The 129,790-nt window shown below is 41.9% G+C and overlaps 1 protein-coding gene across 2 annotated transcripts; it reads right to left on the bottom strand.

Annotated features, from left to right (window-relative positions):
• Window positions 1-22,119: 22,119 nt before the first annotated feature.
• STMN2 (stathmin 2) lies at window positions 22,120-79,210 on the bottom strand. Of its 2 annotated transcripts, XM_061606385.1 has the most exons (5): window positions 79,097-79,210; window positions 46,709-46,804; window positions 32,666-32,838; window positions 23,533-23,724; window positions 22,120-22,263 (listed from the first exon to the last, which is right to left on the bottom strand). In XM_061606385.1, the coding sequence occupies exons 1-5, from the start codon at window positions 79,113-79,115 to the stop codon at window positions 22,204-22,206; spliced, it is 540 nt and encodes a 179-aa protein (XP_061462369.1). In that variant the 5' UTR covers window positions 79,116-79,210; the 3' UTR covers window positions 22,120-22,203. The 2 variants fall into 2 exon arrangements, with proteins under 2 accessions (XP_061462369.1, XP_061462455.1); XM_061606471.1 differs by lacking the exons at window positions 46,709-46,804; window positions 79,097-79,210 and adding an exon at window positions 40,774-40,858.
• Between the last annotated feature and the right edge of the window lie 50,580 nt (window positions 79,211-129,790).

Below are 129,790 nucleotides of genomic sequence, written 5' to 3'. Positions count from 1 at the left end.
ATCTTAATTTGGACTGATATTACTTTTTGGTGATTTAATACAGAAACTTTTCTTACATTTTGGGTCCTTCCTCAACCAACTATGTACCCACTCAACTCTTGCCCACCATGGCTACTTTGAGCTATCTTGGAAAGGAGTGACAAGTGGCTCCAGGGTGTAGTGAATGCATCATTACATGAGGGGACAGTGCCTATAACCGTTAAAGAGATGGTAGTATGATTGCTCCTGGGAAAAAAAAATCTGGATTCTGAGGTATATGACAACTAGTGCCCAATCACATATACCCAATTTTGGGGCAAGGTGCTTGAGAGGGAAGTGGTGGCCTATCTACTGGCATTTCAATTTGGATTCAGACCTGGTTTGGAGACTGAATAGGTCTTGGTCACCATGATGTATGACATTTATCGGGAAAGGAACAGGATGTGGAGGATGCAGTCCTATTGCTTTTACTCAGTCTCTCAGTGGCTTTTGATGCCATCAACCATGGTATCTTACTGGACAAGTTTAGAGAGTAGACAGTGGCAGCCCCTGTGGTTCCATTCCTACCTAGAAGCCAAGTTTCAGAGGGTGGCATTGGATGACTGTACCTTGGCTCCCTGGACGTTATTCTATGGGGTGTGGTAGGGTACTATTTCATCCCCAATGATTTTAAACATCTGTATGAACAGTCATTAAGAAATTTGGGGTCAAGTTTCATCAATATGCTGATGACACCGAACTATATTTCCTTGTTGCATCTGAATTGGGGGTGGCTGTGCAAGTCCTGGATGCAGCGATGGGTTAGATGAGGGCCAATAACTTGAAGCTAAATCCTGACAAAACAATGGTATTGTGGGTGAGTAGTTACTGACTCTGGAAACTGAACAATTTGGCTATTCTATATGGCAGCCTTTCCCAACCAGTGTGCCTCCAGATGTTGTTAGACCACAATCCCCATCTTTCCTGACCATTGGCAATGCTGGCTGAGGCTGATGGGAGTTGTGGTCCAACAACATCTGGAGGCACACTGGTTGGGAAAGGCTGCTATATGGGTTTGCATTTCTCTCAAAAGAATAGATGTGTAGTTTGGAGGTGCTCCTTCATCCATTGGTGACACTAGAGACTTGAAGCACTTTTTATCAGCTTGGGCTGGTGCACACTTATGGACATTCCTGGACAGGGATAGCCTTGTCACAGTGACCCACACATTGGTAACTTCCAGGCTGAACTACTGTAACACACTCTATGTGGGGCTGCCTTTAAGACTGGCCTGGAAGTTACAGCTAGTTCAAATGCAGTGGTTAAGTTGCTGAGCAGGACTTCCTACTACACACATCTAACACCATTAAAAAAATATCTGCCTTGACTACCGATTTTCAACTGGGCTGGGTTTAAGGTTTTACTATAAATTTATAAAACCCTAAACAGCTTGGGACCGAGTTATCTGAAGGAACCTCTTCTTCAGCATAGATCTGCCCAGTCACTAAAATCTGCTTAGAAGGCTCCCCAGTTGTACCACAGCCTGCTTAGGGACATCTTGCAATAATAATGTGGAAGGCCTTTTTGGTTGTGGGGCCCCATCTGTGGAATCACCTCCCCTTTGACCTTTCCATCCAAGGTTGGTTTGTTTCTTTCCTGAATCCTCCAAACTCGTTCCATTGTACTTTCTTTTACTTTTTAAATTTAATTTATTTTTAACTGATTATTCCCCTACCCCCACCCCATGCACCTTCTGTGTAGGCAAGAGCCTGGATCTTGACTACGTACCTCACTCTGCCCCCTCTTATCTATGGCTGTGGACCTTGGCTGTTGCTCAATGTGGACTACATTGCTACTTCTTGTAGGTACGCTGGCCTTTGAGGCAATTACACGGGGACTCCAGGCAAATTTGTACTTGCCCATTATTCAAGCAATGGGGATAAGCATTTTTTGCTATATCAAGAGTCACATACAGTAAGCTGATGTTGGCTGAATCAGATTTTTTGTTTAACTCAGGGGTGGGGAGACTCTGGCCCTCCAGATGTTGCTGGACTCCAGTTCCCATTATCCCTGAACATTGGCTAGACTGGCTGGGAGTTGGAGTCCAACAACATCTGGAGCACTGAAGGTTCCCCATTCCTGGTCTAACTAGTCTATTATTGTTTGCTTTTGACTAGAAACATCTCTTCAAAAGAAAGAAGTATTTCCAGCTTTGTCACCTGAGATAATTTCTACTGGAAATGTCAGGCGTCAGGCATCTGCATCAGGCATGGAGATCCTGTGATGTTGCTGAACTATAATTCCCATCAGTCCCAAACAGCATAGCCAATGTTCAGGGATGGTGGCAGTTGTAGTTCTAGAACATCTGGAGGGCCATAAGTTCTCCATACTTTATCTAGAGGGTCTTAGGTTCCCCATCCATGATGTAGAAGGTTTGGATGCTCTGCATGTATTGCATGTGCTCAACCATTAAGTTGTGCCCCTCCCAGTTCACACAGTTTTGTTTTGCAATGCAGCTCAAGTAATCACTTGGACCTGTTGCTGATGTGCATTCAATGAAAATGGAAGTACAACACTGTCATGTTGTTTGTGATGTGATAAAATACATTGCTTGTCAGTTTTAAAAAACAATAATGCAACCTTGGCAAAGGAATTTCTGTTTCATCAAGGTCTGTGTCATTCAAGTTTTCTTTCGTTTTTCTTTCCAGTAAATCCTTAAATGATTCCACAGCTCTTTTGTTTTATAAAGCAGGATTCCCACTCCCACCCCCAGAAGTGACACAAAACATTTACATTCAATTTCACAAAGATTGGCTTCTGTACAATTTCTTGTGTGTGACTTAAACAGTTTTTTAGCAGTAGTGAATGTGGTGTGATTTTAAGGAGTATCATGTGCTTTAATGATGTCTGAGCAGTTAAAATCATTTGTTACCTTATTATTTATGTTCCCTTGTACTATTTTCAGCGAGCAGCTCTCTTGCTATGCTGAAGTTGGCCAGCCCAACTCTTATATTGCCTGACTTATATTAGGGAAGACAAAATACAAACACGGGGTAGAAGATGCATATTTTGGACACCACCAGCCTTTGCTTTTCTTTCATCTCTCTCTCTCTAGTGGCCATTAGGTTCCTCTTGTCCCAGAAGTGTCTCCATTTAAATAAATAAAGCCCTTTCTGAAAGGCTGACCACTCATTTGAGTGCATATAAACAAATACTGTTTTCCTGCCTCTAAATAAGTCATGGGCAGAGCTTGGAAAAGTTACTTTTTTGAACTACAACTCCCACCAGCCCAATCCAGTGGCCATGTTGGCTGGGGCTGATGGGAGTTGTAGTTCAAAAAAGTAACTTTTCCAAGCTCTGGTCATGGGCCTTGCTTAGTATCACCAACACTAGCTTTGTACAATGGTAATCCTCATTGGTACAATAGTTTCATCGATTAGGACTGAAGTTGTATTCTCAAGGGTGCAGCAACAGCAACAGTGGGAATTCTCAAGTTGTAATTGCATTTTTACACCATACATGGGAAAAGCCACAAGCCTTCTAGGGCCACCACTGGATATTGTTGGAAGTGGGCAAGAGCAACTCCTGTTTTGTTCTTTTGTTTAAGCTCCAGAAGGAAGATAGGGCTAGGGTCCTCCAGATGGATAGGCTTTGTTTACCTTTTACCTGTGATGCTCTGACTGACTTCCTTGTGTCGCTAGACTGTGACGTCTTTAGGGAAGCTTACCTGCCCGTCCTCCTTCTGCCCTTTCCCCTCCTTTGTCCTCTGTCTGTCCGGGAGAGAGGAGACATCCCTTTGTCTCTGCTCTCTCCAAGCATGAGGCTAACCCCACACCTGGGCATTATGCCTCCAACTTAGCTAGTTAGTTAGAACTAGGTATGACTTTTCTATCTACTATGTATTTCTATAAATAAAGTAGCTTTTCTTATTTTACTAAGTCTCCAGTCTCAGTGATGCTGATGCAGGGTAAAAGCCTGCTTTCTTAGGCAAACGCACGCACACGCTGGTACACTCGCATTTCAACATCTGCTGTTACTCTGCTGCTGTGGTGCTGCTTTTAAACAAAATTAAGCAACACAACTACACACAGCGCAACAGATATGACTTTTGTCCCACCATCTTACGTGCTTCTCATGATAGCTAGGACCTAACCCTTTGTCAGCACCTATCCCTTACTGTGAGAGAAGCGTCTGACAGTACTCATCAGTCACTAACTCAAGTGGACCAATGATTATTGTTGATAGCTCCTACAAATCTACTGAAGTGCAAAGTCAGAGGCCTTAGACTCTGGTCTGTCATCAGTGATGATTGGTGGGTACTAGGATAGGGCCTTTTCAGTACTGGCCCCACAGTTGTGGAATTTCCTCCCTGAGAAGCTCCATCAAGCCTCCCCCCCTTTAGATGAGCGCTGAAAACCTTTCTGGTCTGCAAGGACTTTTATTTATAATTATGTACTAGCTTTTACACATTTTATCCTGGGGTGTCTTCAACTGTTTGAAATAATTGTATTTGTTGTAGAGGTTTTTTTATATATATAACTATCCTGCTCTTATACCTTCAAAGCCACCTAGGAAATATTTTTATTTTTTAAAGGCAGGATATCAATAATTTTAAAAGGGTGAGATATGTGGAGGGTAAGCCTGTATATTATTGGAGTCCTAGTTACTGTGCATTTCTGCGCATCTTCTGTCCCAATAACACTGCATCCTTTTGAGGAGTCCCTCTCTGTGGTGGCCAAGCCCTACAATTTCATGGGTGGAAACTGAGTACTTGAAAACTATGTTATAGTCAGGGAAGAACTTGCTTTCCACTCCTGACACTGGAGATCTGACACCCAAAGATTAAGATTTTATGTGTGTGTGCAACATGTCTCTTTGTACAGACCACATCTCCACCTCATCATAATGATGAGCTATTTGCTATGTGTGTGTGTGTTGCAGACAGTCTCATTAATAGCTGCTAGTGGGTGCCACAAATATGCTAGAAGAGGGAGCACTGAAACTGCTCTGCCTGGTTTATCTCTGTCCAGAGTTTCCCCACATGTTGCTGCCTGTTGGGTAGTAGAGGTGGAATGCAGGGGAGCACAGCTCCAGGACTTTTTTTTTTCCACAGAAGAAGCAAAATGGTCTAACAAATGTTGGCAAAGAAAGAGTGCCTGAATGTATTTTTCCACAGCAGAGTTACAAGGCCAAGAAGCACAGAGTCCGTGCAGATCTCAAGGACAAGTATCCAAGGCAACCAGCTGGCCTTATCTATAAGACTTAGCAGATCTGGCCAGTCGGGGTGGGGTCGAGGAGTTTGTACAGAGAGAGCTTGTGATATATTGTCAGTAAAGTGACTCTTAAAACTTATTGCTTGTCCGGCTCATTGCTTCAACTGGCATCTAGCCTGTCACTATACTGTTCTGCATCCTGGGCATCTGCTTGCGCCAGATACAACATCCAACAACAAAGCACTTGGGTAATTGATGGGCTCTGTTTTGGCAAAGTGAATTAGGTGATAATGAGGCTTTCAAACATGCTTGTGAAGGATTAGCATGGAGGAAGTCAGAGAGTAAGGCTGGGTATATTTTTCCTTTTCTTTTATGGCATTCCTATTTCATGTTAGCAGTTAAAATGGTCACATTTCTTTTCAAGGTTCTTTGCATTTCCAGTTTAAAGCTAAAGGTTGAATTTCAGCTGGCTGAGGATCTTCTGTTAAAACAATGTCTGTTACAAGTTGAAGTGAGCTCAATGGAGCTTATTCCCAGGAGCAATGTGCAGGATTGCAGTCATGCTGATCCCAATAAATTGAGTATTATGTTGCTCTTTGGTGTGCATGTAATTAGCTATGGGGGCTGTCATGATGAGCTCCTACACTTCAAGGTTTACCACTGCACCACTAGTTATTGGCTATTATATATCTGCCAATCTGTAGCAGAAACCTTTTCCCACTGATCAGGTTATGAAGATCAGGTTATTATTGAGGACATAACCTATAACTAAGTTGAACTGAGGATCTCTGCAAAGAGTACCTAGACATGGTAATTATGAACACAAAGGCTTAGGTTTAGGAACTTTTTTTAGTGTGGTGCTTGAGAAATTTCTTTTTTCTGTTTTCTTTTAAAAGATCTTTGTTAGATCAAGTGAAAAAGTAAAGTAGCTTATTACAGAAAGTGCTAAAATGGCTGGTTTTTTTCACCCCCCCTTTTTTGCAAAGCCTTTCAAATATGAGAACAGCTGTGATGAAGAGAGAATGAGCAAATAGGCATAAAATAAGGGAGAAAAAGGAGGGATGAAGTGTAATTCTGGCAAAAGAAAAAATGGTGCAGAGGAAGGCTGATATTTCAGAAAGCATGGGCAAGATAATAGCAAGGTGAATTTTATTAAGAATTAGCTAAAGAGAATGGATGAAGAGCTAGAGATAATGGATGTGATGGAAGTAAAACGGGCCAATGTGCTTGTGGGCATTTTTGTATGGGAGGAAATAATGATTTAAAGCTAAAAAAAAGGCATTTCTAATGGGGTGTTCCTTGAAAGAAACACCAAAGTAGTCTGCTCAGCCAAGACAAGACCTTCCATGTTGGGGAGCTAGCATATTATTGGGATGGGTCTGACAACATATGGCAAAATACAGGGGAGGGGAGTATTAAAGCTGAAGCATTGCAGGAGCAGCTGTTCAGAACAGATGCCTTCTCCTTCCAGTGGATGGACCCAGCCCATATATGAGAGCTAACTCAGCTTGACAACAAATCTAAACAGGGAAGCAGCTCTCACAAACAGTCATCTGGTTGACTTTGCTAAAATGTTTCACATCATGCAAGTTGATCTGTGATTCGACTTGTAGTTAACCCCTCCTCTTTCAGCTCTTGGTGCACTTGCTATTGTCTCAAACTGCATGACCTAAAGGAGATGTTTTCCAAAGTGGGGTGCCACAGAATGATGCACAGCCACAGCATGTTGCCACTAGGAAGGTCAGCAAGCATGCGCTGAACACAACCTGGCACACAAAGTTTAAAGAGCTGGAGCGCTGTGTCTTATTGTAGCCCTGGCCTCTATGGATGGCTGTGAATAGCAGGTTTATTTTGTTCTCCTCTGGCTCTTTTATTAAAGGGCTGCTAGAGCTTTATGCCTAACTGAATGAGCCATGCAGTAGTATAATGGCATGCCTGCTTTTGAACATGTTGGTAGGGAGACAGGAGGAGGAGTTTAACCAGTGTGGGTAACATCTAACAGATCAACATTGATCTGTATGTAATTTACTTTTGGATGTATAGCCAGTCCTGTTCTGAAGGTGCAGGCTGGGAAATGCTGCTTTGTTCCACTCCTTTAATCACTAGGTGAGTGAGAGATCATCAGTGCCTGTTTTGCTTTTGATGCATTGGATGTGCACACATGGATGTTAAAAAGAATACAACTTTTATAGATTTATAACCCTCCCCTCCTCCCGGTAGGAGGAATTGTATTGGATTGTATCTGGGATATCAACTGTGTGATCTCTTTCTGTATGTGTTGGTTGTTACATTTTGCATGCAGTTTTGAATGTTACAGCCACTGTAGATGCTTGTTTGGAAGCAGGGCAGATGGAGAGGAAGGAGGTCCTCCTCACTCTGCCCACTCCCCATGCATAGGGGAATGAACCAGCCAGGACTATGATCTGTCACATTGATTTGTCTAAGGCCATTCAGAGAACATGTGGAGGGAGTGTCCCATTTTGGTCTCAAGGGGCAAGGCAGTTGCAGCACCACAGACAGCTCAAGCCTAGAGGTGACCTGAGGCCTTTTGAGCCTCTGTCTCCAGTCCACCACTCCTATACTCCACCCACTTTTTTTGGAGCACTAGAGACTCTTTAAGGGCCTGTAGATGGTCAGTTTTTTCTTGATCCATGGCCTCCTGTCTGGGCCACTCCTGAGCATTGGCATCAGGCTGAGAACCAGGAACCTGATCCAACTCTTCAGCCTGTGGCTAGGTAGCCTCTGATCTAGTATCCTGCTCACTATGGGCTCCAGGGGTTATGACAGGGAGGAATGGAACTGCACATGGTACTTGCCCCCCTCCTGCATCCTTGTCCCAGCTGGTTCCACCCCCAATCTTCATATACTAAGTAGGAAAATCTGAAGGTAGAATATTCATGTGTGTCAGGCAGAGCTTGGAAAAGTTACTTTTTTGAACTACAACTCCCATCAGCCCAATCCAATAGCCATGCTGGCTGGGGCTGATGGGAGTTGTAGTTCAAAAAAGTAACTTTTCCAAGCTCTGGACTGTCAGCTGAACGTGTTTAGAATCCTCCATGTGACCAAGGATTCTGAATGCATTCAGTTGGACACATGAAGATTCTCTTTTCAGACTTTACTACACTTTCCTCCATGCATTCTTGGCAAACATCTGAACAGGGCTATTCTGTACAAAGGTTCTGGTTCTGTGTAGCGTAGTAGACCAATGTTTTAGCAACATGTGCAAATATTATTATACCTTGGTCACTCACAGGTAATAAGACATTGTGACCTTGAGATTATTCACATAGGATATGGCTATGACTTGTGCTTGTAATATATTGGTCAGGGCTGGCACCAGAGGGTGGCCAGGTAGGGCCCTGGCTGAGGGTCCCTGCAGCCCAGAGGGCCCCCTGAAAGGCCCTCCTTAGGGTGGGAAGGTAGCACTCCTATTCCACAATTTGCGGCAGATGCGGCTCCCAACCCTGCCATGGATTGAGGAAAGGGAGCTCCCAGACACCTCCCATACAGATAGTGTGGGCTTCAATAAGCCTGCATGCACGCCTTACCTACCTCTTCCATCACTGTGAATGTCATGTGTGCTGTGTGCGAATGCCTACCGTCAACTAAGATGGCAGCAGGGCTTCCTTAAGGGGCTGATGACCCTGCCGCCATCTTGGTTGATGGTAGGCATGTGTGAGCAGCATGCATGGCATTCACAGTGATGGGAGAGGTAGGTGGGACATGTGAGCTGGTGCTGCAGGCCTGGGGCAGGCTGGTGCCCAAGGGCCCAGTCATGCCTGGCGCTGGTCCTGACATTGGTAGTATTGTTTAGCAAAAAGAGTTTAATGGGAAACTACTGAAGGCTTCCTGAAACTGGTTAAGGGCTGCTTTTAATGTTATTGTTTTGCATTCTTCATTGTTAAGAGTTGTAAAGTTCCAATGCAGCAGTTCAAGGTTTAGTTTCCATTGGGTAAGAGAGCACTGGAGACTAGGAGTGTTTTGAAAATATTTGCATTGCTTACAAATACGCAAGCAGAGCATATTGGATGCAAATACATTCTTATAAGCAGACAGCAGAACTGCTAATCCTACACCACTGCTAAACAAGAACATCACCCCAAGGATGATTCAGCTTCACCCAACTCCAAGCTCCCGCTGCTTCATTTTCTTTACAATCACTTCCCCTATATTTAGTGATCCTATATTGCCCTCTGGTGACGAGCCATGGTTTTACAAGGTCTTCAAAAATCGAATGTGAAATCAGATTAAACACATGAAAAAAGTCCTATCCAGAGTAGACCCACTGAAATTAATTAATCTACGTCATATCTATTAACTTCGATGGGTCTGCTCTCAGTTGGACTAGTACTGAATACTACCCATAGGGTTCTGAATGTGTGCCTGCATGTTTTTTAAAAAAATGTCTATTAATAGATCTAATAATCTGCTAATATAATCATTTTTATTGATGACTTTTGGGTGTTTGAAATGTCTCTTACAGGTTTTTCTGGAAGATACTCAGGCATAAATTGTTGTAGAAGAAAAGAGGTCCACAACTGTGTGTTAACTGCTGAGAATGCTGCATTATATATGTGTCTGATGTAGTAACCTGTAAAAAAAAGGGGTTTCTTGGCCCCACACAGGTATGATGAGACATTGCTAATGAAGAAAGTCCAGGCTACTGCAATTTTTGTAGCTCTCTCTGTTTCTCTCTTAGCCTGAATTGGGAACATTTTTTGCAATGTCTATTCCAGTAGCTCTCCTCCCTCCCTCCCTCCCTTTTTCTATATGAACATGCTAGACGGTACTCTTCACATGGTATATGGTACCCTGCACTGACATTGTTGGCATTTGTAGAGAATATAATATATCTTGCTGTTCTATGCCTTTTTAGGTGCATCTCTGTTGCTGAGTATGCTTTCCTGAAATACATTAGAAAGCAAAGGTTAGTTTTCAAATACACTTTAAAACTGCCTGCTCTCTTTGGACAATAATGCGAAGTTCCGTTTCCGGTTAGCAGCGTTTGGTGAGCTCTTCATCTCTATCTAGGTAGCGGCAGTAAATTTACTCCTTAAATATATTTTTCAACTCTAAAACTTGCACTTTCAAGCTATAATTCTTCGTCTTAGAAGATAAAGACTCTTTATGACCTCTTTTCCTTACTTTACGCCCACGCATAAAAGAAGAATCTTGGCGATTAACTGCCTCACTTTGCTGCCATTTCCTTCATTACCTTCTCTCAGACAACATAGTTGAGATAAGACGTAATGGTATTGACAAGAAATGTGAGGAAAACTCTAATTCCCCCTCCTCCCTTGGAGTGCTTAACTGAAAACGACAAGCCAAAGCCAAAGATGAAAAAGAATAAGACAATACAGATCCCCTCTTCGTCATCCCATCCGAACATAGTTTCCTCCCACAAGATTAAGGGGCAACAAACAATTACCAAATATTTTATACCTCTATCTCAAATGCGAGCTGGACAATTTTGCCAACAAACCACATATCCTCAAATGGACTGGTCTTTACCACTTAAAGGCTTCTCTCATAGCCTGAAAAGTGATTTGCCGATAACGAACTTGGCTGAAGAAATAGCACAGGCAGACAACCAAACATCTACAACCTTAACTCCATCTACAACCCTTAAAGGGGAAACGTTGTGCCCAGCTATTCCTTATCAAAACAACTTTCTGAATGCAATCTCTCAAGTGAAAATGGGAAAGTTATATGAGTGCCATCCAGAGCCAACTGTTTCCCTACCCCCTGCTAAGGAAAATGAAGCTCCACCTAACAAAAATTTGCAACAACAGGATACCCTTGTTTTGGATGATACTACACCCTATCCAATCTTAAAGGAGGATATCAATGGCCTGTCTCTGAGAGGTTGGCTTCTAATGTTGGCAACAGACCTTGAACATATAAAAGTCTATATGAACGAATGCAACTCACTTTTAACAACGGTAGTCGCTTTACAAAAAGCTCTTCAAACAGCCTTGCCTATTACCCAGACGCACATGGATAAATCTTCAGGTCACATAGTTGCCAACCAACAGAAAACTGCCCAGACTAAGAGACGTCGCCCGATTTGCAAAACAAAAAAGACCAAAAACATGAAATCAAAAAAACTGTCACGCAATAATGGGATGAATTTTAAGAGACTCTTTAACTTACTAGACAATCTGGACGAAGAGAAACGAACTAAAACAAAACAGAGTCAAACAAAACGCACTGAAAAGGAGTGCACTAAAACAATTCCAGATGATGACTCACGAGCTGTTACATTACAATTTAAAAAGACGACCCAGGACACTTCCCCTCTCCCTATTCCAACGCCTTACATCCCTTGCCAGGATCCCTGGATGGATGTTTTATATGAGGCACAGTCAAAACAAAATCATTCGTCTTTATAGTTGCAGTCCCAATGGAATCTTATTCTTGTCAGAAATAAATTGGTCCTTGAAAATTATCCTAAGTCTTGGGGCCATATAAAGCCTACTGCTAGAAAGCAACATCTGATTGATACTTTATATTACACGCTACCTCGGCCAATAAATATATATATAAATATACAGGACATTGACCATATCGATTATCTCTATTTTAACAACATTAAGACTCGAGCGGTGGTTACTTTCCACTTTTTAAAAAAACCAACCTGATTTGGTCTAACAAAGAGGCACTAGCAAAATTGGATATTCGTATCCTTCGCTTCTTCGAAAATTTAGCATCACCCATGGCTCTACAGACACATTCCTATTTTACTCAAGGACAATTCCTCCCACATGACCATACGCCATCGGATCCTCTGATAACTTTTTTTTTTTTTTTTCAATAATTTTTATTCAGATTTTCATAAAACATACAAGACAAAATCATAAAACATTCAAAGACAAAAAACAAAATCAAAAATAGTTAAACAAAAAGAAAAAAAAAAAAAAACAAAAATAAAAAATAAAGAGTAAAATATTGACTTCCCATTTGTCAAAGATCAAATCAGTTATAAGTCTATAATATATAACAATCCTGTCTCTTAAGTCATATTATAAAATCACTTTCCTCCAGTAGTTATCTTACTTAATCATCAAATCTCATAAACATTACTTTATTCTTTCCACAAAAAGTCAAAGAGAGGTTTCAATTCTTTAAGAAATATATCTATCAATTTTTTTTTCCAGATAAGCATATCGATTAATCCATCTCATTACTAATTATGATAATCTTATTGTCATAACCATAGTCAAAATAAACATTTCAATTAATCCATCACATCAGAATCTGTTAGGTTCAATAATTTCAGTAGCCATTGTTCTATTATCTCTATTAGTTCCATTTTCCATCTTCCATCTTCAGTAGTCTTGTTAAGTCCAGTAATTTCAATATCCAATCTTCCATTATCAGGATCCTCTGATAACTTTTAATGCTCAACCTAATTCTGAAGAAAGAATAACCCTCCAAAATGATACAGATTTCCAGAGTCTGATTAAAGAAGAGCAGAGCCCTTTTTACGCTCATAAAAGAGTCTCTCTGATACAAAAGAGTCTACAAAATCTGACTCCTAAGTTGGAGGTGATCGAAATAGTTGACTCGCGTGAGAATGGCCCCCCTGGAACTTCTCGGTTAAGTTCCAGACATACTTCTACAATCTCACATAACAGACAGAAGGATGTACCGTTTGACCCTCCGCTGGATGAGGAACAATCCCTAATCCAATCATTCGGCTTTCTCCCAAGTCTAGAAAGGGATAACATTTTAAATAGTTTGGTACAACTTTCTCTTCGCCTATCAGTCATCCACGAGCATTTAGAAGGGTCTCCTCACAACTCCTCAGAGGATATAAAGGAGGAAGCTGAGAAACAGGAAATACAAAAGAGAATGGGCCATCCTCTGTTTCTAACTCATCAACCGGCTTTGGTATCTAACATTCTACCTAACGTGTCTTCACCAGCTCAAACATCGTTTGGACCAAGGAGGGAAAAATGTTTAAACATATCAAATAATTTGATTTTAACATCTAATACAAACTGACAACTTATGCTAGTGTCATGGAATGTTATGGGATGGCTTAACAAAATAAGTGATGATGATTTTATTTCTTTTCTTCAACAATTTAAAATAATATGTTTGCAAGAAACCTGGATAACTAAGGATATACAGATGTCTCTTCCCGGCTTTCGAGCCTTTTCCTTACCGGCAAACAAACCAAATTCCAAAGGTAGAGGAAGTGGTGGCCTCTGTATTTTTATATCTGATGACTTACCTGTGAATATCAATGTCTTAAGTCCTGACTGTGATTATTTAGTTCAGGGACTGAGGATTACTGGTCTGGTGACAGGTGCTCTTATTATTATAAATGTCTATTTACCCCCGCATAAGGCTAGGATTATAAATACGGATAATATATGGAATCAACTATTGGCCTTTCTAGCGACGCTGGAATGTTTATTTCCTACCTATAAAACGATTCTTTGCGGGGATTTTAATGCTAGGACGGGCCCTGGTTGTCTAGATGACTTTTCAACTAATCACGGACCGCCTCCTTCCCCCTCTCCAAATGCTAGATCTTCTTGTGACCAGATTACAAATAAACAAGGCCTGAGGTTAATAGAATTAATATATGAACATCATCTACTGTGCCTACATGGTTCTTATTTAGACCACTCTAATGGTACACTTACCTACCTTAACAGCCGAGGAACCAGCGTGATCGACTATATAATGATCTCGACCACGTTGGCCCCTGTAGTTCATAGGTTCTCGGTTCTTGATAGAACCGAAAGTGACCATTTTCCTTTGCTATTGGTATTACAGCTGGTTCAATCTCTGTCCCTACTGGCTTTGCCATCTTTGAACGGCCTCCAGTTAGCAGAACGTAGAATTCGGTGGTCTCTAAATTTACATACTTTAATGACCCAGTTATTCAGTAATAACTTTCTTGTTGGAATTCGTCCTTGAAGCATACCATCAGATTATAGTATTGTTTAAACCTTTACTAACCAAGGATGCTTCTGTAAATACCACTCACCATAGAAAGGAAAATTGGTTTGATTTTGACTGCAAAATAGCGAAACGCCAGTTATCTAAATACACACGGATTACGATAAGAGATCCTTCTCAATTTAACCATGATCATCTCCGACGCCTTCGAACCTCATATGAGCTAATTAGACAAAAAAAGGAGCTGTTTGCCAGAGCCCAGTGGCTACGGCTCACTCAAGCACAGTTGGAAGGCAATGACCGTTTGTTTTGGGAGCTGGTAGCCAGAGATACTGGTGACTATAAACAATACACCACAAGCCAAATATCTCCTTCAACGTGGAGTGACCATTTCACCAAACTCTATGAAGCACCAATAACTTTTAATGTGCTTCCCCAATTATATAAAGAGGTCGAAAATACTACCTGGCCCCCCGTTACGCCAACCCAGGTTAGTTCACTTATTGCCTCCTTAAAAAGAGGCAAGGCTCCCGGAGAAGATATGATCCCTCCCGAGCTTTTTACCAACTTTCCCGAATGGTGGGTCCCTATCCTGGCTAAATTATTCACAAGAATTAATAACACAGGGGTCATTCCAGTTGGCTGGAAACAGAGCATAGTCATACCTGTCTTTAAGAAAGGAACAAAAAACGATCCAAATAACTACAGACCTATTAGTCTACTTGACATAGGAGCCAAACTATATAGTAAGCTCCTATTAACGAAATTAGAAGACTGGGAAGCAGAAAATTCAATTATAGCCCCGGAACAAGCAGGGTTCCGAAAGGGACAATGTACTTTAGATCACTGTGCTACCCTACTTTTCCTGGCTAGACAGTCAATAATGGGTCCTACTAAACATCTTTACGCCGCTTTTGTCGATCTCGCAGCGGCTTTTGATTCTATTGACAGAAACCGGCTATGGACCAAGTTGGCCTGTTCTAATATAGACAAACGCCTCCTCTATTTATTTAGAGAATTGTACTCCAACAATTCCCTTAGAATCAGGATAGGCAACAATCTAACAGACCCAATAAGGATTAATAAAGGCATTAAACAAGGTTGCCTTCTCGCACCTTTGCTCTTTAACCTGTACTTGAATGACATCGTTACCGAACTTAAGGGCCCAAAATTTTTCCCACCTTCAGCCAGGACCAGGAAGATCTCTATGCTCCTTTATGCCGATGATATGACCCTCCTCTCCCTTACCCCTATAGGCTTGAGAAGGCTTTTGTCGAGTTTAGACATCTATTGTAAAAAGGAAGGCCTCTTCATAAACTATAAGAAAACAAAAATAATGGTATTTGGTAAGAGACACCAAACGCATAAATGGTCTATTGGATCTCATGTAATAGATCAATGCCGCTCTTTCAAATACCTAGGTATACACTTTCAAGATACTCTTGTTTGGACAAGACATCTGATAGCCACCAAATTAACAGCTGCCAGAGAGGTAGGGAAAATCCTCAGATTCTACAGGACTTCGGGGGGGCACCTCGTGGCCCCCGCCTTAAAAATCTTTCAAAGCAAGGTAATCCCTCGGATTACCTATGGAGCAGCAATCTGGGGATGGATAACTCCTTCTCTATCACAGTTAGAAACGATCCAAAATAACTTTTTGAGACGTCTTCTTTGCCTACCCCCTGGCACGCCTGCCGCTTTTTTAAGAACTGAAACTGATTTTCTCCCAGTTCGTGCTCGAATACATAAATCCCTATTGTCATACTGGACAACCTTATCTAACTCAAACTCTAAGATTTTGGCGAAGGCTTGTTTTGAGGTGGCTGTATATGATCATTTCTGGTCCTCTAAATTCCGGGCGATCCTAGCTGAATATCATATTCCAGCAATGTCTATTAAAGCACTATATAAGTATAATATTCATGAGCAGCTAACATGTCACTGCGCTTGGCTGGACGACTTGAAAATTTCTAACTCCAAGTTTTCAAGATGGTATAGCCTTTTTAAACTGGATCACAAACAGGCAAACTATCTAACTTTCCATCTACCTGTCCACTTAAGACAGGCCTTTACAGCCCTGCGATTCCAAACCATGCCCAGCACTATGCTAACTGGGCACTATCATAATATTCCCTATGAACAGCGGCTTTGTATTTGCCAAGGAGGGAAAGTAGAAGACTTGATCCACTACTTATTTGATTGCCCGATCTACGAGCACCCCAGATCTAGATTCATTGACATAATAACTAACCGGATCGGTCCTGGTACGGATAACCAATATATTTATTATCTTTTAGCTGATAAAGACTACTGGACCACTTATCAAGTGGCCCACTATGCCCTCGCAGCCCAAAACCTGAGAGTTAAATATTTAGTTAAACATGGTGCCCAGGTCGGCTAGAGTTCATTATTTTATACAGTTTTATACAGTTTCACATAGTTTTGCTATGTCATTTTAATCAATTTTATTATAAAGTTAATTCTGTAACTGTAAATTTGTTATATTGATGTTGTTTAACTGATTGGTTTATATGTTGATTGCGATGGCCTATGGCCTGCAATAAAACTTTGATTGATTGAATGTGCCTGCTCTCTTTGAGACATAGCTCTGTTTGTTTTTAAAAAAAATTATGTACAGTAATCTGAAGATGTCCCAGGACAATATTCCACTAGTCAAAGTGGAATGACAATGACAGAGATGGAGATCCTTGGGCCTGGTGGTCTCTCTAGCTGGCCCTTGGAAATTTTCTCAGGCCATGCTCCCTCCCCAGCTGCAAGGGATGGAAGGATCTGTCAGTTTTGCTTGCCTCCATTTCTTATTTTTCCAATCTTAAATTCAGTTCTTCACATTTCTGCAGAAATGTGTGATAAAAAAAAAATTCTCATGAAAATTATTCAGCATTTTAGTGTGAATTTTTCCTAATAAATACATTTTTGTATGTAGTTTTGACTAATGTACACATTTTTGCAAGCAATTTCTCCTAATATAATGCATTTTTGTATGTTATTTTCATTGATATATGCGGTTTCAGGCACATTTCTCCCTTATATACATATTTTTGTATACATTTTTTCATTGGAGATCTGCATCTTAAAATTTGGAGAAGTGCTAATTTTGAAGGGAGGCTGTGTTTTGGTTACCCTATTGTTTCGCAAAGTGCGAATTTTGATAGCTTTAGCTTTAAATGCAAACTAAATCGATCGAATTTCTCCCCCATCCCTACCAGCCACACCTTCTTTCCCCTAGCCACACCCCTCACTGGCCTTGCTTCACATTCACCATGAGTGCTTTTTTTCTGGCTAGAACATCTTCTTGAACTCTGATCTTGACTCTTGCTTGTCTGGGTGCAGGATAGAGAAAGGTGTGTGAAGAAACTAGCGTACTGTATAAACATAATATATACATCCATTGTTCCACCTCTTTTTGCCTCTGGCCCTACCTACCATTGGTGTGTGGCCCCTGGAAGGTTGTCCAGAAGGGAATGTACCCTTTGGGCCGAAAATGATATCTCCCCCCCCGCCCTTGGACTATGGCCTAGTTCTCCCAAATAGCAGATGGGGTAGTAAAACTCTGGAGCAGTCCTTTATGGGAATGGGTAGTTTCAGGGAGGGCAAGGGATTCTACCTGTTGTGATGGCTCCTGTTTTTAGAAGGGTGAAGGCATGGGTTTTTTCACCTAGCTACCCTACATGCCGCTGTTAAAGACACAACTCAAACCTGACTTCCACCTGCCTTCACACAACATTTGATGGACATACTGGCCAGAGAATAGAACAGCAATCCAGTGCTCTGCTTTTCTGCAGCCCAAATCCCAAGTTTCAAGTTCTGCAACTGGCATTAGTTAAAATGCAACAAACTAGCCAGGGAGGCTCTGGGAAGAGCAATACAACATGCAAGAGCACAAAGCTGGAATAGTGAGCTGTAAGCATCACCCTTTTTCCTACCATGCGTGCACACAGAGACATACACTTTCTTCTATTGCATCTTGTGATGGATTTTAAAGGTAAGCTTCTTTGGGAGCCAATCTTGGCTGAAAAGCGGAGTATAAATGTAACAAATATATGGCTGAAACTAGGGTCAGGGGACGCCAGAAGATCCAGCTTGTCAGTTTCATTATGGCCTCCTCCGTTTTCCTCACAATTCCAGCTTCCTTGTGGACTGTGTCACTGCTGACTGCAGTGAATGTTCCTCTGCAGCAGTTCTATCAGAGCAGGATTTTGGCACAGCAGCCCAGGACCCTATCTAGCAAAATTAGCAGTATCCCTACTCCCAATGCAGCAGGTCTGGCTTAATGTATTTTGAAGCAAATAACACACATACCCCTGAAGAGCCCTCTCCTCATATGATCATTAAATCCATAATCTAAAACTATCTAACTGTGCTATTGCTACTCTGTCCATGCGAGTGCTTGCACACACACTCCAACAACAGCAACAGCAATAGGATATTAGGACATTTCTAGCCTAGCCTTCTCACTGACATACTAGTTTTAGATGGACATTAAATCATGCAAGGTCCCTATCAACAGTTTTGAAGTGGAAAAATCCAGGCATAGGATTCCTCCTCATCTACTGTTGTGAGAGAACTAGGACTGAACAACCAGATTCTTGAAGTGTGGGGGCAGCACTTGCATTTTGAGGAACAATAGTGAGGGCTCCCATAGAACTTATTTTCTCTCTGCTCACCCCAATTTTCTTTCACATGATAGTACAGGCTATGTAGACTTTAATCACTAGGGGGAAGGGGTATAATCTGTACATAACTTCCATGTGATTAAAAGCTCTGATCCAGCAAGACAGATCCATGCATGTAAGCTAGCTTAAGGAAGGTGTTGCCAGTTCAGACCTATCCTTATCCAAGCTCTGTTGACTCAGGCTGGCATTGTTCATGATTGTCCTCAACATGCTGCCTTCAATCTAGACTGAGTCTACATCCTGCTGTACATCCACAAGGGTAGATGTGGTTACTTGATATGCATTTGCAAACCCTCCCCTTGATTAAGTTATACACACTTTTTCCTCCCAGCACATGCCCGAGGTGAATTAAGAGGAGATTATGATCTTGGTATATGCCACCTACAATGTTATTGGGCTGGTATAGATACACTTCCCATTGCTGGGACCACCTACATGCTTTCAAATGGATACACTGCAGGGTAAGGCAGAATCAATCTTCAAGGAGCGTTTATTTTTGGAATGAAATCAGAAGTGCTTTTCAAAAGCAAAAAAAATATGCAGTGGGTTTAGATTGTGTGTGAGCTACGTAGAAAAAAACAGTCTCCATTGATTGTAGAATAAAATCTTTCAGTGTCAATGGGAATGTCCATCCACTTCACGACCACCAATGGTCGTCTAAGTATTTGCTCCCAACTCTATTGGGGCCAGTGTTTAATACTTGACTTCCCCCTTTTACTCCACCTTCCCATTGCTTTTTTGGCATATGTATGCATGTGCAGCTTAGTTACAATAGCTGTGATCGTAACAAAGGACTGGCTGAAAAGACAGGAACATAGGAAGCTGACATACCAAGTCAGACCATTCGTCCATCTAGCTCAGATTGTGACTGGCAGTTTCTAGATTTTCAGGCAGATGTCTTTTCCAGACCTACCTGGAGATGCTGGAGACTGAACCTATGAATTCAAGGTATGTTCTCTGCCACTGAGTTGTAGCCCTTCTCCAAATATAAACTGGAGCAATAGTCTTGTGGCAACTTAGGAATGAGGTACCTGATCCAACAAGTTCCATTCGTTCTTATTAGGAACCTCTTGGTTTCTACTATGGGTGCGTGTTCCTTTTTTACTAAATAAAAAACAAAATGAATGAGCCTCCATTTCATTCATTCATTTTTACATTAAAAATGAATGAGAATCTGCTGAATGAAAACAAATGAAAATTCATATTCAATATTCATACACACACGTATAAATATGCAGTCTGATGCCTTGGAGCAAGGGTCACCAAACTTTTTGGTCCCTCAGGTACTTCTGCAAGCCAGGAAAACCAATGTGAGCACTACACACACACTGCAACCAACCATACTCCGCAGCCTCTTTACTGTGTACAAAAGAGTGCTTTTTTCAAGCCTAATTTCAGCAGGGAAGAGGGGAGGAGACTCTGCAGGTGCATATATGCCCCCGGGTGCTGCAGTGGTGACCCCACCTTGGAGGGTACCAGAATGCCTGAAAAAAATAATGGCAATAGGATCAATTACACTATATTGTAAGTGGAAGAAATGCAGCTGGGCCTCCCTTTGAGACTAATGAGAGGGCAATACAATTATGTATATGATTTAATTGCTTATAAAATGGGGACTCTGTCTAATCTGTCTGAAATTTGGCAGGTCTGATGCCCAGTGGGCACTGGAGCTAGTAGTATGCCTGCACTTTTAATGTCATTTGGATGAAAATGCCTGTTGGATGCAAAACGTTGAAGTTACAGGCAGTATGAAACTGGTTAGGTGTTCCATTGAAATCCATGAAAAAACAATGAACTGATGAACAAATGCAATTCAAAATGAATGGAAACATTCCATAGCCTCAGCTTATATGGACTTTGACAGTCCTCATGTTGGTAGAAGGGACGGAGTGAGTCAACAGACCAGTCCTTTTTCAGTTCACAGAACCCCAATTCTTTATTAATCACAGCTTACTCACAATGACATACAGGAAGAACAGCACAAATGAAGAGTAGAATATGCAGGCAGCAATTCCCAGGAGGGACAACTTCAAACTGGCAGCTATATGGGGAAAATATGAGAATTCTGTTGGTGACACCGTACGTCGCCCAAGCACCATGGCTAGTCACTCCTACAGCTTCAGCCCTCAACATCCTAGGTACCTTTTAAAAACTAGGCAGGACTAACACTGGAGAACAGAAGTCAGTAGGATAAAAAACCAGCTCATTGAGTCTGGATGAAAAATATCCCACAGAGCATCTTGTACTGTAATGAAACAGAGCAGATTAAGGCTGGAATCCTGCCCACAAAAGTGTACCGGGTTGACCCATTGATTTTAGCAATTGTGGGCAGGACTATGGCCTAAAATTAACAGGACCAGTCACAACATGTATAACTAAAAGATTCTTGATGCCAATACATGAATTTTTTCAAAAGTGAATTTTTAACAAAGGCTAATTTTAATTCATTAAAAAATCCAGCCTCCCCTCTCCACCCCGCAAGCTTTGTTTAGTCAGATACAATTGGTCATTCTTAGTTGCATGTGATGCCTATTTTTAAAAAAGTCAAAAATTGCTTCTGCTTGCCTTCTTGTCAATGACATACGTCTTTAAAAGACAAAATCAATTTTTCTTCTAAAGACCGAAGAAATGGTTGCTGTAAACACCAATTTACAGCACAATGCTATGCATATTTACTCAGAAGTAGGTCCCACTGTATTCAGTAGGGCTTGCTCCTTGTCAGTTTGTTTATGATTGCAGCTGCAATCTTATCCACACTTATCTGGAGGTTAAGGCCCATTGTACTCAGTGGGAGTTGATTTCTGTGTATAAGTGATGTGTGATACACTTTTATTTTTGTATAGTAGAACACTGAGGCTGTAAATAAATTATGATTGCATAATGTTTCAATGATGTGTTTTCAGGACTGCTCTGTCAAGTCACAATGCCTGTAGTTTGTTTATTGTTTTAAGGAAGTGTATTGATTGCAAAGCTTTCCATGTAATTAGGCAATGGCTGGACTCTAGCACCATAGACCTTCTACTGACTTGGTTGTTCACTTGGAATGCTTATAGCTTGGTGTGGATTTTGCTGCAGGGAACTTCGTAGGAACAGTTCTAACAAATTCAACTGAATGGAAATAGACAACATCAAAAGCCTGTTACAGGACATGTAAAGATTATGAAATAACTTGCATAATGCAATACTTGTATTTTTTAACAAAAATGTAAGTATTTACAAAATAAGATCCAAGTTTTATTGTTAAACATCAAGCAAACCATTCTGCAAAAACTGCATTGTTTTATTTTTGTAATTGAGTTCTTTATTCATTTTTTTAACCCATGTCATACATTTCCCATACTAATATCTCATGATCTGTATTAATATAGGCAGGGGAGTTTGGGGAGCGATGGGGAGTTATCCCACCCTCTCCACTGCTGGGCTCAGCCAGACAGTTCCACCTGGAGCTCCTTGTTTCTGCGAACCTCTGCAGCATGCCTCTCCTACAGGGAAAAAAAATCAAGACAGGAAATGTTGAACATCCACCTTCCTATCCTTCTCCAGAGAGAATGTTAAATGACAACCATATTTGGTTTCATGTATTGTAATGTAGGCAAGGATATAAGATGGCATTTTTAACCAAAAAGAACAGGCATGGCCCTCCAGATGTTGTTGGATTCCAGCTTTCATCAGCCTCAGCCAGCATGGGCAATGATCAGGGGTGATGGGAGTTGTAGTCCACCAAGATCTTGAGGCATACTAACAGCAGGACCTGAGTGCAAGAGCACTCTCCCCTCCTGCGGCTTCCAGCAACTGGTTCCCAATTCCTGAGACAGAACATAACCCATGTTCCTTGGCTACAACAACAAACGATCCCTTCTTCTCATCTTTGGATAGGAAGGAAATAGGGATTGATGATTAAAAAGAAGGTAGGAAGTACCTCATTTGGTTACTAGTACATTGTATATCCCCCTGCCATTTTGAAACTATTCTTCCAAGAACAGAAGAAAAGCAAATGTCACTGGGGGAATTTGGACTAGCCTTTAAGTGTGAAAAAACTATGTTTGGTAGGGAGCAAGATCATGTGTGGTGTCTTTCCTTCAGGTTTACTGGACTTCCAAATGTAAAGTGTTCCGAGAATTTATGTAGGTTAATGACAACATAGACAGTGTCCAAACATGATGTCCAATATGTAGACATGGAGTTGGTGCAGAGCGGCCTTCTCCAACCTGATGCCCCCTCCAGATGTTTTTGGACTACAGCTCCCATAATCCCTGACCACTGCTGACTGGAAGTTGGGAGTCCAGCAACATCTGGAGGGCCCCAAGTTGGGGAAAGCTGGAGGCAAGCCAGGCACAACTGAGAGTGTTTGTGTGTGAGACAGCAAACATGATCCATGCTTCCATACCATGTGGAATCTTCACATGCTTGTCATTTCCTCTGAGTCCATCTAAAAGAAGCTTATGACATCTTTGGGCCATCAAAAACTGTCTTTAGATGAGAGTAAGCTATAAGGCTGAAAGCATGTCTGCTGTCTTTGGTCTCTTTTATACAGCTTTTTGGGAAAGCAGAGTAGAGGGCATTTTCCCTATGTGTGCCCAGCTATCTTTGGGTGATTCTCATTTTACCTTTTGCACTTGGACAGCCTTCCCCAACCTGGTGCCCTCCAGATGTTTTGGGCTGCAACACCCTTGAGTCCTAGCATGCATTTGGGCATACACACCAACATACAGATTACACCTTTTCCCCAATAATCTCAGTTTGATGGTTACCTTCTCCTGGAGGCGTTCAATAAGAGCAGCTAGGTTAGCTTCACGGTTTTCTTTGATCTGTTCCATTTTCAGTACCAGTTTTTCCTCTGCCATTTTGCTGAAATTATTGTTTTCCTCCAAAGCCTTCTGAAGGACCTCTCGTTCATGTTCTCTCTTTTCTGCCAGTTGTTTCAGCACCTGGGCCTCCTGGGACTGTGGAAGGGGGAAAACAAAAGAGATCCAACAATTCGTTTCAAAAAGCATTCAGGCATGGTTGGAAGAAGAAGTGAGCTTCAATTTGTCTAAAGCAGGGAGGAGAACCTGTGCCCTCCAGATGTTGTTGGACTCCAACTCCCATCAGGCCCAGCTGGAATGGGTAATGATCAGGGGTGATGGGAGCTGTAGTCCAACAATGACCAGAGGCAAAGGAGTACAGGGATCTTGTACTTTAAATAGTTGTGTGGAAGAAGGAAGAAGGTACAACTGTGTGCGCGAATGTGGTTTAACAAAATGCAAACTGTGACCAAACAACACAAAATACTGTACAAATATCTCCAATATCTTTACAATATGGAAACTTTCCATGTATCTATGCAAAAGCAGAAGCAATTATAACTTGCTAGTTCCGTTGTTTTATCTCTCTGTGCAGAATTCAAAGTTCAATTCACCCAGAGACAGTGAATAGATGTCTATCAGGAAAGTCCTGAAGATAACTTTCTTGAAAAACTTTTAACTTGAGACCCATATCTGTTTTAGTAATTATGAAGGAGCATAACCATGTTCAATATAATGAGACAATAAATAAACTGTAGGATACTGCATCGAATTCGTCCAGAGTTTCCATGCCGTTTAATACCAGCAAGTGATGAATTAATTGTTTGGCTATAGCTGTGGTCCATACATTGTGGTGCCACAAGATAAATCCAGGTCTTCCAGTATCTTCTATTTTTGAACTGTTGCTAAATGAGCTGCCATTATTAAAAAATATTAGCAGTTCTTAAAATCTGATATTTAGATTTTGACCTTCAAAAACAGTTGACATAAGCAACTGAGGGGTGAACTCAATACATTCTTTCAATTTTTTAATATATTTCTTATTAAACGTTTAACCCAAAATTGTGGCATTACCAGGCACTGCCACCAAAGATGGATGTATGCCCCTCTGTGGCTGCAACCCCACCAACAAATTAGGGAGACATTTAATATCATCATATGGGAAGGTTGCATTGGAGTTCTGAACCACTGGTGCTATACTTTAAGACTGTTTTCTCAGATGTATGCTTTTGCCACCACCATGTGACAAGCTTCCACATTCAAATTCTCTTCTGAATACACCTATTAAGACACATGTGCTCATAGTAGTGTGAGCTTTTTGTCCTTGCAAAGCTTGCCTTTTGTTTGGCATAAAACTAAATAAAACTACTGAGATCCAAACTATTTTGGGTTATAACTTAAACATTCATTTTTATGAATCTAGACTGGGGTAGAAAGGATTTATTTATTGGAAATTGGCTGCACTGATTAACTTCTATGTGGTAAAATACCCAGATGGTGTTTAAGCAGGTTTCGTGTTTACTGTACCCAAAATCAGTCGGTTCAAGTAACAGAGATTTTTTTCATGTACTTGCATGTATTGTATGAAATGCCAGTATGAATGCTTGAGAATTTTTTGAGAATACCTTAGAAACATGGATCCCTGAACAACAGTATTCTTACTGGTGGAACCTCCTCCAAATATTCTGCCCTTCTATTTTTCTGTTAAATGGGATTGTATTTTGATGGGAAGTTATGGCTCTGATTCACCAACTCCCCCTTTCCCTTGCATCCCTGCTATCAGCTCCCACACTTTTCTAGTAGGTTCCCCAACACTCCAGATTAGATTTGGGGGGAGGGCATAAAGAACTGTAGGAGGAAGGGGAATTCTATGGAAATTGCTTCCCCGTTTCTCTGGTGCAAGCCACCATTGGATTAGAGCTGAATATTTTATATTTTGCTCAAGCTATTTTTTTTATAGTGCATTTGTTTACATGATTGCAAATAGTTTTGAAAGTTAACATTCCCTTCATGTCCCAAGGAATTCAAAACCTCAGTATGTCTCAGTGTTTTCTTGTTTAATCTGGCTTCAGATCCAATGAGTTACTGAAAGTTATTTTTCTTAACTAAATGGTTGGATTGTGTTTATAAACCTTGGATACTTTAGCTGTAGCATAATGACTTGATTACAACCAACTAAACATGGCAAAAGTAGTGAACTAGCTTTTAAGTTTTATAAAGCTCTTCTTCATTCTGAGTGTTGTTAAGCAAATTGAAAGAGGAGGAGAGAAAAAAGGAAAAGATTCTGCTGGTGAAAAGATGCTGTTCATGGAAGCACCATCTGCAATCTGGGGCAATCTTAAAATAGTGATTCAGGAAGCGTTAGTTTTTGCAGAGGTGATATTAACTGAATGAAATAAATGTACATTTTTAAAAAGTATATTAATAGCAGCTGTGGGAAAGGCTGAGTAGTTTTTGGGACTGTAGGCGGTAGGGAGAGGAGTTTAATACATCCTCTTCTCCAAAGCTGCTATTTGCATTTCCAGGGAAACTACCATTTGCACCAATGGAACTTCTCCTGAAATACAAAGAGCAGTTTCAGAGAGGTAATTTTTGTCAGGATTGTGGCAGGGAGAGATAGAATTAAACTTCAGGTCCCCACAGTGTATGGTCCCAATGCTCCTCAGGTTACCCCACAGCCATTTAAATTCAAAAATGTGCACTAACTGCATGTACACAAATAGGTGCATCCACTGACCACAAGATTCAGTTTGGACCCAAATTCAGCACTTCATTAAGCAGCCTGATTGACCTTTGACCAATTTGGAGGCTGCCTAGTTTAGCTTGAGAGGGCCTGAGTCCACTTTGCTCTCTCCCCACTTCACCATTTGGAAATTTAAAAAAGACAGCTTCCTCCCTTTCGACAGAAGTGGATGAAATTTGCAGGCATACTCCAGAGTCATTAAAGATTGCCAAATTACAGGCAAATAGGCTCAGGAACGTTTGGGCTAGACACCTCTAAAATGTGATTCACCCCCCAAAAGGAATGGTCTCTACCTTCTAAAAATTTGGGCCAGAATAGGGTGAAATTTGCAGGCAGTGTCACCCCTTCTGAAAGCATGAATCCTGCCAAATTTCAGTGGTTTTGAGATGGATGAAAAAGGAATTATTTAATCTTCCCTAGGGTTTTGTGGGCAATTGCAGACAAGAGAAAGGTGACCATGGATAAGAAACCAGCCAAATTGCAGACAAATAGGTCCAGAAACTTTTGTGTGAGACGTCTTTAAAGTTGATTTGGGGCGGGAAGAACTGAAATGAATTTGTTTTCTGGATAAAAAATAATGATTACAAGGTAGACCTTTCAGTCACAACACAGATCTTCTTTGCGATCTTCCCACTGTTTCAGCTCTACTCTCCCCCATCATCCTTCCCTGGTGTTATGATATTCTTACAGACATAGGGCGGTGTCCATTAATTTGTGCCACGAAGATTTCCACTTGCGCAACAGAACTCCTCCCCCTCCCTTAATTTATTCTGGGGTTTACTCCAACCCTCTGGAGCAGATTTGGGGAGGGTGTGGGGAGGGGGAAACCTGAACCTACAGAAAAAGATTAACAGTGAACATTAGAGCAGTCTTCTAAAATTTTAAAGCCAGCAGCAAAAGAAGAGGCAGTTACCCCCCCCCACCTCATTTTAAGATGATGGTTTGTTTAACTTCAGCATTCACAGACTAGAAAAGGAAATCAGGTGATATTACCCATCTGCTGTAACAGAGAAGATTTTGCCAATGAATGAATGGAAGCTTCTTTTGCATATAATCATTGTGGTGAATGATATTAACCAGTAAAAGACACAAGGCTTTCATCGAATAGCTGACAGCATGAATGTTTAAAAATGTGAACATTATCCCCAGTTCTCTGTGATGTTAAAAAGCAGAGACTTGCCCAATTACATTTCACACAAATGCAAATCTATTAATAGGATCACTTATAATTTCTGCACCATAATCTAAAAACTACTAAGAATATGTATCCCTTTGGAAGATAATTTTTATATTAATGTTCTGATTAAGGAAGATCCTACTGTACATTTCAACTATTTGATTTTAAAACCTTGGAAACTAGTGTAGTAGCCCAGTGATTACAGAAGCTTTCCCCAACCTGGTGCCCTCCAGATGTTTTGGACAACAACTCCCATCAGTGACAGCTATAAAAAACATCTGGAGGACACCAGGCTGCAGAAGGCCGGACTATAGACATCATGCCATTAATTCTATTTTTCATTGACATTTAGAGACATTTTTCGGGAACATATATTTTGATGGGTTGTTTTTGCGATTTCTCATACTTGAAAAGAGAGTGGGGGTAGTAAAATAACAATTACAACAGAAAGAAGAATAATATATATCATCCACCCAACTCTACAGCACTACCATAGCCTCACTTCAGGGTTTAGATGACAAACTAAACTGTGGCTAATCATGCCAGAGGAGAAGAGGACAGGGAAAATAAGCCATGGTTATCTTGACATATGAAGCAGCCCAGCATTAATGGTATCCACAAGTTACATTCAATGAGTATACAATCTATGTACTTGTACACACAAATAGTTGAGGTATACACTTGAACAGTTTTTCACATGCAGTGTTCAAATGTATAGTCTGTGCACCTGTGTACACAATAGTTGAGCTGTACAAAACAAGTACACACTCTTTCAAACAACACTTTCACCTGCATAGGGGCAACTTGTACTTGTGCACAGTGTAAATAAATCTATTGTCTTCAGCTTTCAGGTGTAAACTTAGCATCAGTTAGACACACACAAGTGCTGTTGATTTTAATGGGACACACGCATGAGAAACTAGGTATAAAATTGGGATGCATGAAAAAATTAACTGATCTAGCAATTTCTTGAACATGTAGGGATTCTAATGCATATCCTTTCTATTTAAATGAGTGGTGAAGTGTGCACACATAGGACTCTGTACCAGGATGTCTGTCTCTACAAACGAGTTCTCTGTAGTTTTTTTGAGGGATCCACCCATCGATCCTAGCCACAATTCCAGAAGACCATGAGTAATCGCAGAATAGCCCATCCTGTATCTTCTACTGGGCTTGTAGGATGGAAGGAAGATATTCCATCATGAAGAACCAGGGAGTGTTTGGCTATATTCTTTTATGGAGCCATAGATATGAAAACTTTCCAGTTTGTCTTTGCCTTTGAAAGCCCTAGGCCTTGGTGTCATATTTTCAGAGCCCCACAAATTTGGAATAGCCTGCCAAAATTTGTGGTCATGCTTCTGCCCCTGGGTCTTCTTTCTGACATCATACTGAGCTTTACAGGGCTTCTAAAGCACAGTGCAAGATTAAGTATGTTTCCCTGCCCCCTACCCAGCTCAAGGTTCTGGTGGAGGATTGGGGTTGATACTTGTCATGCTGTGCTTCTGAGATATTAAGAGCATCCCCCAAGCCTGTTGTGACTGCAGGGACAAACTCCCTTTCTTTCGGTTCTGGAGATGGGCAGAGGGCTCATCATACTTTCTAGAGCAGAGAAAGAATGCTTGGCCTAATCAGCATGCCAAGCAGGTGTGTGCAATCCTTACACCTGAATCTTCCAGCGCACTGGCAAACAACACTGTGTCTTCAGAGAATCTGGCTAGGGTCAAACTATGAATCCATAATAACCACATGAACCATTTTAAGCGGATTGCAATTAATTTTCAGGACCCTATAATATTTGTTTTCTAAGATTTAACACAGTGAGTGATAAAAAAGTGTTTAGGCAGAAAGAGAGAGGGACTCTTCACTAGCAAACAAAGATGGCTGAAACGGAGCTTTGATCACCTATGATTGTATTTGATTGCCACTGATGAGTATTGATCACCTATGAGGAGGCAGGAGGTACTTGGAAGAAAGTCTTCCCTTGAGTTCACAGCTGAGCTGAGGTTTGAACTGGGTGCCTCCAGGTTCATGCTGGTACTGGTACACTGTATCACAGGGATAGGGAATTTGCAACCTATAGTTTTTTTATTTTTTATTTAACATAATTTATATACTGCTTGATTGTAACCCCCCCCCACTAAAATTACAGTAGAAGTTCATTATAATACTAGGGTCAGGGGACAAAGGATGCATACACATTATAATGAAAGCTGCATTCTGTAGACATTATTTTACTTGGGGGATGTGGTAATCCCTGTGGTATAGCTGAATCTGTGGCATAGCGAACTGAGTTATAATGAGCTTCCAGTGTATCACTAAAACAGTTAAAAACAAGTAATCAAAACATTCAAAAAACAATTAAAACAACAACAGAGTAAAAAGATTGAAACAGATCAACATCCATGTGCCTGGATAGGCTTGCCTAAACCAAAGCAGGCACCAAAAATAATACAGTGAAGGCATCTGCCTGATGTCAGTAGTTGCTGGACTACAAGTCTCCTCAGCCCTCACCATGGCCATGCTGGCTGGGGCTATTAGAGTGACATAACATCTGGACAGTCACAGGTTCTCCATCCCTGCTATATCAGCACTCTATGTTTAACTTTGTTTTGAAGTGTTGTTGCCTATTCCTGCCTTTTGGGGGCAGTGTTAGAACTCAAAATGACTTTTGTGTAACCTTGAACACAAACTGATTTATCATGACCTATGGTTTCTGATATATAGCTGGTATAGCACAGTGGGGAGGAGAGTCTGGATGGGAGTCCAGAGTCTGTGAGTTCAAATCCCCGCTTGTGTCTCCTGGGTGTCAAGGGCCAGCTAAAGATCACCCCCACAGTGAGTGGCTCAGGGGTTATGTGTCCTGCCACCTGTGCAGCCGTGGGCAAGCTGCATAGTCCCAAGGAGCCCAGTTGCCCCCAAGCTGCGGACGAGGAAGGGGTTGGCTTGTGCAGCTGTGGCAAGCTGAGCAGGCCCTAGCCAGCTGGGAGGACTAGCCTCAGAAGGAGGCAATGGTAAAACCTCTCTGAATACTGCTTACCATGAAAACCCTATTCATAGGGTAGCCATAAGTCGGGATCAACTTGAAGGCAGTCCATTATTATTATGGTTTCTGATGGAAGTGGGCTCTACTCCACAGAAAGCTTATGCTGCTATAAATCTGCGAATCTTAAAGTTGCCACAAGATTCTTCCTTTGAAGAGAGTTTGTACCTTTTCAGACTATGATATATCTTAATTTTGTTACTGATATGTTATGGAAATCCAGTGGGGGTTAAGCAGCCTGTGTGAAGAAATGAATGTGCCGTAGAAGGGCTTCTTGTTAGTATCAGCTCAGACACTTTTTGCTACTGCAACGGCTGGAAAAAGGAGCAGTGCAACTGACACATACATTAGTTGTTGTTGTGTGCCTTCAAGTTGATTTTGACTTATGGCGACCTTATGAATCAGTGACCTCCAATAGCATCTGTCATGAACCACCCTGTTCACATCTTGTAAGTTCAGGTCTGTGGCTTCCTTTATGGAATCAATCCATCTCTTGTTTGGTCTTCCTCTTTTTCTACTCCCTTCTGTTTTCCCCAGCATTATTGTTTTTTCTAGTGAATCATGTCTTCTCATTATGTGTCCAAAGTATGATAACCTCAGCTTCATTATTTTAGCTTCTAGTGATAGTTCTGGTTTAATTTGTTCTAACACCCAATTATTTGTCTTTTTTGCAGTCCATGGTATCCACAAAGCTCTCCTCCAACACTACATTTCAAATGAGTTGATTTTTCTCTTACCCTCTTTTTTCACTGTCCAACTTTCACATCCATACATAGAGATAGGGAATACCAAGGTCTGAATGATCCTGACTTTAGTGTAGAGTGATACACCTTTGCATTTGAGAACCTTTTCTAGTTCTCTCATAGCTGCTCTCCCCAGTCCTAGCCTTCTTCTGATTTTGATTAATGACTGTACCAAGTTCAAGTTCAAGATAATCCTTGACAAGTTCAATGTCCTCGTTGTCAACTTTAAAGTTACATAAATCTTCTGTTGTCATTACTTTAGTCTTCTTGACATTCAGCTGTAGTCCTGCTTTTGTGCTTTCCTCTTTAACTGTCATCAGCATTCGTTTCAAATCATTACTGGTTTCTGCTACTAGTATGGTATCGTCTGCACATCTTAAATTATTGATATTTCTCCCTCCAATTTTCATACCGCCTTCATCATACATACACATACTTACACATACAGACACATGCATACACAGCAGAAAACTTCAGAAACCTGTTTAGAACACTGCATGAAGACAACAGAGGGCTAAAGGCCATTCACCCGATGCTGCTTTTCATTTTAACACTGTGCAGTGCTCTCAGCCAACTGAACAAGCTTGCCCAGTTAAAGGCATAGGAAGAGAAGATATTTGCGAACAGCAGCCATACAATGCTTTAACTGTTGAAATGCATGTTGGAAAAACTCCAGAAGTCGATCAGCTGAACAGGAACAAAGAAAGTTGCCTTACACTAAGTCAGACCATAGTCCATCTAGCTTAATATTGTCAACACTGACCACCAGCAGCTCTCTGGGAGCCTCTCTTTAGGCTGGAATCTTTTCCTAGCCCTGCCTGGAAGATGCCAGACCTTCAACTTGGGACGTTTCACATGCAATGCATGTAATCTACCACTGAGCCATGGCCCCTCCGCAGTGAGACAGCCAAGTGTTTGGCTATTCTTGACAAATCCATCTGTTTTCAGACACAGAATATACATACCTGCAAACAAAGCAACCCTTTGATTCAACTTGGAGCATCCACAAAGATAAGCATGAAGAAAAATGATGAAGAATCACATCTTTCTTAACATCCACTGAAGAGAGGGGGGGCTCTAGCTCAGTGGAAGAGCACGCAGAAGGCCCCGGGTTCAATCACCATAATCTCCAGATAGGGCTGGGAGGGACCCCTGCCTGAAACCCATGAGAGCCACTGCCAATCAGTGTAGACAATACTGAGCTGGATGGACCAATGGTCTGACTCAGTATAAGGCAGCTTCCTAGGTACCTCTGTAGAACATGCAATGCATAGCTTGCAAGAAGTGCGTTACCATTTCTGATGCTAATATTATTGATTAGAAGTAGATTAACTGAAACGGATTCCTTCTCCCCCTTCTGCCTACTAGTTTTGCTCCTAAAGTAAGTGGTTAGATACCTTTCTCCTTTCCTCTGCAGCTTCTAGCTTTTTCTGGATCTCCTCAAGGGACAAATCTTTCTTCTTTGGAGAAGCTAAAGTTCGTGGTGCTTCTGAGACTGGAGAAGGTGGCTTCAAGATCAGCTCAAAAGCTTGGCCAGAGGCACGTTTGTTGATCTGTTTAACTTCCATATCTGTGAAGGAAAAGTTATAAATCTTTAAACCAAATATTGCGCCAGTAATCTGTACTGATGAAAGTGGTTTGCTCATAGCCGTGGCAGCTGGTGGACTTGGTAGGTTTGCCTGGGCAGGGCCCAAGCGCTCACATGGGCCCTAATAATCACTCCCTCACTATTTAAGACGCAGGGGAGTGAAACAGTAGGTATATTAATTTGTGTCTGATATGATAGTTTTGTTCCTGGATAAAACATGGGGGAGCTATTTGTGATTACAACATTTTGTTACCGCCCATTACTTCAGAGACGTATCTAGGAACAATTAGGAATTATCTTTATAAATAGCACTGGAAAGAAATCCCAAGTGCCTAAAAATTGAGTGCTTGATACTTTTTCCATCCCTGTAAGATTTTGAGTCTGGAACTGATCTTCAAAGTCTTTAAGGTGGCATCATAGAGCCATTGTTGCCTATGGAACACAGTCTTTCTCCCCTCCCTCTCCTGCTATAGTCTCAGAACAAATGGGTTTTGTAGGTATTTGAAGCACTATGCAGGAGGGTAGTCTTCCAGGTGGGTGTTAGACCCCTTACTTTTTTGGGATCAGGGTCCCTATATTTCCAGCATCTTTTCCTGCTGATTGGGTTCCTGCTGAGAAGACTCTCCTCAGTAGCTAACACACTCCCCTTTCATGCTGATTGGCTCCCAGGGACATCTGTTGTTGTGGGAGAAGGTATGTGCTGGAAGGACTGAGGAGCGTCGAGATGACAACAGAGAGTAAGCAAGCAAGCAAGGGAAAGTGGAAAAGAAGGGAGGAGATAACTTGGGATGAAGGGGGCTTTCTCTGTCTCTGTCTCTGTCTGTTGCACGGCCTCTAGTTTGATTGTTGGTTTGTTAACAAGGATCTTATTCTCAGCCCAGTGGGAAAAAAGGGAGGGAGGAAGGGGGGTAGTTTTGTTCTAGCCCAAAGCCAGTAATAGTGGGGAGGGGGGAGAAGGGAAAGCGAGAAAAAAAATATGTTGGGGGAAGACACACACACACACACACACAATCATATTAATTTGCATTTCACCTTACCATGAACAACAGATATGCATTGTTCATGGTAAGATGAAATGCAAATTAATATGACTTGTGTATGTGTGTGTGTGGTGCTGCCAACACTAGAGGTTAGGACCAGGAATATTCATGCTTAAGCTTCCTCCTAAAACTCATAAGCTCTGCCCAAATGCACTTACTCTGAGTCTCAGTATGACAACCAAGAAAGGAAACTCAGCAGAGGAAGTTCCTTACCTTACAGCATCTTAGTACATTTGCCATGTACATGCACAGAAAATAGATCTAGCTGTTAAGGTAACACATGGAGATCTGCATTGATCATTGCAATGCATCAGTAAGGGAAACTACACCAAAAAAAGTAAGAGACTGAAAGCTCATTTTACTGTATAATCTTAGAAGGTTGTATAATCTTAGAGTGGCTTAGTGTAGGGGGGAGTGGTGTGGTGTGACTATCATGAAGGGACCCCGCACTTCTGAATTTGCCACTACAGTACTGGCACTACATAAACTTGAAAAACTCATTTGGCCAGAAACCATAGCAAGAAGGGGAAAAATACATCAATGTGTGTACCACAGACAATGATGGCTCTTCAAGTCTAAACAGCTAGCATAGTCTCACAATGCAAGAATCAAGAATTAGTAAGGCTATTCAAAAAGTGAAACTGAAGGCTGGGAACAGTCAAGTAAGTTTTCTTGGTAGGATTTGTCTCATACAAATCCACATAAAAGAGAGTTAACTGGATCCCAGTTCCAGACTGGAGGATGGGGTTGGGGAATGAATGAGTCTAGCATTTGGACACACTGTTTTTTGAGAAGGTCCTGATTAGGGTTGCCACGTCACTGGTTTTCACCCAGAGACTCCAGTTTTCAGGGGGGGTCCCCGGGTCTCTGAGTGAGTCACCTGGATCTCCAGACTCTTAGCTTTCATCTAAAAAAAAAAGGTTTCTAGGTGGTCTGGTTCAAAAGATATAAACCAAAATGTCGCCCCCCCTGCAACTTCTAGTAGTACAGACTGCTCTTATCCCTATCCTTTCAGGTTCTTAGCCAGTAAGTAAAGTCAGGGTTGTGACTGACAAGATTTGTTGACCCCCCCAGGCAATACCTAAACCCCATTTCATGTTCGTTTCCTTTTCCTGCTTGTCTCACATCAGGAATTCAGTAAATATATAGCTTTCAGCAGCATAAAGAGTACTTTCTCTGTACAGGATTGGGACTTGCTTCTGAGTAAACATGCATAGGATTGCACTACAGTAGAAGATCACAGCAGGATCTTGGTGGGCATACACAGTAAACAACTTTAGTTATAATTATAATAAAAGTACATGCAGGTTTTTTTAATTACTTGCAAAAATGGCATATTATACATTTTATCTTTCAAATAATTTTTGAACAGAAGTTTTAAAAAGTGTACATGTTGCAGTGTTATCCTTTTCTAATAAAGGAGTCAAACAAGTTTAAATATTACTGGACTGTTAAAGAGGGCAGTTTATTATTCATAACCTGTTTTGAAAACCTTCCTAATATGAAGCTTTTCTGGGAGTAAAGCTGCAATGCTAATTCCACATACCTGGGAGTTAACCCCATTGAATTCAATAGGACTTATTTCTGAGTAGACATGTTTAGGATTGTGCTGAAAATCAGTGGGACTTTTGAGTGAACATAGAAAAGAATTGTGTTGTAAATCTTTCTCTCCCCCTCTGATCCTTTTTTTAGAAAGCAGCTAGGTAAGGCTTATTTAGGTGTCACTGCTTTTATTTGACAGGAAACCAATAGTTCTTTTTAAAAAAATGTTCTGCAGTGATCAACTGGTTTTGACAATAAACTATGAAAATGTAAAACTATGATGTAGTTTTACATGTTCAGTATGTGTGTATATGGAACATTTCCAACAACCCTGTGAGGTAGAGTTGGAAACCAAGGCAGCTCACATCAAGAAATAAAGCCATTTAAAATCCAATAACCATAAAACAAGTACAAAACAATTGCAAAACAGCTTAAAATTGCATGGTTCTGAATTTTGGATTGGGTGAGTGAAGTTCCTTGTCACTGAATTGCAGTCCTGTGCATGCTTCCCTGTCTGAGTAAGCCCCATTGAATACATTGGGACTTCCTTCTGAGTAAACATGAATAGGATTGTACTATAAATATCTTTACAGGTTGTGTAAATAATAAGCATCTTTAACATTAATGCTTATATAATATTTCTTCATACTTTGTCTGGATATGTATCTGATTTCACACTATGGTTGTAAATTATTGACAAATTATTATTTCCTCTACATTTTAAGTGTGCCCTTCTTCCTTGGGGTGGTCATGGCTCCCCTCTGTTGTTTTCACCCTGAGGGGCAGATTATGCTGAGAGATGGTGTGTAGCACATGGTCACCCAGTAAACTTTGTAACTTATTTCCATTTTAAAATGTAATTAAAATGATTTATATTCAGGCAAAGTTTATGTAGTAATGCAGATCCACATAATACAGTTAAAGCACATCCAACTCACATTTAAGTACATGACTTACCCCAAGGAATCCTGGGAAGTGTAGTTTTCCCCTCACAGTTATAGTTCCCACCACCCTTAACAAACTACAGTTCCCATGATTCTGTGGTGGGATTCATGTGCTTCAAATATATGTTGAATGTGCTTTAAATGTATAGTGTGGATCTGCCCTAGTATGCTGTGCATTCATTAGTGAATTGAAAAGAACAATTTTAAAATACACTTTTTAAAATAGGGCTGTAGCTCAGTGGTAGTGCACATGCTTTGCATGCAAAACTCCAAATTCAATCTCTCAAAGAGACGATTGCCTGGAAGACTGGAGAGCCAATGCTAGTCCATGTAATCAGTACTGAGTCAGATGGTATCAAATGGCCTGACTCGGCATAAGGCAGATTCCTTTGGGTCTAAAAATGGAAAGAGACCCAAGGACCACAGTGACTCAGAAATTTATTTACAACATTTGTAAATGCTCCAAGTTTTCCTGGATGAATTGGATTATCTAGACCCTTTTCAATCAGGCTTCAGGCCTGGTCATGGGACAGAGACTGCCTTGATCGCCCTGCTTGATGACCTACGCTGTGCATCCCTGTTGGTGCTGCAGGACCTCTTGGCGGCCTTCGATACGATTGACCATGGTATCCTTCTGGGCCGTCTAGCTGGGATGGGATTGGGAGGCACTGTTTTACGGTGGCTCTGGTCCTACCTGACGGACAGGACCCAGAAAGTGGTGCTGCGAGACTACTGCTCGACCCTCTGGCCGTTGGCCTGTGGGGTACCACAGGTTTCCATTTTGTCTCCCATGCTCTTTAACATTTATATGAAACCACTGGGAGAGGTCATCAGGAGATTTGGAGTACAATGTCATCAATATGCTGATGACACTCAACTCTATCTCTCCCTACCACCTGATTGCAGGGAGGGAGTGCTCATCCTAAAGTGGCGCCTGGAGGCTGTGAAGGGCTGGATGTGGGCTAACAAACTGAAACTTAATCCAGACAAGACAGAAGTACTGCTGGTCAAGGGAAAAACTGCACCAGGGACGGGGCTGCAACCTGTTCTGGATGGGGTTGCACTCCCCTTGAAGGAGCAGGTCCGCAGTTTGGGAGTCCTCCTGGATCCTGCCCTGCTGCTTGAATATTAGGTGGCTGCAGTAGCCAGGAGTGCTTTTGGCCAACTCAAACTGGTCTACCAGCTGCGTCCATTCCTGGAGGCTTGGCCACAGTGACACATGCATTGGTGACATCGAGGCTTGATTACTGTAACACACTCTATGTGCGGCTGCCTTTGAAAACGGTTCGGAAATTACAGTTGGTTCCAAATGCAGCAGCCAGAATGTTAACTGGAGCACAGTGCAGGGAGCATATCACCCCTGTGCTTTATTGACTCCACTGGCTCCCATTTTGCTTCCAGGCCCAATTCAAAGTGCTGGTTCTGATCTTTAAAGCCCTAAATGGCCTTGGACCAATGTACCTGAGAGACTGCTTACGCCCATATGTACCTGTCTGGGATTTAAGATCATCTGCCTGTGGTCTCCTCTACGTGCCTGGAGTGAAAAACGTTAAACTGACAGGCATGTGGGAGAGAGCTTTTTCAGCTGTGGCCCCAAGCTTTGGAACACCCTACCCCAAGAAGTCCGCTCTGCTCCCTCCCTGTTGGTTTTCCGGAGACTTTTGAAAACAATCTTGTTCCAGAGATCCTTTGGGAGGGACTGAAGGTAGAGCCTGACACTGATTTTATGCCTTCTACGTTAAATTTTACCCTTGTAGTCCCCTTTAGTACCACTCCCTATATGTGTGTGTATGTATAGTATTTTATGTATTTTAATTGTATTTTAATTTATTTTAATGTTTTTGTGATTTTATTGTTTACAATTTTATTATGTATGTGTTTGATTTTATTTTTGTAAGCCACCCTGAGTGCCCTATTATAGGGTGGAAGGGCGGGATAGAAATATTTTAAATAAATAAATAAACAAACATTTATATACCACTTTATTGTAAAAAACCTCACAGCAGCTTACAGAAGAAATTAAAACAATAAAATTGGCAAAAATAGTTAAAGACAAGTATTTAAAAACATTCAAAATAATAAAACCAACAATGAGTTAAAAAGATAAAAAACATAATAGCTTCTACATGCCTGGGTAGGCTTGCCTAAACAAAAGTGTTTTTAGCAGGCGCCAAAATGAGTACAATGAAGGTGCCTGCCTAATGTCAATAGGCAGGGAGTTGCAAAGCATAGGTGCTGCCACACTAAAGGATCAATTTCTTACAAGAGCAGAACAAGTACTATGTGGAACCAGTAACATGGAAGGCACACCTTGATCTTGGCCTAGTAGCGAATTGGCAACCAGTGCAGGTTTCAGAGCAGAGTTATTATGTGCTGATAGGGTCTCACTCATGTCAACAACCATGCCACAGCATTCTGCGCTAACTGTAGCCCCGGGTCAGGTTGTGCTGCATAGGGATTTCTGTGAACTTGGTTGACTGGCTGCCAGGATTTTCTTTAGTTTAGGTTAGGAATCCTGACTGGTTGTGGGATACTGAATTTTCTGTCTTACTCATAGGACTCTTGTTGTGATTGGTATGGTATTGCTTTTAAGAAAACATCACTGTCTTTCCTTTTCATTTTTCTATTTGCATTTCATTTACCTCTTACCTTACTCCCTTACACCAATAGAAGCAACAACAGTGGTTCCGTGTGGTCAGTTCAACCACCTTAAACCCATTGATGATGCACCTTGTTATTTGAATGATGGTTTGTTTCTTGCCCAGTAGTGATAAGAGAGAATTCACATACTGGGAAGTGTGGCTTCAACTGCTATTGTTCCCAATCTACTGCCTGTGATGGTAGACCAAACTATATGTGTTTTTTCTTTGTCAATTATTACTCACTGGAATTGGGTTAGCAGCCCACAGAGTAGGCAGGAAAGAGTAGAGAATCTTCTTAACTCTTACCCATTTCTCAAACATCTCTCTACAGTGAAGGGTCAGGTCTGTAAAGAAGTTTGGAGCAGCCAGTTTGAAAGGTAGGCAGGGCATTCCAGGCAGGGAGTTGCTAACCCTGCTTTGATATGGATATCGTTGCAGAGGATCCCTAGTCAAGCCGTACCAACATCACAATCCCAACAATATGTACTCACAAGTAAGTCCTGTTGAATTCTACGGGGCTTAGTCCCTTAGTAAGTGTGTTTAGAATTGCAGCCTTCGGGGACATCCATCTTTACTCCTGAGTGCTCCCATCTAACATCTGCACTAGCTTTTCTTCCTACAATAGCCTTCTGCTGACTGGCCTGGCCTGATGGCACTTAAGCCCTTATTGCCAGAAGCAAGTAGGCTAGATTAAATGTCCCTTACCCAGGCTCTCTAAGCAGGTGAGAAGGAATGGTCCAGTCTCTTCATCTGGACCTGGAAACACCCTCATTTAGCTAAGATTTCTATCTTAATTTCCAATCAGAGATTTTTTTTGTTTGAGCGGTATGCTGTAAGCAACTGTGCTTGATGCTTAATGTATCGAGCTTAATGACATCACTAGGGCCCACCCCTATGACATCACTAGGGCCCGCCCCTGAAATCTCAGGGTTTGGAATGCTTCTGACCTGGCAACCCTAGTCCTGATGGATGCTACACATGAAAGGGCCCTTGCTGAGAAAAGGACCATGGCTCCAGCATCAGTGATCTGTTTACCATGAATTGATTATAAATGAAAAGCAGTCTTGTTCTCTTATCCCTTCCTTCTTATTAAGGCCATGCAATGAAAGTGGGGTTCATCTGTACAATAATGTAGTGCTTAATTACAATTTTAGTAGAACAGAATCTAATTCATTAATTGAGCACTGAATGCCTTTGATTAAAAAAAGGTTGCTTATGCATAAATGAAAACAATGGAAGTTAAAACACGATTCAGAACAATAAAATTCAATAGCAAAAACAGTCAGAAGCCACAAGCAGTGTCTCAAAGTCAGAGTAATTATATTTGGGAAGGAGGAGCTATTTCCAGTTGTCCATATATGGAAGATAAAAGCTAAGAATGCATGACTTGTTTCAATAGAGAAAGAAAAAGAATACTAACTCTTAAGACTGCAGATCTTTGGAATACAATCTACCAAGAATGCACTTAGACCACCAGCACTAAAAACATCCGTATTTTTAACATTATTGATAGGAGCATAGGGTGGAAGACACTAAAGCCCACCAAGTGAATTAGCAGAGGCAAGATTCAAATTTAAAGAGCAACTGGGTGTAGGGGAAAGGCAAGCAAAACAAGCTGGTGCAGCAAAACACACACATAGAGGCAGGCTGACATTTCTTCTCTCAGTTGTCTCCCCAATCCATTCCCCAAAATAAATGCAAATACAAAAAATCCTCATATTTATTATAAAAAACAAGACTGAGACTTACACTGTGTTCAGTGTTTCTCCCTCTCTTTAAATATACTAAGCTGTAAAGCTGCTCCTGAAAGTACCAACCACTCCATTCCACCTGCTGCCTGAGAAGAACATGGTTAAACTGTGAGGAGGCGTGGCCTTCAGGAAACAGCTCTGAGGATGCTTGTGATGTTCCTGCTTGTAGGGTAAATATGGTAAGTGCTGTTTATATAGAAGACATATGGTAAGTGGAGTGAAAGAGGAGGGGGGAGTACATGAGCAGTAGAATGCTGGATGATTGGCTGAGCGTTTGAATGGCTGGGAGTATAAATGGAAGAATGACAGTTGAATCTGGGTGGATGTTGGGAGTGTGGAGAAAGAGGTGTTTGAGGGTGGATGTTGGGAGTGTGGAGAAAGAGGTGTTTGAGGGTGGAGGTCAGGAGTGTGGAGAAAGAGGGAGTTGGAGTTCTGATTAATAATAAGTCAAGTACAAAACAGGGATAGATGAAACCATACGCTTGTGAAACATTCTAAAACTAATCTTGTTATTTCTGATATTTAATAAATACTTATTTGGTTTACCAAAGGCCTGATCCTTGGCTGGGGGATATACATACCAGAAGGGAGGGCAAGGTAATTACCAAAGCTGAACAGAAACAGTATCTAATGGTGGCAGCGGTGAAGGGAGGAATAATAACAATTCAAGTATCCAGAGCAACCCAGAGTTGTATGTGTTATCTATAAAGATACAAGGGGGTTGGGAACAGCATAAGCACGCAGTCACAAAAGTAACCAGCTAGAGAGAGACTCAGGCAAAGTCTCTGGGAGTATTGGTTATAGGATGTGACTGGTGGTGCTGCCTAGCAGGGGGATCTAGTGAGATCTGTGCTAGAGCGGAGTGAGAAACCATAAAAAGGACGGTCCGGACTGGTGGTATCCCTGGTGGTGCCTAGTGAAAGGCAGTAGCCACAAGCAGGTGGGAACCTGACAGGGAGAACCAGGGGAGAACGTCACAATGCTCAGAACCAATATACGATTTTGATTATACAGCCACAGGAGTGGCTGTATACTATAGCCAGTATGGATTTTTCACATTCTGCCATGAAAAATTGAAAATATCCCCCGTGCCATTCTGTTGCTTCCCATAAGCTCATTTCAAAACAAAATCTTAAAAGACATAGTCCTGAATTCAGAAATGTTTACTTTATAACCCTTTAAGTTTCATGGTGATACACAAAACACTCAGAGAGAATCTAGAGTTCAAAGTGTAAAACAAGAGAAAAAAATCCAGACCTCTGTTGGATGTTTTTCTGTTAGTGGTCTCATAATTTGTTGAAATTAATTAAAAATCAGCCAAGTTCACAGAGTACCTTGCCCCATACTCTGACCACCTTCTGCAGTTTAAAAGTTAAAAAACTACATGGCTGATTTTAAATTAATTTAAGAAAGTTAACATTGGAGACTATGATAGTGCAGGCATACTCAGTAAGAACCAACTGTCAGTGTTCTGAAAGCCAGGACTCGCAGCTATTTGGCTTGGTTAATCAGGGGGCCACACCCATTCCAGACATTTATTCCTCATTAAAGAACCATGGCTTCCCCCAAAGAATCTTGGGAAGTATAATTTGTGAAGGCTGAGACAGGTTAGGAGATTCCTTTTCCCCTGACTCCAGTGGCCAGAGTGATTTAACAGTCAGCCTCTCTTCTGGTAATTGTAGCATTGTGAAGGAAATATGCTGTATCCGAACAACTCTCAGCCCCCTTCACAAACTACACTTTCCATGATTCTTTGGGGGAAGTCATGACTACCTAAAGTGGAATAAATGTCTGGTGTGGATGTGTCCAGGGACAACTTTGATTTCAATTTGAGTGGGAGACTACATGTGTCTGCTGCAGAATAAAAAGGTGAGGGAGACCCCCCCAAAATAATAATACTGCCAATGTTTTCCTTTTGGAAAGGAAAGGGGCTTTCCCTCTGCCCAGTGCCCACCCACCCAATCTCCTTCCCTCCCCCCTCCCCAGGTCAATTCCACCAACTCTAAACATGATTGTACAAGAGTAAATCCCATTGAATGCAATATGCATGCAAATGCTCCCCTCCTCCTCTCTCCAATCCCCTCCCTCCTGCTCCTTCCCCCTCCCACCCCTCCCCATCCCCTTCCAATCCCCTCCCCTCCCCCATTCCCTCCCCTCCCCCTTCTTCCTCCCCTTCCACTCCCCCCTCCCCTCCCCCCCTCCCCTCCCCCCTCCCCTCCCCCCTCCCCTCCCCCCTGTGGTCAGTTTCACCTATCCTAAGCATAATTGCAAAGGAGTAAATACCATTGAACTCAATTCCTCCTCCCCATGTTGTCAGTTTCATCTATTCTACGCATGATTGCATGGCAGTAAATCCCACTGAACTCAATAAGCCTGCAAATGATCAATCCATTCTCAGCAAACTTGCACAAGATCCCATTTCTTACCTCCTGGACTAAAAAGCAGGAAAATTCACTAATAGGCAAAAAACCTTGCAGTTTAAGAATGTACCTATAGCCAACAGATATTTCTATCAAACTTTAAAAAGCAGGGAAATTGGGCAGCTATAGTGAATGCACCAGGGGAGCAGGAGACCTGACCTCCTCTCTGAGATATTGGACTGCCCTACAAATTTGTCAAAATGCAAACACCAGTTGGGTTGGTCTTTCACAGTCCAATCCACTTCCTGTGTAGCTTGGAAGAATTTGGTAACATGTGCCTCTGAGCATATGTGAGTGGTGGCAACACCTGCAATCAGCCTAAATAACTGAAACAAGACATGTGCTGTGGTGTGCTGATATTGCTTTAGCAGGGAGGAAGCAACAATATTAAGACAGTTCACAGCTTTTGGGGCTGCTACAAAAATTAGAGACAATGTGGTATATAAAGGATTGGGTGGCTTCTCTAATTTTAAAAATAAGATTTCATGTGGCTGGCAGTGATGGTGCCAGGCATGACTGGGCCCTTGGGCACCAGCCTGACCTGGGCCCGTGGTGCCTATCCGTGCACCCCACCTACCTTGTCTCTCATTGTCATGTGAATGATGTGTGAGCATAGTGCACCTGTCTGCCATCAACCAAGATGGCCATCATCCCCTTAGTTTATGGCAGGCATGCGTACATAGCACACACCGCATTCTCAGGGAAAGGAGAGGTACATGAGATGTGTGTGCGAGCTTACTGAAGCCCATGCTGACTGTACTGGGGGGTGCCTGGGAGCTCTCTCTCTGTGATCCATGGCAGGGTTGGGACCTGATGCTGCTATGTATTGTGCAACGGGAGCACTACCTCACCACCCTAAGGAGGGCCCCTTCAGGGCCCCTCTGGGCTATGGAGCCCTCGGCTAGGGCCCAACCTAGCTGTCATCTGGCTCTGGCAGTGGAGCAACAATGACATAAGTCAAGGATATAGACCTGTAGTAGCGCTTTGGATGCCTAGCCATAACTTTTTAGAGTCAGCTTGGCAGTTATACTCTGTTTATGAAATCTAAAGAGAATTGAATGTACAATGAAGCAAAGGAGTATCTGCAAGAAGGGCAGGAAACTGCTTATGTTTTAAAGTTGAAGATATAGATATGAAAGCTGTAGTAGGATGAAGCTAGAAGACTTTTGCATAGGACAAGAGAATAGGAACTGATTCAGTGCTGAAGTGGCTATTTATAAAGTGCCCACTTGATATATATTTCCCATATTGATAAACATACATGTGTTGATTCTACATTTTAGGGAGATTTATGCTTTAGGAGAAAATATTGAAAAGTTGGTATTAAAAATGTTGTTTTCCTCCAGCTGCTGTCATCCACCAAAGCTGTATCATTAAGCATGCAGTGTATGCAAACTTGGAAATAATTAATATATAGTGGAGATTTTGCAATTAAATAAAATAATATTTTAAAAGCTGTTTTGTATTATCTGAGACTTATAAAGCTGATTACAGCCCAGATTATATATGTATTGAATTTATATTGAATTGAATTTATATATTTTGGTTTAAAATTTGTGGTGAACTGGCTTCTTTCAGGATGGTAATAAGATTAAACAGACATTGAGATAAAGCAGGACTTGCTTACGCAGCACCTGTGGACACCAGTGTGCTTGCCAGTACCTCCTATGGCACCTGCCAAAGGTGCCAGTAAATATCTTCTCAAAAATCTGCACTGCACAAGAGACTATTAGCTCTTTCTGTTCAGATCCTATTGGCACTGGCTCAGCTTCTCTTACATTACATGCCCCCCTTAAACAGATAAAAGAAAGTTCTATTTCATGCAGTGCATAGTTAAGCTGTGGAACTTGCTCCCAGAGGAGGCAGTGATGGCCACCAACTTGAAGGGCTTTAAAACAATATTAGACAAATTAATGGAAGATAAGGGTATCAAAGGGTACTAGCCACGATGGCTATGCTCACAGGTGGAGGCAGTATGCTTCTGAATACCAGTTGCTGGAAGCTGCAGGAGGGGAGAATGCTCTTGCACTCAGGTCTTGCTTGTGGGTTTCCCACATGCATCTGGTTGGCCACCGTGAGAACAGGATGCTGGACTAGATGGGCCATTGGCCTGATCCAGCAAAGTCTTCTTATGTTCTTAGGACCATATTTCATAGAGTTCCAGGATTTCTCACCCACTCTCCCTTAACAGAGGTGCAAAGAGCTTCTCTCTGTGAGAGAGTGTGACAGTGGCTGATGTAGGTGCCTTTTTTCCATTGATAGGAGCAGCTGATGGTGTGGGGTATGCTCACATCATTTTCTGGTCCTGTCAATTTTCCTGTTTTTTTTAGATGTGGCAGCCATTTTGTGTTATGTCACACCCCCTACGACAGGGATTTTGTGACTGGTGCCCACAGCACTTTCTTAACATTCCAGATGTGCCCACTGGCTCAGAAAGGTTTGCAACCCCTGTGACAGATTGAATAACCTAGGGTTTTCTAAAGCATATTTTTCAACTGCACAAATTCCCCATCAGACACCCACCCACCCACAAAGTCAAATGAACACAAAGCGTGGTTTGCTCCTTGCTGGGGATGGAAAGATCTGTCTGTTTTGCTTCTTTCAGTTCCTCATTTTTCCAATGTTAAATTTAGTTCTCTACATTTCTATAGCGATCTGCGAATTTTTTTAAAAAAAAATCTTCATGAAAATTCTCCACCATTTTAATCAAATTTCTCCAAATAAACACATTTTTGTAGGCAGTTTTGACAAAGGTACACATTTTTGCAAGCCATTTCTCATCATTTCATGCCTTCTTGCATGTTGCAAGGTATTTACAAGGATGTAATGGTTACCTTCCTGAACATGCAGGTGAGAAAAGAAAGTTCTGGCCAAAAAGAAGAAGGTGGTTTAATATGACTTGGGCAGTTTGTTTTAAGTATGCCTGTCATTTAGGTGCTTAATAAACACATATGTCCAATGTGTCTAATTCCCACCCCATTTTTCAAAATTCACATTATCAGCTTTCCAATATTCAAACTGACCATTTCCCCCCAACTCCACATTTTGTGTCCAACTGTACATTTAAAAAACCCCTTGTAACAGCCAGTTAAATCATCAGATCACTGACTAGGGCCCCATCTGCACTATACATACCACTCTAAACAATCATGGCTTCTCCCAAAGAATCCTGGGAACTGTAATTTGCTATGGGTGCTGAAAGTTGTTAGGAGGCCCTTATTCCCCTCAGGGTGGTACAGTTCCTAGAGTCATTTAATAGTCAGTCCCTCTTCCCAGGAAACTCTGGGAATTGTAGCTCTGTGAGGGGAATAAGGAGTCTCCTAACAACTCTCAGCACTCTTAACTAATTAGTTTCCAGGATTCTCTGGGAAAAACCATGATTGTTTCAAGTTGTATGACACTGCTTTAAATGTAGTGCAGATGGGGCCTAAACAGCAATTAGAAACTATGACACCAAAATGTGTTACTTCCCAAGGCAGCTAAACCAAAGAATATCCACTGAAAGCTACTTACCGTCATATGTGTATATGTTCATGTTGCGAGGTTCAGGGTAAAAACAGGAGCAGATCAAAGACAGCATGGACAGCTCCTTCATCTTTTCTTTGTAGGCTGAAATGAAAGAGACTGAATTAGTATATTTCATCTTTCCGGTTTCCTGCCTCACAGAATGTGTAATTTAAATGGCAATTAGCATTGCTGGTAGATCTGCAAAATTAATTGATCAACTAAAATAATCTAACAAGGTGAAAGGTTTCTTGCAAATGGCGGCTTATTATTTCTTATGCATCTAAGAAACGTTGATCTCTGTCTCACACACATGTTCATGTCAGTAGTAGTAAATGGGACTAGGAATACAGTCTCTCTCTCTCTCTCCCCACCCCAACACATGCCCAGACACCTGGTATCCTCTTTCATTTATGGGAAGTTAAAAACAGACCACTGGTTTTCTCCAGTGAGAGAAGAAACAAGGCTTCAGTTCACCAACCAAGGGCACTGTGAGGGAGCTCAGCACCCTGAGAACTTTAGGACTGAAGTCTTGCTTCAGTCTCTCGTTCTCCACTCACTGGAAATAAGTCTCTCATTGAGGCCTTTCTGATACTCAGCATTGCCCAGTTGTTTGCTGGGGAGATGGGAAGAAAATTCAGTAGAGGACAGTCATGGTGGGGCCGTGCTGCTCACCTGACCTTCCTCCAGCTCAGTCACTGCTACATACTGGGACAGAAAAGGAGAGGGGCTACCCCAGTCCTCCCAGTCCTGGTACGCAGCAGCGACTCAGCTAGAGGGATGGCAGGTAAACGGCGCAGCCCCACCACACCACCCCTACTGGGAAAATTGGAATGTGCAGTGCATGCCCATGTGCACAGATGAAGCCAAGATCCAGTGCCAACCATTCAAGTCTTGAGATTCCCCCCCATCTCCCAAAAGGGGCAGTTTGTGTGAACACTAAGAAAATTGACAAAAGGTTGGATCTAGCCTGTAACTGTCTTGTACATGAAGTAAGTACGTCAACATCTCATCTGCATGAATCTTGGCAAGGCTGTGAATAAGATGGTTTTTGGCTGGGATCCAGAACATTACTTTGTGCACTTTCGACATTTCCTCCTCCCACCTCTGAGTGGCATATCATCCCCCTCTTGTGCTGCTATATCATACAAACCCCTCACTTTCAAAACAGCATTGCCATATGACATGGGGAAACTGTAAGTGGAAAGTCTCCTAATCATACAGTTCTTTGAATCCAGGTCTTTGACTAGGATATAACAAACTAAACTCTGAGTGGTGTGCCAGGCATCGAAGAAAATATCTGTGTAACAAGCAGGGCTATTTGAACATTAGCTTCACTGAAATAAGGCTGCATGAAATATACACTGTAGACCTAATAACTGGAATTTCTAATAACTGAAAGTGTATTGTTTGGTCATAAGCCAAATTCTTATTGACTCACAAGAAAGGGAAGACTTCGGGAGCAGGGGACTACATGTTATGTTACATGTGCAGTTTGGCATTGTGTGATTCTTTTAAAAACTGTAAATAGTCGCTGAATTTATTAAATTTATTAAATTTATATCCTTCCCTTCCTTCCAGAAGGAGCCCAGATGGCAAACAAAACACTAAAAACACTCTAAACATCTTAAAAACAGATTCAGATGGGACATAAACAACCCCATCAGAGAAATTTCAGTATGGACTGCCTTTGGTAGAATCTCATGGTGAAACTATACAGTGGCTGCATTTGGATGTTATGATAAACTATGGTTTATCATGACTATGGTGACCCTTAAGTTTGTGCAACCCTCCTTTTTTCTCCTTTAGAATGGCTGCCAGGAAGAGATCATAAGCTTTTGCTTCTGTTTATCATTAACCTCCTTTGATATAGCATTGAATTTTAAACTGTGGCTAATCTTAGCTATGAATAGTTGAAGCAAGCCAGCTTAATCATTTGAAGTTTCCCTCACTGCACTCTCGCCTTGCAGCTGCTATGTAAAGTTTAAAAAAGAATAATGCAATGCCAAGCTATACATTTAACTTAGTTTGGTCCTGAGAATCTTCCAAAGACTGGGATTCATTGGATGATCAAGGCTAATCTGTGGATATCTAGATGCTGGTGCACTCAGCCCCACCCAGCACGGCTAATGATCAGGAATGATTTAGTGCAACAACAGAGGGTCATATATTTGGGAGTTGAAAATACTGGCAAATCCAAGGACAATTATAGGATCAGAACAGAACAGTATATGCTCAGGTATTTTCAACATAAAATGACTGAAATGTATTATATCAAGTGTGCACTCAAAACAGATGTCAATTCGTTAATACAAAATTGTTCATGCAAACAAGTGACTTCTGTCCAAAGGTTAAGACAGATAAAACCTCCTTTATCTTTGTACACACTTTCAATAACCCCCCCTCCCAGTTTTGTTTATGTGTTATGCTTTTTTATTGTGGACAATGAGTAAATTAGAATGATCTATCATGCCTTACAGCTGCCAGTTCCTTTTTCATTACAATTGAGCTGAAATCCTATACATGCTTATAACTAGTCTAACTGAACTCAGTGGGGCTTCTTTCTGAGTAGACATGTATAGGATTTTACTGTACATGATTCTATGACCTAATAAATCCCCCAACCATGTTTGCTCAACAACTTGAATAATCTTGCTAAATTCTAGAGACAGTTGAATACTGACAGCCGAACATGTGACAGTCACAATAATTGGTGACACAATCCTAAGTCCCTGCCACTGCTCCTGTGAGAGCCCTACAGAGTGGCAAACTGGCCGTTCATGGTGGCAGTAGGTGAAGGGGGGGCAGGCAGATTGGATGTGATCACGGCATTAGCTCCAGGCTGCTGCAGTGATTGGGCCCGGATTGGGTCCGATGCCAGTCAGTACTGGCTGCAAGACTGGTTTGGGATTCAGTGAATCCTGGGCTGGCTCAGCCCTACCCTGTGTTGGGGGTGGGCTTTCCGTCAGCTCTACTGGCAAGGATAGATCAACAGCCTGCCTGCATAGTTCATATAGAAAAACAATTCAAATCCAGGCCTGTGCCTGGTGTTGCACAGCCTTCCTCTCTCTCTGTGGAATTGGCTCCTCTTCAGCCTCCTACAAAGTGGCCCTGCTTCAGGCAGCTACCCCACAGGAGGTGGCTGCAGAGGAAGGCTCTGAAGGGGAGTCTCACCACCAGCCTCTGGTTGAAATGGATGAAGAATGCTGCCTTTGAGGGCGGAGGGAAGAGAGCTACCCACTTTTGCTGCTAGATTGTCCTTCATGTTCTTGAATGGACAGATGGGCTTGTGTTCCAGGTGCAGAGCTGGCCAGGCAGGAATCTCCCCCAAATTGTTTTTCTTTAAAAAAGTGTTTTTAAATTTGTATATTTGTTTTTAATGTTTTTAATTGTTGTAAACTGCCCAGAGTTTCGGCTATGGGGTGGGTGGGTATACAAATGTAATAATAATAATAATAATATAGACTGGGATAAAAATCTTCAAATAAAAGTCTTTTTAAAAAAGGAAGGTTTTATGCTACGCACATTCTTGTTGGGGGCTATACATTCAGATCATATTCCACCTAACTCATACCAGTTGCACTGCTTGCCATTTCAAAGTGCCCTAAATGGGTTGAGTCCAAATTGTTTGAAGGACCACCGGCAACCATATGAACCTGCCCATGTTTTAAGATCGTCTTCAGAGACCCTACCCACATGCCTGCCTTTAAGTACATGTAGAATCGAGGACACTAGAGATAGGACCTTCTCAGTAGTGGCTCTTGCTTTATATAATTCCCTTATTAGTGATATATGACTGGCTCCATCAGTTTAGTTTTGAAAGAAAGTTGAAATTGCTCATCTGTTTTCCCTGGCATTTAACTGAAGGTTTTATTGTATATGCTGCTGCTGAGTTTTTTTTTCTGGTGACTAATAAATTGTATTGCATTTAGTTTGACTTACACTGAGTTTTTAAAATTGCAAATTGAATTATATGAATGGCCAGTGAATGGTCAGGAGAAAAAACACAGGAGAAATTTTGGGCACAGCACTAATATTCCTACTTATGGAAATTGGGAAGCCCCAACCCCCTATTGTCTTTTAGGAAGCAAGGACTCTGAAACAAGGATTGGATGTCACCTGATATTGATGAAGATACATTAGTGATACTATTGTGTTTCGCTGTGCTTTAATATTTTTTCATGATGTTTATATTCTTTTAAATTTTAAATTGCTTAGATGCTCATGCTAGTAAATGTAAAATGCCTTGGGAGCTCTGGTGTGCAAGGTGGGTGAGCATAAATTGGAAAAAAATAATTACTGAAATGTTAGGTTATGAATAAATGCCATCACAGCACATTAATAAATAATATTTCTGTCCCATAGCATAGGCACACAACAACATGGGTCAAAGGCTGAAGATCTTCCTTATCCTTGGTTCTACACTAATTTATGATTCCATATGAACATATAGTGTGACGCTGTGCAGCTGTGTGCTGAGTTTGAAGGCAGCAATTTTATTTATTTATTTGAGTATTTATAAATGTTCATAAATAATATAGCAAGGCAGTATACAAAACAAAAATATAATACAACAGTAACAACATTGGTAAAAACATCACCTTTGTAGGTGTGACCGATCATATATTTCTCTCTTTGCACAATCAGCACCATTCCTCCCATGGGAAAGCATCATTCACACAAAGCAATACAGAATCACGCTAGGGGTAGGCAATGCACTCATTGCTCTATCTATATAGGAAGGCTAGGGTGGCTGTGCATCCTAGGATGGTCCTCTACTCAAAGATGTCCTCTATTTGAAAGGCTATCTGGTCCAAGTCCATTTTAAAGATAAAGAAGAGCAGGGGCCTTGAAGTTGTCCATCAGCAGGTAGCATCTGCAAAGCAGACTGAGCAGGCACACAGATCACCTGGTCACAGTCTTCCCCACTATGTTGAGGTTCATGTATTTCTATTTGAATTATAGTAATTATTTCTAAATTTGCATATACATATATGAATTAAAATATGCAGATGCAAGTCAGTGTCCATTTTTTTTTGGCAATGTGTAAGTAGCCACCTTTATGAAGTTTCTTTCCGTATATTTTGCTTGGATTTTTGCAAGTGCTTTGGTGTCTCTCGAAGGGGGAGATTTGCATGTAATATATCGGCTGCAACCCTTACAAGACCAAACTTGAGCAATAGTAGTGTAGACTTACAATGAACAATGAAAGCCAAGAATCAACATTCATTGATATGAATATCTGATTGGTGAGCTGCTTGGCCAGGAACATATTTTTTTAAGCATTATTATTTTATTATTTATTTATTGTATTTGTATACCGCCCCATAGCCGAAGCTCTCTGGGCGGTTTACAGTAACTAAAAACATTAAAACAAATACACAAATTTAAAGACACATCTTTTAAAAACAATTTAAAACACAATTTAAAACACAAACTAAAATACTAAAATGCCTGGGAGAAGAGGAAAGATTTGACCTGGCACCAAAACAGTGTTGAATTTTAGAGATTTATATACTGTTCTTCAATAAAGTTGCTAGGGCAGCTTACAAAATTTAAAAACACAAAACAAAATAAACATGCACAAATTGACCAAAACCAGTAAAATCATTAGGAGCAGTATAAAAACAACAGACCCATTTAAGATAAAACAGATAGAACTGAATTGAAAGGCCTTTCCCCAGTGCTGAAATGACATTACGACCGGTTTTTAAATGGGGCTTGGTATAATTATAAGTGGCAATGGAGGCTGATCCATTAAGGTGAATGGGGCACTGCCCCATCAAACTCACCCTGCTCTCAGCCGCCCACCATCTGCCTTCCTTTTTACTTCTAGCCAGCCCAGCAGGCTGAACTGCTTGCACTGCTTCCTCCTTACAGAGCAATCCAACTCAGGGGAAGCTGGTGTAAGCAGTGCTGGTGCAAGAGAAACCAGCATAAAATTCCTTTGTACCCAATTGCCATTCCAGAGCCTCTGCGCTGGCTGAATGCTGGCTCAGACGGGAGCTGTGCACAGGGACCAGAAAGTAAAAGCCTGCTTTCCAAAATACCCCTGGTGGAGAGTAAGCTCTCTCCATCGACTTCTGTTGTATTAATTTTCTTAGATCAACCTTTTTCCTGGCGTAACTTTTGCCTGAACTAGGATCTGCAGGAGAGCTCCGAACATGAGTTGGATGTGTCCTAAGTCCCCTCACCTCAGCCCCTCCCTTAACATACCCTGACACACCCCCTTTTCAGGACTTATTCCGGCTTACACTGGATTCACTTATGTCAATCTCAGCTGAGCTGGCTGAGCCCCGGCTGATATGGGCTGAGGGATTTATGCTGGCATAGGTTGGCTGAGCTGGGACCCAGCTCCCTCAGCTGGAGATCTGCCACATCTAATTCCCCTCAGCCCCTCAGTGTACCCCTCAGTGTACTCCCCAGTGTAAATGAGAGTGGGCTTGCACCTTTACTCTCAGTGTTGCCTTTATAGAACTCAGCAAGGAGGAGGAGGATGGCAACACAACTAGAATTAGTTGGCTTTGCCTCTTTTTGCCTCTGACTCCACCTACACTTCATCTCCATGTCTTCTGCCCTATCAGTCCCAATGGGCATCAGCCTCCATTTATAAGAGGTATATAAATAACAATGGTGATGGTAGTTTGTGTCCATTCTTGAATGTAATACCTAAACAATAACTCAGCATTGGTCTTATCTGGGTTTTACCTTCAAGTTTGTTTACTAAATAGCAATAGTTTGCTAAGCAGTTATTTTTGTAGCTGCTTCCTTGCTCATAGCAGAGAGATACAGGCATAACTGAGCATTATCTGGCTCAGTCAGTTGTTTAGGCAGGCTTTCTGTATGCATTTGAGTTCCTGACCCTGAATCCAATTTCATTTTCTGCTTTAGGAGAGACGCCACAAGAGGCAAAGTCAGGAGGTTCAAATTAGATGGAGCATGAAATGCAGGCCACACAAGGGTCATATTTCCTTTAGTGCACCATAACTGTATTTACATTGATCTCTTGGTGATTTCACTGATGAAAGCAGTTTCTTGAATGTTGAAGGTTAAGTAATTTGGATGTGCTGGGTGCTTTTGGGTTTGTATTAAATATGCTGCCAGTATAAAGTCTGTATTTTTCTTTCAGTGTCAAACATTTGCTTGGCAGGTTTTTTTCCATTTCTTTTGTAATTCACAATATGGAATTTCATACTTCTGATCAACCACAATGGATAAATTATTATGGAAGAATTATGTTCATAGAAACCCTAGAACTAGGCAGTGGATTAGCCATGCATTTCCTCCCCTAATTTTTCACCAAACCCAGTATTTTGTTAGATTGTTTAGGCTGACAGTTGAACTATACCTACCGTTAAAAATAGTATGGAATGGATGTTTAGCACTGATCAAATTAGCAAAGTGCATTCTTTTACATTTTTACATTATTTTACAGTGAGGAACCTCTGGCCCGCTGGTTTAATTAGGCCTCTCCATTTAGCCCATGAGGCACATTCTGACAGGCCATCCCCAACTGTCTGTCATGTGACATTATCTAATTTCACCTGCCCTTAGAGCATTTCTGAGCATCCCATAGCTAATGGGATTGCTCCATTGCAGCTGTGGTTTGATACCCTATGCTGTGGCTTGCCTCTGGCTGACACTAAGTACTGTTAGATTTTGGTGCCTTTTTTCCCCTACCGCTGCTGCTTTTGGTGGGGATCAGATTCATGGTGTATGAAAAATGTTGTATTCTTTTTCTGACACTAGATTTTCTGCCAGTAGATGTCAGACTTTCTGGTTGTGCTAGTGATGCTTGCTTTTTTAAGTTGGTCATGGAACCGACCAGAGGGACGGCAACCCTGGACTTAAACCTCAGTGGGGACCGGGACCTGGTGCAAGATGTAAGTGTTGTTGAACCGATTGGGAGCAGTGACCACAGTGCTATTAAATTAAACATACATGTAAATGGCCAATTGCCAAGAAAATCCAACACGGTCACATTTGACTTCAAAAGAGGAAACTTCACAAAAATGAGGGGATTGGTAAAAAGAAAGCTGAAAAACAAAGTCCAGAGGGTCACATCACTCGAAAATGCTTGGAAGTTGTTTAAAAACACTATAATAGAAGCTCAACTGGAGTGCATACCGCAGATCAGAAAAGGTACCGCCAGGGCCAAGAAGATGCCAGCATGGTTAACGAGCAAAGTCAAGGAAGCTCTTAGAGGCAAAAAGTCTTCCTTCAGAAAATGGAAGTCTTGTCTGAATGAAGAAAATAAAAAGGAACACAAACTCTGGCAAAAGAAATGCAAGAAGACAATAAGGGATGCTAAAAAAGAATTTGAGGAGCACATTGCTAAGAACATAAAAACCAACAACAAAAAATTCTATAAATACATTCAAAGCAGGAGACCATCTAGGGAGGCGATTGGACCCTTGGATGATAAGGGACTCAAAGGTGTACTAAAGAACGATAAGGAGATTGCAGAGAAGCTAAATGAATTCTTTGCATCTGTCTTCACAGTGGAAGATATAGGGCAGATCCCTGAACCTGAACTAACATTTGCAGGAAGGGATTCTGAGGAACTGAGACAAATAGTGGTAACGAGAGAGGAAGTTCTAGGCTTAATGGACAATATAAAAACTGACAAATCACCGGGCCCAGATGGCATCCACCCGAGAGTTCTCAAAGAACTCAGATGTGAAATTGCTGATCTGTTAACTAAAATATGTAACTTGTCCCTCAGGTCCTCCTCCGTGCCTGAGGACTGGAAAGTGGCAAATGTAATGCCAATATTCAAAAAGGGATCCAGAGGGGATCCCGGAAATTACAGGCCAGTTAGCTTAACTTCTGTCCCTGGAAAACTGGTAGAAAGTATGATTAAAGCTAGATTAACTAAGCACATAGAAGAACAAGCCTTGCTGAAGCAGAGCCAGCATGGCTTCTGCAAGGGAAAGTCCTGTCTCAGTAACCTATTAGAATTCTTTGAGAGTGTCAACAAGCATATAGATAGAGGTGATCCAGTGGACATAGTGTACTTAGACTTTCAAAAAGCTTTTGACAAAGTACCTCACCAAAGACTTCTGAGGAAGCTTAGCAGTCATGGAATAAGAGAGGTCCTCTTGTGGATAAGGAATTGGCTGAGAAGCAGAAAGCAGAGTAGGAATAAACGGACAGTTCTCCCAATGGAGGGCTGTAGAAAGTGGAGTCCCTCAAGGATCGGTATTGGGACCTGTACTTTTCAACTTGTTTATTAATGACCTAGAATTAGGAGTGAGCAGTGAAGTGGCCAAGTTTGCTGACGATACTAAATTGTTCAGGGTTGTTAAAACAAAAAGGGATTGCGAAGAGCTCCAAAAAGACCTCTCCAAACTGAGTGAATGGGCGGAAAAATGGCAAATGCAATTCAATATAAACAAGTGTAAAATTATGCATATTGGAGCAAAAAATCTGAATTTCACATATACGCTCATGGGGTTTGAACTGGCGGTGACCGACCAGGAGAGAGACCTCGGGGTTGTAGTGGACAGCATGATGAAAATGTCGACCCAGTGTGCGGCAGCTGTGAAAAAGGCAAATTCCATGCTAGCGATAATTAGGAAAGGTATTGAAAATAAAACAGCCGATATCATAATGCCATTGTATAAATCTATGGTGCGGCCGCATTTGGAATACTGTGTACAGTTCTGGTCGCCTCATCTCAAAAAGGATATTATAGAGTTGGAAAAGGTTCAGAAGAGGGCAACCAGAATGATCAAGGGGATGGAGCGACTCCCTTACGAGGAAAGGTTGCAGCATTTGGGGCTTTTTAGTTTAGAGAAAAGGCGGGTCAGAGGAGACATGATAGAAGTGCATAAAATTATGCATGGCATTGAGAAAGTGGATAGAGAAAAGTTCTTCTCCCTCTCTCATAATACTAGAACTCGTGGACATTCAAAGAAGCTGAATGTTGGAAGATTCAGGACAGACAAAAGGAAGTACTTCTTTACTCAGCGCATAGTTAAACTATGGAATTTGCTCCCACAAGATGCAGTAATCGCCACCAGCTTGGATGGCTTTAAAAGAAGATTAGACAAATTCATGGAGGACAGGGCTATCAATGGCTACTAGCTGTGATGGCTGTGCTCTGCCACCCTAGTCAGAGGCAGCATGCTTCTGAAAACTAGTTGCTGGAAGCCTCAGGAGGGGAGAATGTTCTTGCACTCGGGTCCTGCTTGCGGGCTTCCCCCAGGCACCTGGTTGGCCACTGTGAGAACAGGATGCTGGACTGGATGGGCCACTGGCCTGATCCAGCAGGCTCTTCTTATGTTCTTAAGAGATGCAATTTTTAAATTTTAATTATTTTATTTTTACTGTTGCTTTGTCTCCAGCACTATGTACTAAATTAGGGGAAAGTGTGCTTTAAAATGCATATATTAGAGAAAATGGCATACAAAGATGTATTATATTAGGAAAAAATGTTTGCATAAATGTATATAAGTCAAAATTGCTTACAAAAATGAGTTTATTTGGATACATTCGCACAACAATGGTGATGAATTTTCGTGGGGAATCATAGAATAGTAGATTTGGAAGGGGCCTATAAAGCCACTGAGTCCAACCCCAGCTCAATGCAGTTTTTTAAAAAAATGCAGAAATGTGAAGAGCAGAATTTAAAATTGTAAACATGAGAAACTAGGAGAACTGAAATGAATGCTACAAGTGTCATCTGTAATACCTTGGTATTTGGTACATGTGTGGAGCTCCTTTGTGCAATGCAGAGGATAAAGGGTCTATAAGATGCCATACAAATTGCTGGTTATGACCTATAAAGCACCATACAGCTTGGGTCTAGGCTACCTGAAGAACCGTATCTTCCCATATGAGCCTTTCCCGAGCACTGAGATCATTGGGGGAGGCCTTTTTCTCAGTCACACCATCCTCACAGATGTGCCCGATGGGAACACAGGACAGAGCCTTCTTGGTGGCTGCCCCAGGCTCTGGAACTCCCTTCCTATGGAGGTCAGATGGGCTCTCCCTGCTATCCTTCCTTCAGCAAGATGTTTCTGTTCCTGTGGGCTTTGGGAACTGACTGAAAGGGCTATCAAATAGGGTGCTGTTTCTACTGATTTGTATTGTGTTTTTTTTACATCCTATGTTTTAAATGGTTTTAATTTATAGTTAGTTTAATTACATTTTAATTATTAGTTCTGTACATTTTCTTTATGTGTTTAACTGTATTTGTTTTAATTTTTGTAAGCCACCTTGAGTTCCAGTTTTGAGAAAAAGGCTATCTGTGTCGTGATTAAGGACTCAGAATCTCAGCACTGAAGTCAGAGTCTGGGGACACCAAGAGCTCCTAGACTGGGGAAGACTTTTTCCCTGAACTGTCTCATTCAACAGTCACTTAGGAAATCTCTCCTGAAAAAGAGGAATAAATAATAATAATATTTAATTTGTGTGTCGCCTATCTGGCAGATAGCCACTCTAGGCGACGTACATTAAAATGGGATAAAATACAATAGTATCAAATGCAGTCACATTAATCTCAATAAATAAAATACTGGACAGTCATCAGTACATTTATAAAAACATTTACATATACAGCATATAATAGAATGCTTTCTTCAACTGCTGCCCCTGAAAATGTGTCCATGGAAACTTCTTTGTATAGTGATTCCTTCCCAGAAACACCTTCGGCTCCTGGTATCCTGACTTTGAAACTGACCACACAGAGAACAAGATCATTTTGTTTCACAGTGCTCCAATGAATATTTTAATTGAAATACGCTATAATTTAGTGCAGCTTAAGAGTTTTTCATTCTTGTTTCTCCATTGATGCCTTTCCCTCCACTTATCCTAATTTCACCACTACACCAATCCCAGATAAGGCAGCAATTACATTAGATGACCTACCAATGTTTCAGGTTACCTGAAAGGATGCCTTCCCCTCTATAGACCTGTTTGATCACTTAGGTCAACTGGGAAAGCTCTACTGAATGCACCGCGCTCTACAGATTATTGTAGGGTAGCAGCCTGGAACTGGGCATTTTCTATGGTTGCCCTCCATAGTTTGGAATGCCCTTCCTGCTGCAGTCCGAGACCCCATCGTTCATCTGTTTCAGGTGCTTCCTGAAAGCATACTTTTAGTAAGGCCTTTCCTGACCCCTGAAGCTGAACTCTCTGGGTTGTAGCCAGCTAAGTTTTACTCAGAGTAGACCCGCTGAAATTAATTGACCTAAGTTAGCCAGGTTCATTAAATTCAACAGATCTTCTCTGAGCAAGACTAACAATGAAGACAGCCCACTATCTGTATGCGGTTACATTTCTGTATTTTTATGCTATGTTGTATTTTATTTGTATTTCTGTAACATTTTTATTGATTCTTGCAATGTTTATTATATATCTGTACACTTATAAAGCTTAGAAACTTTGTAAGAGTAAGCGGTCTTGAAGTTCTTTTAATAAAGTAAATAAGGGCACCACTCACAAGTAGACGGCTCCCGCTTTCACCGTTTAATTGTATTTATTTATTTATTTATATCCCACCCTTCCTCAGCCTCCCTGAGAACCCTTGTGAGTCAAAGGGTGAGGTGTAAATATATTAAATAAGCAAAGTGGAAGTCAAGCATTTCCATTTATGTGGAGCAAAGAGCATGCCTCTCTGCCACAGTTAAATAAACTCTCATTAGGCTTCTGTTCGGTTCTGGAGCAATACATGTACCTGCACATATCTTTGCGGCAAGTTCCCTCTGGGTTCTAATGGATGGGGGCCAATAAACTAAGGCTGAAATGTGATAAGACAGAAGTGTTGTGGCTGGGTGGGAATTTGGTATATATCCTGTTCTGGGAGGGGTTACACTCCCCCTGAAGGAAAAGATTCATAGTCTGGGAGTACTCCTGGATTCCAACTTGTCACTGGAGTCTCAAGTGAGTTCTGTGGCTAGCAGCACTTATACCCAGCTTAAGTTGACAAACTCACAAGTTCACAAACTCTGACCATTCCTGGACCAGGATAGCTGGCTGTTAGGCTGGTAACTGTGGCAGCCCAATGGGACCATGTGTCATCAATCCTGAAAGCATTGCACTGGCTACCAGTGAGCTAACAGGCCCAATTCAAGCTATTAGTACTAGCATATAAAGCTCCAAATGGCTTGGGATCCAAGTATATAAAAGAATGCCTTCCCAAGCATCAATCATCTTGGACCCTATGATCAGCAGGCAAGGCCTTGTTGTTGGTGCAGCCCCTAGGGGCTGCCCGGCTGGCAGTGACCCATAACAGGGACTTTTCAACTGTAGTCCCCTACTTGTGGAATGCTGTCTCTGGTGAGGTGTGTCTATCTCCCACATTATTGACCTTAGGAGGAATTCAAAAACATTCCTGTTTGCCCTGGTGTTTGATGGCTGAAGAAGACTTTCCTGGCAACCCAGAGATCATTGGATGAAATAATGATTTTAACTATAACTATTTTAGAATGTTTTACCTGTTTTTAGAATTACAGATTGTTTTGTTGATGTGTTTGCTGCTCTGGCCTCCTTCAGTAGGAAGGGTGTTCTGAGCCCGTGGTTCTGAAACCCACTTTGCCAGACAGTCAACTCAATATCTCTCTTTTAATCAGAACTATTTTATTAAACCAGGAAAACACAAAGGTATACAAAAACTTCAAAGAAAGCATACAGTCTCTGGGGATGATGAACTGAGGAGGGTGATGATGAAGAAGGTTGGTAGCAGGTAAATTATATTGTAGGATCGTTGATGAGGTAGATTAAATGGAGGAGAGTACCTTCTGAGGAAGAAGCTTCTGCAAGAGGCAATTCTGGTAGAGAAGTATCTTCTGAGAGAGAGATAGCTTCTGAGAGAGAGATAGGTAAAAAAGGAGTGTTGTCCTCTGGTGCTACTACGCCTGCTGCTAGCTTCACTGATGACTGAAACAAACTGAGGCAGGTTTTTGGAGGGAAAAAATAACTAACCAATTAAAGAGAGGGGTGATGTCACCTGACAGGAAGTTACTATGAGGCTAAGGGAGCATAGAGACAGCCCTCTAGAGTTCCATAACTTAACCTAATAAATGCCTTAACACAACAGAAGGAATATCTCTATATACAATTCTAACCCTGCGGAGGCAGCACAAAGGGTGAGATACAAAGTCAAATGATGACAATGATTTGGGTTCTAATGCTAATCGCTGCCATGAGCTCCTTCAGGAGATAGGGTGGGATATAAATTAAATGAATAAATAGAATGCCTACCAGCCAAAAATTCTGACTTGCACCAGTGCCGGTTTGTGGTTACCTGCCATTCACCTGGCCAGCCTAAACATATCTATTACCAGGACTCCACATACTCTTCATACTCCAGGGGTGGGAAACCGAATCTGGCTGGCAGGCTGGTTCCTTATCTCCCCCGCCCCCATGGGCCAAATTTGGGAAAACAATGACCAAAAAAGCCATTATTATTGGGTGGATGCTTAACAATGAATCGTTAAAGAGAATGGATTTATGATGCATATGAACTCACAAAAAAAAACAGCATAGGCATATGTACATTCTTCTTCTTTTGGATGCATAAACAAACACTGGACAGAGATATGACTAACCTATTATATTGTACAAGTGGTCCTTTCCATGTGTCCCCCTTGCCAAGCTGAATTATTTGTTGCATTTGTAGTATTTGTTCTTAAGGTACACATTAGGGTACAAATTATATTACTTGCTCACTTGGCTTACTGATGCCAGAAGGGTAATATCTTTGAAGCCTTGAAATTGCTATTTTACAGTATCTTTACTCACACAATTCTGCTTGAGCAAGCTACAGAGAATCCATTAATAGATTGTTATGGTCATTTCTAACATGAGTTAATGGGTCAGTTTTGCTGAGCTAATGCAAACACTTGGTTAAAATGAAATTTTAGTAGTAGCTTTTATTTTCCACCAGAGGAAAGCATGAGCCTCTTGCACTGCTTTTGATGTGACTGAGAACAGAGGTGACTGTGCTGCCTGCCATTTGCCTCCAGATGGGTATTAAAAAAAAATTAAGTGTGCTCAAGCATTCTTTAAACAATGTATTTACTTATATGTCAGCAAACCTTATTGTAAGGAGCACCAGAACAGAAGGTAAAAGCACTGTGATTCTGAGCTCCCCCCCCCCGAGGTATCAAGGGCCTACTGAGGTATTTGTTTCACTTCCACAATGAATATTGTGTTTTTATATTGCTGTAACCTGCCCGGGACTTTATGCTCACCTCTGTAGCCAGCCTTCCTTGTTAGGTGGGGCAGCCACATTTCTAGGTAGGGTATTGACAGGGAGAGTTGCATAGCACCAGCCAGTCCCCCCACTCCACTGGTGGAGAGGATATGAGGGCCAGGCCAGGGAAAGGGAAAGACAGTGACCTTCCCCGGCACTCTTCTGCTATCCAGAGAGTGTGTTAACTTACATAAATGAACTTTAATATGTTGAATTGGCTCATCCTTTTTTGAGAAATTCCCCAGGAATACCAGACTAAAAAGCTTGACTTTGCCTATAGCTACAGTCTCCTTTCACCGGTCATCTGTCCGTGTGTTCTGATTCTTCATGATCTGAAGTACTTTGGTAAAGACAGTGAGCTTCCTTTGATGCTGCATTAGGTATCTCAGTTTTAGATTCCACCTGAAAAATAAACTTGTCCATACTAAAGGTTTAGGGAAGGACAGAAATAAAACAAATACTATAGGATGTGTTTGTTGTTTCCTCCTTCTAGTCTTGCTCCTGGCCTTTAGGTTTTTCTTTCTGTTGGATAATTAAGGGAAAACTTTTTAACTGGCTGGTATATAAAGGATGAACTCAGCAATTGGAAGTTTTACTGGTTGTTGGGCTGAGATGCTCATACTGAGAAAACCAGAAATTAGGCCTAAGTTACAGGTTAGTTGTCCAGCTAGCCAGCTGTAGTGTACACAGCAATATTTCTATGCCTCTAGGGCTGTTTTTATCCTTTGTCATCAATTAATAAAAAAGAAGAAAAAATAGCCAGTATGATTATGAGTATAGTGAGTGCTTTAAAAGAGTGAAGGGTAGCCATTTTGTCAGACCACTTCAAGTTTATTTATTTTAGTTATTTATTGTATTTGTATACCGCCCCATAGCTGAAGCTCTCTGGGCAGTTTACAGCAACTAAAAACATCAAAAACAAACATACAATTTTAAAGCACATCTTTTAAAAAGAATTTAAAACACAGTTTAAATTTTTTAAAACAATTTAAAGCAATAAAGTTATCTCTTTATTTCACCCTTTAGCAAGAAACACCCAATCCTGCTCTAATTATAATCACTGCAGAATAAACAAACTCTTACTTCTTACTGCATGCAAACAAACTTGCTTCTTTATTGCTGGCTGGGTAGACAGCACAACTGAAACTGAAAAGCAGAACAAAGGAAAATCCAAGAGGTGGAATCTAAGTCTAGCCCATACTACAAAGTTCTAATATTTAACTCTTCAAGGGTCATGTTACTATACAGGCTGTTTTTTTCAGGATCACTTAAGTAACTATAGGGTGATTGTGATTATGAAAAATCCACCCTCAGTCAGGGAAAGTCTTGAGTGATCAGACTTCTGTGGGCTCTTCCAGATGAGGCGGCTGTTGTGCACAAACCCTTCATTATTTTCAGAGGGTTCTGTTCTTAAATTGCTCCTGTTCTTAAAACAAGCTATAATTCTTTAAATGGAGGTTGTCATTGCCTGTCATGTCACAAATTAAAAAGAAGACAATTTCCCCCCAAAATTGGGGTGGGTGGGTAAAGCACAACTCTAGTGGGGGAGTGCCCCTATTTGCCCCACCTCCTGGCTATAGGCCTGCTCATGGTGAAGGCTGGATAAGAAGGCCTGTAAATAAATAATGCCTTGGCAAGCTGTGCACTCTGCAGTATCAGAAATAGTATACCTATGAATATCAGTCACTGGGAACTGCAGCTGAGGTGAGTGCTGTTGTGCTCAGATTCTGCTTGTAGGCTTTCCAACGGCATCTGGTTGGCCACTGTGAGAACAGAGTGCTGGACTACATGAGCCTGGTCTGATCCAGTGGGACTCATTTATTAATTTATTTACTGCATTTATATCCCACCTTTTCTCCAAAGAGCTCAGGGTGGTGTACATGGTTCTCCCCCTCCTCATTTAATCCCCACTTCGAGCAGGGCTGGTGCCAAACTGCTATGGGCCCTTGGACACCAGACGACGACAGCCTCTCTCCCCCTCCCGTGCGCATGTCCACACTTTAATAACCCAGTCGTGCTACTTCTTGTGTTGCTGCATCAGTCTGCATGTCCGCTGATGCGTTGTTGCCCCCACTTGGGCGATGGCAGGCATGCGGTGATACAAAAGGTGGCACAACCGGGCTTGTTTAAGCATGCACCCGCTGCATGTGCATGTGGGGGTAGTGTCACCTGGGAAAGTAGAGCTTCTGCTTTGCAAGCTGTGCCACCATCTGGTCATGACCCACAACCCATTGCTGGTGGGGATCACAGAACGGGAGCTCCACCCTCTCAGCCAGGGAGGTTCTCACTATAAGCCTGTGAGGTAGGTAGGCTGAGAGGCAGTGACTGGCCCAATGTCAATCAGTGAGCTTCATGGCTGAATGAGGATTTGTACCCTCATCTCCCAGGGCCTAGTCCAACATTCTGACCACTACACTATACTACTCCATGCTGTTCTTCAGCACATGATCTTTCCTATCTTTCCAGCTCTTCACAAGTTGAAGGGCAGAGCAGATGGGAACCCCTCTATTTGTGGAGTTCCCTGGGTGATTTTGATTTCCCTGCGAATGAATACACAAAAGGGGTTCAAGCTGCTTTTCAGTCCAACAAGACATGGCTTTTCCCTAAAAAGTATAACCACACAGCAATCAAGGATTGAAAGGCAGCAGGAATTTCAAAAGGTGGTAAACTTCTGAACACCGGATGCTGGGAATGAACATCAGGGGAAATATACTGAATTCTTTCATAGTTCCCAGAGGAATCCTGAATGTTTATTGCTCGAAACAGAATACTGGCCTTGCCAGACCTTTGGTCTGATCGAGTAAGGCTCTTAAGCTTTTTTTGGGAGACTGAGAACACACTGTTATTTATTATTCAGTTTCTAAACGTCAGGATAAAAGTTGTCCAAGAGACTGGAGAAGACCTTCCCAGACATCAGGCAACCTCTTTATGCAACAAGTCCACAACAGTGGAGCACAGAGAGCTGTTGTTGGTGCCTGATCCATAGGCCTGCAGCCTGATTAGCTTTTGGAAGCCTATTTTCCCTGTTCGGAGAAGCTTTCAATTTGTTAAGTGTGTACTGTCATAGTTTTAGATAGTGGTGCCTGGGGGCTTCATGTCAGCAGAGCAGTGGACAGCTCCTTGAAAGTTCAGACTAAGACTTGGAGTGAATTCCACTGTCCCACTGACATGGAGCCCCCAGCCACCACTGATTGTAGATTATGATATGTTTTGTATTTGAGCAGTGACTTTATCAGTGAGCTATTCTGGAGTAATGTTTAGAATACTAGGACCACAGAGCTGGGTTCAAATCCCCATTCAACCCAAAAGCTAATTGGGTGGCCCTGGGCTAGTAACTGTCTGTCAGCTTAACCTATATCACAAGATTACTGTGAGGATAAGAATCATATATATTATTCTGTGCTGCTTGGGAGAAGAGTAAGATAGAAATGTAATCAATAGATGATTGTATTAAACTTGCTTGTTAATCTTTTCTTAATTTTGAGATTAAAGGTTTAATTAAAATGCATTTATTTATAAAATTTCCTAACATTTTAGAGCATTATTGTGTGTAGTATTACATTTTAAAGGTGCTATTAATCAGTAATGATACATGGAATGTATTTTTAAAACCTTCATACTGCTATGAACAGAAATATGACTATTTACTCAGCTGTATGAAAATATTCCCAGTCCAGCAACTGCTCTGTTAATGAGGACAACTCAAGAAGATTGAAAGTTACACATGATTTTGTACTCTTGTGTCAAACCATAAGGTACCCATTTTTTATATTTAAGGACCAGTAGTTCTTACAAAGGTTGGCCCTTTTCAGTGTAGCTCTTCCATGTCTTGAAGATACATAAATTGAGATGGCTTGTGTGTAAAACTGTTGGCTGCAGACTAGGGAATGGATTTACATCTTATCAGGGAATTCTCTTCACCCTATATTGCTCTGCTTTAGGGGAGGTAAACCTCAGGCCTGGGGGCTGACTGCAGCCCTCTAGGCCTCTCTATTGGACCACACCTGTCGCTGGCTCTGCTTCGAGAGTTTTTGCCTGGCTGGATTGGGTCCTTCAACTCTGATAATGCTTGCCTGAACAGAAGATATAGAGGTGTGCACAGCATGCTGGATCTACCTGGAACACCATCTCCTTCACAGTTTAGGATTTGGAAGTTGCTAGAGTTTAGAATCCCCTAAAAACTAACTGTGGTATGGTTTAATGACTGAAAAACTAAATGGAGTGTCTTTTTGTCAGAGTGATTGGCATTCAAAATGGCTATATATCAGGATCAGGAACTCCTTCCTGGGATACAGCTGATGTGAAATAGCACTTAATGCAATCTGCACACAATTTTGAGGCCAGGCATGCTGAACTCAGCCTACCAGATGTGTAATGCAGGCTTGCCTGCCAGTTGCTTGGCAGTCCCCCATGTTTTACACTCCCAGGCAGACAGCTGAAATAGGAAGTTGATCAAGTCCCTGGTGGGCTACAGGGCTGCATTTAACTTGGGAGAGGGCAGTCACAAGTTGTGTAGGCTTAATTTAGCATTTGGGAGTATTTGACGCATGACAAACAATGCTATTTAGTGTTTGACAGTATCTCATAACTGGTGTGCAATAATGTCAAATAGGGTTGAACTGTTTAGTTTAGTAATATGCAGATATATAGTACTTGACAGTATTTGATAGCTGACATGTAACCAATTTTGGCAGTATTTGATGTTGCTGGATGGCATGCAATGGCATTTAAATAAATAAATTTAGTGTTAGAAAGCTGGCAAGTCTCTCTCTCTCTCTCTCTCTCTCTCTCACACACACACACACCCACACACAGGGACTCCAAAACCCACACACTTGCAAATGCACCCCCCAGACACTCACAAATGCATTCCCCAATGCCTCCCAGCACCCCAATCCCATTGCCAACCCCATTCGCAATTCCCCCAGTGCCTCCAAGCATTGGCACATGCTGGCTGCCATGGGCGTACTAATGCTCCTTGCCTGTTCCTGCACTGCATCACTGCCCCACAGCCTGAGCTGCCCCACACAGCTGCTTCCCCATCGACAAATGGTGCCACTATGCAGCTCTGCATAGCACATCTAAGCTGCCTCCCCACCTAGGGCATTTACCTGTGCCCCACCCAAGCTGTTGCTGCCACTGCCACTTACCCCCCCATCTGCTTGCCCTCCCCCCTGACTGTTTGCCTGCTCACTCCACACATGCCCACTCCCCATGCCTTGCTTGCTTGTCTGCCCCACAGCCACCCACTCACCTTGCTCACCCTACACCTGGCTACCCCACTTGGTTGCCCGTTCCCCTGCCAGCCATCCTTGCTTCCTTTACACCCTTGCCTTGCTTGCTGCCATGCCGCACCTTCACATGACACTGCGTGACAGCATGGCGGCTTAAGGAAATATATAGATATACGCTCTTGCTCTATGTATGAGACTTTTATGTAATTTATCTCTGTAAATGTCGTTTGCTGTGAGCACCTTCAATAAACAAATTTGAATATATATATATAAAAGATAGTAAAAATCTTATGAAAGTAGTTATCCTGTCAAACTGTGATCCTATACACATTTATCAAGGAGTCAGTCACATTTAATTCTATGGGCTTTACTTTTGAGTAGATATATAGGATCACACCTGAAGTTTAAGTACTGCTTTGCGTCAAATTCATTCACCCCAAGTGCTCATCTCAACAGTGAAATAATTAAGAACTATTACAATATACATGTATTCTAGATTTGCAAAGAAAGCTTAAAAGTGCAATCAACTAAAAAGACATTGGTAATTATAATATATGCTATTACTGAGATGTGTGTGTTGAAAGGACAGCACTGTCACTTTTAACTTTGAGTCACACTGGAGTCTTTAATACTTTCTCAGCAATGCTATCTTTTGGGGGTTTGTTCCTGCTGTTACAATTACCTCAAAAATCCATTTTAGGGATGGATGATTGGAGCACAACCCCTAAAAGCAGTCTTTGTAATTAACCTAGATAAATCAAGCAAAACACATATTTATAATGCCATTAAAAACCCAGATTAGCCTGAAAGAGCTGCTTATTTTAAAGAAAATAATCCTCATAATATTGCATAATCTTAAAGTGTCACTTTCACTATCTTGCATGAAAATAATGAACCAAAACTGTTCCGCTCCCCAACTTCTATTGTACTGGCACACAGCTGCACAATAAATATCATATGTAAGAGATGACAAAGGGTGAGATTAAAAGAAATCCTGGTTTTGTTTTTGGATTGCCCTAGGATATCCTAACAAAAAAACTTCTTATCAACCTTAAAAATGACTGCCTTAGAAAGCATGCATATGCTTCTGGCTGTTCTCTGAACAGGTTATAAAAGCTTATCATTACAATTCTACATCCTACCAAAATATGGTTCTTCAGAAAGCGTTGTCATTCAACCTGAACCTGTGATGCACAAATCATACGAAGAGACATACTAGCCCTTACATACACACTATATAAAATGAGAGCATTTAAATTTAAGCTAATGTCAGTAGAACAATGTGACTTGGCTCTATAGCAGTATAGAGGTGGTAGTGCTTGGGGACAAGTGCTTTTTTCAGAGTTGGAAGTGATATGATAAGACCTTGTCCATGGTGTGAATGCTCATACACCAGTCATCATTCTGATTTCACAGGTTTTGCACATTTTCAGACATGAAGGTGCTTTGATAGAGGTACTGCTTCCCATTGGTACGCATGTTCACATTTTATGTTCTATTATTTATAGCAGAGATGGGAAACCTCTAGGCCAAGGCACTAGATGTGGCCTACTACAGCTTGCTGTAGGAAAGGAGGGGGAAGAGAGCAAGAGATATAACAACCATAGAAGATCCCAAGAAGATCTTTGCAAGTGTGGATCAGTCCAATTGATAGCTGACCTGATCTGCACTTTCAAATGTGTCCCTTGGGCCATTGACCAAGAGAAAAAAAAGACTGATTATATGGTCCCTCATTGATTTTTTTTCCTGTGGGTCAATCAAAAAAAGGAATCCAACCCAACTGATGGTGTCTCGTCAAATAGATTTTAGAGATTTCTGAAGCACCAAAAATGTCTAAGAATAAGGAAGTTAGTATGTGGGCACACATGTTCAGTCTATGGTCATTCAGATTTTTGAAGCATTGCAAAACGTGTCTGACCATATACCATGGTGAGAGATAGAAAAAAATAAGGTTCTGTCTCTGAAGATTTGCTTCCTCATTTCTTCTCTAGATGCTTTTCAGAGTTTCACAGATCTGCAAAACTCATTTGACCACATACAGCAGTGGAACCTGAAAACCAACATGTAGCTTTACAACATCTTCTAAATGATACTGTCAAATGAAATCCATAAATCCAGCTAAAGTTAAACATATTCTTCTGCATCTTATAAAAGAGCAAATGAGCAGAGGAAGGGTCATAGATCAGTGGGTAGAGAACATGCTTTGCATGAAAAAGGTAACAGATTCAGTCCTTGACACCTCCAGACAGGACTGGGAAAGCCTCCTGTCTGAAACTCTGGAGAGATGATGCCCATTAATACAGACGATAGGTGGTTAACCTGAGGCCCTGCAGATGTTGCTAGATTTCAACTCCCATCAGCCTCAGCCAAGATAGTCAATGGTTAGGGAAAATGGTAGTTGTAGTCCAACAACATCTGGAAAACTACATGTTATTGTGATGATAAATGTGGGCATCATGATTATGATACCTGAACATTCCCTTCCTTAAATGCAAAAACTGTTCAATGTAGTGTTTCCAAGGAGTCTAGATGCTATGTTGGAGAAAGTCAACAACAAAAGAATGTTTGCCTTCAGTTGTTCCCCTTGGAATCACACATCAAATTAGTCTGTCCCCAGATTTCAATGTGGGCCCTTGCAACATCCTCATGAATTTACAGCAAGTCTCATTTTGTTTGGGTCTGACATCATTCTTATGGGATATAACTAAGCACATAGAAGAACAAGCCTTGCTGAAGCAGAGCCAGCATGGCTTCTGCAAGGGAAAGTCCTGTCTCAGTAACCTATTAGAATTCTTTGAGAGTGTCAACAAGCATATAGATAGAGGTGATCCAGTGGACATAGTGTACTTAGACTTTCAAAAAGCGTTTGACAAGGTACCTCACCAAAGACTTCTGAGGAAGCTTAGCAGTCATGGAATAAGAGGAGAGGTCCTCTTGTGGATAAGGAATTGGTTAAGAAGCAGAAAGCAGAGAGTAGGAATAAACGGACAGTTCTCCCAATGGAGGGCTGTAGAAAGTGGAGTCCCTCAAGGATCGGTATTGGGACCTGTACTTTTCAACTTGTTCATTAATGACCTAGAATTAGGAGTGAGCAGTGAAGTGGCCAAGTTTGCTGACAACACTAAATTGTTCAGGGTTGTTAAAACAAAAAGGGATTGCGAAGAGCTCCAAAAAGACCTCTCCAAACTGAGTGAATGGGCGGAAAAATGGCAAATGCAATTCAATATAAACAAGTGTAAAATTATGCATATTGGAGCAAAAAATCTTAATTTCACATATACGTTCATGGGGTCTGAACTGGCGGTGACCGACCAGGAGACCTCGGGGTTGTAGTGGACAGCACGATGAAAATGTCGCCCCAGTGTGCGGCAGCTGTGAAAAGGGCAAATTTCATGCTAGCGATGATTAGGAAAGGTATTGAAAATAAAACAGCCGATATCATAATGCCATTGTATAAATCTATGGTGCGGCCGCATTTGGAATACTGTGTACAGTTCTGGTCGCCTCATCTCAAAAAGGATATTATAGAGTTGGAAAAGGTTCAGAAGAGGGCAACCAGAATGATCAAGGGGATGGAGCGACTCCCTTACGAGGAAAGGTTGCAGCATTTGGGGCTTTTTAGTTTAGAGAAAAGGCGGGTCAGAGGAGACATGATAGAAGTGTATCAAATTATGCATGGCATTGAGAAAGTGGATAGAGAAAAGTTCTTCTCCCTCTCTCATAATACTAGAACTCGTGGACATTCAAAGAAGCTGAATGTTGGAAGATTCAGGACAGACAAAAGGAAGTACTTCTTTACTCAGCGCATAGTTAAACTATGGAATTTGCTCCCACAAGATGCAGTAATGGCCACCAGCTTGGACGGCTTTAAAAGAAGATTAGACAAATTCATGGAGGACAGGGCTATCAATGGCTACTAGCCGTGATGGCTGTGCTGTGCCACCCTAGTCAGAGGCAGCATGCTTCTGAAAACCAGTTGCCGGAAGCCTCAGGAGGGGAGAGTGTTCTTGCACTTGGGTCCTGCTTGCGGGCTTCCCCCAGGCACCTGGTTGGCCACTGTGAGAACAGGATGCTGGACTAGATGGGCCACTGGCCTGATCCAGCAGGCTCTTCTTATGTTCTTATGATATATCAATGAAAATGTAAATGTACTGCCTTCAAGTCAATTCCGACTTATGGTGACCCTATGAATAGGGTTCTCATGAGTCTGAGAGGCAGTGACTGGCCCAAGGTCACCCAGTGAGCTTCATGGCTATGTGGGGATTCGAACCCTGGTCTCCCCGGTTATAGTCCAACACCTTAACCACTACACCACACTGGCTGTCATATCAATGAAGAGTGGGCCTAACCTGCATGTAATGGTGACGTAGACCAGTGCTTTTAATAATCTGTCTGCCCCAATCATATATAAAGTTTGGAGGTGTGATTTATACAGGCTGGCCCCACTTATACAGCGGGTTCCGTTCCGGACCCCCGCCGTAAAGCAGAAATCGCCGTAAAGCGGAACCCCATTGGATATAATGGGGCGCGTCGTGCGAAAATGACATGAAAATGCTGCAAAACGGCAAAATTGGCTTTTAAAAAGTGAAATCAAAGCTGCCGTATTAGCAGTTCGCCGGGAAGCGAAGCGCCGGTAAGCGGGGCTCTACTGTAGCGGGGTATGTGAGAGTGTAACAGCTGGTATAGCACAGTGGGAAGGAGAGCCTGGCTGCGAGTCCAGAGACTGTGAGTTCAAATCCCTGCTTGTGTCTCCTGGGTGTCAAGGGCCAGCTAAAGATCACCCTACAGTGAGTGGCTCAGGGGTTATGTGCCCTGCCACCTGTGTAGCCGTGGGCAAGCTGCATAGTCCCAAGTAGCCCAATTGCCCCCCAGCTGGCAGTTGTGGACAAGGAAGGGGCTGGCTTGTACAGCTATGGCAAGCTGAGCAGGCCCTAGCCAGCTGGGGAGGACTAGCCTCAGAAGGAGGCAATGGTGAACCCCCTCTGAATACCGCTTACCATGAACACCCTATTCATAGGGTCACCGTAAGTCGGGATCGACTTGAAGGCAGTCCATTTTCATGTGAGAGTGTGGAATGTTGAACCCTCTCCCACTCACATATTACTTGCTGACAACTGTTTTCATCTTTCAAATATTTTACTTCCCATCTAGGCTCACCTGTAATATAAGAATGTGGCTAAGTAAAGAATGACATCTAGGGACAGACTGTGGACACTGGGTGTTTAAGTCACGGGTAGGGGTGAGTTATGGGTACTTCTTACCCATATACATCTTTTCCTCTTCATATTGGATCCACACTCTCAGCTTTATAAATGACTGGGTCAGACGTGTTTTATGACAAATCCTTAACTGCCATAATATTTTAAAGAAAATTTATACACCACTTGATTGTAAATACAGCCTCCAGTCTAAGGGGTATACATCATGTGTAGTTTGTGTATTTAAGACCTGAGCAAGTCCTGACTCAAAAGTATTTGCTGTGAAAATAACTTTATGATGAAAGAAGCCATGCTTATGGACTATTAAAAAGCAGCTAAAGTGCTGTTATTGAAGGATGGTTTAGATGTGTGTGTTTGTTAATTTCATAGAATTTTATACATATGCATTGGAGAGTGAGGAGTAGTGGTACCTTTAAAATGATGTAAATATGGTGCCAGATTGATCCATAACTTGGAAAAATTTGAATAGTTTGTTTGATAGCTATATTATGAATGTAGATTTTCTTTGATGGACTTGATTTTATATAGATGCTTTTGTTTTTATATGCTTTTGTTTCATTTATCAGCACTGACAAATTATTTTATTTGAAGAATAAATCGGAAGTCAATATTCTTTCTTTTATATATATATATATATATATTTCTTTTTGTATTGTACTAGTTATTGATTTGTGTTGTTTTCTTTTTGTATTGTTTTGGTTTTGAAAATTGGAATAAAAATTAATTGAAAAAAAAAAGAATTTATTTTAGGAGGAAAAACATCAAATGGACGGTGAATTAGTGTAACGCTTTAGAGTGGTGTAAACAGAGTACAGGACATATTGGAGAGACCCTGGGTCCAATTCCTACTTTGCTACAAAATTCGTTGGGAGATCTTGGGCCTGTCATTATGACTCACTCTAGATGTTATGGTATCTGATCCAAGTCCAAGTTTCGTAGGAAGATAATCTGGCTGGTTAGGTCTGATCTTAACAGCAAAACAGCTGCATGGGTAAGGAATGTGGAACCCTCACCCCAGCTGCTGCCTACCTTCCTGCAATCCCTCCTCATGTGCTTTTCCCATAGTCAACCTCACTTCCAGTACCTGAGCTCAGCTGAGAAAGAAAAAAAAACCCAGAATATGTAGAGGTAAGCCAAAGAGCTTTAGAAACACCTGACAATACTCCTTTAAATCTGGACTCCTCACTTTCTAGGTGAACAGAACAGATGTGGGTCTGTCACATGTCTAATCTGGCCCTATTTCTCAGCCTAGCCTACATCAGGATAATTGGGGGTAGGGCTTGTACTCTGTCATGAATGATCTGGTGGTTGGCCAGGATTGAAATGTAGTAACCAAGTACTAAATAAATAGTAAGCAAATGGTAAAAATACAACCTCAAACCTCTTATAACTCAAATGGAACCTCAAACCTCTTATAACTCAAATTTTAGGAACAAACTGTATAAAGCTGAAAATATAAAATGTCTAGGAACCAGTATCAATTTATTAAGGAACCCTTAAAACTAGGTATCCGTGACTTCTCTGGCCCTGTCACATGACAGAACATCTGCACTCCAGAGATCAGCACAGGCCAATTGAGATTTTAGGGCTATAAATTTAATTTATAATCCTCAGTGTTACATGTTGTTGTATTACATAGACAATTATATTCAGAAGTGTTCACTGAATTTGGATTACTATTTTCATATGCCTGTATCAAGACAGCACTTTCCTATAAATTTGGCGACAGGAACTCCTTGACATTTGCTGAAGATTGAGATGCTAGTCTCTAAAAATCAAGTTAAATATCATAAGCATGAATACCAAACAACAACAGGCACTGAGACAAAAACAATATAATAAACTCTGTTGAGGCCAAACTCTGCCCTGCTATTTTGTGCAAATGACACATTAATTACTATCAGCACTTTTTTTGTAGAATTGGCTATGATTTAGAAATCAAGTATTTAAAAAATGAAGTGTTGAAGATTTGATGGTTATGGCCTAAGATATTTCCCTATATTAACCAAATATTTTCATAAATTCACATTAATAAAGTTGATAAATGAGGCATGATCTATTAGCCTGCGTCTGTCTAAGCACGTAAGCATTTGGTTATCTCACAGCATGTGAAGTTTTTAGATTAGGAAGCAGTGAACATGTTTCAGCCAAAGTTAAGCTCTTTTATGTTCCATTGATTTCAGTGTAAGAGTGAAGTTTGTGCTTAAATCTCTCCCATTTAAATCAGTGGGGCTAAAAAATGCTTAACTCTGGTTGGATCATGCTCATTGTATATATTTGATATATTTAGAACAAAAGTGATGACAGTTTGGAAGGGAATACCATAGTTAGGTTTTGACAGAAACAAAGAATCAAAGCAGCAGCAAAATGACATGGGAGAAGCAGAAAACCACTATAGATATTTGTCAAAATTCCTAGAAAATAGGAAACTATGTATTTATCTACTTTGACATTTTCACCCCCCTTGTCTTAAAACCAGGGCAGCTTCCAACAGCTAAAACAATCTATATAAAAAGATAAATATGATACATAATGAAAGTGAGATTAAAATATTGCAATTTAACAAATCAACATCTCTTCACATTCCACTTCTATGGTAGATTAAAAGGTTGCTTAAATAAGAATGGCTTAGCTGGTCTCAAGATGACAAGTAGTGATTTTTTCTCCTAAGAAAGGAGTCTGAAAGAACTGAGGCCATAACTTTTAAGGCTTCTTAGTTGATGCTGTAGCTCAGTGGTAGAACATCTCCTTTGCATGCAAAAGGTCCCAGGTTCAATCCCTGGAGAGAACTGCTGCCAATCAGGGTAGACAATACTGAGCTAGATACTGAACAAAACTTAGCTAGATGACCCAATGGTATAAGGCAGCTGCCTATGTTCCTAAGGATTTGGGTAAAGAGTTTGAAACTGCTGGTGCAATAGTTTCCTCCACTCATCAGTAGGTACCTTAGCATTAAGTGTAATTTAACTGCAAGGAAACCTTCCCAGCTGATGGCTGAGCAACAACAGATGGTGGGACAAAGAATAGGAAACAGCCCCCACCATGGTACCCTCCTTGGTAAGATTTTACAGCAGGAGTGAGGAACCTGTGGCCCTCCATCAGTCCCAGCCAAGAGTCAAAATGACAGCAGGTGTATTCCAGCAACATCTGGATGGCCACAGGTTCCCCATCCCTGTTTTACAGGCATTTACAGAATACTAGATTAGATGGACTTAATCCAGCAAGGTGGTTCTGTATTGTAATTTCACAAAGGAAGAGAATGTTCTGAGCATGTACAGGTTCTTTATCTTCACTACACGGTACCCATAGCCCACTCTAACATATCTTGAGCATATCACTTCCAAACATTCGAGTGCCCTTGGCATATCTTTTTGAAAATTAGTAACCAGAGAGATCTCTGTACTGAGCTGCCAGGACCAGAATTCATGCAATTCTCACAGAACTGGTATTCTGACTTTTTTGACCCATGCATGCTAAGAAGTTGGCCTACGCCATTAAATAAAGGTATGTATTTATGGTCAAATCAAGTGTTTAGTTCTTCATCCATTCATTACTGCTTTTCTTTGAAAGTACATGTCCTGCAGCACAATTATTTGTTTTAAAAATAATTGACAGCCTCCCAGTTTAATGAGAATCAAGTGTTTCTCCCCCACACTGAGATGAGAACTGAATAATATCCGCATTCTCTCTGGAACAACAGCTCTAATTCCTACCCCAGGACATTAATCAGAGAACTTTGCAACTGATAGAACTGCCACCCCAGCCCCTGTGCTTTTAACAGCTTGGGTATAGGCTTAAATCCAACAAATGAAGCTTTCCCCATCACTGTATTTTGCAGTAGAAAAAGGCAAAAAGCCTCAACGAGGAAATAAGGTGGCAACCATACCCAGTGGGAGGTGAGTGAAAGCATTATTTCGAATCCAAAGGAGTAAACATCTAAGCTTTGTTTTACAGAATCAGGTTTTCACTAGGGATATTGAGAGGCGATACGATAACCATATAGGACCACATAGATTTTGGAGCAAAATTTGTTTTCTGTTGCTCCCCAGGGTAGGATCTCAACCAATGGGTCCAAATACAAGAGAAAGAATGGATAAGTTAGGAAGGAATTCCTGATGGTTTGAGCTATTTGGCAATGGAGCAGACTGTCTTTGGAAGTGGTGGACCCTCCTTGGTTAGAGGTTTTGAAACACAAACCAATCTGCTTCAGGGATGCAGACTTATCAGGGATGTTGTAGCCACCTATCAGGGATGCTACAGCAGTGCATTTCTGTATTGGCAGGGAGTTGGACTAAATGATCTTTGAGACCCCCTTCAGCTGTATGATTCTATGGCATAACATCCATTGACAAAAAAGAAGAAAAGAGAGAGAAGCCATTGCTTACATGGTAATGCAATTATTACCTGAGGAAGTTTTAAGGCTAAGCAGCTGCATTTATTTAGGCAAGCAAATCATAGCCTCAGGAAGTAAGGCAGGGCTGAATAACAGGGAGGGTCTATTAAGCAGGAAGGAAGTCTCTGGAATCTTGAATGACTGCCACCATCTCACCTGCATTGGGCTTGTGTGCTCCTCCTTCCTCAAACAGAGGCCTTCTGCAGCAATCTGTCTCTGACTGACTACTGATCATCAATACTGACTACCCCACTGCGGCAGGGGGAAGGGGATGAGGGCAGACTCCTATGGCCCCTGTCTGGTTGCATCTGCATAAGCATTGGTCTTACGCCCTTCCCTCAGGATTAACAAAGCCCTCTGCCCTCAGGTTGCCATGGCTTCCCCCAGTGCTGAGCGTTTCGAAGCCAAAAGGAAGCTCCTCTTTAAGAAGAGGGATCAGATCTGTGGGCATCCGTATTAATTCTGGACAAGTGCAACAAATAAGCAAGATCCCCTGCATGGATAACTAGGCTTCTGTTTCCAGGATGAAGGACATGGGGGGTGTTGTGTGTGTGTGCGTGGCAAAATAGCAGCTCTCCCAACCTTGTGTTGATAACCATAGTTGCCTGCCTTGGTGTCTTGAGAAAACATCGCCTCTCACTTCCGATATATACGGCTTTCCCTTTTGCCCAAGAAAGAGACAGGCGTTTGCTATGTGAAAGTCCTTTCAAGGTGTGTGCGGCTGGTTGCCCAACCACCAAGTCTTCATTTCCCCTGGTACCCACCGCACCCTTCACTGCAATATCAGTTTTCTCCAGTATAAAGCAGTCCTACTGCAGACTCAGACTTCTAAAAAGTCAGAGAGAAAGAGAGCGAGCGAAGGAAAGAAATAAATCTGAGAGCTGGTGAGGGGACTTGAGAGCCGAGCCGTCGCACGTTTCCAGATGACACTAAATTAGGGAATTTAAATGAGGGACTGGAGATAAACCTTTCTTGGTAGAAATTCCGAAAGCGTGGCGAGTAATCCTCTCCCTCCCCGTTCCCCACCCTGAAGTTCTGAGTGCCGGAGAGCTCTCGGGAGCACCGCAATGGACCGCTTTTCAGATGCAGAGGCAGGGAGGGTGCGGTGCAGGGGTGTGGCTGGGGGGGTGTTGAGTCTACAGGCGCGGCGGCGGGGAAGCTTCTGCTGGCCATCAGACAGAACAAAAACAAGGTCGCCGGAGGCATTGCAGCAGGTGGGGCAGTTGTAGCGGGGGGAGAAGGAAGAGGGAGATACTCATAATCCAGTGACCTACTTTCTCTCTCTCTTTTTTTGCACAATCGGACGGCAAAATAATCAGCCCATAGAGATGAAGGGAATCGGAGAGGTTGCTGCAGAAACAAGTAACTGGAGAGAGGGAATCAAAGAGATGACGAGAGTAACAGCAGTATTTGGAAAGGGTGAAGGGCATTTCTCTTTGATGGTCTCCAGCGCCTTCTTTTCTCACCCTCGCCAGCTGGAAAAAAAAAGGGGGGGGGAGGTAATTCCCCAGTGCGCCCATGACTAGGCGGCGGCGGCGGCGGCAGTAACCACGGCATGGGTGGGGTCGTTCTGCATTGTGCTGGGCTGCTGGAGTCCCTGCAGGTGCGCTCTCGCCGGGAACGCCCGGAGCAGCGGCTGAGTGAGAGCCTCACACAAAGGAAGCCAAGGCGACGGCAACCCTAGATCCCCACCCTCGCCGAAGAAAGCCTTCCATCTTTAACACAAAGAAACGACAAGGCAGAGCAACCCAATTCAAAGTCCTCTCTCTCCCCGCTCCCCGCCTTTCGCCCAGAAGATCGTCAGATTTAACGCTGTCTCCATCTAATTCACGTGGCCGGCTAGCCAAAAAGACTGGCCATTGTATTAAACTCGCAGCCCTTCTGGGAAATGATTGCAAATGCCCACTGAAGAGCGGAGCGGGATGTTAGGGGGCATAAACCGAAGAATAACTTAATTCTTTTTGACACACGCCAGTCCCAGAAGTGCCCCGGAATAGGAGCTTCGCATTTATCTGACCCAAAACACTGAAACAGACCACTAGGATTTCAGTCGGATGGCACGTAAATACTCCTGATGAACTAATTTGTGGCTCGGGATGCAACATTATCGAAGTGGTTTTTTCAAAAAAGTAAATCACAGACTTATAAGAAACCCTCACATTCCCAGCTCGTACAGGTTTTAGCTGTAAAAAAAACCCAAAGAGAAGAAATAATAATAATAATAATAACAACAACAGTTTTTCGTTTTATCCGTGCTCATTCAGCACCAAGGACAGCAGCCGGTTTATAGGAAAGAGTGGCTATTACATACAGGCTGAAGACAAAAGAGGTGGTATTATTGTTCCTTACCCATTGCAGTTTTAGCCATTGGGGGTGTACAGACGCTCAGAGGCTGCGAAGGCAAAGAGGTCCAGCTACAGCAGTGTAGAGACAGAGAGAGAGAGAGAGAGAGAGAAGACTAAGGCACTGAGTCAGCAGAGTGGGGCTGTGCGACAGAAAGAGCAAGAGGCAGGAGCCCATGAATAATTATCACTCCTCTATCGAAGCAGATTGGCTCGAGAGGTCCCCTGACATGACTCCTGCAGAACTAGAATCTCCAAGCAGTAAATATTGATCTGTCCGTGGTGATGGAGTATAAAGTGCCAGAAAGCAGTTTGAAATGGAAATTGTCTCTTGCATGTTGTTACACCCCTTTCACTTTCGTTTTGGTGGTACATTCCATGTCAAATGCTTAATGTCTTACATGAAAAGCCTATTGGTCTTGAAATCTCTGGCTGTTGCTACCTGTAAAACATGCACACATGCATTTTAACATATTTATGGTACTAATAGGACAAGGCAGGGGAGAGCATTAAAAAATCACATAGCATTACAGCTGAACTAACATATTTGTGGCAGCAATTCTATCTGTGAGTAAGGCCCATTGAGTGCAGTGAGACTTACTTGTGAGTAAACATGCCTCGGATTTCATGATTTGTGTATTATTAACATAGTTCACTTCTTTGTGTATATTGTGATTGTAAAACTTCTCTAAGTATGATGCATATCAAAAATAGCAGGTAGATGAAAACTGAGAAAAACAAAGTGTGTGATCATCACTGCATATTTCCAAAATAATGATAGAAAACTGGAAGCTTAACATCCATATTAAAGAATATAGAATGAGAAGGCAGAAAAAGTATGAACAATCCCAAATATACTAATGATTCATGTAGTTTCATTTGCTTGTGTATGTGTTTGAGGCTGGCAAAAGAAAAGGGAAATTCATGTGTAAAGTCCATGTGGGTTTCTTTTATGTAGAGTGGTGACAATTGAAGATAAAACTTTATTGTGATGCAACCTCAATGGTGGGATGGATCAGTATTATCCCTTATTCTATTAGTGTGTTAAAAATTGTTAGCTTGGAGGAACATATATGAACCATAGATTTAAAAAGGGAAATAAAAGAAAGAGAAATTCTCTATACTTCATTGTCTTTCAGTATTTTAGTGCTCTCAAAAATATAGGATCATTGCTGCTTTTTAAAAAAAAGACATTCACACATAGCCCAAGTATCCTGCAAAAAACTTTCCAGTGGATAGCAGGAGACAGCAATTTTTAAAAGTTATTTGCTTAAGTTATTATAATATAATTCTCAGTAAAAATGTATTTCAGTTGGCCGAACACTTCTCTTGCTGTCTCTGACACATATATATCCAGTTGACCATAATGATCTGATTTAATTTCTGTTACCATGTTTCCTACCCTTTGCCACCATTAAGCACTAGTGCAGCCATATGGGTCCTCCATGTCTCTGTGAGAGAGATATTCCACCTGCCTTTTCCCCTCCCTCCCTCTGCTCCCCTCTGATCCTATAGAGCAAAAGCACAATTTCTGTTTGGACTTGTAATTAGACTTGCAGAGGGGTGAAATTGGGTAAGATACTGACTGATAGATGGTGAGCTATAAAGGAACAAAGCTTCCATATGAGTGAAGAACTAAAAGCAGTGATGTTTTTGCCTTTGTAGTGTTTAATATCCAAAGTGATGGAAGGAAGCTGCATCCTGAGATTTACCACAACACACATTTCTTTATGGGTGACACAGGATTGTATGGTAGCTATGCTGAAAATAACTGGCTGGAAAGATTTTTCAGGCAGTCCCTGTGTGTCGCCGTTAAGATTTTCATTTTTTAATTTTAAAACATATTTCACCTCTGTATCACTTGAACATCCAAGGCAAGTTATAACAATATCAAAAAGCTGAAAATGCTAAAACCACATTATTATGATTTAAAACAATATCATCCCAGAAAATCTAATAGAGATGTTTTTCAGCATCAGGGTTAGCTGCATGTATCATACTCCAAAAAACACCTGGAACATCTGTGCCTTCACAATACACAGAAAACCAAGAATCAGCAAAGCTTCCCAGGAAGGGGGTTCCAGAGTCTGGATGCAATTGCTGGAAAGCTCCCTATCTTATGTAGCTCTTCTTATGTCATTATGGGCTCTAAAGAACAATAGCAGCACTTTGAATTTGGGCATGTAAGACAAAGAATATGATGTAATATTGGAGTTATATGTTCCATGCAATGAATCCCAGTGAAGAAGTTTGGGTGCATTTTGGCTCAATTTAAAATTCCAAACAGTCTTTCTATGTAAATACACATAGACAGCAGTCTATGGTGGTTACCAGAGCATGTATAGCAATGGCTAGACCAGATGTCTCCAGAATAGGCACAGCTGGCATACCAGCCAACCCTGAAAAGAGGTGTTCTTGGATACTACTGATGCCTGGAGCAGTGCTGGACCCAGAAGCACCCCCAAACTATAAATCTGACTCTTGAAGAGGAATGCTATGTTCTGCAAAATAGCTGTGCTCTATATCTGCTTTCCTGCACCTGCACCTCTGTCTTCAGCTTAAGTTTGCTCTTATTTCACCCTATATTGACTTCAGGCACTGATTTTGTGTCAGAGCAGGATGACAGCTTACAGTATGTTAAGAGGACCGTGGATCTTCTCTTCAAGGCCTTGAGTTACAGCAGGGGAACCTTTTGCAGCTTGAAGCCACATTCCTATCTCAGCAACCATCGGGGGGCCACATGGCAGTGGTGGGCAAGGTCAGAGGTAAAAATGGGCAAAGCAAGAAATGTAAATTTATACCTTTATACCTTAGGGCATGTGGCCTGGAGAGAGTACCAAGAGACAGACAGAGAGGCTGAGAGGGCTACATTTGGCCCCTGGGCCTGAGGTTTACCTAGAGTAACAGGATGCTTTCATGGCTTTAATGGAATGCAGGGGCCATGAAAGCAGTAGACATCCATCATCATTGCAACACTGTACTGGAGAACTCCTTCCCACCTCTCCATGCCAAACATAGAGGCCCTCTTTGAGCCAGGAATTGGCCACATCAGGGATGCATCTTGTAAAGTGTGTGCATCTGGGGACAAACATCTGGTGGTAAAATAAGTTTCAATGGAAAGATGCTTGTGGTTTTCAAAACTGCTCAGGTGGTAAAGAAGGCTAGTAAGAAGGTATATAGAGAGGGGTCTCCTATTTAGCTTAAGCAATTGGAATCAGAAGGGATTGGAGAGTCATTATGGTACTATGGGTATAGTGCTGGATATTGCTGAAAGAGATCTGAGTTCAGATTCCCACTAAAATGTTATGAGTCCCAGGTTCTTGAATACAAATATTCAAACATCAATTATGGAGCAGGAATGAGAAGATAAGGTCCTACTGAGATGGAGAGATCAGATGGTTGATGTCTTTGACATTAGAGCTGCTGGTGCACTGGAAAGTTTTGGGGAGAGCACAGATACTGCTTATCTTTGTCTGAGACCATGTTTGAATTACTGGAGTATAAAAAGGGCTTCTGTGTCTGCAGCTGGAATAAGAGGATGACTTTTGTATCAAGAGCTCCAGACACTGTCTTTGGGTCTCATCAAAATCTTGCTTCTCTGAGCTTCTAAAATTTAGGATAAGAAAGAGAATCCAGCTCACGGTCAGGATGCAGTTTGGAATAGTTGTACTTATCACCTTGTGCCTGCATCACATATAATGTTTGTCTAAGACTTTGATGTTCAGTAAGCAAGCAAGTGGCACTGGAGCTGTTCTTGGTACTGAAACTCCCTGCAGATTTCTAGACTGTTACAGTGCAGTTTGAATCACTTAGCTGAATCATAAGAAAGCTTGCCTCACCACAGCAATGACTGGAATTGGAGAGAGAGAGAGAAAAATGAATCAGAGTCTAGGTTTGGGGAAAATGTTGTGTTGTTTTGTTTCTTTGTTGTTGTTACGTGCCTTCAAGTCAATTACGACTTATGGCAACCCTATGAATCAGTGACCTCCAAGAGCATCTGTCATGAACCACCCTGTTCAGATCTTGTAAGTTCAGGTCTGTGGCTTCCTTTATGGAATCAATCCATCTCTTGTTTGGCCTTCCTCTTTTTTTACTCTCTTCTTCTTTCCCAGCATTATTGTCTTTTCTAGTTAATCAGGTCTTCTCATGATGTGTCCAAAGTATGATAACCTCAGTTTCATCATTTTAGCTTCTAGTGACAGTTCTGGTTTAATTTGTTCTAACACCCAATTATTGGTCTTTTTCGCAGTCCATGGTATGCACAAAGCTCTCCTCCAACACCACATTTCAAATGAGTTGATTTTTCTCTTATCCGCTTTTTTCACTGTCCAGCTTTCACATCCATACATAGAGATCGGGAATACCATGGTATGAATGATCCTGACTGGTGTTCAGTGATACATCTTTGCATTTGAGGACCTTTTCTAGTTCTCTCATAGCTGGCCTCCCATCCTAGCCTTCTTCTGATTTCTTGACTATTGCCTCCCTTTTGGTTAATGACTGTGCCAAAGTACTGATAATCTTTGACAAGTTCCATGTCCTCATTGTCAACTTTAAAGTTACATAAATCTTCTCTTGTCATTACTTTAGTCTTCTTGACATTCAGCTGTAGTCCTGCTTTTGTGCTTTCCTCTTTAACTTTCATCAGCATTAGTTTCAAATCATTACTGGTTTCTGCTACTAGTATGGTATCATCTGCATATCTAAAATTATTGACATTTCTCCCTCTAATTTTCACACCTCCTTCATCTTGGTCCAATCCCGCTTTCTGTATGATATGTTCTGCGTATAGATTAAACTAATAGGGTGATAAAATACACCCCTGTCTCACACCCTTTCTGATGGGGAACCAATCGGTTTCTCCATATTCTGTCCTTACAGTAGCCTCTTGTCCAGAATATAGGTTGTGCATCAGGACAATCAGATGCTGTGGCACCCCTATTTCTTTTAAAGCATTCCATAGTTTTTCATGATCTACACAGTCAAAGGCTTTGCTGTAATCTACAACAGGGTGATTTTCTTCTGAAATTCCTTGCTCCATTCCATTATCTAATGTATTTATTTATTTATTATTTTATTTATACCCCACCCTTCCTTCCAGCAGGAGCCCAGGGTGGCAAACAAACACTAAAAACACTTCAAAACATCATAAAAATACTTTAAAATACATTAAAACAAAACAACGTTAAAAACATTTTAAAAAACTTTAAAAAATCTTTTTTAAAAAATGGTTAAAGACATTAAAAGACATATTACATGCAATTCTAACCCAGACGCAGACTGGGATAGGTCTCAACTTAAAGGGCTTGTTGGCAGAGGAAAGTCTTCAAAAGGCTCCAAAAAGATAGCAGAGATGGCGCCTGCCTAATATTTTAGGGGAGGGAATTCCAAAGGGTAGGTGCCCCCACACTAAAGGTCCGTTTCCTATATTGTACAGAATGAACCTCCTGATAAGATGGTATCTGCAGGAGGCCCTCACCTGCAGAGCGCAGTGATCAGCTGGGTATATAAAGGGTAAGACGGTCTTTCAGGTATCCTGGTCCTGAGCTGTATAGGGCTTTGTAAACCAAAACTAGAACCTTGAACTTGGCCCGGTAGCAAATGGGCAGCCAGTATAGTTCTTTCAGCAGCGGGGTGACATGTTGGCGATACCCTGCCCCAGTGAGCAGTCTCACCACTGCATTTTGCACTAGCTGCAGCTTCCGGACCAACCTCAAGGGCAGCTCCACATAGAGCGCATTACAATAATCCAACCTAGAGGTTACCAGTGTGTGGACAACAGTGGTCAGGCTATCCCGGTCCAGAAATGGCTGCAGCTGTCTTATCAGCCGAAGCTGGTAAAAGGCACTCCTAGCCACAGAGGTCACCTGGGCCTCTAGTGACAAAGATGGATCCAGGAGCACCCCCAGACTACAGACCTGCTCTTTCAGAGGGAGCACAACCCCATCCAAAGCAGGGAACTGACCAATTATCCAAACTCGGGAACCACCAATCCACAGTGCCTCCATCTTGCTAGGATTCAGACTCAGTTTATTGGTCCTCATCCAGCCCACCACCGAGTCCAGGCAGCAGTCCAGGGCTTGCATGGCCTCTCCCGATTCAGATGTTACAGAGAAATAGAGTTGGGCATCGTCAGCATACTGCTGACACCTCACTCCAAATCTCCTGATGACTGCTCCCAAGTGCTTCATATAGATGTTAAACAGCATGGGGGACAAGATGGTACCCTGCGGCACCCCACAGCACAACTGCCAGGGGGCCAAAAGGCAATCACCCAATGCTATTCTATGAAAATGACCCTGGAGATAGGATTGGAACCACTGTAAAACAGTTCCTTCAATACCCATCTCACCCAATGTATGTTTGCAATATGATCTGTGGTGCCTCTTCCCTTTCTAAATCCAGTTTGGACGTCTGGCATTTCTCACTCCATATGTGGTAAGAACCTTTGTTGTGGAATCTTGAGCATTACTTTACTTGCATGGGATATTAAGGCAATAGTTCGTTAATAATTACTGCATTCTCTGGGATCCCCTTTCTTTGGAATTGGGATATGTATTGAACACTTCCAGTCTGTGGGCCATTGTTTAGTTTTCCATATTTCTTGACAAATTTTTGTCAAAATTGGACAGATTCAGTCTCAGTAACTTGTAGCAAATCTGTTGGTATGCCATTTCCAACAAAAGAAATCACTAGCTTATTTCAGAATCTTGCCTCTTTCATTGCATGTCTGAAGCTAGCACTCCTAGCTCCCTTCAGTCACTCTGGAGCATGAAGGCTAAATTTGCTTCCAAAGCTGAACTGGCTTAGAAATAGGAGATGTGGTGCAGAGAGGATGGTCTAGGTGTGAAAGGGATAGACCGACTTCAATTAATTCCTTGTGTAGCACAGTGTGACCTCTGTACAGGTGACCATAAAATAATCAATAATTTTTAATGTCAAGAAAAGAGAGGAGACACTCTCTCCTAAATGTGAAGCTCAGTAGAAAGGAGGTGCAATGAAGGGAATATTGAGTGTATGTGTTTACTTTTAATTTATAGGGAAGGGAGAGAAAATTAATGGCTTCCTGAGTCATGCTAATCCATTGTATATAATGGATCAACACAGATACATGCATTTTGAGAGTCACGATGAGCTCTTGCACTTCAAAATTTACCACTACACCACTGAATTCCTCACACTGAAAAACAACAATACCCTAGTGCTATCATATCATCTTTTATGAGAGCACTAGGGTATTGTCTTTTTTCAGTGTGGGGTTCAGTGTAGGGTTCAATGGTGTAGTGGTAAATTTTGAAGTTCCAGGAGTTCATCATGACAGTCCTAAACTCCAAAAATGCATGCAGCTATGTTAATCCATATTCTCTCTCTCTCTCTCTCTCTCTCTCTCTCTCACTCACTCACTCACACACACACACACACACACACACACACACACACACACACACACACACACACACACACACACACACACACACACACACACACACACACACACACACACACACTTTTCACTCACTTTATAGCCAAGCAGTTCTCAAAAGAGCTTCCAAAGTTTTTTACATACACATCAAAAAGCAGTAGCACAAGGTTCCAGATCAGCCACGCGATTTAACGGGTGGCCTTGTGCCAACCACTGTGTGAACTTATCCTACTTTACAAAGGGATCATGTGACAGTCCAGACCTGTCTCCCACCCCACCCCCTAAGTTATGACATTGACAAATACCATTCTAGCAGATGACAACTTAGCTTTTGCTGTGAACAAAGTACCTGCATTGCCCCTCCACTACACCACTGCTGGGGAAGCTTCCTTCAGCCCTTGGCAGCATGAAGTCCCCCAACCCTAGATCACTCCCTTCCTGTTACTCAGAGGTAGTCCTGCAAAGAGGTAAGATGCAAGGGTCACTTCAAATGGTGGATTTATCATTTGGGGTGGCATTAAGGCTTGTAGAGTGGAAAACAGACAGATGATCCATGCCACTCAACCCACCAAGAAGATTTCCCATGAAAATCCCAGTGAATAAGCAGGAGCAGTAATCTGGAAGTCCACTGATCCTCATGATGCTTCCATGGGAGAACTTCCTGTTGGATCTGGCCAAAGGGAATCAATGCATGTGTGTGTCATTTGGATTTTCTGTGTAAGGCACCAAAACAATTAAGAACCTTTGGCAATTATTGTGGAATCTGGAAAGTGTTTTTCTTTCTTGGTAGGTCCCTATATCCCACACCTGTGAGGTAGCTTGTGGCTGAACATTTACAGAACAGAAGAAGTGTGGTGTTATAAAAAGTCTCTGCTTGAATCATTCACACTCCCCTTCTTTTACTGGTCTATCTGATGAGTCCAACTCCACCCTGAGTAATGCTAGTAGCCAATCACCATACAGATTCCCTAAGTTAATTACACATTGTGTAAAGAAATACCTGATTTTGTGTTCCCTCAATCATCCTTATTATAATATGTGAAAATATTAGAGTATGCAAACCAGAGGATTATTACTATCTACATAGTCTAATGCCACACTGTAAGAATGCATGACAGTCCAGAGACAGCTTCTTTGTTCTCTGGGATTTCTCTGGGAGGAGTAGAAAGGGCAACTTGAGCCAAAAGGGGGAATGGTTTCTCTTGTTGTGGCTTGCTGCACAGATCGAGCATTTCCATATTTGAAAAGAAAATGTGGCAGAGTAACAGGCCACATTATTAACTTGTCAGGCACATGAAAAGCTGCCTGCCCCCAGAGGGAACAGGGAGGAGGTTGCCTGAATACCATAGAGATTTCCATCACCAAAATCTGGGCTCAAGAAATTACATGACAATCAATGTCATGTCAAACCCTTGGCATACCAGTTATTTATGTGGAGTAGTTATCAGGCCCGCTATGGAGCACTCAGGGCAGCAAGATTTTTATACTGAGTTCACATGAATTGTAGAGAAAAAGGGGGTTAAACCTTCAGGATTTGACATTAGAATTGCCTGTTTTTAAATGTTCCTTGTCAATGACTCTCTTCAGATGTTTCAAGAGAGAAGGGGCTATATGAAACTTTGGTAAAGTTAAAATGCATGCATGCATGTATAATGGAATCAGAATTATTTATGTGTTTAAAACTGTTTTGAAATTGTGTTCAGGTAAGAAATTGTTAATAGAATGTTAGTAGATGCAGATGAGGTATGACTGACAGGTGAGAGGGACTGTGTGAGTGAGAATTCAGAGGGCAGTTTTAAAGAGAAAACTGTTGGGGGTTTGACACTCAGAGTTAGGTAGGATTAGGGATCAAGAAGACCACATTGAGTTAGTCTGTGGGTTTTGGGGGAGGATTTCATTGGAATTAGTGGGGTAGGATAGGGACAATAGCAACACATTCATTTACTATCACATTTAACATTTTGTAAATAATAAAGTTTATTTGTTTGATTTAAAATCCCACATGTCAGCTTGTTCAAGAGTGCTACCATACTGAGGTCCTGTTCTGTACCGATACCTATATCAGTTTTAAAGGCAGATTACACCAGTGGTCACCTTTTGAGGAAAAGGTGGTGGGACTGAAGCTTGTGGCTTAGATGGCATCTCTGACCCAGGCTAAGGTGGACTTCCTGTGGATTTCCTGATCCAGGTGTTGGGATTCAGGAGGTGGTAATCCCAGAGACATAGGAACGTCACAGTATGCCTCTGATGTTTTTGTACATTGTCATTTTGGGGAGTATATCTCTCTCAAACATTTGTTCCTGAACAGAGTAATGTCTAATCGCTTTTAAACTACCACATGCTTAGTCAATACACTGAAGATGGCAAATACTAATACATTTCACATATTGCATTTTCCAAATGGAAAGGGTTGAGAGCTAAGAAACAACTTGCAGGTGTAAATATTTTTGCATCCTAGATGATTCTGTGTATTCTGGAAAATAAGAAATCGAGATAATTAGGAATGTTTGGTTGTATAGACATGGAACACATTAGGGATTATGTTGCCAGTACAGATGATCAGGGTAATGTCTCATTGACTCACATTCCAGACTTGGGGTTCTGGGTTCAAATCATGTGGTCCTACTGGCTCTTCTGGCCAAAGAAAGCTGGGTCCCTATACCCTCAAAAGTACTGAGCATCTGGTTGCCATTGTTGGAGACAGAATGTTGGGCAGGATGGACTCTTGGTTTGATTATTGTTTATAAAAGGTTTGAACTGGATTTCTACATTAAAATTATTCAATGTGATGTAAAAACAAGAATAAACCAATATAAAAACATTGTAAGACACAGACCATGCAAATAGTAAACAATGCATTTTATGTGTGTGCAATGTAGCCAAATGGTTTGAGACTCAATGGCCTTATAGGCCCCTTCCAACTCTATGATTCTATGAGACACACAAGAACATTGAGTTAAAAGCAGAGGAGAAAAGCAATGGCTTCACTGAATATATAGAGTCCATTGTGATGGTGCTACATAAAACAATCAAGGCCTTCAAAAGACTGGGAGGTGGAGACTTCCGGGAAGGGTGACTTCGCTTGTGCCTGCTTTTAAGACGGGCTCCCGCCGCAGAAGAAGCTTATTCAGATATAAATCAGTCAGAACATTTTTTTTTTGACTGATGAAATTTCTCCCGGGCAGGGAGAAACATAGAGATCAACCTCAAAAGCCTGTTTTTGTTGGGAGGACTGGATTTCATTAATTTATGAGAAAAGGTCCAGCCAGCAATGCCGGACGGACTTCCAAACAAGCTCTATCTGATTAATGCGATACGTTTATCTTTTCTTCAAAGAGAAAACGGACTAACAGGCAAGCACCCTTCTTTCTATTATTTTTTTTACTCGGTTTAAATTGTTGCAGCAAAAAGAGATTTGTCAAATGAATCAGCTTTAAAGAACTTCTGGGTGAGCTATAACTCTTCTCTGTTATTCACGAAATTAACAGCTTATCTCTGTTTCTATTGCAAAAAGCTGTCCTGGAAGTGCATTCTAAAGATATAAACAGAAGAGGGATTTCTATTCCGAGGAACATTATATTGTCTGGGACTATTCTCTTTTTGGTCTATTTTATTTTGACGAATCTGCTTCTTCATGACGCCACTAACTGTTTTGATGCTGGGAACTAAATTTGTTTTGTATTCTTGAACATAGAGAGATAAGGCAGGCTGCTCTGTTTATACTGTGATGTCATCAAGCCTGGAATATGAACCCAATTGTTGCTGAAATAAGAAGTGGTTCTTCTTTATTTTTGTTTTGTTTTGTTTTCGTGGTTTTAAAAATGGCAATCAAGAAAGTGGCTGAGAATCTGGAAGTAATTATGTTTCAGAAAATAATGGATGAGATTGAGATAACGAAACAAACCCTGCGACAGGGCAGTAAGGAGCTGAAAATTGAACTGAGCAAAATGACGCAGGAGCTTAAAGAAATAGGGGATCCTGTGAGAGAGGAGAATGAGATCAGAGATGAGAAAAGAAAAAATAAAGGGAAGATACAAGCCTTGGAGATTGGAACAAATGTGGAATTGGAAAAAGATCTGGAGTTTATGGATATTAGAAATAAAATCTACTGTTTGGAATTTAACGTTATCTCTGAAGAAATTAATGAAGATATTAGAGATAAAGTTATCAATGGCTTGGATAATCTTCTGGACTGGAATGATGTGATGGAGCTTGATACAGAGAAAATCTATGGAATTAACTGCAGCCATGTGACAATGGAAAAACTCTCAAGAGATGAGCCAGTGCATTCTGTAAAAAAGAACAGAGATATGACTTTACAACAATATTTCAGCAACTTATTCAGAATTGATGGCAAGAAAATATTTGGGATAGAGGAAATTCCCATCAGACTCTTATTATATGACTATGGCTATGACAGCAAGATTATTATGGAATACTGATAATGGAAGATTGGACACTGAAATTACTGGACTTAACAGGACTATTGAAGATGGAAGATGGAATTAATATGGATAATGGAATAATGGCTATTGAAATTATTGGACCTAACAGATTTTGATGAGATGGATTAATCGATATGTTTATTTGGACTATGGTTATGACAATAAGATTATTATTATTATTAACGAGATGGATTAATCGACATGTTTATTTGGAGAAAAATTGATAGATATATTTCTTAAAGAATTGAAACCTCTCTTTGACTTTTTGTGGAAAGAATAAAGTAATGTTTATGAGATTTGATGATGAATTAAGATAACTACTGGAGGAAAGTGATTTTATAATATAATTTAAGAGACAGGATTGTTATATATTGTAGACCTATAACTGATTTGATCTGCGACAAATGGGAAGTCAACATTTTATTTTTTTGTTTAATCATTTTTGTTTTGTTTTGTTTTTTGTCTTTGAATGTTTTATGATTTTGTTTTGTATGTTTTATGAAAATTTGAATAAAAATTATTGTAAAAAAAAAAAAGACTGGGAGGTGGATAATAAGTGTTCAGCTGCAAGAATGTTTCTATATTCTAAAAACAAGTCAAGGGAAAAGGTTTCATTGTGCTCAAAGGGTCACATGAAGTGCCCAAAGGAAATGTGAGTTGAGGTGTGACCTGGTTACCTGGTGAACAAATCAAAAGACTGGTTTACTGTACAACAAACTCTGCATGATTCTTACCTTTCACTGAGAAGTTTTCTTAGAAATCTGCAAGGAGAACATGTTTATGCCAGAGTGCTCTTTGGAGTTTGCTTTTTGAAGTGCATCTAATAAATAAATATTACTCCAGTTTTGTACCATCTGCCCCAGCTCCCAGTTTGTTTTCAGGTGCAATTCAAAGTGCTGGTTATTACATGTAAAGCCCTAAATGGTTAAGGTTGGAATATTTAAAGGACTTCATACTCCCACATAAACCTGCCTGTAAATTGCATTAGGCAGTGGAAGTCTTTCTCTGTGTCCCATTGGCTTTCGACTTGCATTTGAAATGTGGGACTGGGCCTTCGCAATTGTGGTATCAGAGGGTGGCTCTCCCTCCTTAGGGGGGTTGGGTGGCTCCCTCTTTTCTAAGCTTCAGCTGAGTTGTAAAGACTTTTTAAAAATTCACCTGGTTTTTGATTTTGGCTAAGTTTCCTTTCTCTTCCTGTTTGCTAGTTTAAAAAAAAGTTTTTTTGACACCTAAAAGACTAACAAATTTATTATGGCTTATGTTTTGCGGATCCGACCTGACAAAATGGTCTCTAATCCCTAATTCCTTATGTCATACTGATTTGTTAGTCTTAAAGTGCTACAAGACTGTCTTACTTTTACTGCAATTGATAAACATGACTATCCCTCTGGAAATTGTGGATTGAGATTTCAGGGTTGTCTTTAGCTAACTTTATTTTATTTATTTATTTATTTATTTATTTATTTATTCTTGGATTTATTAGTCGCCCATCTGGCTGGTTACCCAGCCACTCTGGGCGACGTACAAAACAGAATAATACATTAGACATTAAGCATACCATAAGCATTAACATTTTTAAAACATACAGTAAAAGTTTCAACCCATCCCAAAAGCCTGCCTGAAGAGCCAGGCCTTTAAATTCCGGCAGAAGCTCATCATAGAGGGGGCATGTCGGAGATCATTTGGAAGGGAGTTCCATAGGGTGGGGGCCAATATTGAGAAAGCCCTCTCTCTGGTCCTCACCAGCCTAGCTGATTTAGCCGGTGGGATTGAGAGAAGGTCTTGAGAGGCTGATCTTGTCGAGCGGCATCCCTGACGGTGCTGGAGGCACTCCTTCAGATAAACTGGGCCCAAACCGTATAGGGTTTTAAAGGTCAAAACCAACACCTTGAATTGGGCCCGGTAAACAACCGGTAACCAATGTAACTCCTTCAAAACTGGAGTAATATGATCTTGTCGGCGGCTACCTTTGATCATACGAGCCGCCGCATTCTGTACCAGTTGCAATTTCCGGACCATTTTCAAGGGTAACCCCACATAGAGTGCATTACAGTAGTCTAGGTGAGAGGTGACCAGGGCATGTACCACCAGCGGGAGCAAATGGTTGGGAAGGTAGGGGCGCAGCCTCCGTATCAGATGCAGTTGATACAGCGCTGCCCTGCTCACAGCCGAGACTTGAGCCTCCATGGACAGCTGGGAGTCAAGAATGACCCCCAGGCTGCAGACCTGGTCCTTTAGGGGCAATCGTACCCCATTGAACATCAGGTCCACATCCCCCAGCCTTCCCTTGTCTCCCACAAACAGTACCTCGGTTTTGTCAGGATTCAGCTTCAGCTTGTTCCTTCCCATCCAGTCACTCACCGAGTCCAGGCACTTGGACATGGTTTCTACAGCCAACCTCGGTGAAGATTTAAATGAGAGATAGAGCTGCGTGTCATCTGCATATTGATGACACTGCAGCCCAAATCTCCTGATGATTGCTCCCAGCGGCTTTACATAGATGTTGAATAGCATCGGAGAGAGGATAGAACCCTGTGGCACCCCACAAGTGAGAGGCCATGGATCTCAAACCTCCTCCTCCAGTGCTACTCTTTGGTACCTACCAGAGAGGAAGGACTGGAACCACTGTAATACAGTGCCTCCTATGCCCAGCCTCTTCAGGTGGTCCAAAAGGATACCGTGGTCAATGGTATCAAAAGCCGCTGAGAGATCAAGGAGGACAAGGAAGGTACCTTCGTTCCTATCCCATGCCCTCCTCATATCATCTACCAAGGTGACCAAGGCTGTTTCAGTCCCATGCCCAGGCCTGAAACCCGATTGAAATGGATCTAGGTAATCCGCTTCCTTCAAGTGTGCTTGCAACTGTTTCGCCACCACCCGCTCAATCGTCTTGCCTAAGAATGGCAAGTTTGAGACTGGGTGAAAGTTGTTAAGATCATGAGGATCCAAGGAGGGTTTCTTTAAAATAGGTTTTATTATTGCCTCCTTAAGTGCTGATGGCATTATTCCCTCTTCGAGCGATGTGTTAACCACCATCCTGATCCTCTCACCCAGTCTATCTTTACAGCTCATAAGGAGCCACGATGGGCAAGGATCAAGTAAGCAGGTGGTTGGCTTTAGAGTTGAAAGCACCTTGTCCACTTCATCAGAAGGGAGAAGCTGGAACCGGTCCCACATCACCGGAGCACTACTGGTCACCTCTGGGTCACTCACTGTATCCACAGTGTACGGAATAGCACTCTTAATACGATCAATTTTCTCCGCAAAGTGTTTTGCAAATTCGTCACAGGAGACCTTATTATGTTCCATCGGTTCCGGAGCAACTGGACCGACCAGGCTCCGGACCACTTGGAACAGTCTCCTGGGACAGCACTCTGCGGATGCAATAGAGGCAGCATAAAAATCTTTTTTTGCTGCCTTTATTGCCACATGGTAGGTTGCCGCAGCTACTCTAACCTGTGTTCGATCGACGTCAGAGCGAGACTTCCGCCACCGGCGCTCTAGCCGTCTCACCTCCCGCCTCAGAGTTCGCAACCATGGGGTAAACCACGGTGCCGTCTGAGCTCTATTCAGGGGGAGAGGGCGTTTCGGAGCCACCCGGTCTAATGCCCTGGTGATCGTGGTATTCCACCCCTCCACCAGGGCTTCAGCCGAGTGGTTGTGTGCCTGCTCCAATGAATCCCCAAGCGCATTCAGGAATCCATTTGGATCCATCAGACGCCTGGGGCGGACCATCTTAATGGGTCGTCCCCCCCACGGACGGTTTGTGGCGTTGAAATATCCATCTTCACCAGATAATGATCTGACCATGACAAGGGGTTGATGGATGTATCCCCAATTTTCAGATCACTCCCCTCCTCTCCCGAGACAAATAGTAGGTCGAGTGCATGACCGGCTACATGGGTGGGCCCCATTGGAATATGGTGCAGTTCCCAGGAAGCCATGGTTTCCATAAAGTCCTGAGGTGCTCCAGTGAGGGTGGTCTCAGAATGTAGATTGAAGTCCCCCAGTACCAAAAGGTTTGGGGACTGCACTCGCACATCCAAGACCACCCCCAGGACCTCGGCCAGGGAGTCCGTCATGCAGCGGGGGGGGCGGTACATGAGCAGAATCCCTAGACTGCCCTTTGGGCCCAACCTCCAGTACATACACTCAGCCATCTTGGTCTTACAGAGAGGGGGTCTGGTGAGAATCAAGGAGCTTCGGTAAATAACCGCCACTCCCCCACTCCTGACCCTCGGCTGCTGTGCATACGAGAACCCAGCTGGGCACATGGCTGCCAAGATAGGAGCAGCAGCCTCATCCAGCCAAGTTTCCGTAATGCATGCCAGGTCTGCGCTCTCATCCAATATCATATCATGGATGAGAGATGTCTTTTGAGCAACAGACCTGGCATTACACAACAGCAACCTAAGGTCAGAGTGTGGAGCTAGGCATCCCCCAGTTATCTGTCGGCTCTGGACAGGTCTGGAACGAGGGATAGATATTATGCATCTATCCCTAGTTCCTCTTACCCGACCTGACCTGTCCCTAGCTTTCCACCAGCTTCTGCCGCCCAGCCTCGATATATATTGGCCGTCCACCCTTCCCCCATCACTTCCTAAACACATGCCCCAATGTAGGCTTCCGCCGTTCAGGCAGGTATTCAGGCAGGTCTACTCTTTAAAACAATTCCTTCCTAAAAAAGAAAGAGGTAGAGATAATAAACCCGCAGCAACAGCAGCTGTAAGCTCTTCTTCTCTGAGCACTAATAATCTCTTTTTCTTGCAACCACTAGTTTCCAGGTCATTTCAACCTGCTTTCACTCAGAGTAGACCCATTTAATTAATAAACCTAAATTAATTATAGTCAATAATTTCAATGGGTCTCCTCTGAGTAAACATTAGTTGAATACAGCCCTATGTTTTTAATTGAATTTTTATTTTATTTGTTTTAATTGTATGATTGTTTATTGTATTTTATTGTAAGCTACTTTGAGAACTCTTTTTAGGGTCAAAATACAGTATAAATATTCTTATAAATAAACTCATACTTGTATTAGTAGATCCTAACATGGCATGCTTTGTTGCAATTTTTTTCTGAATTAAAAGCTACAGTATGCAAGACAACACTTCAAAAGGTGCAGTGCATATTACCATGCATAATCTTTGTTGGCTACTATAAGGGTATTTTATTTATTTATTTATAAATGTCCCCCTCTAGGATGCACACCTCAACGTGGTGAGGGGGTTTGAGTATGGAAGAAGCTGAGAGCAATGCCATCAGGAGTCTAGACCAAGAGGCTAGACTCCTAGCAGGGGCACCCAAGGAGGAATGGTCAAAGCGGAGACACCAGACTAAGATGCATCCAAAATCAGAGGAAGGCAATGGTAAACTACCTCTGAATACCTTTTACCATGAAAACCCTATGAATAGACTATCCAAAATGCAACATGAGATAGTGCTGGAAGATGAGACCCCCAGGTCAGACGGCACTCAGCGAGCTACTGGGGAAGAACAACGGATGAGTAGTGCTGTAACTAATGACTCCACTAGGTCAAAGCGAAATGGTAGCCCAGAGGCTGATGTGCACAGAGGTGAAAGGAGAGTCCAGAGTTGTATGACACACATAATAGGAACAGGGAATGTGAGAAGCATGAACCAGGGAAGTTAGAAATTGTCAAGCAAGAAATGCAACACATCAACATTACAATACTTGGTGTGAGTGAATTAAAATGGACTGGTATGGGACACTTTCAATCAGGCAACTACAAAGTATTTTATGCAGGAAATGATAAATTAAGAAGAAATGGGGTTGCTCTAAGAGTGAGAAGTGATGTAGCAAAAGCAATTAAAAGCTATAACGCCAGGTCTGAGCAAGTGATATCAATGAGACTCAACGGGAAACCTATCAACATAACCATCATCCAAGTCTATACTCCAAGGCAAACACAGAAGAAGAGGAAATTGAGAGATTTTATGCAGAAGTACAGGAAGAAATTGATCACACACCAAAACAGGATGCTCTGATAATCATGGGGGACTGGAATGCAAAAGAAGGGAACAGAGAAGAACTAGAAATTGTGGGAAAATGGGTTTGGGAGATAGAAATGAAGCAAGAGAAAGACTTATTGAATTCTGTGAAGCCAATAATTTGTCTCTTGCAAACACATTCTTCGAGCAATCGAAAAGATGACTGCACATGTGGACATCACCAAATGGTAATATAGGAATCAAATTGATTATATAATTGGAAGGAGAAGATGGAGAAGTTCCATACTTTCTGTGAAAACAAGACCAGGAGCAGACTGTGGTACAGATCATGAACTGGTAATATTGAAAATCAGAGTAAAGCTAAAGAAGAACAACAAAACAATCATAATGCCAAAATACAATTTAAATAACATCCCACAAGAATTTAAAGATCAAAAAAAGAACAGAGGACTAGTGCTGTGTCCAGGCAACGGTGGGAGAAGCTCCGGGACACCAGGATCGCCAGGACGCCAGCAGCAAAGAGCCCAGAAGCCGCCGCAACAACATTAGCCACGGCGTACTCTGAGGTGATGGTGTGCGCGGGCCTGGCCATGTGGTGCAGGAGGGAGCCATGGACGATCGCCCCCAGCACCAAGGTCAAGTGGCCCAGGACCACCAGCGAGATGCCTCTGTGGGCTAGCCGCTGAGCTCTGCGGCCCGCCTCTTCAGGGAGGGACAAAGGGAGGGAGGCTAGTGAGGACTGCAGCTCCATGACAGGTAAGGAAAGCCCGGGGGTGGGGCACAAAGCCCCCAGGAGGAGAAGGGGCTCCCCAGGGCAGCGGTAGACCAAAGCGTGAAGGAGGGCCGGGACTGAAGAGGCTTGGGAATCACCCCCCCCCACGGCGGGTGCCTTCCTCGCCCCGCAACCTCTTGGAGCTCGGACTTGCTCTTCGGGGCCCTGTAGAAGAAGAGGAATGCTAAACAAGAGATGGATTGATTCCATAAAGGAAGCCACAGACATAAACATACAAGATCTGAACAGGGTGGTTCACAACAGATGCTATTGGAGTAGCTGATTCATAAGGTCGTCATAACGCATAATCGACTTGAAGGCACATAACAATAACAAATCACTAGAAGCTAAAATGATCATAGGGTCACCATAAGTCGTAACTGACTTGAAGGCACATCACACACACACACACACACACACACACATTTATAAATGTACACAGAACTTATTTCAGGGAATCGGTGTGCTCACAGAAAGGACTGGGATTTCTAAACCCGTCTAAAAGGTTAACAAGAGAGTAATGGACCAGGGTGCAATTTCTTTGACTGGCTTTTTCAGGCTGATGTGAAGTATTGAGAAAATGTTTTCAGGGATGCTTCCTAACCTTCGCAAGAAGAACAAATGCCACCCAGACATGTCCTTGTGATATTGTTTCAACTCTTCACTGTTGTTATACTTTACCATGGCTAAATATGGTTGCTATACTTTAACATGGTATAGCAAGCTGATTGTGCTGGTCATTTGATTTTGATTTTCCATGGCTGTTTAACACGAATAACTTGAGGGAAGATGGGTATATGCTCCTTATTTTAATAGAAATAGTAATTTTTGCTATAAAAGCTTCCCCCCCCAGAGCTATTTCTTCCATGCTAGGATGCAGACGAAAAAGCCTTTTCAGTTTCAGCAGGGTTGAAACTATTAGCCTCAGTTAAGTACCTGAATTATGCCAACGTACCTATCTTAGAATCAACGTACCTTCCAGAATCAAGTAAAAACATTAATAAGCTTGAAAATGCTATTCTGCCAACGTCAGTCACTAGCATGACTCAAATATTTTAGCCTTCTTCTGAAGACCTGATTAAAACACACCCTGAATTTTGAGGAAAAGACTCTACTTGAATTCAGCAGTCCTTGAATTGGTTCTTTATACCATGCTCCTGGTAATGTGCACAAAGGGATGTTGCCATGATAGGTTAATAAGGGATGTGCATGAGTGGAAAGGTAAGGGTGCAATCCTGACCTTCTCCACCAGCAGGGCTTTGCAGACTGACAGGGCCGCCACTGCATTTCCAGTCCTGCTGCTTGCAGCAGCACAAGACAGGGAGAGGCAGGACAATTGAGCCTGATCCAGATGATCACCTCTTCCAGGCTTGCACAGTATAATAGCACTGAAACAGCTTAGGATCAGCAGATCCCAGGCTAGCTCAGCCCTGACCCCTCCTCACCCTCTGAATGCCCCATTTCAGGACTTTCTGCTGCCTCCCCCAGTGAGGATCCTGCCAGGAGGCTTCCTACCTGCCTCCACGTTGGGCAGCCAGTAGGAGGCTGTGTTAGCCAGGAGCACTGGGTAGAGAAGGACACCTCTGCTTGTTCCAACCTCCCACCCCCAGACTGGCATAAAGGAATTGGATTGCTCTATCACATAGATGGTAAAAGCCTAAGATCAGGATCCATGAGAAAAGATAGCATTCAAGATTCCCTATGTGGCTAGTGAAATGGATGAAATGGGTCCATTTCTGTGAGATGTTGTGGAATAACATCAGTCCCAAAAGTTTCATCCTCATCTTCTCCTTGATTTGGGTGGTCGGTAGTAGATTACGTGTGCTTAAATGCCATAGAGGAGGATGTAGCTTTTTAGAGATCATGTTGGTAATCCATCACGTTTTGTTCCAATGTCTTCTATTCACCTATTGGAATGATGAAAGGGTGCTGTGTGTTTGTGACTCCAATTTAAGGCTTTGCCACTTTTCTCTTTGCTGGGATGTAGATGTTAATGTGGTCCTTGACTTCATTCTGGCCCCAGTTTCAAGGTCATTTAAATGATCTGAACCACCCTTCCTGAAGCTGCTATTAGGTCCATGGAGGGAAAATAGAGGAACAGGTAGAGCTAATATGGGGGCGGGGCGGATTTAAGTCAGGAGAATAATAAGCAAGGAAAGGGTTAAACAGTCTTGCAAGAACCCCACATTTCTGATTGTCAAAGTAGCCACATGGGCTCTTAATTTTTTTTTAAATCACATGCCAAGTTTAGTTTCACCTTTAGATGCACATAGGTACTATACTAAAGGTGAACAATGATTCAGGAGACACAAATTGAATTCTTGGCCCATTAAAAAAAATCCAGGAGTAATACATTTATTATGACCCACTAAATGTCACAAAGATATAAGCAAATGTTCAAGTACATAAACACGCAGAGCAATGACCTTGGTAGACATGTTGAAAAAGCACCAGTCTCTACTTTGTAATATTCTTAAGGTGGAATGGAAATGTCTAAGTATGGCCTAACCTGCTGAAGGTTAGGCCATACTTAAAAGTTGCACCAAGGTCTACAGAGGTAGAGAGGCATGTTTGCTCTCCCCTAAAAGTTTTAAAAACAAGCAGTTATTTGGTGCAGAACCCATGTACACGGAATCAGAGTAAATGGACCCTTACTAAGTAGGTTCCAATCCTGGGTGTGTGTTTGTAGTCTCAGTAGTATCCTTCTTACTGTAAAGTTTTTAAGTACTCAAAAGCTTGTTCATTTTAGTTTATCTCACAGAAGCATTATGCTATTGTTACTTTTGGATTTTTTTAATTCATAAAAAGCAGAACTGTACCCAGGTCTGGTTGGAGCTATAAAGGAGAAGCCCCATAAAAAGAAAAGGCCAGAGGGCCTTTTGCAGATACTGTGTATAACATATTTTACAACATTTGAGGACTAGAAGTTAGATTACTTTTTTAAATTGAAAGCTGAAATCCTTAATGATTCAAAATTCTCAAGGAAAAAGATAGCATTAATAAAGCCATTCTGATACCCTTCTATGCAACCTTGTGTTGAAAAAAATAATGCATACAAATTAAACTAAATTAGAACTCAATAATTACCAGCACTGCACATTATAGAAAAATATACTTCCTCTGTTGCCTCTGTAGGCATTTGAAAGCTTACATTTAAATGCAATAATAATGGCCAGGAGGAATGACGCTTCTGCTGTAAATCATACAAAAAGAGACTCTTATTAAGCACCATCAGCTGAAAAAGACTGCAAGCTGTTATTAATATGAACTAGTTCAAAAAAGCCAATTAAAACAGTAGCTCACTGCTGCTAAAGAAAAGAAACAACCCCTGTCCAACACCAGAGTTTATATGCAGCAAAAACAATTATACTGCAGTCATGTTAAGATTCTCATTTCAGGTTGAAAATGAAGAATGTCAAAAAGCTGTCTCACTTAATTATTTACCTCTTCATATTTAATTATTGCAGTCATAGAACTTCAAACTCCTTGCTACTTGTTAGTGTAACATCATTGGGTTAGGCTAAATGTGCCAACTCATTTCTCTTTCATTGTTTTTCTTGCATTGTTAGGCTTGAACTCTGGGTGGCTGACCATATCTGAGTCAAGACCCTCTGAGGTCAGTGTTTTGAGCTTCGAGAGTGCAGCAAACAAAATATATTGTTTTGTTAACCAGGCAAAAGCAGAAACTTAGGGTTTCAAGTATTTCTACCAAACTTGGACAATTTAGAGGTTTCTGCTGTCTTCCAATCACATGAAAAGATGTTGTACATGTAAAGGCCATTTATCAGTGGTAGAGCATTTCCTTTGTATGTAGAAGGTTCCAGGTTTAATACCCAGCATCTCCAAGTAGGGCTGGGAAATCATAGAACCATAGAGTTGGAAGGGGCCTATAAGGCCATGTAGTCCAATCTCCTGCTCAATGCAGGAATCCAAATTAAAGCATACCCAACAGGTGGCTACCCAGCTGCCTCTTGAAGGCCTCCAGTGTTGGAGAGCTCACCACCTCCGTAGGTAATTGATTCTATTGTTGTACTGCTCTAACAGTTAGGAAGTTTTTCCTGTTGTTCAGATGAAATCTGGCTTCCTCCAACCTGACACCATTATTCTGTGCTCTGCACTCTGGGATGATTGAGAAGAGATCCTGGCTCTCCTCTGTGTGGCAACCTTTCAAGTATTTGAAAAGTGCTACCATATCTCCCCTCAGTCTTCTCTTCTCAAGGCTAAACATGCCCAGTTCTTTCAGTCTCTCCTCATAGGGCTTGGTTTCTAATCCCCTGATCATCCTCGTTTCTCTCTTCTGAACTTGTTCCAGTTTGTCTGCATCCTTCTTAAAGTGTGGTGTCCAGAACTGAACACAGTACTCAAGATGAGACCTAACCAGTGTCTAATACAGGGGAACCAATACGTCATGCAATTTGGAAACTATACTTCTGTTAATGCAGCCTAATATAGCATTTGCCTTTTTTGCAGCCACATGATGCTGTTGGCTCATATTCAGCTTGTGATCAACAACAATCCCAAGATCCTTCTCACATGTTGCATTGCTGAGCCAAGTATCCCCCATCTTATAACTGTGCATCTGGTTTATTTTTCCTAGTGTAGAACTTTGCACTTATCCCTGTTAAATTTCATTCTGTTGTTTTCAGCCCAATGCTCTAGCCTATCAAGATCCCTTTGAATTTTGTTCCTATCTTCCAAGGTATTAGCTATCCCTCCCAATTTTGTATCATCTGAAAATTTGATAAACATTGCTTGCACGTCCTCATCCAAGTCATTAATAAAAATGTTTAACAGCACTGGGCCCATACCCAAGCCCTGTGATACCCCACTCGGTACGTCTCCCCAGTTTGAGGAGGAACCATTGATAAGCACTGTTTGAATGCGATTCTGTAGCCAAATGTGAATCCACTTGATAGTTCCATCCAGCCCACCTTTAGTTAGCTTGCTAATTAGAATATCATGGGGTACTTCCCTTCTGCATCTGAAGAGGACTCTGGAGCCTGAGTGCACAGTCCACAGTGGCTTAATAGGTTAGGACCAATATTTGTTAGACCCTGGAGATTGTTGTTCATGTTTGGAATTTCTGATAGGGAAAGAAAAAAAAAGGGATCTGAGGCTGAAAAGGTAGCAATGGTTTTGTATATGAATTATGCGTTACTCTATGGCCAATGTTAATGTCTGTAATGGCTATACCTATCTTACTAACCTAAGTTGATAAAAGGCATTCCTAACCACCAAGGACACCTGCACCTCCAGTGACAGAGCTGGATCCAGGAGCACCCCCAAGCTGTGCACCTGCTCCTTCAGGGAGAGGGCAACCCCATCTAGGGCAGGCAACTGTCCGAATTCTCAGACTTGGGAACTACTCACCCACAGATCCTCCATCTTGCCGGGATTTATTGACATGTAAGTACTCATTTACATGCAAATGTTAAAAGGATAAAACAATAACATATTTAAAAATAGTCTTTATAAAGAGCAAATATATAAAAAAGCTAATCAGACAAGACAGCACAGTTGTAACCAGCTAAAAATTAAACCAGATATGTTCTAATTACTATTTGTTAGAATTGAGCCATCAGTTTACCAATGAAAGCCAAATCTTGCAAGACAGCTTAGTCACCTCATTAATATCTCAAATCAAAAATGTTATTTTACTATATGGCATTCCTGGGATTTTCAAATTAACATTTGATAAAGAGCATGTTTAATGAGACGGATACATTTATTAAATGTCAAAACCCAAGGCACCACTTAAAACTATAATTTTATGGCGAAATCATATTTGAATAATAGACACTTGCAAATTTACTAAAATGATAGAAGGATAAAATAGATCTACATTTTAATGATTATTTTTCTCATGTTGACTTTTACCTGTTGGCATTACTTTTATTTTAATATTTAAACATCTGCCCAATTTGTTGATCTAGTGGAAATGAAAAACCATGCCACACACTGATCCTAGGGTAATATCCATCACCATGAACACTGTTTCCTTGCACAGTAGACTGGAATTTGCAACAACACACTGCAGTGCTGAAATGAACTATTGCACAAACCCAAAAATCTGGTATGATTTAAAAAAAGGTTGGACTACTGCAATGCATTGTACATGTGACCACCGTTGAAGACTGTTCAGAAACTGGAGCTGCTTCAAATCACAGCAGCTAGTTTGCTGACTGGAGTCACCAGTTTTAGGTTACATCTACACTATTCATTTAAAGCTCTATTATACCACTTTAATAGCCATGGCTTCCCACAGAGAATCCTGGGAACTATTGTTTGTTAAGGGTGCTGAGAATTGTTACGAGACTCCTATTCTTCTCACAGAGTAACAATTCTGAGTGGTTTATCAATCAATCAGTCCCTGTTCCCAGGAAACTCTGGGAATGGTAACCTCAAAACTAATATTTCAATATGCTCTATGTGGGCTACTCTCAGGCATGGTTCGGAGGCTCCAACTGGTGCAAAATGCTGTGGCTAGACTGTTGATGGGGACAGCATATTACTCCAGGGCTAAAAAACGTGCACTGGCTGCCCTTATGCTACCAGGCCAGGTTCAAGGTTCTTATCTTAATTTACAAGGCCCTTAACAACTTGGGATGAGGATACCTGGAGGACTGCCTGATCCTTTATATCCCTGCCTGATCACTAAGGCCTCGCGGGGAGTCACTGTTAGTGATTCCCCATGGCTTGGATGCTTAGTTCAGATCCATCAGAAGCTATGAATTCAGTTCTATGGAACGAATTTTTGGAACTCCCAGTTGAGGTCAGACATGCTCCCTCCCTGGTGAACTTCTGGAACCTACTGAAGCTTTTTTTTTTCTTCCAGCAGGCATTTTAATTGAATCCTGATTTTATAGTTTTAACTCATCTTTAGTTTCATTGTATTAAGTAAAGGGGCTGGCTCTGTTTAAGCAATTGATCTTGCTTTTCATGTATATCAACGATTGGGAGAGTGAATCTAGAACTATAAGCTGTTGTTGATCTTTCTTTAGTTCCTTTAGAAGATCATAGATTGACAATACTGTAAATATAATATACATACCAAAAGATGAATAGTATGGTGCAAGGGTAACCAGCATGGTGCCCTCCAGATATTATTGGACTACAACTCCCACAACCCATCATCATCTGCTGTGTTGGCTGAGTTCGATGGAAGCTGTAATTCAACAATGCCTGGAGGACATCATGTTGGCTACCCTTGGTATAGCCCTGTTCACATTCTTTCTCATGTGTTTTCCATCATGTAATGGGGGAGAGAGTGAATGTTTTCTGGATCTGCCTACTCCATTGTATTCCCATAGGCTGAGCCCTGCTGACTGCCATGCATCAAAGATGAATAGCTGCACTGGGGCACCAGCTCTGTACTACCCATGTGATTTAGTGTGCCCTTGATCTTCTGCCTCAATGTGGGGAAGGGCCATAGCTCAGTGGTAGAGTATCTTCTTTGAATGCAGATGGTCCCAGGTTCAATCCCCAGCATCTCCAGGTAGGGCTCGCAGAGACCCCAGTCTGAAACCCTGGGAAACTGCTGTCAGTCAGTGTAGACAATACTAAGCAAAGTGGACCAATGGTCTGACTATGGCCTATGTTTCTTTATGTGATGGAAAACACTTGAGGGGAAATGTCTTAATAGGGTCTGTATGGGGCAGGAGCACAAGAGATGAGCATTAGACTCAGCCCAGGGATTCCTCCCACCCCCATGCCCAATAGGCCATCACTTGGATCAACTGATTGAAAGAGTAGATCTGAAGTCTCTGCTGTTTTTCTGCATCTTTAGATCATCATTAGGGCCATTAAGAGGCAGGAAGTCAGTTTCCCTGTTTGTAAAATAGCATAACTAATCTGCTTTTTAACAGTGATGTCAGGCTTAGGTAATGATCACACTTATTTAATCATGTTTATCATATACCCAGCACAGTTCAAGGATTGGAAACTCTTTTGCATAAGAACATAAGAACATAAGAAGAGCCTGCTGGATCAGGCCAGTGGACCATCTAGTCCAGCATCCTGTTCTCACAGTGGCTAACCAGGTGCCTGGGGGAAGCCCGCAAGCAGGACCCGAGTGCACGAACACTCTCCCCTCCTGAGGCTTCCGGCAACTGGTTTTCAGAAGCATGCTGCCTCTGACTAGGGTGGCAGAGCACAGCCATCATGGCTAGTAGCCATTGATAGCCCTGTCCTCCATGAATTTGTCTAATCTTCTTTTAAAGCCATCCAAGCTGGTGGCCATTACTGTGTCTTGTGGGAGCAAATTCCATAGTTTAACTATGCGCTGAGTAAAGAAGTACTGCCTTTTGTCTGTCCTGAATCTTCCAACATTCAGCTTCTTTGAATGCCCACGAGTTCTAGTATTATGAGAGAGGGAGAAGAACTTTTCTCTATCCACTTTCTCAATGCCATGCATAATTTTATACACTTCTGTCATGTCTCCTCTGACCCGCCTTTTCTCTAAACTAAAAAGCCCCAAATGCTGCAACCTTTCCTCGTAAGGGAGTCGCTCCATCCCCTTGATCATTCTAGTTTGAGATGAGGCGACCAGAACTGTACACAGAATTCCAAATGCGGCCGCACCATAGATTTATACAACAGCATTATGATATTGGCTGTTTTATTTTCAGTTCCTTTCCTAATTATCCCTAGCATGGAATTTGCCTTTTTCACAGCTGCCGCACACTGGATCGACATTTTCATTGTACTGTCCACTACAACCCCAAGGTCTCTCTCCTGGTCGGTCACCTCCAGTTCCGACCCCATGAGCGTATATGTGAAATTAAGATTTTTTGCTGCAATATGCATAATTTTACACTTGTTTATATTGAATTGCATTTGCCATTTTTCCACCCATTCACTCAGTTTGGAGAGGTCTTTTTGGAGCTCTTCGCAATCCCTTTTTTTTTTAACAACCCTGAATTTATTTATTTATTTATTTATTGCATTTGTATACCGACCCATAGCTGAAGCTCTCTGGGCGGTTTACAATTAAAAACATTAAAAACAAATATACAAATTTAAAAACACATTTTTTAAAAAAAGCAATTTAAAAACACATGCTAAAATGCCTGGGAGAAGAGGAAAGACACTACTAAAATATCTGCAATCTTCCATCTGTTGGTTATTTCATCTAACCGAGCATTCTTCAACCTTGGGTCCCCAGATATTCTTGCACTCCAACTCCCACACCATCCCCAGCCAGCGTAGGCGATGATCAGGAATTCCAGGAGTTGTAGTTCAGCAACATCTGGGGACGCAAGGTTGAAGAACACTGAATAACCAATTCTGTCTAATGTTTTCAGGAATGCTTCTCACATTACATTTTGGAAACATACTTTTGAGTCCAATTCACAAAATAATGTTGAACAATTTAGTGTCATCAGCAAACTTGGCCACTTCACTGCTCACTCCTAATTCTAGGTCATTAATGAACAAGTTGAAAAGTACAGGTCCCAATACTGGTCCTTGAGGGACTCCACTTTCTACAGCCCTCCATTGGGAGAACTGTCCATTTATTCCTACTCTCTGCTTTCTGCTTCTTAACCAATTCCTTATCCACAAGAGGACCTCTCCTCTTATTCCATGACTGCTAAGCTTCCTCAGAAGTCTTTGGTGAGGTACCTTGTCAAAAGCTTTTTGAAAGTCTAAGTACACTATGTCCACTGGATCACCTCTATCTATATGCTTGTTGACACTCTCAAAGAATTCTAATAGGTTACTGAGACAGGACTTTCCCTTGCAGAAGCCATGCTGGCTCTGCTTCAGCAAGGCTTGTTCTTCTATGTGCTTAGTTAATCTAGCTTTAATAAAACTTTCTACCAGTTTTCCAGGGACAGAAGTTAAGCTAACTGGCCTGTAATTTCCGGGATCCCCCCTGGATCCCTTTTTGAAGATTGGTGTTACATTTGCCACCTTCCAGTCCTCAGGCACGGAGGAGGACCCGAGGGACAAGTTACATATTTTAGTTAGCAGATCAGCAATTTCACATCTGAGTTCTTTGAGAACTCTTGGGTGGATGCCATCCGGGCCCGGTGATTTGTCAGTTTTTATATTGTCGATTAAGCCTAGAACTCCCTCTCTCGTTACCACTATTTGTCTCAGTTCCTCAGAATCCCTTCCCGCAAATGTTAGTTCAGGTTCAGGGATCTGCCCTATATCTTCCATTGCGAAGACAGATGCAAAAAAGTCATTTAGCTTCTCTGCAATCTCCTTATCGTTCTTTAGTACACCTTTGACTCCCTTATCATCCAAGGGTCCAATCGCCTCCCTAGATGGTCTCCTGCTTTGAATGTATTTATAGAATTTTTTGTTGTTGGTTTTTATGTTCTTAGCAAAGTGCTCCTCAAATTCTTTTTTAGCATCCCTTATTGTCTTCTTGCATTTCTGCTGCCAGAGTTTGTGTTCCTTTTTATTTTCCTCATTCTGACAAGCCTTCCATTTTCTGAAGGAAGACTTTTTGCTTCTAAAAGCTTCCTTGACTTTGCTCGTTAACCATGCTGGCATCTTCTTGGCCCTGGTGGTACCTTTTCTGATCTGCGGTATGCACTCCAGTTGAGCTTCTAATATAGTGTTTTTAAACAACTTCCAAGCATTTTTGAGTGCTGTGACCCTCTGGACTTTATACATTATCTCCAGAAAGTAAACTGGTGTTTTATAATCCTCAGCTGATGACCCTTTGCTGAGTCTGTGGCTGAACTGAAACTGAAAATTCCTGGCTCAAACTCTCTTGGGCTGCAATCCTAACCATATCTACTCAGAGGTAAGGGCCACTGGATTCAATGGGACTTACGGCTAGATACATGAGGCAGGGCCGGATTAAGCTGAGGAGGGCCCCTAGGCTGATTGGTGTTTGGGGCCCCCTTCTCCTCTTAGGCACACATGCATGTCATCAACCAAGATGGCGGCAGAGGCTTCAGCCTCTTAGGGAAACCTCGGCCACCATCTTGATTGATGGCAAACTGCAAAAAACAGCGGAGAAAAAGGTAAGTGAAGCAGGGGGGATGGCGGGCAGTTTGGAAGCTCTTGTTCCGTGATCTGCAGCTCCTGTCCTGCTTCCGCGGATCGTGGAAGGAGAGCGGAGGGCCCTCTGTAGCTCCAGGGGCCCTCGGGCCAGTGCCCCATGGGCCCCCAAGAGCTCCGGGCCCCTAGGCTTCAGCCTACTAAGCCTAGTGGATAATCCGGCCCTGACATGAGGTTAGAACTGCAGCCTTTTTTTTATATTATTAATGTACGTTTAAATTGTTTGATATGTGGTTTTAATTGTATATCAGATGTTTTACTTGTTGTGAACCGCCCAGAGAGCTTCGGCTATGGGGCGGTATATAAATTGAATAAATAAATAAATAAATAATATATAGGCAGGGTCACAGTAGCTCCCAGATGAAAGTCACTCTTTCTTTCTTAGATTTGTATCCCACTTTTTGAGTGGCAGTCAACCATTCCATTAATTAAAATCCTTGTTTCATAAACTGAAATAATAAAAGAAAGAGACCCATAGGGGGGGTGAAGCAAAGAGGAGAGCAAGTTGAAAACTGAACGTTAAAATGTTGAGTTCAAAATAACAAACCACGAACAAAATGAAATGATAAAAAAATACCTCACGTGAAGAAAATCAAATATGAGGCAGGTCAGTAGCAGAGCGGGCAACTCTGAGATGAGAACAGCCTTGTGGTAGTTAATTCTTTGTCTGTCTCCTTCTTCTCTCACACAGGGCAGATGTCCAATAACCCTACTACTTCATTCACAGATGGTAAAATGAGTGGTTGTGTGTGTTTGTTTCAGAAGTTCGGGGTGTGTGTGTGAGGCAAAATGTGGGTGAAAGGGGGCTTAACCTCTGGCTAATGACTGCCATTCTCCTTCCTTCAGAATTCAGAAGAGTGCTACATGGTGGCATAGTATCAGGCCAAGGGGGATCCTAGAGAAAATCACATTGGCAATCACACAGAATCAGTGCTGCCACAGCAAAACAGGTGGTGGCAAGAAGAGGTATCTTGCTTTAGGGATGGATGAAAATTTTCAATTTTGATTTCTCTGTTTCTCATTTTTCCAGTCTTTAGTTCAGTTCCACATAAGTTTGCATTTTTTTAAAAAAAAATCCTTATGAATTTTTATCAGTATTTTAGTGCCAACTTCTAATATAGACATTTTTGTATACAATTCTGCCAAAGATGCACATTTTTTGCAAAGCAAATTTCTCTAATATAATGCATTTCTGTATATTATTTTCACTACGATATACATTTTATAATAATATATGTATTTTAGTGCACAAGGTATATGTCTTTTTGTACACACAATTTAGCTTGAGAACTGCATTGCAAAATTCTGAGCACTGTGAATTTTGAAGGATGGCTGTGTTTTGGTTTGCATGTGATTTGTGGTTTGCATGATTTGTGGTTTGCATTGTTTGGTTTGGTTCGCATGAGGAAGGTTTTAAATTTCTTTCCCATCCCTACCCTGGTTTTAGACTCCATTTTGATCCTGGACCTGCAAACTTTCAGCTCAACCATAAACATTTACAGGGCTACTGTAATGGGGGATCACTTGGTCCAACTGAGCCAGGAGCAGGTATGTGATTATTTCTCTGCCTGCCTCTCCCTCCCTTGGCTTCCATTAACCACCTGACTGGTTTGGTTTACTAGCACATTTGGGTTTGGAGTTAAAATTAAACATAAAGCTTTAACTTCAAAATGATTAAAATAAATAAATTCAGAAAATATACAATTGGAATACATGGATATTGGATTGTCAGCAGTGCCACACACTGAAAACTCCAGGAGGAAATGCTGGCAGCTTCGGCTATAACAAATTACGATAAAGCAGACCTGCATTTTATTTATTCACAAAGTTATTTTGGAGTGACACAGTGGTAACCTTTCATTTTGACAGGCTAATTCTGGGGATTAATTTTATCCAAAATGTTCTTCTCTCTGCCTGAGCTTAGACTTGCCATATGCTGGGCATGCTAAACAACAATCATATCATAACTAAATTAAAGTGTTGTTGTTGTTAGTACTATAGGTGTATAGCCTTTATACTCATGTTCTAAGACAGATTTTTGCATTCCCAAACCCCAATTCATCTAGCATGTGTGTTTGTGTATGTGTGTGTGTATGTTTTGTTTCAAGGAGCCCAAAGCAAATACATGGTTCTCCCACTTTATCCTCACAACAACTCTGTGTGGTAGCTTAGGCTGAGGAATAGTGACTCGCGTAAGTTCACTTCATAGCTGTGTTGGAATTTGAACCTGTGTCCTCCTGGTCCTAGTTTGACACTCAACTCTCCTACAGATAAATAAATAAAGTAGCTACCTGCTAATTTTGTTCCATTCTGTTGCCTATAGATTGAAACAAGTCCTTATAGCCTTCATTGACTTTGAAGATAAAACTATGGTCAAAAAGTGGTAACATGGCCATTATTGGGGGGAAATCGTTGGGAAGCATAATGAGTTGAAGAAGATGGCAGGGATCATGGTCAAGAGGGTCAAACAAATTCACCCTGCACAGACTGACCCTGAATTTCCCACCACTCAGGGACATTCAGTATAACTGGAATGAACTTCATTTTTAGGTGTCATGAGTAATTTCTTGTGAAATACTCCAACAAGCAATACAAAAGGCAGACTACAGTGAAAGGTGCATTTGACAATAATATCTGTATCATGCTGACCAGCTACAAAATATTGATTGACGGATGATGACTCTTAGTTTTACATTATGATTTTTTTTAAAAAAATTGTACCTTTAGAAACAAAATTGCATTATAGCATTAAGGCTTCTCTCCCTCTCTTGGAACTGAACTCCTCTGTGAGTAATCTCATTACAGATAATCCATCTTTAGAGGCATCCTCTTTGTAGGATAATCTTGTCTGCTTTTCTCTGTGATCCATTAACTAACTGGATTCAGTTCCTCAATACTTCTGCTGTCTATTCCGTTTAAAGATTACTATCCTTGGGAGTTCTTGACAGAGAACAGCATTCTGCTAGGGACAAGTCTGGAAAACAAGGAGTCTTGGTTAGACCATTAGCTGGTAAGTTATGGGGTTCCTGCAGGGGTCTGAAATCGATTGGCATAGTTCACACATGACAGGGACATAGAAAGCTTCCTTATACCGAGTCAGACTGTTGATCCACCTACCTCTATACTTACAGCAGGGATAGGGAGCCTTTTTCAGCCCAAGAGCCACATAGCATTGTGGGCAACCATCCAGGGGCCGCATGCCAGTGTTAGAAAGGGCCAGAGGCATAAGTGAGTGGATGTGACTCCTACCTTCGTGCAGTATGCTAAAATCCAGCCATGTAAAAGTCAGAGGTTTTTTCATTCCCACCCCACTCCCATCTCTCCGTCCAAGCAACCAAGAGGCATCAGAAAATTAAATGTAGGCACAGGCACATATTGAGTAATTAAATCTTATTCCCTGATTTGTTCCTTTCAGTGGCATATGGCTATTGGTAAATTTTAGGGAAATGCCCTCTTTCTAATCATTCTCATAAGAGTAGGAACGACTTCTAAAGAATGAAGAAGCTGTGCCAGGCAGAGATGGGTGGTCTTCTTATGCAGAGCTGCAATGTCAGTTTTGGTTTTACATGAATGTTAACAGGCTGTCTTTTACATAATGCTATGCCTGAGCCATTGCATCGGTGCAGATTGGTCTGTACTGTAACTGAATGCAGAATTTTCCACACTACTCCATGTGTGAAATGTCACATTTGGTTGGAAAATATTCCTAAGCTCAATTTCCCCAGCGATGATCTCTTCCCTTTTATTTCACACAGTTTCTGAAGTCATCATTCCCGCTAGGGCCAGAGAGCAGTTAGCACTGAGAGAATATAATTCTGCTAAAGTCAGCTCCTAGTGGCTCACCCAAGTCAAGATTACCACTGTCTGCAACTCTCCTTTGCATCACAATGGCCTTTGATCACCAGAAATGTAGTGGCAAATTCAGAAGTGCAGGGTCCCTTCATGATCATCACAGCCACAGCCACACCCTCCCCCTTTTTTTCTTTTGCTGCTGGATTGAGAATGAGATCCTTTTAATGCCTTCCCCCACAACAACAGATGTCCATAGGAGCCAATCAGCATGATAGGGGAGAGTGGTAGCTATTAAAAAGAGTCTTCTCTTGCCTGACTCACCTCCTTTCACTCTGACTCCAATCATCAGGAAAGGACAAGGAAGCAAGTTAGAAGATTCTTCTCAGTGGCTAACATATTCCCCTTTTATGCTGATTGACTCGTAGGACACTAGGCATAGGGATCCTGCTTCCAAAAAAGAAAAGGGTCTAAGACCCCCTGAGACCCTAGATGTCTACACCCCCATTGATCACTGAAAGATGTTGCTTGTCACACATGTCATTGTTTTGGAGCAAGTTTCTATACATTAAATGATGCTTCTCCAACAGGACAATCTGGCTTGTTAGACTGTAAAAAATGAGCAGAGGCTAGCAAGGATTCTTGCTAATGTTGCAGTCATGATTCTCTTTTTGTCCTTCGGCATTAAGGTTGATCTCATGGACTCCTTGTACATGGATATGCAAACATCTTTCTTTGTTTTCCCTCGCCAGCCCTCTTTTTACTTTCAACATTTACAATATTAAACTCTTAAATATATTGCAGAAAATAAATGTGGAGCACTACTGAGCAAAGTAATATTAAGCACTACACACAACTAACTTCCTACAGTGTTCAGCAGCAAACATATTTAAGTTTTACTTTCTTTTTATTCTGGAACTGCCTTGGTTTATTTGTCTTTCACAGAGTGATCAGTCTGTTATGTTCTGGCAAAGTTGGGCCATTGAGCAGATATCCCCACATCTCTCCTAACCCAAAGAGGTCTGCCTCCCAGGTTTAATTCTCACCCTGCCTCACACCCTTCGGAGGCTTCCACCAGTATATTGATTACGGTGGCAGTGTATCTGGTATTCTGCCAGTGCACAGGGGCTTCAACTGAACCCTATAGCCTCCTCAACTTATGGAACTGGTGGGATTGTTCCCTTAAGCAAGGTCTCCTTCAGCTGTCATCTAGCAACAGCTGTTCCATCAGGCTGCAGTATGGGGAGAGAAGGGACACACAGCCATTATGTAGCTTTGCTGAAAGGCTAGCTACCTTAGGCTCCTCTCACCTAGCAGCAGCTATTCCATCAGGCTGTAGCAGAGGGAGAGATAGGAACATTGCTGAGACTGAGATCAGCTGCCTTAGATTCCTTCTGTCCCTGGATTGACTCCATTGCAGCTGGTCATAATAAGAACTTTGTAACTATAAGAATCGATGCTGAGTTTGCATGTTTTCATCTTTTCTCCTCATCTTGTTTTTTCTTCTGTGTCATATATTTTAGAATGTAAGCCTAAGGCTGTGTGTGTGTACCTCTATATCTGTAGCTATATCTACACCGATTGGTTAGCTGCTCTGGGAGTCTTTTTAACTGAAGAGTGGTTTAAAGATCCTTTAAATAAATAAATAAAGGGATGAATTTCAGCCCTGATGAAATAAACCTGACTTTTATGCTTAATGTTAAAAAAAGAGGGGGGGGAAGAGAAAAAGAAAAGAGAGAACTGAATCATAACTCACACAGCTGGCTTACTTTAGGGCAGGGCTGGGGATTCTTTGGCCCTCCAGATATTATAGGACTTCAGCTCTCATCAGTCCTAGTTAACATGGCCAATGGTCAGGGATGATGGGAGTAGTAGCTCAATGACATCTGGAGGGTCCCAGCTTCTCGAGCCCTGTTTTAGGTCATTATCATTTACTTTAGTGGGTCTACTCTGGAGCTAATGGAGGATGAAGTACAATGATACCAATTATCTGATAATATGATTGTAATTGTTACATCATTGTGTAAACTAAAATAATATGTAGATTCACTAATAGGCAAAAAACCTTGCAGTTTAAGAATGTACCTATAGCCAACACATATTTCTATCAAACCTTAAAAAGCAGGGAAATTGGGCAGCTATAGTGAATGCACCAGGGGAGCAGGAGACCTGACCTCCTCTCTCAGATATTGTACTACCCTGCAAATTTGTCAAAATGCAAAGTCAGTTTGGGTTGATCTTCCACAGTCCAATCTACTTTCTGTGAAGCTTGGAAGAATTTGGTAACGTGCCTCTGAGCATACTTTGAGGGAGGAGGAGGAAGAGGAGGAGGAGATTGGAAGGGGAGGGGAAGGGGAAGGGAGGGGTGAAGGAAGGGAGAGGGAAGGGGCAAGAGGGAAGAGGGAAGAGGGAGGGGATAGGAGGAAGGAGGAGGAGGGGAGGATAGGGTTGATGATTTGCATGTTTTTTTAGTTCAGTGGGATTTACTCCTGTGCAATCATGCTTAGGATGGGTGAAACTGACCTGGGAGGGGGGGAGGGGGACAGGAAGGGGAGGAGGAGATTGGGTGGGTGGGCACTGGGCAGAGGGTAAGCCCCTTTCCTTTCCAAAAGGAAAACATTGTGAACAGTACCATTCTTTTTCAGGGTTTCCCCCACCTTTTTATTCTACATCAGGAACATGTATCTTCCCACCCAAATTTAAATCAAAGCTGTCCCTGGCCACATCCACACCAGACCTTTATTTCACTTTAGGCAGTCATGGCTTCCCCCAAAGAATTCCAGGGGAATGTAGTTAGTGAAGGGTGCTGAGAGTTGCTAGGAGAGGCCCTGTTCCACTCACAGACCTTCAATCAGAGTGGCTGACTGTTCAACCACTCTGGCCACTGGAGCTCTTTCAGGGCAATAAGAGTCTCCTCTCAGCACCCTTCAAAAACTACACTTCCCAGGATTCTTTGGGGGAAGCCATGACTGTCTCACATGAAATCCAAGTCTGGTGTGGGTGTGGGCCTCTTATTAGCCAAGCCCAGCAGCTGGGAGTCAGGCTTTTAGAACATTGACAGTTGGTTCTTACTGAGCATGTGTGACAATATCATTGAGTTCAAGCCAAAATTTCTTAAATTAATTAAAAATCAGCCAGGCATTTTTTAAACCTTTAAACTGCTGAAGATGAAGGTCAGAGTATGGGGCAAGGTCAGTAACAGGATTACAGGTACTCAGTGAACATGGCGGATTTTTAATTAATTTCAACAGATTATGAGAACTCTGACAGAAAGAAGTTCAAGAGGGGTCTGCTTTCTCTCTCTCTCTTTTTACATTTTGAACTCTCGATTCTCTTTGACTGTTTTGTATATCACCATGAAAATTGAGAGGGTTGTTAAGCAAGCGTTTCTCAGTTCAGGACTATAAGTTTTGTAATAAGGTTTTGTTTTGAAATGAGCTTATGGGAATGAGACTGACATGGGGTATTTTCAATTTAACATGGCTGAATGAGAAAAATCCGCTCTTGTGGCTGTATAATACAGTAAAACCAAGGTAATAGTTTTATTCTTTTGATTGAAATTTTTTTTATTTAATCAGAACCTTGTCATTGGTGCCTTTTGTAACAGTGTGAATACGGCTGCTTTGTTTGGTAGACGAATAATCATTTACTTAAGGGATTTTCAACTTTTCACTATGTTGGAGGTGAAATTCTGTCCACTTAAAAGGCAGCAATAGCATCAAATAACTTAAGATGCAGTATGTCAGTTCTTGAAAAATTAGCTTTGTTTTGTTTCGTTTTACAAAATCCAATATAATGTTCCTCCCAAGGATCAGATGGAAGGTAGGGGGGAGAGTTAAAGGAGGGAACAGAATGGACAAAAATATGTTTGAGGGTTAGCTGTTGGGAACTATGAAACACAACAGATTGGAAAAAGAATGAAATTGATTACTTTCAATTGATTACTTTCAATTGATTACTTTCAATTGATTATTTTCAATTGATTATTTTCAATTTAACATTGCGGAATGCGAAAAATCCATGCTGACTGTATAATTACTTCTCCTAATTTCAAAGGTGTGCAGGCATTTGGAAGGCTGGAGTCAGTGGAGGCTGGTGGTTCCTATGTCAGTGGAGCAACGAATCTCTTCTGGGTTTTAGTCCAAACTTTCAGGGAGCTGTCCAAAGTGCTCCTTGAAAGTTCAGACTGAAGTGGACTCACTGCCCCACTGACATTGGAACCACCAGTCTCCACTGCTTGTGGTAAATTGTTAGCAATGTGACTAAAGATTTCAGAGATCACCTAGTGTGATGCCACCACCCTGCGCACAATCTTAAACCTATACTATTTATTTCAGCACTTTTATGATCTGTTTGTATCATAACATCCTTAACATCTCATAAGGAGATGTTGCTAATGCAGCTGTCCAAACTCTGTGGGTTTTCAGGGTTTCATACTAAATTTCATGTGATTTCTTGCAATATATACCACTAGCACCTTGTATTGTCCAGAAATCATTTTGAGAGGGGTTGCTGTGTTAGTCTGTTACTGCTAAGAACAACAACGGATCTTGTGGCACCTTCAAGACTAATCAATTTTATATGGCATAAGCTTTCATGGACTTGAATCCACTACATCAGATGCATGAACAAGTGGGCTCTACCCTGTGGAATCTTAGACCATAATGACACTGATTGGTCTTGAAGGTGCCACAAGACTTAATACCATGTTCTGCTCTAATCGGATAGTAGTATGGTACTATAGTATTAGTACTATAGTATTAACAGGCTTTACAATTCTTTTCCTACAGATAATATTGCCCTCCTCCTTCTCTACCAACTTTTAATGAGGTTTTAATTTTTTAAGCTGCCGTGGGAACTTGTTGAAGGGTAGGATATAAATCCCTCAAAATAAACAAACTGATCAGGATTCCTCTCTGCATGTCTGCTCATATACTGTACCAACATTTACTCCCCACTTCCCCTGATTTACATATACCTGCCACTTTCACATTTGCACTTATTTTCTGGTTTTCTCTCAACTACTTTTTAAGACTATTGTTTACACCTCCACTACAGAATAGTTCTATGTGCAATTTTGTTTTAAAAACAAAAATAAAATTGTAATAGGTCAGCTCTTATGGCAGAAAACCTGTAATATATACTATATGTTGTTGACAAAATACAACATGTAAAAGTACAGGGAACAATAAGAAAGAATATGCCTTAATAAATGGTACACATTGTAAATGGCATTATGCCAAGGTGTCCCTATAGCCTATTCAACTAGATGTCATTATCTATAATCTCTCTCTTGTCCTAGACAATTGCAGGAGGTCTATAAAATGTTCATCTGTTTATATAATCTTCATGTGCCAGGGCTGTCTCCATTTGTATGCTATGGTTTTTTTCTCTTTGCATTTCTGTGACTTGCAAGGGCGGAGGGGGGATAAGAAAATAATAAATTTTATTCTTTTTCCAATCTGTTGTGTTTCATAGTTCCCAACAGCTAACCCTCAAACATATTTTTGTCCATTCTGTTCGCTCCTTTTAAACTCTCAATCTAAAAGTTAAAAGAATGCCTGGCTGATTTTTAATTAATTTAAGAAATTTTGGCTTGAACTCAATGATAACATCAGGCATGCTCAGTAAGAACCAACTATCAGTGTTCTAAATGATACTGTTCACAATATTTTCCTTCTGGAAATGAAAGGGGCTTCCCCTCTGCCCAGTGCCCACCCACCCAATCTCCTCCCCTCCCCTTTCCCTCCTCCTCCCCTCACTGCCTATTCCCCAGGTCAGTGACCCAGAGCTTGGAAAAGTTACTTTTTTGAACTACAACTCCCATCAGCCCAATCCAGTGGCCTTGCTGGCCGGGGCTGATGGGAGCTGTAGTTCAAAAAAGTAACTTTTCCAAGCTCTGGTTTCACCTATCCTAAACATGATTGCACAGAAATAAATCCCATTGAACTCAATAAGTATGCAAATTATTAAACCCATCCTCCCTTTTCCTCCCTCCTATCCCCTCCCTCTTGCCCCTCCCTCCCCATCCCCATTCCTTTCTAATCCCCTCCTTCCCCCTCTTCCTCCTCCCCCCTCTCCTCTCCCCCTCTTCTTCCTCCCCCCATGGTCAGATTTACCTACTTTAAGCATGATTGCATGGGAGTAAATCCCACTGAACTCAATAAAAATGCAAATGATCAAACCTGTCCTTCTCATCCCCTCCCCCTCCTACCTGCTCCCATACCCCTCCTCCCCTCTGCCCTTCCTCCCTCCCTCCTCCTCATCCCCTCCCCATCCCTTGTGTTTAGTTTCACCTATCCTAAGCATGACTGCAGGTGAGTAAATCCCACTGAACTCAATAAGCATGCAAATGATCAATCCATTCTCAGCAAACTTGCACGGGATTCCATTTCTTACCTCCCAGATTAAAAAGCAGAGAAATTCTCTAACAGGCAAAAGACAATTTAAGAACGTACTTATAGCCAAAAGGTATTTCTATCAAACTTTTAAAAACAGGGAAATTGGGCAGCTATAGTGAATGCATCAGGGGAACAGCAGATCTGACCTTCTCTCTGAGATATTGTACTGCCCTACAAATTTGTAAAAATGCAAATACAATTTGGGTTGGTTTTTCATAGTCCAATCCATTTCCTGTGTAGCTTGGAAGAATTTGGTAACATGTGCCTCTGAGCATATGGTGAGTGACAGAGGAGGTCAGGTCTTCTGCTCCCCTGGTGCATTCACTATAGCTATCCAATTTCCCTGCTTTTAATAGAAATATCTGTTGGCTATAAGTACGTTCATAAACTGCAAGGTATTTTGCCAATTAGTGCATTAATTTTGCTTGTTGATGATAGAGGGAAATTGTACCTCTGAGTTCCCAGAGCCCCCAGATGCAGGAAGAGAGTCCATGAGAAACAGGAGGAAGAAGAGGGTGAATCTACCTGTTTATGTTTCTTTCTATCTCATCCAAGTATACTGTCCATCCAACCATGTTCACATAAACAATAAAACATAAAATACAATTCAAAATAAAAAACCCACAAAAACAAATTATTTTAATTGATTTAATATTGTATTTTATATTGTTGTAACCCACCCTGACCTTATGGTGAAGGGTGGGTAAGAAATCATCATCATATGCAGGGGAAAAAAATCAAAACCATGTAAAATAAGCATGAAACACAGCAGCTAAAACAATTTAAACAATTAAAACCACTAAGGGTGAATAGTTGAACAGAGAGGTAAGTCAGAGGTGAAGCTCTGCCACTGAATGTAGTGTTTGACCAGGCTGTCATCTGGCTATTTCCTCTGATGCTGATTTGAGAGAAATAGAATGGACTGCCTTCAAGTTGATTCCGACTTATGGCGACCCTACGAATTGAGAGACTTCCTCATAAATAAAGGTCTGTTCTTAACTAAGGGCCGGTTCACAAGTACTGCAAATGAACTTGTGAGCCAGTGCTGTGAAATGGTTAGAGTGTCAGACTGGGACCTGGGAGACCAGGACTGAAATCCCCACTTGGCAATGAAGCTCACTGGGTGACCTTGTGCCAGTCACTGTCTCAGCCTAACCTACCTCACAGGGTTGTTGTGGGGATAAAATCAGGAGGGGGAGAACCATGTTTGTATGCCACCTTGAGCTATTGTAGCAAAGGTGGGATATGAATGTAATAAATAAATAATCAGGAGATGGGCATGGCTAGAGATCCAGGTATAAAGTAAAGAGAGGGGGAGTTGTCTGAGGAGGAATGAGCCTGTGGGTCTTCCTGGTCTGAGAGGTGAAAAGGGGGAAGTGAGGAGCCCAAAGGTAAGTATATTCCATCCTTTCCTCACAGAGAATCTTGTTGGTTTTTGATCAGCTATGTAGTTGCCTTTGTCCTTTTGACAAAGTTATCCAAGTATTTCCCCCCCCCCGTTGCCTGACTAGCTACAAGAAGCTATCCAGTTAATTTTAGATTCCAATGATGTGTTGAAGCATCATTCAGAAATGACACTGCCTGATGGGCATACATAGAATTGTCATCTCATGGAGAGAAGGGGTAAAATGGACTTTTGGAATGGCGCAATAAACAATGAAATTTCTTGAATGACAAAGATTGTTAAATGCCATTTTTTAAATTTCAACAATGTACCATAGTTTCTAAATGGTATACAATGAGGTTATAAAAGAGATACAAAAGATAAAATCAGTTAAAGTTAACCCCAAAATCAGTGAGGAGCAAAGCTACACCTCTGAGGCAGTTCTACAGCAACTAATCATTGGGACATGTTGAGAGAAGACACGGGACAGGACATCTCTGCAGAAGCAGCTAGGAATTGGGGCAGGATCAGTTCAAAGTACTTCACTAGTACTTGAAGAAGGCAAGAAGGGCCCTGTTTATTAAAATGCTAAACTGAATTGATTAGTGATCTCACAATCTGGCCCATGTTTTATGCTGCTGAGAGGACTGCGTTCTGCTGTGGCTAATGTTGCGAATCTGATGTGGGAAATATAGGATGGTACAACTTCTGAACCCAATCTTCTTATTGGTTGAAGAGCTGCTATGATAATTTAGCCTTAAGTTAGGGGTGGGCAACTTCAGGAGCAGGGGCCAACTATGGTACCCCAGGCCTCTCTATCTGCCCCCCTAAATGTGCCAGGTTAATACCCACTCTGCAGGACACACCTCTCACCCTCCTCAAATACTTTGCCTGACTGGAATGTGTTCTTGAATTATGATAATGCCTCTTGTATGGATGGAGAGATATATGGGTGAGTGTATACAGGGGTGTAGTCATCCAGGGTCTTGGGGGGTCTTAGACCCATTGCTTTTTTGGGGAGCAGGTTCCCTATGTCTGCAGTGTCCTACAAGCCAATCAGCATGAAAGGGGAATATGTTAGCCACTGAGAAGAATCTTCTAACTTGCTTCTTTGTCCTTGTCTGCTGATTGGAACCAATCAAAGTGAAAGGAGGTGTGTTAGTCACTGAGAAGACTGTTTTCAGTAGCTAACACTGTCTCCTTTCATGATGATTGGCTCCTATGAACACCTATTGTTGTGGGGAAAGGCATTAACAAGGATCTCATTCTCAGCCCAGCAGCAGAAGGCAAAAAAGGGATGAGAGGGTTTGGTTGTGACTATCATGAAGGGACCCTGCACTTCTGGATTTGCCACTGCATTACTGGATGTATAAACCTCTAGCTTTTGCATAGCTGGGATGCAGCCTATGTACAAAGGTAAGAGTCAGATCTCTTCCTCCACCCACTTTTGCCATTCCACTTTTGCCACAACACTTTTGCACTGTTTTGCCTCTGAGACTGCTCACTATTGGCATGCAGCCCATGAAGTAGTGTGGCCCTCATCCTAAAAAAAGCTTCCTCACCCCACCATAATACAGAAATAAATTTCCATAGAAATTATTTATTTATTTATTTATTAAGATTTATATCCCACACTTTCTCCCAGTAGGAGCCCAGGGTGGCAGAAATCATTCAATAGGCAAAGAGCTGTGACCCAAAATCTAGGTGAAAGCTAACGATCATGTCAACATAGGGCTCCAGTCACAAATGTTTGCTGCCAATTTCAAATTTATTTATTTATTTATTTATTTATTTCCTGCCGTTCCCCCCAGAAGGAGTCCAGGGGGGCAAATGACATAGTTACATAAATTAGGAAATTATACATCAAAATACCCTGGGAATTATTCAGTCATGTTCATTAACAAATCTGAGATTTTTTTAGAAAACATTTTGGTCCACATCTTTTGATTATTTTTTTGAAAATGTGTGCAAAAGTGGTGCACTCTCTTTCTGTTTCCTTCAGTTGGAACTACTTTTCCATGGTGGCTGTGGTGTTATCCCATGCAGTATATGATCGCCGGTAGATCGGGAACACCCATGTGACTTTGTTCTCACTTTCAATCAACCTCATATGACCTTACTAACATAATCACCAACCCAAATCTGATGAGCTATGTAGTATCATAACATTTTATACACATTACTATGTGATCACTGATTGGCTGGGATTACCTGTGAGGCCAACTGAGGACAAATTAATAGTGGCAAATATAAAGAAAGAATGTTGCTGAAACAGCAGTAGATAAGGAAAACAATGGCACTGAAGAAAGGTGACTGTTCTCATAAGCAAATTATTTTTCAGGAAATATCCATGCTGAAACCATTACTTTCAAACTAAAAATAAAAACAGGTCATACACAGTACAAGTCTTTTATGGGACATTGTTAACTCATGAATAATTTTTTTATTTTCTTGATTTCTTCATTATACCTCCTACACTTTGCTGTATGGCTAATTTGCTATTTGGGGACAATTATTTCATTTACATGATGACTTTTTTATCACCAAAGATTGAATGCCAAATGTGGCAAAGTGGTCATCTGAGTACTGCATCACTGCAAATACTTAAGGCAGCAAGAGAGGGCGCATTCTGAGTAGCTATAGAATAGATGGTAACAACTCTAGGCCGCCAGCCAAAACAATGGTTACATCTTTTTCTGAATTGCAATGTAGAATTGTAATGTATCCAAGGGAAAGTTGCATGTGAAAGCTGTTCAGGCTATAGCTGGCTGTATTCAGAAGGATTTGAACATTCAGTTAGCTTTATTGTGTAATTATTAGGAAAGGGCCATAGCTCAGTGGCAGAGCACATGCTTTGCATGCAAAAAGTCCCAGGTTCTCCAGGTGGGTCTGCGAAAGACCCTGCAGTGCTGCTCCCAGTCAGTGTAGATCAGGGGCGGGGAACTTGTAGCCCTTCAGATATTGTTGGACTCCCACTTCCATCAGCCCCAGACATCATGATCAATGGTCAGGGAAGATGGCTTTCCCAGCTGTAGCCTATACTGGAGCTAGATGGAGCAATAGTCTGACTCGGGAGAAAACACCGTCCTATGTTTTGACCATCATAGACACTCACAGATTGCTACTTCATCATGTCCCTTGTGATAGCTTACTGCAATAGCATAGGTACCACTTGTCTATGGCTTCTTCACATTCTGCTGCAGCAATGCTTTGAAACTGGAACCAAGTCTACCACCTACCTTGCCTGATAGGTAGCGACTGTAAGGAAGGAGCCATTTGGATGGTCTCATTCCAGTGACCAGACCTTACATTGGTAACATGAGAAGAAGCCACAGAGAATCATCTCTTATTCTGCTGCAGTAATGTATGAAATGCAGTAATATGCCCCAGCCAGCATGGCTAATGGTTAGTGATGATAGGAGTTGTCATCCAGCAGCATCTGGAGGGCACCACATTGGCTACCCCTGCCCTCCTGTTTGTTTTAGGGAATCAAATGACTAGCACAACAGCTTTCTGTTGAAACTGCAGTTGCTTCTTCTAATTCTTTGTTGGTTTTTTAAAAACATCAATGACAATTATGTGCTGTCATTACTTTTTCATGTGATTGGCTAATGTAGTAGTTTGGGAGAAATGCCAAAGGGCCTGAAGAAAGTAGCAATAGTGTTGGTAGCTGCTGCAGAAGCGGTGGAGGTAGGAGTGCTTCACCACCACCACCAAAGGAACAGCAACACGCTGCGGGGAGAGAGGAATGGGAAGGGAGCTCAAAGTGAAATATCACAAGAGAGAGAATGATGGGCGAGAGAGCATAGTATATAGCATGACACGGAATGCAGTTGTTATGGCAAGCACAAAAAAGACACAGACAGTATCAAACTGACTGTGGCAGAACCATGGGATTTCAATATTCAACATAACACAAGTGTCCATGGCAGAAGTGAACATCCCCCCCATCAAATCTCCATATTTCTAAGGCTTAGAAAGCAAAATATGAACCTGATGAAATTTTGCTTTAGCCCCAGGAAAAAACCCATTACATCAAATACATCATATTTTTAGTTTTAGATTACCGCTATTTCTACAGCTCCATTCTGAGTCTGAAATTAAAACTTGCTAGCTCCTGTCAATCTTGCTTGGATCAATGCTGCTACTTCTCTGTATATGGAACATGTGCCCTGGAGATGTCAAATGACGTAAAAAGGACTGCAGCTTCTTAATCCTTTAGCTTTCTACAGCCCAGACAAGGTTAACTTGCCATTCAACATTTATGCCCTAGACGTTGATCCTAAATATCTTGTGTAGGATTAATTTAGGGTGAGTTCAGCTGAGTTTACTCATGCAGCTGACCACTGATGCAGTTGGCTTCATGTGTGAATCATGCCTTATTAATGGGTTCTGAAGAAGGGTGCCAGCAAGGAAAAAAACTTATTAAAGCATGAGAGCTTATGCCTTGAACTTTGCCTTTATTAATTGTTAATGTGTCACTGACCCTTTAATAGAAGCCAAGCAGAAGTATGGGGAAAGACGGGGGAAAGCAGATGTCAAGACAGGATTTAGAGTTGTGAAAGTGTGTTGCTGTCTATGTAGGCCTCTGCTGTACTGTCTTTGTAGACTTCTGCTGACTCTGAGAATGTTTTCATGCCAACAATAAAGATCTAGTAAGATACTTATAGCTGCAGTATTGCTAATAGCAAAATACTGGAGATATTTAGAAGGTGTAAACAAAGAAAGATGGTATGACCAACTATGGACACGTAGCAGCAAAGCTGACCTATAAACTTAGATTAAGCAGAGGCCAAATACAAAAAAAGAGAGACTCTTTATTACCATTTGACAAGACTTTTTTTTTTCCTGTAAATGCTGAACATAGCACCTGCATGATCCACATCTAATCCCAGAACAGAAATCCAAATGATGCATCCATGGTTTCTTCCTTCCTATTGCAGCTAAGACCCATGGGATGACATTCCATTTACTATGTAATTTAAATTAAAATTAGCACTTGGCTTAGGCCTACATTCATGCAAGCAGAAATTAGCAAGCGTGTACATGGTTCCATGATTCGATAAAGTTGACCAGATTAGAGTAGAAGGGGACCCATCCTCATTTTCAGCTTTGTTGTAAACTTCCTGGGTTTAATTCTATTGCAAGATGCTTGTCATACTGTCTCAGCAGACTCTTAAGGAAATTTAAACTGAATTGTACATTTCTGTGACGTTGGATATTAAAATGTGAGGCAAGGAATGCACAGAAGCAAACAAGGCACAGGCACAAAAGCAGACCAAACTGGGTTTGGGGAAGGGCCACAGCTCAGTGGAACATCACCTGCTTTGCATGCAGAAGGTCCTGGGTTCAGTTCTTGGTATCTCCAGGTTGGGCTGAGAGAGACTCCTGCCTGAAACTCTGAAGAGCCGCTGCCAGTCTGTGTAGATAATACTAAGCTAGAAGGAACAGTGGTGTGACTCAGTTTAAGGCAACTACCTGCTGCCTGCAGGAGTGGTGGAGGATACAATCCTGCTGTCATCCACCAGTCTGTTCATCTTCCGTATGCAGAATGAGAATCGGTGTGTGTGTGTGTGATGACCATCATGTCCATTGTCTTGGGCTGGACTTGGATGCCTTTCTTCTTCCTTAGAAGTTGAATGGGAAAAGAGCAAGGAAGGTGGTCATATCAGATGGTCAGGAAAGCAACTAAAGAGCCACCCTGGCCTGTAAACTCCAGCTTCTCTCTGAGAAAGAGCTGCTCCTGCCCAAGTGAGTATGTGACAGGTGGGATATCTCTTGGTTAGAGTAAAGGGGAAAGACAATGTCATGAGCCCCATCGAGAACTCTTGACAAAGTGGGCAGGCGGAGGAGGAGGACTGGGATCCAGGGAAGGGGCCCAATGGCTTGTCCAGGGAGGGGGCAAAGACTGGGGAAGAGCAGCTGAGGCTCCTGTCGCCACTGATGAGATGGAACTGGATGAAGAGCCTCCACCCACCACATCTCCAGACTCTGCCCAAACCCCTGGGGTGCCTCCTGAGTCAGAGCCAGCCCCAGCTCCAAGGGGGGAGGAGTTGGAGACAATTCCTGAATTGAGGGAGGAGGACCTGGAGGAGCTATCTCCAACCACATCACCAAGGATGCATTGACAGTTGCAAAGGTGCAAACAGACTCAGCCTTCTCCCCAGTCCCTGTGAAGGAATGCCTATTTGCTTGCCCAGTCCTGATCGGGGAGACAGTTCCCATGCAAATAGTGAGCCCGCCCTGAACCTACTTAAGGGTCTTAAGGAGCATGTCAAGTTGTTGAAACAATGTATTAGTTTGAGTAGCTATGCCTAGCAATCCTGTGCAGAGTTGCAGAGACCTGTGTGTTCTGTAAGGTGTTCTATGAAATGCTCTAAGCTTAGATTTTTCATAAACATAATGGAGTTTTGTGAGTCCAAGCCTGAATCAAATGGGATTGGCCAGGACAGGAAAGGGACAGATTGGTGCAGGGACAGGCAGATGTTAGAGTGTGATTGACTGGTAGATTTTGTCCTGGGCCCCAAGGAGAATCTCTGGCAAGGTTGGGAGGATAGACAAGGATTACTGACATTGGGGAGGACATTGCCGGCACTAATGAAGGGAATAAGGAGGTTACAGAGAATGTGTTACCAGAAGCCTCAAAACCAGCTGCTGGAGGTACTGAGAAAACCTCAGACAGCCTTTTCTTGTCGCAGCCAGCTAGTGATGATTCTCTGTTGGCACCAAGGCCAAGCGTAACAACAAAAGAGAAAAGTGCTAACAAAAATATTGGAACTTCTCAGGCACAGGAAAATGAAAGCAATTCAGTGGAGTCACAGGGTGGCATGTCTCTAAGGTCGTTGAGGTTAGAGAAGAGATGGTTACAAGTAGCAGAGTGTCATCCACCACCACAACTGTCATAGCCCCCGCCTTGTAGCTCATGCTAGAAAGAACCTGAATTAATTCATAGTGTCAAGTGCCCACCACTTTCTGTATATAAGAAGTAGCACTGCCAGAATTTGCTGTTGTGACAACTTGTCTGTTGTTGCTTCCAATGTCTAGTATTCCTGTTTGAATCCCAGTTTAGGCCTAGCATGAGATGCTAGATCCCTGTTCTGATTTCTGGAATAAAGCTTTTTGTTGGTTTATATCCCGTCCTTCTTCCCACTAGAAGCCCAGGGCGCCAAACAAAAGCACTAAAAACACTCTAAAAAAATAAAAACAGACATTAAAATATATTACAACAAAGCATCCTTAAAACATATTTAAACAATTATTAAGATGGTAATGATTGAGATACTAAAACAAAATATGTTTAAAAACATCCTTTTCTAAAATAAAAAAGCTTTAAAAACATCTTAAAAAGCAATTCCAACACAGACGCAGACTGGGATAAGGTCTCTACTTAAAAGGCTCGTTGAAAGAGAAAGGTGTTCAGTAAGCGCCAAAAAGATAACAGAGATGGCTTCTGTCTAATATTTATGGGGAGAGAATTCCAAAGGGTAGGTGCCACTACATTAAAGGTACACTTCCTATGTTATGTGGAATGGATCTCCTGATAAGATGGTATCTGCAGGAGGCCCTCACCTGCAGAGTGCAGTGATCGACTGGGCATATAAGAGGTAAGATGATGTTTCAGGTATCATGGTCCCAAGCTACATAGGGCTTTGTACACCAAAATCTTGAACCTTAAACTTAGCCCGGTAGCTAATAGGTAGCCAGTGCAATTCTTTCAGCAGTGGGGTGACATGTTGGCGATACTCTGCCCCAGTGAGCAGTCTCACCACTACATTTTGCACTAGCTGCAGCTTCCGGACCAACCTCAAAGGCAGCTCCACATAGAACACATTACAATAATCCACCCTGGAGGTTATCAGTGCATGGACAACAGTGGTCAGGCTATCCCGGTCCAGAAACAGCCGCAGCTGTCTTATCAGCCGAAGCTGGTAAAAGGCACTCCTAGCCACGGAGGTCACCTGGGCCTCTAGCAACAAAGATGGATCCAGGAGCACCCCCAGATTATGGACCTGCTCTTTCAGAGGGCATACGACCCCATCCAAAGCAGGCAACTGACCAATTATCCAAACTTGGGAACCACCAACCCACAGCACCTCCATCTTGCTAGGATTCAGACTCAGTTTATTGGCCCTCATCCAGCCCACCACCGAGTCCAGGCAGCAGTCCAGGGCTTGCACAGCCTCTCCCAATTCAGATGTTACAGAGAAATAGAGCTGGGTATCATTAGCATACTGCTGACACCTCGCTCCAAATCTCCTGATGATTGCTCCCAAGGGCTTCATATAGATGTTAAACAGCATGGGGGACAAGATGGTACCCTGTGGCATCCCACAGCACAACTGCCAGGGGGCCGAAAGACAGTCACCCAATGCTATTCTCTAAGAGCAACCTTGGAGATAGGATCGGAACCACTGTAAAACAGTTCCTCCAATACCCATCTCACCAAGTCGACCCAGAAGGATACCATTGTCAATGGTATCAAAAACAGCTGAGAGATCAAGTAAGAATAAAAGGGTCACACTCCCCATGTCATTCTCCCGATAAAGGTCATCCATCAGGGCAACCAAGGCTGATTCAGTCCCATAACCAGGCCTGAACCCAGACTGGGATGGGTCAAGATAATCTGTTTCATCCAAGAGTACTTACAATTGCTGCGCCACAACCTTCTCAATCACCTTCCCTAAAAAGGGGGTATTTGCAACTGGTCAGTAGTTGTCACAAACCAATGGGTGCAGGGTGGACTTTTTCAGGAGTGATCAGATCACCTCCTCTTTCAAGCCGCCTGGAACCACTCCCTCCGGCAATAATGCATTGACCACACCCTGGATCCACTCCATCAAACCCCCTCCGCAAGCTTTAATAAGCCAAGAAGGGCAAGGGTCAAGAGGACACATTGCTGGCTGCATCATCGCAAACACCTTGTCTACGTCATCAGGCTGCATCAACTGAAACCGTTCCCAAGAAGTTGCAGCAGACGTTGCACTGGACACCTCATTGGGGATTACAGTAGATGTAGAAGGGGCATCAAGACTGCTATGGAGGCGAGCAAATTTACCCTCAAAGTGCCTTGCAAACAATTCACAGTGGGCCTCCGAAGGCTCTAAAACTCCATTTCCTGGAGTTTTCATTTAGCCTGTTACATGATGTCACAAGGATTTGCCTTTCTTCCTCCATATTTACAAATAATTCATATTCCAGTTCTGTATTCCTAAAGTTCAAGGCTGTAGCTCAGAGGCAGAGCATTTGCTTTGCATGTAGATGGTCCCCAGCATCTCCAAGTAGGGTTCAGATTGGGAGAGAATCCCAGCTGGAAATCCTGGAGAGCTGCTGCACGTCAGTATATGCTAAGACAGAGGGACCAACAGGCTGACTCACAATCTCCATCTACAGATGTGATGTGAATGCCCGGGGAGGGGGACAGGAAAAGGGGAGATTTGTTTTTTAATTTTTCCCTGTTTTTTCTTCTTCAATTTTTCTGGAAAAATTCAAAAAAAA

The sequence above is a fragment of the Rhineura floridana genome, chromosome 1, assembly GCF_030035675.1.
Source record: "Rhineura floridana isolate rRhiFlo1 chromosome 1, rRhiFlo1.hap2, whole genome shotgun sequence".
NCBI classification, from domain to species: domain Eukaryota; kingdom Metazoa; phylum Chordata; class Lepidosauria; order Squamata; family Rhineuridae; genus Rhineura; species Rhineura floridana.
Note: the sequence above shows the minus strand (reverse complement) of the source record. Positions and strands in the feature narration are given on the sequence as shown.

Excerpts from the sequence above, each read along its gene's own strand:
- STMN2 (XM_061606385.1), bottom strand. Across the intron at positions 32,839-46,708 it reads GAACATATACACATATGACG|ATATGGAAGTTAAACAGATC; the intron begins GTAAGTAGCTTT and ends TTTCCTTCACAG. Across the intron at positions 22,264-23,532 it reads TTGAACGCCTCCAGGAGAAG|GAGAGGCATGCTGCAGAGGT; the intron begins GTAACCATCAAA and ends TTTTCCCTGTAG.